Source organism: Rattus norvegicus, chromosome 7 (genome assembly GCF_021556685.1).
Source record: "Rattus norvegicus strain SHRSP/BbbUtx chromosome 7, alternate assembly SHRSP_T2T, whole genome shotgun sequence".
NCBI lineage: Eukaryota > Metazoa > Chordata > Mammalia > Rodentia > Muridae > Rattus > Rattus norvegicus.
In genome coordinates this window covers 54,299,521-54,443,699 of record NC_141540.1, presented here as the reverse complement: position 1 = coordinate 54,443,699, position 144,179 = coordinate 54,299,521, and the positions used below count along the sequence as shown (strand labels likewise).

The window sequence follows — 144,179 nt, the reverse complement described above, 5'->3', positions numbered from 1 at the left end:
CTACATTGTGTAACAAAGCTCAGCCCTGGCACCTCTGGACTGAAAAAATGCTACTTCTCACCATCTCGCCTTTATTTTCACCCAAAGTTGTATTGTAATCAAGGGAGAGGCAAGGACTTCAATCATTGGTAGGACAAGATTCAATCAATGTAAGACACAGCACTGTCTAAAATTTTCATGGATCCTGTGAAAATGCACATCACAATTTAACAGGCTGGTAATTACCTTGGACTCTGTGTTTCTTCTTAGTTCTCAGGTGATTCTGATGTTGTCTGTATGCCAACCAAATGTGAGTGGCAAGGAATAATATGTTGGTATTCTGCAGAGCAAAGACACTCTCCCGTTCTCATTAGTGGGATAAAGTCTAACTTGCTATTTATGTGTATGTTTAAATCTTTCTGAAGATTTTTGGCTCACCTGGTATTGACTGATTTATGACCAACTTCAACTCCTAGAATTTTAACAGATTTTAGTAGAAAGCTAGCAGTCCTAGTAACTTGACCCAAGGATCCTTACTTCTACATGTATTTATTCTGGGGGATGAACAGCGGTACCCAACCACAGAAAGATCTATCCAAGCATCCCTAGTCTTTAATATAGTCCTTGACAAATACTCACCTTTGACTTGTAAATAAATACTGAATTAATAGAAAAGTTCAATGTTGTCCATTGGCATGTTAAATAAGTTCAACTGTCAGATGTTGATTAATGGAAGACCATTTCAAGGATTTATACAGTTGTAATATGCTAATCTTTCTTCTTGCAGCATATTCTTTTACCTAAGTGAAATAAATACCAAAGGGCTGTGAAATCCCCCATCATATGAATGTGTTGCTTAAAAGACTGCCATTATTTGAAATGATGTGTGCTCTAATTCAAAAAATAATGCAGGAAAGAAATTATCAAATAGAAACTAAAGCAAATACTTTAAATTATTACTGATTAATAGTTCAGAGAAGGTAGAAGATGAGACCATAAAAATTTCAGATAATGAATTGCTATACACAAAGTATCAGGTCCAATATCAACTATACTTTCAAATACTGAATGCATAAAGAAGTGGTGGGCAAGCAAGTTGTTCTGATTCTTCTTTAAAAAAAAATTGAGTCATTTTAAAAAAAGAAACTCATTTTCCTCTCTTAGATAAAATTCAGATAAAAGATACTGTGTAAGTATAAGTTAGAGTATAACCATGCCTTCACCATTTACTCTCATGATAAATATGTACTAAATATTCTTGTGTTCCAAGAAAAGAAGAGTCTTTGGTCTTGGGAGCAGCAGTTAACAAAAGTGAAAATGTAGTAATCTCAGAGCATGTACATGTATGAAGAGAGCAATTTCAATGAATGTATTTGTGGGAAGAGAAAGTTAAAGACTTATATTGTATTACAAAGTATGGCATAGGAAATTCAGTATGGGGAAATCAGTGGAGAACATGAGAAAGCGTAAGAATTCCTTTAAAATTTGAAGGTAAAGATGGACATATCTGGTTTTAAGTTAAGGTTAAGACATAGAAGAAAGGAGGGGAAAACATTCAGCAAATGAGAGGCCAGCATTTTCTTAGTAGATACAAGGAGACTCATAGGCTGAATAGAGCGGACTGAGAAGCACCAGGAACTGAATTTCAGAAATGCTCAAGTACTTCAGAGACAATGGGAGGCATTGTGTCAGTAGGCAGTTGGATCTATGGATTTGACATTCCAGTCACAGGTTCTACAGGGAGCTGTGGATTTGATGTCATCAACTTATTCTTAGTTATTTAAGGGCATGGAATTTATTGACTTCTTCTAGATAAAAGAGAAAAGACTTAGGTGATAAATCTTAATGCTTCAAAACTATTCAGAACACTGAAAAAAAGGTAATGTGAAAATGTGATCTGTCACTTTCGTCATTATTACTAGTTGATGAAAGTAAAAAGAAAAGATGGATAAAGTTATTCACTTTGGGCTATGGTCTTTAATCTTCCTAAAAATAGAAAGAGTATCATGTAGATTTTAAAGGAAAGCAAAGAATAGGAAGTATGAAAATTTATACTTCAAGTATACGAACTGGAAAAGGGATAGGATTCACCAGTAGAGAAATAGGGTATCTAATTCATTATGTACATTTAAATTCACTTTAAATAATCAGGGTAGCATACACTCAGCAAAACAAATTAAATACTAATAGACTTTAAAGGATGACAGTTGAGTGCATTAGTTTAACTACTGCTAAAAATAAAAGCAAATGCTGTCAGGCTACTGGAAGCTTCTTCAATGTCCTTTTATATCAATATTTTTATGCTTGTCCATTCCAGGAATAATTCTTCTGCTCTGACTTAGTCAACATTTCCTTCTTGTTCTCAGAGGTGTGGCCGTCTATATGAAAATGGCTGAAACACATTATCTTTCAAGTTCTTAAACTTCTTGGCATCATGGCCACAGGTTAAATCTCTTCAATCTACACATGAAAGGCTTGTGTGGTTCAACTCCAGCCCAAATGTGGTAGTATTTACAAGAAGGATTTTTTTTTTCTTTTCTTTTTTTTTTATTTTTTTATTTTTTTTTTTTATTAACTTGAGTATTTCTTATATACATTTCGAGTGTTATTCCCTTTCCCGGTTTCCGGGCAAACATCCCCCTCCCCCCTCCCCTTCCTTATGGGTACAAGAAGGATTTTGGAGGAGAGGTTTTATTTTGAAAGTGAAGCATTCATTGATTTGTTATTACTCTTATAAGAGGCCAGTGTTATGATTAGCATTCTTTCTACCATGCAGGGATATTAGGCAAGTTCTCTCTGTCATTATCTCTCTGTCTCTGTCATTCTATCTCTATCTGTGTCTCTCTCTGTGTCTCTGTCTCTGAGATAAGTGTCCAAATGCAAGTTTGCTATTTGCTTAGAGGCTTCAATCCATGAAGGTAGGCCCTTTGGCCCTTAGTGAAGTAAATCATTCTGGTAAGAATCTATGAAACAGCAAAATGACTCACCTCATGGTCAAGCTCAAAAAAGATTCTAATAAAGTTCCTTCAAAAGAGGGACCTCAGTGTCCTAAAGTATCCTACTGGGCTCTATCTCTTAAGGATTTTATCATTTCCCAGTCCCAGGCCTTTAACATCTGAATCTTTGGCTTGATTTGATTTTGCATTGCTGGGGAATGAAATCCAATGCTTTGAACATTGTAGACAAGAGATCTTCTGCGGACCTACATCCCCATCTCCAATAGAGACATATAGAAGATAACGTGACACCTGAGTTGACTGATACCAAAGTTGTCACTTTGCCACCCGGAAGCATGCTCTCATCAGGAGCTCTGATTTCAGATGTTCCTTTCTCAAGACAAGTGAGAAATAACTATCTCTTGTTAATCAGCCATCTACTCTGTAGTCCTTTGCTACTGTAGCTTAGACTGATAACAGCAGCCACATTACATAGTATTTTAACATGTGAGATGCAAGAGATACCTGCAAGATGAAGGACCAGGACTCTGTGCTCACAACAGGAAGCACAGGTTTATTCCAAAGGAAGTCTTTGTTTAGAAAAGATAAAGCTTCTAAATAACACAACCAAGTAACGCTGAGACTTGCTTCAGGAAATTTATATAAAAACTTAGGACTTTAGACGAAACTCTAACCACTGCTGTTCCATTTATCTCACTGTTCACACTTACCTCGTGAATCATGGATAAGACTTGTTTTGATGCTATATTTCCTATCTGGCTGGCCTGTATTTCACTAGACAGAGACAAAGCTGTCCTCAAACTCACAGAGATGTGCCTGCCTCTGACTCCATGGCACTGAGTCTATGGGTATTTGCTGCCTCTTTTGTGGCAGAAAAAGCCCATTACAGAAAATTAGTCATATTGCAAAGAACATCTGACCATAGCATGACCAACCCCAAATGATTCATCTTTAACAAACTCAGGGACCCTAAAAGAAGAAGTCTGAGGTCTATACTTACAAGGGACTGTGGAACATGTGGTAGCTTAGGTATTCCTGGTAGAAAGTGGGGTTATACTTAATCTTTTATTTATATTTCATTAGTTAATTTATTCACATTTCAAATGTAATTTCCCTTCCAGGTTTTCTTTTTACAAATCCCCTATGTCCTCTCCCTGTCCCCTGTCTGTACGTGGGTGCTTTCCCATTCACCCACCCACTCCCGCCTCAGCACCCTAGCATTCCCCTACATTGGGTCTTTGAGCCTCCACAGGACCAAAGGACTCCCGTCCCATTGATGCCAGATAAGGCATTGCTCTGCTACATATGCAGGGGGAGCCCTGGGTCCCTCCATGTGTACTCTTTGGATGGTAGTTTAGTTCCTGGTACAATGTACTGTTCCTATTTTGATTTATGTCTGATTACTTACACAAATGAGTGTAAGTTTTATTTGCTTATTATTCTGATTTCTTCTTTGGGAATTATCATTGTCATTTTTTTAGAAATTATTGTTTTTGTTCAGGTTTGAGGTCACTTACACTGAGAAACTGATTAACATTTTATCTGATATTTTTGTCACCTTTCTTGTTGCTCTGCTTGGACATTAATACTGGTTTTTGGTTTATGTGCAGAAAGTTTCACTATGTATACTTTTGGTCTGTATACACTTTCTTTTGGGATTTCCTTTCTTGCTTCTATCCTGAGACATTTCTTGTCTGATTAGAGTTAGTCAAGTGTATTTCTTCTTAAATAGATTTTAATATTTGCATTTAGCTACCTTACCTTAAATTCAGTTTATTTAGTGTACTATCTTATAGAAAGAACAAAGCTACATGTTTTCTAGGTGATTACCTATATAACCTAAATCATTTCTGCATGATTTAAAATGTGATATATTTCTTTGTTTTCTTTCTATGTAAACCAACAAGATTGGTCGTATTGTCCCCTAGATTGTCTGTATGGTACATTTAAATATAGGAAAAGATTTCTTACTGCCATGAATGATCAAGAGACAGATCTGAGGTTGATCAATTGAGTACTTTTGTGTCTCAGGTTATTTATCTTTCATCTTTGATAGCTTCCCCAGGGGTAAATCATCAGCTTAATTTGTATTCAGTGTTACGGTAAGTTGGATAAGTTAGATTAAAACATAAAGAGCTTTCTCACAATTAGAGCTTTTCAAATGAGAGTGACAATGGGAGGAAGCAATAAGTTCCCCTTCATCCGACTGAGGAAAGCAGTAAAGCATGATAACAATAGAAGTCTTTCCACGGAGCCTTTGGCTCAGACTTGAAGCCTTCAAGGTTCACTGCAACTGTAGAAGTCCATATTTCCCAAGTAAGCACATTTATTTTTTTACTGCATAAGACTTATCCGAAGCAAAGGTATTTTTGTTAACTTCGGAGTAGTCCTTAACCCACAGAGCAAATCATTTGTTTCATTTAATTGGATTTGAATGACCAAATTTGCATAGATTCTCATCAAGCTTAATGTTGTTACTTGCTGTACTCTTAACGGCTTCAAATGAGGTCCTAAGTAATCCAATCTAAGCCTAGCAGAAGAGCCAGACTGATTGACAAAGATCCCGAGATGGCTATGAAAGCTGAAATGAGTAACTGGACTTACTCACCAGGGGCTTTATGCCATCCTGAGAGAAAATAAAAATGCTACCAACTTTAAAGAGGAAACGATGACTAATCCACAAAACTGTACATGAAGTTGCATTGAAAATATAGTTTTACTTCATTCACGCAGTTATCGAGGCAAAAATTCTGAGTAAAAAAATCCCAGAGACATAGACATAGATGATATTTTAATTTAAAAATGTTAAGACAGCGGTTTGGTAGTTGAATAAAGGATAATCTCACCCATTCATTCTGTAAGAAAAATTGTTGCTCCAAATAGACAAATATGCATTATGAGCCATATAGAAGTTGCATTTAAGTATATGCATTAGAATTCAAATGCTTATTATCCCTCATTCTTTGAATAATAATTATTAACATTCAGCAACTTACTAATTATCCTAAACCCATTGATAGACTTGCCTACTGACATGCTTATTAAGATTTCTTGGTTATAACAGAACCAGACCGAACCTTAAAAATTTAAGTCATTGAAGTGGGTGATTATCTTAATGAAATTATAATACATCAGAGTTTCCTATAGAAGAAAATGAAGACTCTAAGTACATATCTTCTCGGGTTTTTAAAAACTCTTTTTGCTTTTAGGATGACACTCAAGAGGGGTTTATTTTGAAATTCTGAGATTCCCAAAGTGAAGACACTGTCTTGAGGGCACAGTTAACTGCCCCTTCGGCTCCTCTCTCTGCCTTATGGTTGCCGACACATTCTAAGCTGTTTTTATCACACACTTGGCTTGCAGTTCCTGGAACAGACACAAGGAATTTGTAATGACTGAGCACAATCTCACATGCTTTGCATGTATTTCCTTATGTGAGGAAATCATTTAGTACAATGTGTCTACTAATGATAATTTTCATTGTAAAATACACAATACTTGTACAAGGTATTTTTCATACATTGAACAGAGCAGCGTTTTGAGAAATATGGGAACCAGAATGTTGGTTAAAACAAAAGAATTCTAAATTTTAAAAAATTAACAAGAAGATGGTGATTTTATCACACATGTGGTAATTTACTCAAATATCCAATGAGATTAATTACACCTACTTCAGTGGATGTGGAAGTAAGAAAAAATAAATCTAAATATGGACTTCAATGTTAGCATATTTTTCCTTACAATTGTTTGGAGTTTAAGACAACAAAATCTTCTTCTGTTAAACTTAACAAATGCTTGGGACCTTGTTCTAACAGAAGCATTCTGAATGATGATGCTTCCAAAAATAACCATTCATTACATTGTGTATTTCCAAATGAGGGAGGCTGCCTAGACTACACATGTAAAGGTAAAGTATCTTTCTCTTGTCTGCCTGTTCTTTGATAACTCTCCTCTTAAAGTCAGGTCATGGGAATCCCAGTTCCCCCTCTGGAGTTGGGTAATGGAGTCTAGAATTCTTAGCTAAAGTAAGCCTTTAAATCAAGAAGGATTCTTGTTCTTCCCATGAAACTCAGAGAGGAGTCATGACCCCAAGTCAAGTAATTCTATACAAAAATCAGAAAAGAAAAATATGAACAAACAGTTCCCCATCATATGAAGACAAATTATAAAACTCTAAAGTTATAACTTTCTCTTGTCAGATTCTGAAAAAAAAAAGAAAAAGAAAATTTCCTTTAGGTTTTATTGTCTTCATTTTTAAAGATTCTCATATTATATTAAATTCAGCTATATAAATTTATTATTCATTTCCTTTGTTAATCGGTCCATTGCTATAGATTTGCCAGCACTGAGGTGTGTGACTGGTAGGAAAGAATTGACCATTTCACCACTCTATTTTAGACAGAGACAACAGCATGAGTTATCTATCAAAAACAATGAATTCATCCAGTTGATGGTTGATTATGATATTGAGAGTTAATGGCTGGGTTCCATGCTAGAGGTAGGAAATGATTGAGGAAGATGGTCATAGGGGAACAGGCAAATTCATCATCATATTACTTATTATTCTTTACAAAATCACTTCTTCGATTTTCCAAAGTTGTACCATATTGCATCCTTCTAATAAGATCAGCTATCAGATCCTTAGAAAGATAACTTACTTCAGAAGTTTTCTGACCAAAATCATTATAGGAGCATAAGACAGTAAATGAGCCATGCAAATAATTTTTTATTACTTTTTATCAATATTGGTTTTTTCCAACCCTCTTCTGAATCCGTTATCACCTTTAATAACTCTTGACCTTTGAAACATTATTTGATATGCCTGGAATGCACATTCCTTCCTCTTCTTGCCCAGCTATGAGTTCTCAAAATTATTGCACCCAAACATCATAAACTAACTCCAAAACTGTTAACTCACTTCGTTAGTGGAACATTCTACACAGTTCCCACCGTGCTGAACTGTTTTTCTCACCTTTCTCAAAATGCTATTTTTTTAAATGTCTCTCATTGCACTTCTCAGACTACACATCATAATTTGTCTGTGCCAGATAGCATGCTACCTGAAAACAAAGACTATATCAGAGCCAGATAGGACTGTCCAAATATGTAACATGTTCAGTGTTGCTAACAGATGTTTTTGCTTAAGTTGATACATAACTATCTTTTTTATACTATAACCTCCTAAAAATAGCAGATAGAAGCAGCTGAGGGACACTGAACAGGAATTTGGAGATAATGAGTAATATTTAGAAATACTAGTTCTAAGAAGACACTGTGGAAAGAAGATTCTGGTAGTTGTTGTGGGAGGTGGTAGGCAGTTTCTAGATGGTACAAATGGCTCTCAATCTCTGTGGAAATCAAAAGCCCACATGCTTTTTTGTCTGTTCATTTTGCTTTGTTGTTTTGTTTTTATCTCTTCTTAGAACAGACTCTAGCTAATGTCCCATAGATTGAAATTGTCATTAATTAGAATTATTCCCCCATAATCACCAAATCAAAAATAACCACCTGGAATTAGTGAGTTTTGTTATTTTTCTTTCACATCCTTTATATACTGTAGTTTAATTAATTATTTTATACTGTAAATGTATATACTTTTTATACTGTGGGACTTTAATTAAGTTCAAGTGATAGATTTTCATGTTTCTTCCATAAAGAGTTGAAACAAATTTTATATAAAATTTTAAGCAGAGAATTAATTTTATTTATTATTAATTTAAAAGCCTCTATTTTATTAATGGTACATTTTATCCTAGGTTAGTTCTATGTTAGATCTAATTGTGAACAGAGAAGAATCATGTTAAATTATATAGAAAGTCAAAACATGATATCCGTCCCCTGAGAGCCCCAATCCCAAGGGAGATGAACATGTTAATGTCATTTTTATGTAAGAAAATACTATATGTAGCGTCTATTTCTTTATTTTTATAACTTATTATCATTTTTATCACAATAAGATTTTGAAAGGTTTATGTAGGAAGTGACATGGTTTAGATTACAGCTATCAAATGAAAACCACTTGGTTTGAAAGCTCTGCTTATAAATAACATATCCATTGAAGAACACCATGCCTTGTTTTCTTTGTTCTCTATCAATGGCTAAATTGATAAAGGCCATTCTCTAGAAGCAAAGCTTATCATTGCAAACAGGTATATTTTCAAAGAAACATTTGAATACAGACAAGACATTGGTGTGGGGTATAAACAATGTGCATTTTAAAGGATAGAGCTATGTATTCATTAGTTTCCTCATGGCTGTGGCCAACGTCCTATGAAGCAATTTAAGTGACAAAGAATTTATTCTAGCTCACATTTGAATATGTAGCCCATCATAGTGCAAAGATATGGTTGTGGGGGTGGCTTGTAGCCATGGTAGCATGACATTACTTGATTACTCTGTGGCAAATCAGGAAACAGAGAAAAGAAGGGTGATGTTTGGTTCACTGTTATTTTTTCCATGTTTTGTAATTTTTATTATTATTTTACTGAAGTGCAAGCTCATGAAAGAATATCACCTACATTCAAGGTAGATCTTCCTCTTTCTCAGTTCATCCTGTCTACAAATCCTCAGCCAAACTCCAAAGTCTATCCTAATCTCTTAGCCAATTCTAAATCTAGTCAGCTTGCCAATGAGGATTAGCCATTGTGAGATATTTCAGAAAGAAATATTGTAAGAAAAAAGTGTCTTGAAGAAATTTGTTCTGAAGCCAATTTTTGGACAAATAAATTTTATCTAGTGAGTCATTTTAAAGAGATTACACTCATGTAGAGAGGACCAAGTATAAGTGTATAAGTGTGTATGTGTTTGTGTGTGTGTGTTTTAGTGTGTAGTATGTGTGTGTGACTGAGTGGTATGTAATGTGTGTGTGTGTGTGTGTGTGTGTGTGTGTGTGTGTGTGTGTGTGAACATGAGAAGTACCGTAGAGTACCAAAAATAGGACAGAGGACTGGAAAGTTGAGTTAGAGAGGTAGAAAATGTTTCTTTTCTTCTAAAGACATTCATAGGCTATCGCAAGGAACTTCCTTTTCTCTTGGAATGAAGACAGTGAATAATTGTGGAATGACTAGAGTTTTATTAGAAGAAGATAATTTAGGAGTCACAATAACCAACTGAAAAGAAAGCAAGTTTGTGACAGAACAAGAAGCCATCAGTAACTCAGGAGAAGATGGAGCATGTAAGGCTCACCAGCGAAGTGGTATAGAAAGAAAGGAAGCAGATATTAGAGTGGTAAACATTTAGGACCTTGAGAAGTCATTTTATAGTTGAAGTAAGGCAGCCAAAGAAGCTGTGAGCAAACTTACTTTATAAATTAGAAATCCAAAACAAATTATATTACCTTTTATGGGGAAAAAAATTCAAGTAGACCTAAAGAAAGGAAACCTTGAGTTTAAGTTGCTGTGTGTGCATGTGTGTGTGTGTGTGTGTGTGTGTGTGTGTGTGTGTTTGCATGTGTGTGTGTGTATGTGTGCATGTGTGCACATGCGTGCACACATGGGGGTGGTGGTGTTGTGATTTCTTTACAATACTTAAGTGAAAGATGTGCAGTGGAGAGGATGGGGTACCAAACAATATTTAGAATTGTAGACCATAAAGCCAAGGTGACTTCCATTTCATGTTTGGCTTGCCACCCACTAGCATCATGACTACAGGAAAATCATATGATAGTTTAAAACATCATGTTTATAACTGTTAAATAGAGACATTATTTTGAAAATTAACTGCAATGACCATGCATACAGGAAATGTTCTGTTTTTCTGACCTAATTGCCTGTTCTTTGTAAACAGGATTGTGCTGGTTTTACTTCTATACAGCAGCACTTCGGATGGTGCCTGGGACATAGAATGGATGCATTGATCATTCACAAAATGTTCAGAAACCCTGTGTGATAGGAACTCAGAAATGCACAAATAAAATTATCAACTACAAGATAAAAGAGACATAGCAAACAAGGATAAGGATGACAATGTGTGCTTGAGGCTGATTCCAGGAATAGGCTCAGAGTAGACCAGTATGTAGGGTGTATTCAAAACGAATCTTCCAGGAAAGGAAAGATTATGGAGCTGAAGCTCACTGAAAGCAACACTTGGAGGGCTGGGTTCTGGGTTGTCCTATTCTTGCCAGAGTCAATATGATGGATTCTCCCACAATTTAGATTGGTCAATTAGGGTAGGTGTCTCTCGAATTAGGAATTTGTTCTTTTTGATGTCCCCTCACTCTCGGGTCTTCCATCAGTGACACCGGCATCACTCTGTCTCTCACGGGGATGTTCTATCACACAGGCCAGCAGCCTCTCCCTTGTACATGCCTGGATATAGCAAGCTGTAGGTGTTCTCCCTATTTAGATTCGTCTCACCACTAACTCTAGTGCTGCTGCTATTAAAACACAAGACAAGTGTGGCATGTTTAGATGGGAAGATCTGATCTGTTTCATGCTATTCTGGACTAAAATTCCTAATTAGACTCCGTGAAGGTGACAATGCTGTGGGTGTGTGAAGCTGCCTCCTTGCAGCTGGGTATGTCTCCTTACTTGTCTGCTAGAGGAGGCTGTGCTTTGCTTTGTTAGTGCTGCAAGACAGATAAGTCCTCTGGCTTCCTGTTCGCAGCTGACCATTTGGCGTATGGTGCTCCTCTTGCCGATAACAGAAATGTCTTAAGGAAGCTTTTCCATCACAGCCAGAATAGTTTAATTATGACCGGATATCATCAATCATAAAATACCAGTTTCGAATCTTCCGTTACATCCTGCAACATGTAGAAGGGAGGGAGGGTATGGAGATAGTCATGTTAAGGGGTTATATTTTTGTGAAAAAGGATGGGGACTGGGAGAAAAATGGGAGCCATGGGAATGGAAGGAGAAAAAGGAATATTTAAGGAATCGGAAATTCCGTGAGGTGGTGCTGATTTCAGGAAAGCAAATGAAATAATCAGTACAGAGTCACCTTCACCCCTCTGTAACTTGAGACATTGCATCTGCATGTTTGCTGCGGTTTCCTCTCATAAGAGGCCCAGCATTTGTTTCTTGTTCATTACATTTAGATTATTCTCTCGTGTTGGACATGAAGAGTGACAAGAACCTATCTGTCTTTTGTACTATACTATCTTTAGCAGTCTGAACAGTGAGTGAATGACAGTCATTAAAATATGGTTTGTAGAATGGCTAGGCAGGGATTAGAGGTAGGAACTATCAATGATTGGCGCATGTGAATCATAAGAAGGTGATATAATTGTTTATAAGTCTGAGACAGAAGTCTGGACTTGTAGGTTGGAGAGTTGCCAACATAGGAACAGTAATATTAGAGATTCTATAATTTCTCATAGTCTAAATATTTTTGTTCCATTGCCACCCGAATTCCTATGTTAAATAAAGCCTCACACATCAATTTGATAATGTTTGGAGATAGAAACTTTGAGGATCATTTAGGTGGTGAGAGTAGAGACCTCAGGATAATGATTGATGCCCTGTAAGAAGGCGCCTTCAGCTAGTCTTCCGTCCCTCCATACCCATCACTTTTCTTTCCATTTGCCTGTCTATCTCTAGCAGATGAAAGGATGGTGGCCATGCCGAACCTAAAGTAAGCCATCTTCACTAAAAGCTGAATCTACTGCTGTCTTCTTCATATTTTGTCCAGAACTAAAATCAAATCCTGACTTTGGGATCCACCAAGTATATAGCATTTTTGTGGCAGTTACCCAAATTTAACCAGAGTTTATGTCAGTTTCTCAGTGTAAGAGAAGCTGCGCCGGAACTCTGATGGCTTTTTTGGAGTCAGAACGAGAGGAGGAGATAGAAGAGAACTCGTGTTTTTAAAAAGAGAAATTAATGCACTAATTAAACCCCACCTCCATGTTTACTGTTATGGATCTTGTTAATTATCTTCTAATAGCACACTCATGGACTTGGGGCAATAAAATACATTTTGCAACAAAGAATGTGGCTTCTGCCACTGTCTGTTTTGCAGTGCTTTTTTTTTTCCTTTTATGAGAATTGTGGGAAATTTTGCTCTCTCCTCCCAACTTTCCAAAGTTACTATTGTAAGTACAGAGATTCTGGAAGAGGTATACTTTTCTTTTAAGAGGAATTTGGCCTGCTAGTAGCCTTTTCCTGGTTATAACTGTCATGGTATCTTAAGCCCTGGGCTGACTATTGTAGCTTTGCCTTCCAAAGATTAGTGTTTTTCCTTCTATGATGTCCTGTTCACATTTATGCAGGCAACATAAATACCCTTCAAATTGTTTACACCCGAAATAGCAAAGGAGGGCAGAAGGGGTGTTCTGCTGCCATTGCCAGTCATATTTGAACCAAGACTGTCTGCAATAATCCTGACCTTTAGAACATCCATCATTTCCCACAGCCATGCTCAAAACAAACTCACGACCACATGTCTTACGGATGCAGCTGGAGAAACTGATGCAGGGCCTGGTGAACGTCTGTATCAAAATGCTAACCAAGCATGGCAAAAAAGTCAGAGCAAAAATTGACTGACAGAGGTCTCCAAAGAGCAATAATGCCTGCCTTGGTGTGCAGCAGGTGCACACATTGGATAGGAATGACGTCATCTTCTGGTGCCAGGGAAGTGTCTGGTTCCCACACTGCTAACAAGGTGTTCTGTCCTCCCTTCACTCCTGGGAATACCTCTTAAACCAAAGACTCCAGACTGCTGTTGTATTAGAGAGAGCCTGCTTTATTTGGAAGATTTTAATTATCATAGGCAGGTTGTGGGGCTTCAGGAAGAGATGACTTGGCTTCTAATGCTGTAAATTTAATTTTCCCACTGAACACCTGCTAGAGGACTATCTAAATCATTGGCCACTGTGAAATACATCATGCTGGAAGTTCATGCCGCATTTATTCTCATGGAGACGTGTGCCTTAGGAAGTCTACCCTGGTCGTCAGAGCCAGAAATGTATTTCTTGAAGAATTCCATATAGTACCGAGACTCTTCGGGGTAAATGAATTATTCAGTATTTGTAGGTTGAATATACTAGTCACAGTGCTGATAAAATATAGAGTGACTTGATAATTTTTATGCTACGTTTCATTTATCTACCATTTAATTATCTTAGCTGTGAAATTACGAAACATGGTGATTGCACTTCTATCCGAAAAAGCCCGCATCTCCTCCTCATTGACAGACTTCAAAAAGTCTGGTAATTAGTAGGTAGGAGAATCAAAACTCCCTCCCCCTTCGGAGTAGCACAGGACTTCAATATAATCAAGTGTTTTACATTTGATCATTTATAATCCTAAAAAAGTTACAGTATGTAAGAGGTGATATGTATCTAAGGAAAAAAAAAGCACGAGGAGGGAATCACGGGAATGTTAGGTTATATATTAAAAATTGCACTTTCCTAGACAACTCAGATGAATAAGCATTGTTTCCCCAAAAGCACATTTCTATGCTAAGCTCACTTGTTTTCTGAAGTAAAATAATGAGAGGGTGCTCCTGGGAGATGCTCATAGAATTCTGCAGCACATACCAAACACTGTCCTCCCACGTTACCTAAGGTTTACGGTAAGACTAGCAATAAACTTACAAATAAGAAAAACGAGTCCTATAGAGAAGCTCAAAACTAATAGCCAATAGAAAGAGTTCACGTGCCAGAGCAAGTAGGCAAAAGACTCTTGTGCCTATTTCAAGACCTGTTGATGTTTGCATTACTGAACAAAAGTTTTAACTCCTAGAAGGCTATAAAGTTATTCTTATAAGAAACGAGCATCTGAAAGACAATAAGAAAAGATATATTCTGAAACCAGCTGTGAGTGAACATGTCCCCAATAAAATACATTCAGGTCAATACGAATTCCATGATCCAATATGGCAGTAGTTTGATTAAATGTGTATCATAACAGAAAAAGAAATTCATAAATCGAGACACTCTTCAATTACATTGGTGGAAACATCTGGTAGGAGACATAGAGCAAAGTGTGAGAAAATCTGCTAAAGACTCAGATGTTGTCTACTGACATTCTTAGCCTTTCGATTGGGAGAAGCACTTTTCATACATTCCAGAAGGATTCATCTGATATTCACAAAGACGTCAGATCGAGCACAGAGTTCTCAAGGGATACCTGTTCAGGATGGTAAAGTATCTATGATAAACCACAATTAGTATCTGAACCTGAAACTCTCCAGGGTCTCCACAATCACCAAATTTCGGATTATTTAACGAGCTGTGTAGAAGGTTCCATGTAAGGTAGGGCTTCTGTCCAGGAACTTCAGATGTTTTACCGTGAAAGCAGGGCTAATCTCAGGGAGGAAGCATCAATTCTGTAAATATCTTCCAATAGAAATTTAGAATTATTAAGTGTTCATATAGAGAAATTATTTGTATAGAATCAAATGATATAGGCACTAAGATATGACCAGGTTTCAAAGTTCTGAAAATGACTAAGAAAGGGCTGTGAGTGCGAAGACCATCTACAGTAAAAATGACACGCACACACGCACACATGCACACACACACACACACACAAACAAACACGCGCACACACACTTTGCTTGAAAAAGGTCATTTTGGAAAGGGCGGCACAGATCTTCCTGGTTGCTGCCGCTGCGGAGAGCTCATAAGCAACACCCCATGAGCAAACTTGAGCCTCGGGACCACAGGTAAGAACAACTTTTCTGCTGCAAGTGACCTGCCTGGTGAATGCAAGACACAGGCCCACAGGAACAGCTGAAGACCTGTAGATAGGAAAAACTACATGCCAGAAAGCAAACACTCTGTCCCCATAACTGGCTGAAAGAAAACAGGTAAACAGGTCTACAGCATTCCTGACACACAGGCTTATAAGACAGTCTAGCCACTGTCAGAAATAGCAGAACAAAGTAACACTAGAGATAATCTGATGGTGAGAGGCAAGCGCAGGAACCCAAGCAACAGAAACCAAGACTACATGGCATCATCGGAGCCCAATTCTCCCACCAAAACAAGCACGGAATATCCAAACACACCAGAAAAGCAAGATCTAGTTTCAAAATCATATTTGATCATGATGCTGGAGGACTTCAAGAAAGACTTGAAGAACTCCGTTAGAGAAACACAGGAAAACATTAATAAACAAGTAGAAGCCTACAGAGAGGAATCGCAAAAATCCCTGAAAGAATTCCAGGAAAACACAATCAAACAGTTGAAGGAATTAAAAATGGAAATAGAAACAATCAAGAAAGAACACATGGAAACAACCCTGGATACAGAAAACCAAAAGAAAAGACAAGGCGCTGTAGATACAAGCTTCACCAACAGAATACAAGAGATGGAAGAGAGAATCTCAGGAGCAGAAGATTCCATAGAAATCACTGACTCAACTGTCAAAGATAATGTAAAGCAGAAAAAGCTACTGGTCCAAAACATACAGGAAATCCAGGACTCAATGAAAAGATCAAACCTAAGGAAAATAGGTATAGAAGAGAGTGAAGACTCCCAGCTCAAAGGACCAGTAAATATCTTCAACAAAATCATAGAAGAAAACTTCCTAACCTAAAAAAAAAGAGATACCCATAGGCATACAAGAAGCCTACAGAACTCCAAATAGATTGGACCAGAAAAGAAACACCTCCTATCACATAATAGTCAAAACACCAAACGCACAAAATAAAGAAAGAATATTAAAAGCAGTAAGGGAAAAAGGTCAAGTAACATATAAAGGCAGACCTATCAGAATCACACCAGACATTTCGCCAGAAACTATGAAGGCCAGAAGATCCTGGACTGATGTCATACAGACTCTAAGAGAACACAAATGCCAGCCCAGGTTACTGTATCCTGCAAAACTCTGAATTAACATAGATGGAGAAACCAAGATATTCCATGACAAAACCGAATTTACACAATATCTTTCTACAAATCCAGCACTACAAAGGATAATAAATGGTAAAGCCCAACATAAGGAGGCAAGCTATACACTAGAAGAAGCAAGAAACTAATCGTCTTGGCAACAAAACAAAGAGAAGAAAAGCACACAAACATAACCTCATATCCAAATATGAATATAACGGGAAGCAATAATCACTATTCCTTAATATCTCTCAACATCAATGGCCTCAACTCCCCAATAAAAAGACATAGATTAACAAACTGGATACGCAACGAGGACCCTGCATTCTGCTGCCTACAGGAAACACACCTCAGAGACAAAGACAGACACTACCTCAGAGTGAAAGGCTGGAAAACAACTTTCCAAGCAAATGGTGAGAAGAAGCAAGCTGGAGTAGCCATTCTAATATCAAATAAAATTAATTTTCAACTAAAATTCATCAAAAAAGATAAGGAAGGACACTTCATATTCATCAAAGGAAAAATCCGCCAAGATGAACTCTCAATCCTAAATACCTAAATCCAAATACAAGGGCAACTACATAAGTAAAAGAAACCTTACTAAAGCTCAAAACACACATTGCACCTCACACAATAATAGTAGGATATTTCAACACTCCACTCTCATCAATGGACAGATCATGGAAACAGAAATTAAACAGAACGTAGACAGACTAAGAGAAGTCATGAGCCAAATGGACTTAACAGATATTTATAGAACATTCTATCCTAAAGCAAAAGGATGTACCGTCTTCTCAGCTCCTCATGGTACTTTCTCCAAAATTGACCATATAATTGGTCAAAAAACGGGCCTCAATAGGTACAGAAAGATAGAAATAATCCCATGTGTGCTATCGGACCACCAAGGCCTAAAACTGGTCTTCAATAACAATAAGGGAAGAATGCCCACATATACGTGGAAATTGAACAATGCTCTACTCAATGATAACCTGGTCAAGGAAGAAATAAAGAAAGAAATTAAAAACTTTTTAGAATTTAATGAAAATGAAGGTACAACATACCCAAACTTATGGGACACAATGAAAGCTGTGCTAAGAGGAAAACTCATAGCGCTGAGTGCCTGCAGAAAGAAACAAGAGAGAGCATATGTGAGCAGCTTGACAGCACACCTAAAAACTCTAGAACAAAAAGAAGCAAATACACCCAGGAGGAGTAGAAGGCAGGAAATAATCAAACTCAGAGCTGAAATCAACCAAGTAGAAACAAAAAGGACCATAGAAAGAATCAACAGAACCAAAAGTTGGTTCTTTGAGAAAATCAACAAGATAGATCAACCCTTAGCCAGACTAATGAGAGGACACAGAGAGTGTGTCCAAATTAACAAAATCAGAAATGAAATGGGAGACATAACTACAGATTCAGAGGAAATTCAAAAAATCATCAGATCTTACTATAAAAGCCTATATTCAACAAAACTTGAAAATCTGCAGGAAATGGACAATTTCCTAGACAGATACCAGGTACCGAAGTTAAATCAGAAACAGATAAACCAGTTAAACAACACCATAACTCCCAAGGAAATAGAAGCAGTCATTAAAGGTCTCCCAAACAAAAAGAGCCCAGGTCCAGATGGGTTTAGTACAGAATTCTATCAGACCTTCATAGAAGACCTCATACCAATATTATCCAAACTATTCCACAAAATTGAAACAGATGGAGCACTACCGAATTCCTTCTATGAAGCCACAATTACTCTTATACCTAAAGCACACAAAGACACAACAGAGAAAGAGAACTTCAGACCAATTTCCCTTATGAATATCGATGCAAAAATACTCAATAAAATTCTGGCAAACCGAACCCAGAGCACATCAAAACAATCATCCACCATGATCAAGTAGGCTTCATCCCAGGCATGCAGGGATGGTTTAATATACGGAAAACCATCAACGTGATCTATTATATAAACAAACTGAAAGAACAAAACCACATGATCATTTCATTAGATGCTGAGAAAGCATTTGACAAAATTCAACACCCCTTCATGATAAAAGTCCTGGAAAGAATAGGAATTCAAGGCCCATACCTGAACATAGTAAAAGCCATACACAGCAAACCAGTTGCTAACATTAAACTAGATGGAGAGAAACTTGAGGCAATCCCACTAAAATCAGAGACTAGACAAGGCTGCCCACTCTCTCCCTACTTATTCAATATAGTTCTTGAAGTTCTAGCCAGAGCAATCAGACAACAAAAGGAGGTCAAGGGGATACAGATCGGAAAAGAAGAAGTCAAAATATCACTATTTGCAGATGATATGATAGTATATTTAAGTGATCCCAAAAGTTCCACCAGAGAACTACTAAAGCTGATAAACAACTTCAGCAAAGTGGCTGGGTATAAAATTAACTCAAATAAATCAGTAGCCTTCCTCTACACAAAAGAGAAACAAGCCGAGAAAGAAGTTAGGGAAACAACACCCTTTATAATAGACCCAAATAATATAAAGTACCTCGGTGTGACTTTAACCAAGGAAGTAAAAGATTTGTACAATAAGAACTTCAAGACTCTGAAGAAAGAAATTGAGGAAGACCTCTGAAGATGGAAAGATCTCCCATGCTCATGGACTGGCAGGATTAATATAGTAAAAATGGCCATTTTACCAAAAGCAATCTACAGATTCAATGCGATCCCCATCAAAATACCAATCCAATTCTTCAAAGAATTAGAACAATTTGCAAATTCATCTGGAATAACAAAAAACCCAGGATAGCTAAAACTATCCTCAAAAATAAAAGGACTTCAGGGGGAATCACTATCTCTGAACTCAAGCAGTATTACAGAGCAATAGTGATAAAAACTGCATGGTATTGGTACAGAGATAGACAGATAGACCAATGGAATAGAATTGAAGACCCAGAAATGAACCCACACACCTATGGTCACTTGATTTTTGATAAAGGAGCCAAAACCATCCATCGGAAAAAAATAGTATTTTCAGCAAATGGTGCTGGTTCAACTAGAGGTCAACATGTAGACGAATGCAGATCGATCCATGCTTATCACCCTGTACAAAGCTTAAGTCCAAGTGGATCAAGGACCTCCACATCAAACCAGATACACTCAAACTAATAGAAGAAAAACTAGGGAAGCATCTGGAACACATAGGCACTGGAAAAAATTTCCTGAACAAAACACCAATGGCTTATGCTCTAAGATCAAGAATCGACAAATGGGATCTCATAAAACTGCAAAGCTTCTGTAAGGCAAAGGACATTGTGGTTAGGACAAAACGGCAACCAACAGATTGGGAAAAGATCTTTACCAATCCTACAACAGATAGAGGCCTTATATCCAAAATATACAAAGAACTCAAGAAGGTAGACCGCAGGGAGACAAATAACCCTAGTAAAAAATGGGGTTCAGAGCTAAACAAAGAATTCACAGCTGAGGAATGCCGAATGGCTGAGAAACACCTAAAGAAAGGTTCAACATCTTTAGTCATAGGGAAATGCTAATCAAAACAACCCTGAGATTTCACCTCACACCAGTGAGAATGGCTAAGATCAAAAACTCAGGTGACAGTAGGTGCTGGAGAGGATGTGGAGAAAGAGGAACACTCCTCCATTGTTGGTGGGTTTGCAGACTGGTACAACCATTCTGGAAATCAGTCTGGAGGTTCCTCAGAAAATTGGATATTGAACTGCCTGAGGATCCAGCTATACCTCTCTTGGGCATATACCCAAAAAATGCCCCAACATATAAAAAAGACACGTGCTCCACTATGTTCATCGCAGCCTTATTTATATTAGCCAGAAGCTGGAAAGAACCCAGATGCCCTTCAACAGAGGAATGGATACAGAAAATGTGGTACATCTATACAATGGAATATTACTCAGCTATCAAAAACAATGACATTATGAAATTCGTAGGCAAATGGTCGGAACTGTAAAATATCATCCTGAGTGAGGTAACCCAATCACAGAAAAACACACATGGTATGCACTCATTGATAAGTGGCTATTAGCCCAAATGCTTAAATTACCCTAGATGCCTAGAACAAATGAAACTCAAGATGGATGATCAAAATGTGAATGCTTCACTCCTTCTTTAAAAGGGGAGCAAGAATACCCTTGGCAGGGAATAGAGAGGCAAAGATTAAAACAGAGACTGAAGGAACACCCATTCAGAGCCTGCCCCACATGTGGCCCATACATATACAGCCACCCAATTAGACAAGATGGATGAAGCAAAGAAGTGCAGGCCAACAGGAGCGGATGTAGATCGCTCCTGAGAGACACAGCCAGAATACAGCAAACACAGAGGCGAATGCCAGCAGCAAACCACTGAACCGAGAATAGGACCCCCGTTGAAGGAATCAGAGAAAGAACTGGAAGAGCTTGAAGGGGCTCGAGACCCCATATGTACAAGAATGCCAAGCAACCAGGGCTTCCAGGGACTAAGCCACTACCTAAAGACTATACATGGACTGCCCCTGGACTCTGACCTCATAGGTAGCAATGAATATCCTAGTAAGAGCACCAGTGGAAAGGGAAGCCCTGGGTCCTGCTAAGACTGAACTCCCAGTGAACTAGACTGTTGGCGGGAGGGTGGCAATAGGGGGAGGATGGGGAGGGGAAAACCCATCAGGAAGGGGAGGGGGGATGGGGATGTTTGCCCGGAAACCGGTAAAGGGAAGAACACTGGAAATGTATGTAAGAAATACTCAAGTTAATAAAAAAAAATTAAAAAAAAAAGAAAAGAAAAAGGTCATTTGATAGAACCAGGGCTTTGTGTCTATTGTTTGCTGTCTAATTCTTGGTTTCTGCACTAAAACGCTTTAAAAAACTGCAGCATTTATTTGTATTTTACCTTAAATTTTATGATTTTCTTTTTCACTGCTCTTAACTGTCTCTTTTCCTTTCTTATTTCCAAAACTGCTAAACTGTTTCTTTCTAAAGAAAATAGAAACTAGTCAGACCCTTTTCAGCTTTCTTGACTCTTTAAAAGAAAACTGGAGAATGAATTTTGAATTTGTTTATTCACGAACAACCAAATAGGCTGTTGCCTGCTGAAATGACAACTCTTGTGACTTGCAGACATCTACTTCCTTCTGCCGGTAGCATCCAGTAACACAGGTTTCTCAAAGGGGCAGCTTTATGAATGCTGTTTTTTATTAATTATTTCTATTATGCAAATGTGTAGGGCGAGTGCGGTAATTTAATAGACGCATACCCTTCATGATCACAGGCTGAAAGGATTTATGCCATTAGAGCATGTTTTTCTATCAATGGTCATTTCTTTCTTCCTTATGTTTACCCTTCTGGGATCCTTGGTGGTATAAATCTAAACGATTACCACCAGTTCTCTTCACAAATGCCAAATGAAATTATGGTCCCTAAAAATGATGTTTTCTAAGCTTTCAGTATCCCATAAATCTCTGGGGTTTTTTTTTCAACTGCTGCCTAGAAAGTCTCTTTTCACATCAATTTAGCCATCCCCTCACCAGCCGCGTCAACATCCTCTGTCATTTTCGCGGCAACGCTTGTTCCGGAGGGGAGGGTGTAAGACGTGAGCTTTACTTTATGATTCCGCATGTTCTTTAGTCCTGTCCTAGAGAAGCTGTGAGCCTTTAGCACCCCCACTTTTCAAGCAAGCGTTGGTCGTCGTAAATAAGTCTGGCAGATGCCCACAACACCTGGGACAATTAAGCCCCAGAGATGGATGGGTAGTTTCTAAGGCAGGCAGATTTTTCCATCTGCTCAAATGGCACTTGTGGATTAGGCAAACTGGTGTTAGCTGCCAGGGATGTGAGCATCACACAAGCCTCCTTTCTGCCCCCTGTATACTTCTTGGCTGTCTCTCTAAAAATTCAACCCAGCAGGGAAAATATATACCTACTGTAGCCTACATCTGTTAAACTTCTGTAAATGGATAACTTAGCCCCAGTGAGCTGACCATTAAGAAACCAGTTCCAACAGTTTTATGGGATTCCACTCATACTTTCAGTGCATGGCTTATTCGGATTTGTTCTGTGGCAGAGCATTTCAAAGCCAGAATAAAATTCGAAGGACAAATTAGCCCATTTAAGAGATTCTGGTGTGCCACGGAACAGATTGTGGCAACCAACGTTCTGAGTCAGACCTCCCCTCCAAATGCCCCAGTTTCACTCCCAGCCCCCCCACACACACATAGAATCCACTAATTAGTTTTGCATTGTGGAACTGTACTAAATTGGTAATAGGAATTGGAATCTGGCCTATTATTTGGAAGGTTTGTCTCTTATGAGAAAAGCTGTAGAAAATATCCCCTGAATTGGGCCGAATGTTTTCTTGCTTTGTTTGTTTGCTTCTGTGCTCGAATGACAGTAAGTCGGCTAGTTCAGGGATGCTCCCAGTCCTTCCAAGCTTTAGCCATGCTGCAATGTGAAGTCACTGCCAAGTTTTCAAACATGAGCCTGGACTGCCTTCCAGTTCGCCACTGTGCCTCCTCCACGGCAGATGGTGTTCAGCTGTGCAGGGGACACAGCCCAAACCGCTCAGTGGAAGTGTCATTCCACTGCTCAGGTTTTGGACGTCCTCGCTTTAAAGAACTCGGATGCAGAAGAGTAAACATTTGTTTATCCTCATCGCTCCTACATCAGCAGCAGGGTTGGGGTTCACCCCATTTCCCCCACCAACCCCAGCCCGCATGTATCACTTCTAGTCCACAAGTCTTTTCTTTGTAAATATCCCTTGGTTGGGAACACATTGCTTCATTGTTTTATTTATAATTCCTTATGTGTGTTTTTAGTCTTTAAGTGCTTTTCTGTCTTAAATGTTGGAGAACTCCTATAGAAGAATACTAAAAAGGCTATGCCAGGAACCGCCCTTTGGGGGAAGCTGACATAGCACGAAGAGCAGACATTTGGGTTGAGACAGAACAAATTTAATACTTAACATTATCCTTGCCTCTTGCTTAGTTTTTTAGCATTTATTTGACCTCTGCTATCTCTAAGAAGGAAATGGTCTTCCCCATGTCTGGAGAATTGAAAGAATCTGAATCTCTGGTTCCCGTGTACGTGATAATGATTGTGGTCATCTCATTGCAAATTCCTAACAGCTGCAAGTTTAGACAATGGAGTTTTCCCCGATGACTCCATTGCTCTGCCTTCTAAATCAGACATTTCTAGAGCTCTTCTTTTTCTCTGGGCCCATGTCTATTGACTCAACCTAGAAATAGTCCTGTAGTTTGACTCCACATTTCATCAAATTTTCCCATCCTCTTCAAACTATTTCCTTTAAGGTTTACAAGCACAATTTCAAATTGGTTGTGTTCTACAGATATTGTTTGATTATGGGAATTATCAAATGCTTTGCGAGACTACTGGTTAAGATGGGAAACCACTGGGGGTGTTGATCTGGTGTTGCTATGCACTCAAATGCTAAATACTAAATACTAGCCCCCAAGATCTGGTTGCTCCCTAAGGAGCAGATTCTCCAGTGCCCCAAATGATGCTGTGTAAACCTTGCTCTCCAGTTTAAAGATATTGGTTAAATAAATGTGGCTATAGCTAGTTGCTGGGGAGAATAGAAGAGGTAGTTTTAGTCACCAGGCCTGAGGGTCACAAGTACCACGAAGGAGAAGAGTGGAGGAACGTGATGGAGGAGGAAGACAGAGAGAACAGGAGCTCTTCATTAGATGTGATGGTCCAGGAGCACAGGCCTGAATGAAATGGCCTCTGAGGCCATGCTGATGGGACAGAAGTACCCTGGGAGATATTCAAACAGCAAGTACTTGGGTAAGGCAGCTAGGAGCAGACAGTCTAGCAAATAAAATACAGATGGGGGCAACTCCAATAATAGTGCTAGAGCTGATTTAAAACAAAACATAGGATCTTGCCTTTCTAGGGGCTGGCTGGGTTGTATTAACAACTAATAGAGATTATTAAATTCCATTTACAGGAACCAGCCTGATTGAGTTTACTGACTACCACAACTGCTTACCAGCTGTGTAACTTTTACTAAGGGATTTGGTATGTCTTCTTATTCCGATTTCCTCGTTGCTAATAAGAACACGTTATGGTGCTTCTTATACCAATTAAGAGGTCCTAATGCACAATAAATGCATCTGGCCCCTAAAATATGTTTGCTGATGTTCCCAGATATTTCTTTGACTATTGGAACTCCTCCCATGGTGTTCTCTTCATGATGCACCAGAATGAAGTTTCTTCGTTTCAGTTCCTCATTAGCTTGAAATCAGTTCCCCCCAAAGGTCTTAATGCCTGTTTGATTTTCCTTACTCAGGCTGCAAAGTATTCACTTACTGTCTGTTGTCTCCTCCTAGACATCATCCTGATTTCTCTAATGAATTCTGTATATTGGCAAGCCATCCTGGGTATCCACACATCTTCATTTCAATCTTTTGTACCTTTAGATCCGCTGCTTCTAAGTCAGGCCTGCTCTGTTACATTGGTCCCTGCTTTGCTTTGCTTTTGTTCTAATTCAGAAATCCTATTGAAAAATTTCTCTTTGGGGGAAAATATATATTTTCAAGCTCTTTCAAACCTGATCATCCTTTTCTTCCCTGTGTCTTCGGAACAACGATGTTCTGTTTCCCTGTGTGGATGCCATTACTCCACCAGTCTGTTTTATTCTCTCTGTTCCAGTCATACGGGTTTCCTGCCGATCTTGAAGCATGCCAGGCACCCATCCATCTCAGGGCTGATGCACCTGCTTTGCTTATGAACAGAAAATGATGCTTCGGTACAGACACGGGCATGGTTTATGGTCTGCCTTCATTCGGTTCTCCAAATATCACCAATGCAAGCAATCACTGTCCCTCTCTTATGGTTGCATTTTTCTGGTTTTTTTTTTTTTCCTGACGTATGTAGTTCTGAGGTTTATTGGTCTCCTGTTGCTCTACCAGTTGTATGTCTTATTCTTTCATCTATTCCCCCAGCTCCTATCATCATGCCATTTACTTATTGACGTCTCAATAAATATTTCTTGGAGAGATTAATAAATGCCTTCTAACCAAATACTTTCCACCAGAAATAATCCTAGATTTTGTAATAGGCCTTGTGGTTTAAAACAAAGCATACAGCCCATCACAATATTACTCTAAATACTCAAGTATTGTCCCTCGCGCTCCCTCTCGCCAGCAAGAAAACACGCGGGGACATAGGAATCCTAGCTGCAACCAAACTTTATTAATATCTTAAGGAGAGGCCCCGCGCGCCAGAATGGTGCGCTTATATAAACCCTAGCGTGGCGCATCCACACCTGATTGGTCGCTTACCCATGATCTCATAAGGCACGCCCCGGAGTGGGCAAAGACCTGGCACGAAGGCACTCTTGCACATGCACACACAGTTAACTTCCTGAAAGGAAGTCGGCTGGCGCGGCGAAGGCCGGCGCCATCTTGTCTAGCTCGGCCTTCCACGTGGGGCGCAGTGGAAGCCAGCGCCATCTAGTGGTGGCGAATGTTATTGCGGCCCTCTACAAAGTATTATCTGAATGAATCTCAGTACGTCTTCTCTGATCCATTATCTCCTTATGCATTAAATAAGTTTAGCAATCCAAACTGTGAGGGCTGGCTTGGTGTGACAACTATGTGCCCAGTTACTTGATCAGATGACAATCTACATGCTACTGCAAAGGTGTCTCTGAGATGTCATAAATCAGTTTATTCTCTGCAATGAGGGCAATGCCCATAACAATACATGGAATATCTTAAGAGGGTAGACTCGGGTTTCCCGCAAGAAGCAATCCTCCCTCAAATCTGTGACATAGACTTCTGACCCAGCCTTCATCCTCCAGCCTCCAGATCTCAAAGACGACGCCAGTATTGGTTGTTTTCTGAATTTCTGGATTACTATTTTTGTCTACAGATTCTGGTCTTGACCTGCAAAATCATGTCTGTCAGTTTCTGGAAACCAATTGCTTTCCTGCCTTTCCATCTCATCTCCCAATCCTTTGGCTATGTCTCTCTCTATTCTGCTTTCCTTCCTCCCTTATTTCCTTCCCTTGTTTCATCCTTTTTCTATCTGTCTGTCTGTCTGTCTGTCTATATATCTGTATCCATACATGTTCTACCATGTTGATTCTTTCCTAAAGAATCATAACTAAACAATATTGCTTCATTAAAGTGAGGATCAAATTAAAATATATTTTTGAATATGTAAAATATATCATAATTATATTCTCTCTATACATATGTAATCCATATTATTAATATAAATTTATATTAATATAATATTCTATTTTATATAGAATATATTCTAATACAACTTATATAAAATTGATATTAATATCTAGATATATTATGCATCTATTGGATAATATGAATATTACATGGTCAGTATGTTCTTTAGTCAGTTTAATAAGTTTCTCAATAAGAGCATGGTGAACAAATGAAAAACAAATGCCAACCATGGATGTCCTTTGAATGAATATGATTCCAAAAACTGATACTCATATGACTTACATAACACAATTCATTACTGAATATTGTTTGATGCATGACATACAGAACATTGCATTTCTTATAAAGGTCTATGAAAGTTGTATACATATACTAAAGGAAAGGGTGAAAACATATTTCTTTTGACATCACAACAGTATTATTTGTGAGTGAGCAGAAGCAGGATTTCAGATCACTCTGTGACTCTTCCTTGTTTGCAAGGCTTATTTTCTGCATCTGAAAAGCATTTCTAAGGATACCTCAAATGCTTGTTAGCTAATAGGATCAATGGCCTTCGGTTGGAAAAAGAACACCCTTTATTAATGTTAAGTATTCTAGCTCAGATGGAAATGGAATGACAGAGACACTCGAGCATTTGGAAATCAAGCACCCAGTTCTTAAGAATTTATAAATGCAGATGGTGTTCTGCTGAGAATGTGTTATGATGAGAGGAACTGAAAAGACTGAAGCAGTCAGTGCTTGAATCATACCACAAAAGAATGTGCTGTGAAGGTACACAGCATACAGATTTAGAGATTTGTCAGATAAACTCTTATTTGGAGTCTGCTTAAAGATACAATGTGTCATCAAGAGACAACCCAAATCACAAGTACTGCTGATCAAGCACAGGCAAAAAAAAAATATTTCGAGGACCAAGAGTGGCCACTGACCTAAGCCTCTGTGCTATAGACCTGTTGGAAAATGCAAGGACATAGGAGTGACAGTAATTCTAAGAACCAAATGACTTAGCCGGCAATGTCATGGCTTCAAAATTCACCCAAGAATAATACCCTGACAAATACTATGTAATGCAAACAAAGAGTGTTTTATTGTACAGAATTACAACATACTGGGGTCTCTCATTACCAAAATAGACACCTGAGTGAGCTCACAGGCTCAATTTACTAGGCATTAGGGGAATTCAAGGGTAGGTGACCTTATCTTACTCTATCTTTTAGGGACATTCTAAAACCTTCATCAGCACTTGTGGACTTGAATCTGTTGTTGAGGAATTCTGGGGGAGATGGCTTTATCTTGTTCTATCTCTTAAGAACATTCCAGAACTATTACTGGGATTGAAGGCTGGAAACTGTTGCTGACCCATTGTCCTTACTTCAGGCCAGGTGACCAGGCTGCTTGGAGCCTGGGATTGTCAGGCCTAATCTCTTGAACTGCTCATGTGAGGCCATGGAGTCAGTCATCAGGTATAAATAGTTCTTATAAAGAAATTATTTCTTATCTCCATTGACGGTTTTTCTATGATAGCAACATTAAAATTCAACAATAGTTCTAGCAATCCTCTAGCCTTAACTCAGGGCAAGTTTCTCTCTATTTCCAACACCTTGAGTTGATAGTAGGGTCTGAGTAATGAGAATGAAAAAAAAATGTTTGTTAATTAGAATTTAAGTCTGTCTAGAACAGGAAAAAATTACTACTTTTAAATACACTTATATTACCAACCTACACACAGGAGTAACGACGTCTTTAAGCATTCCAAATGCTTATTTAAATTCATTTCAACACTTCTATATTGCATTTGCTTATTTCAACAGCTGCTAAAGTAAGCCTTCTAGTTTTGTGGAATTTTAACTACAAAATAGGGAGGAATGCCTAGAATTTATTTTTTCTCAGTGTTTGAGATGAAGAGAAGCCTCTAGGTGGGCTCATGCTGTTACATCAATATTCTCTCTCTCTCTCTCTCTCTCTCTCTCTCTCTCTCTCTCTCCCCCTCCCTCCCTCTCCCTCTCCCCCTCTCTCCCTCCCTCTCTCTCTTTCTTTCTCCATTCATTCATTCATTCATTCATTCATTCATAAACATTACATAAAATTGAAGCATTGATGCACAGGAGATATCCAAGGAAAATTAAAGAACAAAAGTTATGAAAATCCAAGCCACTTGATGTGTCTCTTCCATAGAATCTTGGATTCTCTCTATAACACAGTATTTTGCATCAGTCAGAAACCAAGAAAAATGACACATGGGGAACCAGATTGAATCCTATGTTTGGAGGAAGGAAAAAGATCATTTTCCTAGGGCAGTATGGCTGGCAAAAGCAAGCTTTTCAAATCCACAGAAAATGTAGCTTATGTCTTTAAAGTGCTTGCACCTATACAAAGTGCACTAAATAATAAGATTCATTCTCACAACTTGACATGCACCTGACATGTCCTTTGATCATAATGACCATCTATCACCTTCTCCAATATAACTCCTTCCTCTTTACATCCCACTAAGCTACTTACTTTCATGTCTCTAACCCATATATGAAGGATAAGCCATCATGGTGATCTTTGTGAAATTAACATATCTCACTGGACACAATGATCTCTAGTTCCATCCGTTTTCCTGCAAATGACATCATCATGTTTCCTGGATAGTGGAATACAATGTCTTTGTGTATCTCTACCACGTTAGAAAAGAACCTGCCTATTTATTGATGGCATCATAGGCTGATTCTAGAACTTGTATTCTCCATGAGTAAACTATTCTAGGGCTATTTCCAATGCCTTTTGGCATAGTCAGTACTCTTTTGAGTTGAGTGAGTCCACAGTTTATAGAAGATTGAGCAAGGAACACAGAGCTGAGATGAAGGATTTAGGCAGAGCTTGAGGACTCATCCTTAGGCAAGTAGCTTTCAATATGGAAAATGCAACCTCAAAATGCTTGCCCAGTTTTAGCAATGTATTTTTCAAAGTGAAATCAAACTTCCTACCAGTGACTTTTCTTTCTATATGCAGGGGCCTAAGATGCCTTCAATACGGTAAAAACCATTTCACATGTTATAAAGCAAGTTTCATCGATGTATATATTGTAGCAAATGAAGCTTTAAGCAGATGGAAGAATATCCCCTGTTTTTGCATCCCTTTAATTTTTACATCTCCAAATTACACGATTCAGTACTCAGATGACACATGTACCTTTTTTAACAAATTCTGGTTGCCAAGTTTCAAAAATGTCGCACAAGATCTTGAGGAGGAAAACTTCACGCTCTTGCTCATTTTCCAGTTGTTTATCTTTAACTCTGTGAAATGTCAGGTATGCAGCTGATCATTGTGCTCTCAAATATTCCCCGTCTTAGAAGTAACACTGTGCATATGTGTAATAAATGCATGCATATACAGAACTTGTCAACTTAGTGATACTTAAAATGTGAAAAATTTATTTTCGTAGATCGTTTTATGTTTTAAAATGACAGTTGTAACTTTGCTGTCACTAAAAGACCAGCTCATCTGGCTTTGCTTCAGAGTGACAACAAACGCACTGGCCACAGCTTTTATGATCCAGAGCTGCTCGTGAAACCTCATAGCAACAGAGGCCGTTACCAATAAGGAGGTGGAAAATTGACAGAGATTTTTTTAGAAACCTTGAAGTCTGTATCATGAATTGACTCATGTGATTACAGAAGACTAAACTCCGGGTAAGATCGCTAAGTGACATTCTGAAAGGGGCGCCCTTATTTCAAGGATGCATTCTGGCATAAAGCTGTTCTCTGCTGTTCTCTTTGGTGCCTCTTGCTACAGAGTAAACAAAGTTAGACATTTAATTTTATGCGTTTAATTACTCTGGTTCTACAATTCACTGTTGTTTTGAAATAGCAAAAGAATTGGGCATATCTCTCTAATGCTTACTGCCTTTTAATTGTTGTTCTGTTCTATTATCTTAATTAGTCCAACACAGCTAGAACAAAGGGATGTATATGAAAATAGCTCACATCATGTTATATGATCTTAGAGTGTCTCTTTTCCAACTCCTTAAAACCAATCCTAGATTCATGATGATGAAATTAGGCAATGACTTGTTATGACTCTTCTACTTACGACACAAAAATTTTACAACATAAAAATTTTAAGTTCAGGTATACAAGCTTAAATAAACAACAAAATTCTTAAAACTCATTTTTAACCAAGATAAAGGTCATATCCAAGTAAATTTGTTTAATTAAAAACTTAAATATAATTTGTTGTTTTAGGTCAGACCTTTTAATATGTCTACATTTGGAAAATAATTCAACTCATTAGAATAAAAAAACATTGTTTTCATAAGATATTTATAAAAATACATACTCAGCAGTGTAAAAGAATATAGTAGACAAATAGAAAGTCTTTCTTAGGGCAATTGACTGGTGATTATAGACTCTGCAAAAACCTAGAGTATATCATTGGCAACCAGAGAATTAGGGAAGCTAATGCTGTAATTCACTCAAATCTGAGAGTCTAGGAACTTAGATTTGTTGAGGCACAAATCTAAAAGAACCCACAGAGGCAAAGGCCAGACATCCCAGGGGGGTCTCATGTTCTAGGCCAGGAGATTAATGTGCCTATTCTAGAAGACCAAAAAAAAAATTTACACTTTTCTGTTCTCTGTTCTACATGGGATCTCAGTCTGTTGATTGTCTCCATTATGGGTAGTTGAGGCTGGCTCTGTCACAGGCAGTACAGTGCTGATTTAAATGCAGTCTCTTCTGGAAGGGACTTGCAGATATATCCAGATATAATCCTTTCTTGGACATTGACTATCTCTTTGATTCAGTTGTGGTGATTAATATTGCCATCTTGGTAGAATCAATGAAGAAGCGCATCTCTATTAGGGATTCTGAGGAATAGGTTGATGGAGGAAATCGAGAGCCACCCTCTGAATGGGACACTTCCAGTAGATGGAGTCCTCACTGGATAAAGTGAGAAAGCCTTCTGGGCACCAGTGTTTATCTTTCTCTGCTCTCTGTCTTTGGGTTCAGTGTTATCAACCACCTCTTGCTCCCTCGCTGCCATGATGCCCTGAATCCCCTTGAACTGTAACTCAGAATCAACATTTCCTTCATTTAGTCAGTCTTGTCAGATGGAAAAATAACCAATAAAGCAGGGACATTGACACCCGAGATTACCATTACACATTTCACACAGTCTCTAAGAAGTGACCTATATTCATTTTTTACAGCTACATGTATTTTGCATACTAATTGAACATGTACTTGGTTAGGAACAAGGAGGTCCTGGTGCCCACAAATCTTGAATGTTAAGCATCCAAGAATGTCTGTTCAATGGGAAAGATGTAAAACTTGTTTTTCTTCCCAGAAGGCTAGGAATTGGACATAATTTATAGCCTGGTGATCTGTGTTGGGTCATTCATATCAATCTCCTACAACCAGAAATAGAGGTGGCTAGTCATCTAAATGGGCTTTATATTACCTGTACAGCCAGAGCCTTCACCAATCCCCTACAACCAGGACCAGAGGTGGCTAATAACCCAAATGACCTCTATGCTTTCTGGATGAACAAGAGCAGTCCAGATCCTTCCTTAGGCCCTTAGCTAATTACAGGCAGACTATATCCAGAACCCATCTTCTTGAAAGAAATGACACATACCCTGAGTTCAGTTTTGATGTAATTGTTGTTTCTTGTGTACTAGGGATTGAATTACACCAGGAATGTCTTACTCCAAATTATACTGTTTAAATTTGTTGGCAGTAAATCACCTGACATCACAGCCTCCAAAGTTAAGTCCACATTGACAAAGTCAATGTAAAAACCATCGACATTCTCCCCTCTTTGCATTTTGTTCCCCTGACTAACATGACACTTACAGATATTCCCCCACTACTTGCCAAAAATAAATGGTTTCTGACATTGTGAAAAGTTGAGAGAATATTGTTACTAGATGCCATCCCACTTTCCAGACTTAAAAATAAATAAATAAAATCACCATCAGAAGCAAACAACAGCAACAACAACAAATGGTTGCCTTTAAAAAGAGCAATGGTGTTTGTTTATTTATTCAACATGTACCTCATGCATGTGCCATGGTGCCTGTATGGAGGTCAAAAAACAACAGGTGAGAGTTGTCTCTCTCCCTCCACCATCTGGGTCCCAAAGATTGGATTCATGACATCCAGCTTGTTGGCAGATATTTCATCTTGACATCTAGCTTGATGTTAGATATTTCATCTTGATGACCCATCAAACACTTGTAACCAAGTTTCTCCAAACTTTTCTCAAAGCTGTTATTCCATATTTTATAAAAAGATGGCTTTAAATGTATATACCCTGACTTGGAGATTCAGAGAAAGTAGATTAGAATCTTGTCCCTGGTACCTTCTTTCGGATCAGCGAGGTGAGCTAATGAATAATTAAACATCGAAATTTCATAGTTGATAAAACACAGGCATAATGAGACCTTTCAGTTGGGGGTCATTATATGGATCTCATGAAGTGATGTCTTGTGTCTGATTGTGCCCTGCTTAGAGTCGGTGCTATAAATAGCAACCGTTTTAACAGAATCAATATCTAAAGAAAGCAGCACGTTCTTCTCTCTAAACAGTTCTAATTGTGAGTCTTCTAAAAGCTCCCTCCCTGCAAATTCCAGCCGCTGCACTCATTATGCTCGCTGGAGCAGATAAGTTTGATTCCTTCTTCCACACGAATGCCAGTAAGAGTTCCGAAAACATCTACTTCTCTTCACCTTTCCCCAAGCGAGACTCTGCAATGGACTTTTGTTGTTCCTTAATTCTTTTTTTTTCCCTCCTAAATGTAGTGAATATATTAGACTTTTCAGACACTATTTAGACCAGAGTGGGAATCATTACAGGATAGAACTTCTTGTATCTAATTTATATCTATTCAGCAACAGAAACTAGAAAATAATTTTTACAGGTTTGACATATAAAATAAATGGTAAAAAGTATAGTCTCCTAGACCAATTCTGGCTTGATTAACTGAGTTATATTATAAATACAAAGATTTCCTCCTTTTACCACCATAAATAAATAGTAGTACTCTGGTTCACATTCCTTTTGGAAGAGTTTACTGCATTTTATCCCCTTAATTCTTGAAAATATTGTTTATGTAACTGTTTACTAAGCTGTATGTGCAAGCCAAGAAGAATATTTATTGGTTCATCAAAACAGCATTAGCTATTACATTTTATGCAATCAACATATGATATGAGAAACAATTGATTTCAACAAGCAAAATGATAGCATGTGGCCATTGATTAATATTTCTGTAATTTAATAGTTATTTTAATAGAAATTAATGGGATTCTCATACATGTTTTATGTTTATGTAGTTGCAATATATTTTGTTTGATCCCCGTGACAAAAATCATACCTCACAGATATATGGAGTAACAAATGAGGGGACATATTAGTGGTAGTGTTCTGGTGATAAGTATCTGGTGGACAGTTCTCTCTGCTTCTATAGCCGAACTCAACACACAATAGCTCCTTACAGGGGAGGGCATGACATGCCAGGTCAGTGACATTTTTTACTCTGTTAAAATAAAATACTGTGGTTCAACTCATTCTTTATAAGCAGCTTTTTCTCTTGCGTGATTCTGTAACACTATGTTCTGGTTATACAAAATGTATTGGTTCACTGAAGCATGAAGACATTTCAAATGTAGATGTGTCTTATTATGTAATATAAAAGGATCACATTCATTGATATCATTTCAAATCTCACTGGAAAGGTTCTAAATCACAAGAAGCTGCCAAGCTCACAGAAGGTGATACAAATTTCCCCCAAATTCTAATTTTCTTTTGAAAGCTTGAGTCTTACCACTGGCACTAAATGCTGTCAGTTGTTTACATTATGGTGACAAGTTCATTTTATTTATTTTCAAGAGAATGTCTGGTGAATATGCCTTAACATTATATAATTCGTTTTGACATTTCTCAAACAGTTCTAGGAAGCTCAGGAGTCTATAGACCACACTTTGAGACACATCTCTTGCTTCAAAGGGAATATGAGAATGCTTATTCTGTGCCAAGCATGAGTGAACCTAGAGACATGGGTCCCTGGATATCATGTTCTATTGTGGAAAAGACTACATGGAATTTGATAGTCATCGGCCATGAGAAAATAATTAATCCATGCATTACTGAATACATTGTTAGGGACATCATTTAGGTGGGTTACAAATGAATGGATAAATCCCTGCTATCATATTCAAATGACATTTTATAATATTAGCTTTGGGATTTGTAACTACTACTATCTCATTAATGTATTTCAAAGCTTTTTCATGGTAATTTAAGAAATATTATGGTAAACACAGAAGTTGGTGACAAATGGTTAATAAAGGTCGTTTGGGACAATATTGGTTCCTGTTTACAATCTCTCAACTTTAGACATTTATAAATATCTAAGCAGTGCAGTTGTAGAATCTCAAAAATAGATATGTTTTTCAGTGACCTTCATGTGAGTTAGTCCTTCATTCAAGGTCACTACAAGCTGCTGCCTAAGTTTTTCACCCTGCTGTTGCTCTAGTCTCTTCATTTCTCCTTGTACCTGCTCTAGAAAAAAAAATAGTTCATTCTCGTTCTCTCTCTGTGTGTGTCTCTCTCTCTGTCTCTCTGTCTGTCTGTCTGTCTGTCTGTCTCTGTCTCTGTCTGTCTCTGTCTGTCTCTGTCTCTCTGTCTCTCTGTCTCTCTGTCTCTCTGTCTCTCTGTCTCTCTGTCAATCTCTCTCTCTCTCTCTTATTCTTCATGTAACACCCTGGGAAATGGTTCCTGCAAAACACACACACACACACACACACACACACACACACACACACACACACACACACACTTCTCTTGATGCCAAAATTCAGGTAATTTCCCTAGAGTTTTAAAATGCTTATTGTGATTTGCCAACCCCTCAAGGATGCTTACAGTCATAAAGTAGGCTTCCTCTTGACCTTGATCTTCTAAACTTTTCTTTGTTTCTATTCATATGCTTATATTTTAGTTAGCTGTTTAGACTTTGGAGTTGTGGGTATATCCACAATGTATGTCAGACAGGAAACCTACCTTTATCCATTGTTATCTTCAGTGGGTTTTATAACCATTGCCCATTTTTCATATTCTCATCCATAAAATGTAATATTTGTGACGTAACCTTAAAGAAGTATTTTGCAGGTGAAATGTAAGAATCCACATGTCCTTTCAAAATATTAAATCCAACAATACACATACATTCATATCATTGCTACAGCATATACATAGCAGGTGATTGTTATCATAACCATATAATTGATAAATTATATACACAATGAATATCTGCCTACTAAACTAAAGTGCAACTGTCTTTGAGGGACTAGTCCAATGGTTGCAAATTTTTAGTTCACTATATAAATAAATAGATTTAACCCTATTAAACTTTATGAGTATATATGTTATATATACATATATTATATAAAATATATAATATCTATAATATCCATGTTTTGCCTGACAATTTACTTGGATAGTATTTACGCATTGATATATGAACCAGCTAGTTATGGAGTTCCCTAAGGGAAACATGACCTGAGCAGTGTATTTACATGTGGAGAACATTGACCATGAAATTCTGTTCTTTTGACAAAGTCTTTTGACAAAGAATGTTTAAGCCAGATGAAAACATCTAATTTAATTTAAACTTATGTGATGGATTAAGAACAATCTAATATGTAATAGCAAGTTTGAACTCTTAAGCAGGGCTGATTAGATTGTTCTGGAAAACTGGAAAGAACTGAGTTTTAACCCAAACATGAGAGGATTCCCAGGAGAATTTCCACATATACTCACTTACTTTTCTACCCACTACCCTATGGTCATCAATGTCACCACTGCCTATCTGAATATGTAGGGTCCTCCTCCTACCCAGTCTTGTCCTGTCACATTGCTTAGGACTCGCAGTCTGACAGTTCTTTCTATTTTCTTTTTTTTAATTTGTTATTAGATATATTTCTTTACTTAAATTTCATATGTTATTCCCCTTCCCGGTTTCCTGTCCATAAGTCCCCATTCCCTCCCCTCCCCCTCTCCCATACGGGTATTCCCCCTATATATCCCCCTTATTGCCACCCCCCTAATATTCCCCTGCACTGGAGGGTCCAACCTTGGCAGGACCAAGGGCTTCCCCTTCCACTGGTGCCCAACAAGGCTATTCTCTCTATTCTGCGATTTTTCTCTTACCAGTAAGTCATTTCCAATATCATCCAAATATGATTCAATCTACAGATCTAAAAGAAAGACATAAAATCATCTCTCCATTCCACAGTTACCCTCTAATTACTGTGCTATTTCTCTTCTATCCTTTCTAAGTGATTTTTGGAAAGACCCTATAATTGATTTTCTTTCTTTTTTTTTTTTTCTTTTTTTTTTTTTGGTTCTTTTTTTTTTTTTCCGGTGCTGGGGACCGAACCCAGGGCCTTGCGCTTCCTAGGCAAGCGCTCTACCACTGAGCTAAATCCCCAACCCCTATAATTGATTTTCTAATGCATTCTCTAATTTCTGAAATCCTCCCCACTGATTCACACATGGAGAATTAGTCCTTAGCCTCGTTTTATTTGTTCACTGACAGATTTATCCTAGGGTTGGGTCACCTGTGTCCCGCGCTATCGTCTCGTCAGCAAGAACGCACGCGGACACCAGGATCCTTCTGCAGCAAAGTGTTTATTGCATCTTGAAGAGAGGAGACGCTGCGGCCCCAGAGAGTGTTAGATTTATATCCCCCAAAGCAACGTGTTCCTTCCTGATTGGCCGCATAGCCATGATCTCATTGGCATGCCCTGGGGTGGGCAAAGACTTGGCGCGAACACACCCTTGCGCATGTGCACACAGTTTGTTTACAGGGAGGAGCCAGGCTGCCACAACGGAAGCCAGCGCCATCTTGTAACAGCAGAAGCTATTACGGCTTTCCACACACCTGCTCCTCCCTTTGTCTCCTTGGGGGTTTTTATACGTGTCTGGGTTTTCCTTCTGTCTTTACTGGTCTTGCCAACCAGTCAGCCAGGTGTTTTTCTTTCTTTTTTTTTTTTTTAATTGTTTGTAAATGCAATTTTTAAAGTTTATTTTTTTTTATTTTTGTATTAACTTGACTATTTCTTATATACGTTTCGAGTGTTATTCCCTTTCCCGGTTTCCGGGCAAACATCCCCCTCACCCCTCCCCTTCCTTATGGGTGTTCCCCTGCCCATCTTCCCCCATTGCCGCCCACCCTCAACAATCTAGTTCACTGGGGGTTCAGTCTTAGCAGGACCAAGGACTTCCCCTTGCACTGGTGAACTTACTAGAATATTCATTGCTACCTATGAGGCCAGAGTCCAGGGGCAGTCCATGTATAGTCCTTAGGTACTGGCTTAGTCCCTGGAAGCTCTGGTTGCTTGGCATTGTTGTACATATGGGGGCTCGAGCCCATCAAGCTCTTCCAATTCTTTCTCTGATTCCTTCAACGGGGGTCCTATTCTCAATTCAGTGGTTTGCTGCTGGCATACGCCTCTGTGTTTGCTGTATTCTGGCTGTGTCTCTCGGGAGAGATCAACATCCGGCTCCTGTCAGCCTGCACTTCTTTGCTTCATCCATCTTGTCTAATTGGGTGGCTCTATATGTATGGGCCACAGGTGGGGCAGGCTCTGAATGGGTGTTCCTTCTGGGTCTGTTTTAATCTTTGCCTCTCTATTTCCCTGCCACGGGTATTCTTATTCCCCTTTTAAAGAAGGAGTGAAGCATTCACATTTTGATCATCCGTCTTGAGTTTCATTTGTTCTAGGTATCTAGGGTAATTCAAGCATTAGGGCTAATAGCCACTTATCAATGAGTGCATACCATGTGTGTTTTTCTGTGATTGGGTTACCTCACATAGGATGATATTTTCCAGTTCCAACCATTTGCCTATGAATTTCATAAAGTCATTGTTTTTGATAGCTGAGTAATATTCCATTGTGTAGATGAACCACATTTTCTGTATCCATTCCTCTGTTGAAGGGCATCAGGGTTCTTTCCAGTTTCTGGCTATTATAAATAAGGCTGCGATGAACATAGTGTAGCACGTGTCTTTTTTATATGTTGGGGCATCTTGTGGGTATATGCCCAAGAGAGATATAGCTGGATCCTCAGGCAGTTCAATGTTCAATTTTCTGAGGAACCTCCAGACTGATTTCCAGAATAGTTGTATCAGTCTGCAATCCCACCAAAAATGGAGGAGTGTTCCTCTTTCTCTGCATCCTCGCCAGCATCTGCTGTCATCTGAGCTTTTGATCTTAGCCATTCTCACTGGTGTGAGGTGAAATCTCAGGGTTGTTTTGATTTGCATTTCCCTTATGACTAAAGATGTTGAACATTTCTTTAGGTGTTTCTCAGCCATTCAGCATTCCTCAGCTGTGAATTGTTTGTTTAGCTCTGAACCCCATTTTTTAACAGGGTTATTTGTCTCCCTGCGGTCTAACTTCTTGAGTTCTTTGTATATTTTGGATATAAGGCCTCTATCTGTTGTAGGATTGGTAAAGATCTTTTCCCAATCTGTTGGTTGCCGTTTTGTCCTAACCAAAGTGTCCTTTGCCTTACAGAAGCTTTGCAGTTTTATGAGATCCCATTTGTCGATTCTTGATCTTAGAGCATAAGCCATTGGTATTTTGTTCAGGAATTTTTTCCAGTGCCCATGTGTTCCAGATGCTTCCCTAGTTTTTCGTCTATTAGTTTGAGTGTACCTGGCTTGATGTGGAGGTCCTTGATCCACTTGGACCTAAGCTTTATACAAGGTGATAAGCATGGATCGATTTGCATTCTTCTACATGTTGACCTCCAGTTGAACCAGCACCATTTGCTGAAAATGCTGTCTTTTTTCCATTAGATAGTTTTGGCTCCTTTGTCAAAAATCAAGTGCCCTTAGGTATGTGGGTTCATTTCTGGGTCTTCAATTCTGTTCCATTCGTCTACCTGTCTATCTCTGTACCAATACCACGCAGTTTTTTATCACTATTGCTCTGTAATACTGCTTGAGTTCAGAGATAGTGATTCCCCCTGAAGTCCTTTTATTGTTGAGGACAGTTTTAGCTATCCTGGGTTTTTTGTTATTCCAGATGAATCTGCAAATTGTTCTGTCTAGCTCTTTGAAGAATTGGATCGGTATTTTGATGGGGATTGCATTGAATCTGTAGATCGCTTTTGGTAAAATGGCAATTTTTACTATATTAATCCTGCCAATCCATGAGCATGGGAGATCTTTCCATCTTCTGAGGTCTTCTTCAATTTCTTTCTTCAGAGTCTTGAAGTTCTTATTGTACAAATCTTTACTTGCTTGGTTAAAGTCACACCGAGGTATTTTATATTATTTGGGACTATTATGAAAGGTGTCTTTTCCTTAATTTCTTTCTCGGCTGGTTTCCCTTTTGTGTAGAGGAAGGCTACTGATTTATTTGAGTTAATTTTATACCCAGTCACTTTGCTGAACTTGTTTATCAGCTTTAGTAGTTCTCTGGTGGAACTTTTGGGATCACTTAAATATACTATCATATCATCTGCAAATAGTGATATTTTGACTTCTTCTTTTCTGATCTGTACCCCTTGACCTCCTTTTGTTGTCTGATGGCTCTGGCTAGAACTTCAAGAACTATATTGAATAAATAGAGAGAGAGTGGGCAGCCTTGTCTAGTCCCTGAATTTAGTGGGATTGCTTCAAGTTTCTCTCCATTTAGTTTAATGTTAGCTACTGGTTTGCTGTATATGGCTTTTACTATGTTTAGGAATGGGCCTTGAATTCCTATTCTTTCCAGGACTTTTATCATGAAGGGGTGTTGAATTTTGTCAAATGCTGTCTCAGCATCTAATGAAATGATCATGTGGTTTTGTTCTTTCAGTTTGTTTATATACTGGATCACGTTGATGGTTTTCTGTATATTAAACCATCCCTGCATGCCTGGGATGAAGCAGACTTGATCATGGTGGATGATTGTTTTGATGTGCTCTTGGATTCAGTTTGCCAGAATTTTATTGAGTATTTTTGCGCCACTATTCATAAGGGAAATTGGTCTGAAGTTCTCTTTCTTTGTTGGGTCTTTGTGTGGTTTAGGTATAAGAGTAATTGTGGCTTCATAGAAGGAATTCGGTAGTGCTCCATCTGTTTCAATTTTGTGGAATAGTTTGGATACTATTGGTATGAGGTCTTCTATGAAAGGTTGATAGAATTCTGCACTAAACCCACCTGGACCTGGGCTATTTTTGGTTGGGAGACCTTTAATGACTGCTTCTATTTCCTTAGGAGTTATGGGGTTGTTTACCTGGTTTATGTGCTCCTGATTTAACTTTGGTACCTGGTATTTGTCTAGGAAATTGTCCATTTCCTGAAGATTATCAAGTTTTGTTGAATATAGGCTTTTATAGTAAGATCTGATGATTTTTTGAATTTCCTCTGAATCTGTAGTTATGTTTCCCTTTTCATTTCTGGTTTTGTTAATTTGGATACACTGTCTGTGTCTTCTCGTTAGTCTGGCTAAGGGTTTATCTATCTTGTTGATTTTCTCAAAGAACCAACTTTTGGTTCTGTTGATTCTTTCTATGGTCCTTTTTGTTTCTACTTGGTTGATTTCAGCTCTGAGTTTGATTATTTCCTGCCTTCTACTCCTCCTGGGTGTATTTGCTTCTTTTTGTTCTAGAGCTTTTAAGTGTGCTGTCAAGCTGCTGACATATGCTCTTTCCTGTTTCTTTCTGCAGGCACTCAGCGCTATGACTTTTCCTCTTAGCACAGCTTTCATTGTGTCTCATAAGTTTGGGTATGTTGTACCTTCATTTTCATTAAATTCTAAAAAGTCTTTAATTTCTTTCTTTATATCTTCCTTTGCCAGGTTATCATTCAGTAGAGCATTGTTCAATTTCCACGTATATGTGGGCATTCTTCCCTTATTATTATTGAAGACCAGTTTTAGGCCGTGGTGGTCTGATAGCACGCATGGGATTATTTCTATCTTTCTGTACCTGTTGAGGCCCGTTTTTGACCAATTATATGGTCAATTTTGGAGAAAGTACCATGAGGAGCTGAGAAGAAGGTACATCCTTTTGCTTTAGGATAGAATGTTCTATAAATATCTGTTAAGTCCATTTGGCTCATGACTTCTCTTAGTCTGTCTACGTCTTTGTTTAATTTCTGTTTCCATAATCTGTCCATTGATGAGAGTGGGGTGTTGAAATCTCCTACTATTATTGTGTGAGGTGCAGTGTGTGTTTTGAGCTTTAGTAAGGTTTCTTTTATGTATGTAGGTGCCCTTGTATTTGGGGCATAGATATTTAGGATTGAGAGTTCATCTTGGTGGATTTTTCCTTTGATGAATATGAAGTGTCCTTTCTTATCTTTTTGATGACTTTTAGTTGAACATTGATTTTATTTGATATTAGAATGGCTACTCCAGCTTGCTTCTTCTGACCATTTGCTTGGAAAGTTGTTTTCCAGCCTTTCACTCTGAGGTAGTGTCTGTCTTTGTCTCTGAGGTGTGTTTCCTGTAGGCCGCAGAATGTAGGGTCCTCGTTGGGTATCCAGTTTGTTAATCTATGTCTTTTTATTGGGGAGTTGAGGCCATTGATGTTGAGAGATATTAAGGAATAGTGATTATTGCTTTTTGTTATATTCATATTTGGATATGAGGTTATGTTTGTGTGCTTTTCTTCTCTTTGTTTTGTTACCAAGACAATTAGTTTCTTGCTTCTTCTAGGGTATAGCTTGCCTCCTTACGTTGGGCTTTACCATTTTTTATCCTTTGTAGTGCTGGATTTGTAGAAAGATATTGTGTAAATTTGGTTTTGTCATGGAATATCTTGGTTTCTCCATCTATGTTAATTGAGAGTTTTGCAGGATACAGTAACCTGGGCTGGCTTTTGTGTTCTCTTAGGGTCTGTATGACATCTGTTCAGGATCTTCTGGCTTTCATAGTTTCTGGCGAAAAGTCTGGTGTGATTCTGATAAGTCTGCCTTTATATGTTACTTGACGTTTTCCCTTACTGCTTTTAATATTCTTTCTTTATTTTGTGCGTTTGGTGTTTTGACTATTATGTGACGGGAGGTGTTTCTTTTCTGGTCCAATCTATTTGGAGTTCTGTAGGCTTTTTGTATGCCTATGGATATCTCTTTTTTTAGGTAAGGGAAGTTTTCTTCTATGATTTTGTTGAAGATATTTACTGGTCCTTTGAGCTGGGACTCTTCACTCTCTTCTATACCTATTATCCTTAGGTTTGATCTTCTCATTGAGTCCTGGATTTCCTGTATGTTTTGGACCAGTAGCTTTTTCTGCTTTACATTATCTTTGACAGTTGAGTCAATGATTTCTATGGAATCTTCTGCTCCTGAGATTCTCTCTTCCATCTCTTGTTTTCTGTTGGTGAAGCTCATATCTACAGCTCCTTGTTTCTTCTTTTGGTTTTCTATATCCAGGGTTGTTTCCATGTGTTCTTTCTTGATTGCTTCTATTTCCATTTTTAATTCCTTCAATTGTTTGATTGTGTTTTCCTGGAATTCTTTCAGGGATTTTTGTGACTCCCCTCTATGGGCTTCTACTTGTTTATTTATGTTTTCCTGGAATTCTATCAGGTATTTTTGCGATTCCTCTCTGTAGGCTTCTACTTGTTCTCTAAGGGAGTTCTTCACGTCTTTCTTGAAGTCCTCCAGCACCATGATCAAATATGATTTTGAAACTAGATCTTGCTTTTCTGGTGTGTTTGGATATTCCGTGTTTGCTTTGGTGGGAGAATTGGGCTCCGGTGATGCCATGTATTCTTGGTTTCTGTTGTTTGGGTTCCTGCGCTTGCCTTTGGCCATCATATTATCTCTAGTGTTACTTTGTTCTGCTATTTCTGACAGTGGCTAGACTGTCCTATAAGCCTGTGTGTCAGGAGTGCTGTAGACCTGTTTTCCTCTTTTCTTTCAGCCAGTTATGGTGACAGAGTGTTCTGCTTTCGGGTGTGTAGTTTTTCCTATCTACAGGTCTTCAGCTGTTCCTGTGGGCCTGTGTCTTGAGTTCACCAGGCAGGTCACTTGCAGCAGAAAAGTTGGTCTTACCTGTGGTCCCGAGGCTCAAGTTTGCTCGTGGGGTGCTGCCTACGAGCTCTCCACGGCGGCAGCAACCAGGAAGATCTGTGCCGCCCTTTCTGTGCACCAGGGTTCCAGATGGCGTTTGGTGTTTCCTCTGGTGTCAGAGATGTGTGCAGAGTGCAGTCTCTTCTGGTTTCCCAGGCGTGTCTGCCTCTCTGAAGGTTTAGCTCTCCCTCCCACGGGATTTGGGTGCAGAGAACTGTTTATCCTGTAGATCCCTTCAGGTTCTGGGGGTGTCTCAGATGCAGCGGTCCTGCTGCTCTTGGGCCCTCCTCTACGGGAACCCAGAGGCCGTATACAGTTTCCTCTTGGGCCAGGGATGTGGGCAGGGGTGGGCAGTGTTGGTGGTCTCTTCTGCTCTGCAGCCTCAGGTGTGCCCACCTTACCAGGCGGTGAGGTCTCTCTCCCACGGGGTTTGCGAGCAGAGAGCTGCTTCGGGCAGGGATCCGCAGGTTTGGGACTCCCCCCCCCCCAATACTGGAAGTGCCCGGTCCTAGAGGAATTTTGCCTCTTTGTGACCTGAGTACCAGGCAGGTCACTTGCAGCAGAAAAGTTTGTCTTACCTGTGGTCCCGAGGCTCAAGTTTGCTCGTGGGGTGATGCCTACGAGCTCTCCGCGGCGGCAGCAACCAGGAAGATCTCGCCAGGTGTTTTTCTTAACCTTTGTATACAGATATCATTCATACTTTCCAGCTTACTTAAATATTAACTATGACTTCCAAAGTTGCCCCACATATCCACCTTTGTTTCTCTCTATTTCTTGACTTTTCCCCTAAACAACACTTTTACTAATGTGGTAATCAAAGCTAGTCATTGTGGCCTTTAATCCCTATACTCAGAATGCAGAGGTAGGCAGATCTTTGTGAATCCCAGGCCAACCTGGTCTATATAGAGAGTTTCAAGACTACAAAAGCTACACAGTGAGATAATATCTAGCAAAACCAAAAAACAAACAAACAAACAAAACTAAAACAACAACAAAAATAGTGCATCAAGGTAATCCTTATCTCAAGGTAATCAAAAGATATTGGTCTTTCCCTCTAGGACTATCTTGAACCTCATGACTCCTCTGGAGTCATGAGCTGTGCTCACAATAACCTTCTTGACTTTATCTCATATCTCATACAACTCTTCTCATATAATTCTTCCCATATTGGCTATCAAGTATGACCCTGATTTATAAATTTTACGATGTTCTCATTTCTTATGTGTGTAGGATATGGGCATGAGAGGTAGGGAAGCTGCCGGCGAGGACACAGCAGTCTCTGCATGTGTGCATGGAGGCCAGAGGATAACCTTAATATTGGATATCAGGAACCATCTACTAAGCACTTTGAGATGGGTTCTCAAGAGTCTAGAGTTTGTCCAGTAGGTTAAGTTGGTTGGCCTGCAAGGCCTAGGGATCTGTCTATGTCTATTTACCAGTTCTGGGACTAGAAACACATGGCATCAATCATCCCTAGCCTTGTTATGTGGTTACGGAGGATCAAACTCTGGTCCTCACGCTCATGTGACAAGCATTTACCACTTGACTCATGAGTCCACTCTCCCTTTTCTTCTTGAAGTTCTTTATTAGCTTCCTCTTAACTGTTTTGTTGAATGTTTGTGATACTGTACAACTTTACTATTTAAAACAGGACTGTCTCTTTCCACTGTGGTCTGTCCATGTTTTCTGATTGTCTTTTCTGCTGATCTAACTCTGATACTCCCTGGTATATTCTTTTTCTTATTTTATACTTAAAGCTTATCTTTAAAGTGTGAACATCAGGATTATAAACTATACAAGGACAGACATGTGGATATAATATTCTGCCTGCTGATAGAACTGTCATATTGCCTTTCAACATCTGGATACCTGGTCCCTACTTTCTTAGAGAAGTTACCTTAGAAAACATGGGATAATAATTTATTCCTTGCTTCTCTTATGTGTATTTTTCTCCCCTTTGTTTGCATTATGGAATGTTTCTCTCCAGGAATTGAGAACCATTCTTTGAAATATATCTATCAAGATAGTACCTTTAGTCTGCAGTATCTATCAGAGTGAACTTAACTTTAATATCAATTTAAAAACACATATTGGCTAATTACTTTTGCCATTCCCCTTCATATTCTATCATACTTTCCAGGCAACATTCAGTTGAGCTTAAAAATTCTCCATTAATGTTTCCATGATGTTCTGTTTAGGTCAATGTTACAGAGTCTTTCACCCTCAATGCAATAGATTGGATAAAATGCATCTTGCCAAGACTAATATATATCTGGTGGTTCAATAACATCCCCTAAAACAAAAATACTTCCAATCCATTGAGTGATTTTTTTAAGTCTCTGGTAAGTGAATGAATAAATAAAAGACATATTTCATAACAGCTAAATTAAGAGGCTATGAAAAAGGCATACAACTCTAAGACTGTCAGGAAAAGTAGGAGAGCCCATAACTGTGGAAGGAGAAGTAGAGACAATCAGAACCCTTGGTCAGCTGCCTCTCTCAGGTCTGATCCTAGTGTACAGAGCTTTGAAAATAGCCTTGTTTTTTTTTTTTAAAGTAGTTTTGTTCATGTCTGAACTCCTTAACTCTTGCTTCAAGACAAACCTAATCAGACCGTTAATTAGGTCATTAGCTCTATTGTGAGCCCAACTCTTTTTAGAAATTAATTAATTAATCAATTTACATCCCAGATGCTGTCCCTATTTTGGTCCTTTCTCACAGAGTTCCTCCTCCTATCTCCCCTCCCTTTTACCTCTGAGAGGGGACAGCTTTACCACCCTGTATCCCTCCTACCCTGGTGTAACAAGTTTCTGCAGGATCTAGTGGATCATCTCTCACAGAGGCCAGACAAAACAGCCCTCTGCTAATCATGTGCCAGAGGGCCTCAGCTCAGCCCCTCTATGCTCTTTGGTTGGTGGCTCAGTCTCTGGGGTCTAGGTTAGTTGACCCTGTTGGTCTTCCTGTAGGATTATCTTGGCCTTAACTTCCTTCAATCCTTCCCCTAACTCTTCCATAGGGGTCCCTGACATATGTCCAGTGCTTGGCCGTGCATATCTACATTGGTCTCAAGTCAGCTGCTGAGTAGAGCCTCTCAAAGAGGTATGAGCCCAATTCTTTAATCTTGACATTTGCATGTACCATGGATCAGGTGTTCACTGCACACATTCCTTCATTTGCTTATTTGTTTACTTATTATTTATTCATAAGAATCTCATGTATGTATACAATTAAAAACAACCACCCCTTTCTTGTGCACCTTTAAATTACCCCTTTATTCCCCTACAACAAGTACTTGTCCCAAACCTCGTTTGTTTTCATGTGACACTAAGTCAAGTTAGTACCATTTTTTTTTTCATAAAAAGCATAAGCAAGTCTTCATTACATAGGAGTCTTGGACTATTCCCTTCTCAGTGAAAAATCTTAGAGACAGAAATCAATGAGGGGGGAAATAGATAGACTTATTTAAAAATGGGATTGAGCCAGAGAGATGGTACTGATGCCAAGACTGATGACCTGAATTTCATCTCCAGAACCCGAAGGTGGAGGGAGACAACCAACTCGAACAAGTAGTCTTCCGAGCGCCACTCATGAGTGATAACTTATACATGTCTGCCATAAATGAAAGTGCGTCAATGAATCAGTGCAACAAATTAAATACAGAATGAGGAAGAGACTGGGTTTTATTGGTTCTTCGGTTCTTCCTCTTCCTCTTCCTCCTTCCTTCCCTTAGTTTCTAATCTCTATTTCAGAGGGTTTTGATGTACGTGTATGTGTGCATGCATGTGTGCGTATGTGCATGTGCATGTATGTGTGTGTGTGTGTACGTTTGTATGTGTGTGTGTCTGTGTGTGTGTGTGTCTGTGTGTGTGTGCAAAAAGCTTTTATACAAGGAAAAGAGATGAGTTTGGTGAGCCAATGGGAAGGAGTCCAGAAGTTCCACAGGACCATTCATCACCACATGTGAGTGTGCTCCTCATCTCTTCTGAAAGCTTCAGACTCTACGTTGCACTCCTATAGGTGTTTCACTCTTACCCAAAGGTGGATTTGTGAGAGAGGAGACAAATATAAAGAACAGGAAACAAGGAACAGCTTCAAATGTATCTGGGATGAGAGCTTATTTTCACCTTGAGAGAATGTATGTTGCGATAGCCAATGAGCTCTACTCAAATCACCCTGGCAGTGGCTGTGCATTCTTTGCTTCCTGCCCCAATGTTCTGGTTCCTGAATGAAAGACACATACACATAGCCTTATAATCGAATGTGCCTTTAGCAGCTCAATGACTGGGCCACTTCCAAACCTCCAAGCAGCTAACACACGCTCCCCTCCGATATTCCTGAGTTATTACTTACTGAAATCTGTATTCCATCTTGGCTGCCCTGGATCCAGACCCGCCTCCCTCCTGGGTCACAATCCCTGTCTCTTACATCCTGGATGTCTCTTTGTCCTGCCCTTCTTAGGCATGGCAGCTACTCCTTTCCTGGCTCCTCCCTCGGTCTACTGCCTGAGAATCCTAGAAGTTTTGCCTCTTTCTCTCTGCCCAGTCATTGGCTGCGGGCAACTTTATTTACCAATCAAAACCAACTGGGGGCAGAGATCATCAGCGTCATATGTGCAGCCATTCAGATTCCCATGAAATTTGGGGGACCAATGAACATAATACATTAGACCAAATCCACAACAAATCTATACTCACCTGTGAGTTGGGCATCTGAGCATGCCTATAAAGGGATTATCTCAGTTTCATTAAGGAGTACAGGAAGCCCCACCCACTGTGCTTGGCTCCTTTCTTTGGTTGGAACCCAAGAATGTTAAGGGGGGAAAGAAGTTGAGCAGCATCAGGGGTTCCTGACTCTGCTTCTAGATTGTGAATTACATGTGATCAGTGGCTATTGTCTTTACCTCCCCACCATGATAAACTGTGTCCCTCAACCATGTGTTGAGAATAAAGCCTTTCTCCCTTAAGCTGTTTTGGTGAGAGTATTTTCTCACAGCAGTAGGAAAAGAACCACAGCCCAATCATATAAGACTGGCTCATTCTTCCCAGAAGTGGATTATTTCTAGTTTATCAAGTGATTCGACAGACTTACACACAACCCAAAAGTCCTAATATGGTCCAGATTGAAAGTGAGCTCCTTGATTCTCTTCCTTCTCAGAGGGAAACAGTAGCCGAGTGTCCTGAGACATGAAGTTCTTTTGAGCTGTTAATTATTGATTTGGATTATCGCCAGCTCTCAGTTGTCACAGTGTAAACAAGCTCGTGGAGCCGTAACAAAAACCTCCACAGTTCAATTCACTATCAGTCCTGTGCAGTTTGATGGCACCTGTGGTCGGTCTTGATAGTCTAGTCAGAGCTCTTACGGAAAACAGTCATCACACACATAGTGAAGAGATATACTCTTCCCATTTGGAAAGCTCCCTGTGCTCTCTGATTTTTTTCCCCAATTCTAACCTTCCACCCTGCACAGTCTGTACTACTTTTCTTTGTAACTGCCTTCAGAAGGCAAACTGTCTCCTGCCACACACCTCATCCCAGGTATCTGGATGAACTGTCAATTCATCAAAAAGAGATGTCTTTTTCTCTCTTCAGACTAAGAATAAAAATTAAAACAAACCTACCTCTCTATCAAAATCAAAAGTGACAAAAGTAAGCATTTAATGGATTCATATCCCCCTCATTAACTATTTTAGCAAGTGGCTGAGCAGAAGATAAATTTTAGATTCCTAACTGTGTAATCCATTTCAATTGAGCAAACTTCGGCATAAAATAATATTTAATCAGTCAACTGTAATATGAGGGAAAAATTTTCTAAACATTGAAGGCACAGGTCTAAATTAATGTGTATAAAATATCTGTGATATGAACAAGAGACAGCATTTACTTCTTTTCTAACGTCTGACTGTGAAAACCAATTGATATTCTAAGGACAAGTCTTCAGCCATAGCATCTATGAAACAATGTGAGGAATCCAATTTTTAGTGGGTTATTCCTACCAGGCACAGACTACATGAAGAGAAGCCAGAGGGGATATGTTGTTCTCTAAAGAGGTCAAGTACAAGGTTCAAATCAAAGTCTCAGTGCATATTGGTTTCTTAGAAGAGGGAATATTTGCACTGAGCACATACAATGGTCTAGTGGATAAAATTATGTTTTTATTCTTTCTCTATTATGTAAAGGATTCAGGGAAGACTTGAAACAGAATACCTATAAACCCACACAGACATATAAGGGCTATGCATGTTTACTGCCCCACACACAATTTAGTCATGTAACAATTGGCCTTCATTTAACAAAAGCAAAACTATTCATTACTAAAGATTGAGTGACCTCTCAGGAGATTCTTGGAACATTATTTATTACTCAGGAATTTCATGTCATTCATTGCTGATAGGAAATGTGAGCTGGTCATAGCAATAAAATATGGGATTTTCCTGGTTCCCACTCCAGGCTCACTTTGGTTCTAAGTTGTTTTATTTTGGCTCTCAATCACATTTAACACTATTGCATATCCACAATTAAGTTAGGTCTGCAACCTGACAAGACAGCTTACATCTGCCCTTTCCTCTTTGAATTCCTACTGACATCTCAAGTAAACTATGGTGATGTCTTTTCTACTTTTCAGTCTGCGAAAACAATGCAGCGAAGCTAATTAATTGTGATTTGATCCAATAAAGAAGTCTCCCAGAATCTGTGGTAGCATAAGAATTTTTAAATACCTTGTTTTGTTTCCTTTGGAGCTGGACTCATTTCTGAGGTCCTGGCTGGCACTGATATCATGATCTAGACTATGCTGGCCTCAAATTTTCAGTGGTCCTTCCACTTCTTCTTAAAGTCCTGGGATGACAGGCATGTGTCACCACACCCAGCCTAGAACAACTTATTAATTCTAAGTAGTGTCAGAAGGGATTAGATTTAATGTGATAAATGCTATTGAATAATAATCATTCTTACAAGATGCACTATCCAGAAAATATGGTAAATTGAATATAGACTATAATTTCTAATTCAATGTAGCACTTTTAGAAATGAGAAAGATGACCTGATGAATAAGTGAGTCCTGTCAAGACAGAGATGTGAAAAAAATCTAGGAAAATAAAGATGGAAAAAGAAAATATGGTCAATAATCTACATACATATTTGTACACCAAGCATCATGCATGATGTGATCGATCATGTAGTAAAAGCGCTTGCCATGCAAGAATAAGGACCTGAACTCAGATTCCCAGAATCCATGTAGAGTCTAAAATAGTAGTGGGTACCTGTAATCTCAGTACCTGAGGTAAGATTGGAGGTGGTTATAGAAGCAGCTTCCCAGGCTACCAGGCCATCTAACCTAGTTAATGCTGCAGCAAGTAAGAGACCATGTTGCAAGCTCTGTGGGAGATGAGGAAGGAGACCCAGTGCTTTTCACTACCCTCTACTTCTACACTGAGCACACCACCCATTCATGTGTATATACTCACATTTGCATGCATACATCCTCTCTCTCTCTCTCTCTCTCTCTCTCTCTTTCTCTCTCTCTCTGACACACACACACACACACACACACACACACACACACACACACACACACAAACTAAAAAGACACACTGGATAGCTCAGTGGTAGAGCGCCAGCCTCCCATCTACTGTTATGCCCATGCAAGGCCTTGGATTCTGTCTTGTAAGAGAAAAACAGAAAAAGAAAAGACAATCCTTAGAGAAGCCCAACCTGACTGAGGAAAGCAGTGACTCTGGGGGACGTCCTGCAGCAGTGTGATTGGTACAAAAATAAGTATAGTAGTAAATACATAAATTAAGTTATTAAAAAAGGATTTTCACCAATGTCCACAGCTTCCTTTGCATTTGGCTGAAAGATGTCGAATTGCCTTAGCTTGATTTTTCACTACCAAACAACTCATGTGTTCTAGAATACTTTGCTCTGCGTGCAGAGGTCTGCCTTGACTGTACCCTCTCCCTGGCCTCCTCCTACACTCTTCCCTTTCTGGGTTCTTCCTCTTTTCCTTTTTATATTGGGGCCTCCTTGAAGCCATGTCTAAGAATACTTCCTTTCTCAGTTTCTTTTGAATACTAACCTCACTAGTAAAACTCATAATCGTGTTCTATTTATTTATATGTTCATTCTCCCTCCCCTCCAAATCAGAAGTTGATGAGCTATTGTATTGAAAATACCACTTTCTAGTAGGAATTCAATAATTATTTTTCCAAAAATGAAAATAGTAGAAAGGAAATGGTCACAGTGATTGTCATTGACCAACACCAAGGGTTTGTGTTTTCTTAATAAATATCAGACACTTCTTTGCTTTATTGCTCCTTGAAGTGATCTTTAGGTCATTCTTCCATCAACAGGAATTCACTAAAATCCCAAAGTAGTCATTGAAGGTAAGGTTAGGGACAATACAGGCTTCAAGAACACCTGACTGGATTAGTACACACATATACACATACATACACATGAACATAAATATGCATATATGTGTACATGCATACACACACATATATACACATACATACACATGCATTCACATGCATATATACATATACATATATACACATATACACATACACACATGCACACACATACATTTACACATACACATATAGCACATGCCATACACACATATACATATATAGACACAGACACACAAACATATACACATATATACACATAGACCCGTACACACACACACACACACACACACACACACACACACACGCATGCAGGCATGCGCACAAGTCCCCACAATGGTACATTCACAAGAACATTAAATCACAACCACCTCTTTATAACCACTGTGGAATCACAAATGATTGTGAAAGGATTTTTTGCTGGAAGACTGAGAGCAAGTGCAACAGAGGAAGAGAGAGACAGTGACGATGGATTCTTCACTGAAATAAGTGAGAACATAGGAACTTTTCTATCTCACTCCTACTGAAAAGTCTGCCCAGCTCTACCATGGTCCCCTCAATGCAGAAAAGTTCCCCCGGTTCAGAAGGAGAATGAAGAAGTGGTGAGCACCCATGCTGTGACGTGGAATAATCTTCTTGCACCTGCGGAAATTCAAGTGGAAAAATTCGTGCTAAAGTGCTCATCAGTCTGTGTGTCCTCTTTTCAAATTTAGCTCTCCCTCCATTAGAATACCATCATGTGCGGCATTCATGTTGTCAAAATATGTAAAGAAATTAACATAAAAAAGAATTTAAAATAGTATTAAAAGTTCCTTAGGAAGAATTTACTATTGACTGACAGACTGATTGATTGAATGATTATTTTTCTCACATATGAGATCCTGACCACAGTGTCTCTCCCTTCTTTCCTCCCAGTCTTCCTTCCCTGACCAACTTCTCCCCAGCACCTCCTCCTCCTCCATTTCCCTCTAGGAAAGAGCAGGTCTCCCAGGAATACCAATCAAACATGGCATAACAAGGTATAATGAGACTAGGCATATCCTAGACTAGGCAGAGACGGCTCAGCCTCACAGATTGTCCTCAGGCTAAGCTCACCACTGAAAGTATTAGGCAGACTCTCGAGTGATCATTGCAAGAAACAGATGAAGAGAAGCAAACCACAACCAGCATGGTTGTTTCCTTGGTGACTAGACAATTTGTTCCCATTGCTAACTTATTTATTTACTGCCCATGGATTAATGCTTGGTGTGTCTCTCACTGCGTCGCCTGTGCACTCCCCAACCTTATAGGCATTCTCCATGCAGAGGCGTTTACTCTGGATGTCTGGCAATCTCCCGAGAGCTTTCAATCAAGTAGGATGTCTGAAAATTTGATTTTTAAAAAATCTTTGGCTTTAAGTACTATTTCAGCTGAATTTCAGTACTCTTTCATAGATATGACATTTATAGAATCATGTTTCATACACATTTGTATAACTCAGTATCTCTTTCCATATTTAAGATACTCTGGAAGATCAAGGACTAATTGGAACGTGGGAACTCCCACATTCTTCTACTGCTTTAGGCATTTAGGATACACTCTCAGTTTACCATTTCAGTGGCTCTTGTGTTCAATTCCTTCACATTCCTGCCTTTCTTTTTCTTTGACAGTAAGTGGTTTCACAATAATCTTACCTGTCTGTATAAACTACTTGCCTAAGAGAGTTTTATATGAAGGCTCATAAGATCCTAGAACTAACTCTTGTGTTTCGTTCTCCCTAACATAAAAATTCTATATGAGCTAGTACCTACACCAGGGCCATTGGTCCCTTCACCCTTAGCTATAGACAGATCGTGGACCAGAAGAACCCCTGTGCTTCTTATGAGAAAGAAAGAAAGAAAGAAAGAAAGAAAGAAAGAAAGAAAGGAAGGAAGGAGGGAGGGAGGGATGGAGGGAGGGAGGGAGTGAGAGAGGGAGGGAGGAAAGAAAGAAAGAAAGAAAGGAAGAAAGGAAGGAAGAAGAAAGGAAGGAAGGAAGGAAGGAAGGAAGGAAGGAAGGAAGGAAGGAAGGAAGGAAAGAATCCTAACTTATAAATCCAATAATAGGACACCAAGACTCCTTCCAATTCAAATACTAACTTCAGCATATTATTAGCTGGGGCGTATAGCATGTTGGATAATTTAATTTCAATTACAAAAGCAAAAACAGGTAAATTTCATCAATGTTTTAAGGACATTGGTAGACTTGATAGGCTTTACATCAGCATAGGTAAAGGAAAGAGCTAATCACTCTAATTGGCTGCACAGCTTCCTGAAAACACAATAGTTGTTTTCCCTAGAAATAAAATTGGTTATTAAATTGGCTTTTCTGGAAGCAAAACGAAGTGTTTAGAAATGTCTCTTTTGTTTGTTCAAAAACATAACTATATTTTATAAACAAATGTGTAATTGCTCAAGAGAAGTTAAAAACGAAAGCAAATATGTGTTGTGCTGAAAGGCATGGGTTAGATTCTACTGAAAATTCTAAGCATGAACTGGAAAAAAAAGCCTACACACAATGCAGATTTATCTACTGAGAATGAAAACTTGGTATTAAAGATTTTACTAAAAAGCTTCTGGTTGCCATGGTAGCAAGACATAAATTCAGACACTAATGGAAAAGAATGTATCATGTACTGAAATCAGGTGGGATATGAGTATAGGGCAGAGTTTTATATTCCTTTTAATTTGGTGAGAAAAACTTACAGAAAAAAAATCAGACGAATCAGCTAAATAGTTAATGCCCCGGGGTGGGTATAGAGAGGGACCTGGGTCGGATTCTCCTACCTCAAACTTCAAGCAGCAAGAGACTTCAGGGCTACTCCGTACAGATGATGAACAGTCGAATGCCGCGTTTGAAATTCCCGTCCCATGGATTTACTGAAGTTTATGCACAAGTTTATTTCAATGAGACCAAATAAGAAAATGAAGGTGTGTAAGTTTCTATTAAATTTTTCCCCAAAGAGGGGTTGGGGATTTAGCTCAGTGGTAGAGCGCTTGCCTAGCAAGCGCAAGGCCCTGGGTTCGGTCCCCAGCTCCGGAAAAAAAAAAGAAAGAAAAAAATTTTTCCCCCAAATTTGTATTTTTACTGTAAATAGCAATAGTTAAGGGTAATATCAGTGCAAATTTTTTTCAAAGACAAAGTTTTTACTTTTAAGGCAGGAAAAACACGGCAAAATGGCTCAGAAGATAGAGGCGTTTTATCCCAAGACGTCATGAGTTCTAGGCTTAGGACACACAGATGGTAAAAAGAAAGAACAGACACCCACCAGTCAGTCTCTGACCTGCATAGCAGTAGTAGTAATGATGATGATGATGATGATGACGATGACAACGACGATGATGATGATAGCAATAATATTGTTTCACATATAATTATATATTATATCCCACATCCTTCTCATATGTGTGTGTGTGTGTGTGTGTGTGTGTGATATGTAGGAATAGGTATATGCGTATCATACAAATGTGATGAACTGAGTTAAGAACCCTAGAACTGATGTGCAAAAGCTATGTGTCTATCCTAGCACTGGGGAGAGATTGTACAATCCCTGAAACTCAATGGCTAGCCAGTTTAGCCTAATTAGTGACCCCTGCGTTGAGTGAGAGACAATGTTGCCCAACCATATTCGTTTAGTACTCACATGTGCTCACATATACAGCCCTGTACTGACTGGTTTATGTCAGCTTGATATATCAGAGAGGATGGAGCTTCAGTTGGAGAGAGACCTCAGTGAGATTCAGCTGTAAGACATTACTCAATCAGTGATCAATGGAGAAGGACCCAGCCCACTGTAGGTGGTGCTTTCCCCGGGGTCATGTCCTAAGCAATGCAGGGAAAGAAAGCCAGTAAGCATCATCCTCCATGGCGTTTACATCAGCTCCTGCCTCTAGGATGCTACCCAATTTGAGTTCCTGTTCTCACTTCCTTCAATAATGAACAGTTCTGTGGAAGTGTATGCCAAATAAATCCTTTCCTCCCCTACTTGCTTTGTGGTCATGGTGTTTTGTAACAAGGATAGAAACCTGTTCACGGCAAAAGTAAACAGAGAAACAATATTGTGTAAAATAGATTCATCTTGAAAGCTAGCATTTATTACAAGGCAGAGACATCTTTATGCATAGAATACAACGTAATACAATTAAAATACTAATCTACAAATATCAACAACTATCACATAACTCTTTAGTTGGTTAAATGGTGAAATTTAATGAATTTTGGCCAATACCAAAAGCAAAAAATTCCTGCAAGTTCTTTTGCTTTAAAACTCATGATGTCATCATGTCTTCTGACACTGGACACTGAAGCCAGCTTGAAGAATCTGTTCTCTCTGGACCAGTGCCACTCAGATCTTCTCTTTCTGAGGTAGCTTTAATAATCTAAAACACCCATCTACAAAAGAAATCTGTCGTCTGCCAAAAGTCTCATGGTCAGGTGCAAAGGGGCATCAGCCTCCTGGTTTTAATACAGATAACAAAAAAAAGTGAGAGACAACATTGTTAAATTTATCCCTTGGAACTCAATTGTCGCATTGTGTCATAAGAGGCCTACCTATACTTCTATCAGGTGCTGAAATTCCTATTTTGTACCAAGACTCTTGGCAGTAAAACCAAACTTTTAGGCAGGTCATTGCAGGGTTATCTGCTTTGCAGAACTTGAATCCTATCTAAGGGTTTGCCATTCAAGAGTAAATAGTAATTTGTAACATTAGTAATTTGTAACATTCTCGTTTTTGTTACTGGTTTTTCTATATACCACTGATCAAAACCAAAGGATATATATATATATATATATATATATATATATATATATATATATATATATATATATATATATATCCTGAAGGAGGAAGAGCCAGTCTTATGTATTGGTGTTAATGTATCTAGTAAAGACTCTGGGAAAACAGTTTCTTTCTTAGCCATGTTCATACCACCATATGATAATTCGGCTAGCATTACTAAATGTGCTTTACTCTGTGTTTGTTTTGAATGATCTCATTATTTCATTGCATCTTCGGAATAATCTTGTGACACCAGATGAACCTTCCATTGCTTACCTTATCAAAGGGACCATGATGCCCTACTAATGCCTACACCAGGGTCTTCAATGCTTTGTGTATCTAGTGCTTCTGAGTGACGTCTCATGAATCATGAAGAAGCAAGGGTCTTTAAACTGCCAGTAAGAAAAGTTATAGGAGACATCCCTAGCTTCAGAAAGTACAGATCACTAGATATCTGCCTGTGGGAACAGAGGTTTAAAAATAGATAAGATCAGAAGTCTACTTATTCATATATACACATGTAGAAAATTAATGGCAATACAGTATCATTAACAAAAGTCTCTGTGCTGCTCAAAACAATACCACAGCCTAGTCATTTATCTAACTATAGCACTGTGCTCAAGGGTCCAACTCCTTCTCTACAATCCCAGCTCCTTAAAACTACTATTATACTTCCAACATTAAAGACAGTAATTTAGTTTTGCAAACATATCAAAATGTTTAATTAGAAATTTAAGTTAAAACAAACTTCACAGCAAAGGCAAACTATATCATACAATAAGCAAATTAAAAGCCAAACTGAACTGTCATTAAGTAAACTCAACTCAATACTTGCTTGCTCAGCATAGAAGCCAGGACTGCCAGCACACTCTTCCTAGCCATCCCTCACCTCCCCTCTCTCCCAGATCTAATCTTCTAATCTTCTTCAGTTTCCCCTTAAAAAACAAAACAAAACAAAACAAAAAAACAAAAAGACAAAAAAAAAAACAAGAAAAAAATCCAAAAAACAAAAACAGCAGGCTTCCCAGGGCCAACCAAACACAGAATAAGTTACAGTAAGACTAAGCAAAAACCCTCATTATCAAGGCTGATTTAGGAAACCCAGCAGGAGCAAAAGGGTCTTGAGAGCAGACAAAAGAGTCAGAGTTATCCCCCACACACACTCCCACTCTTAGGAGTCTCACAAGATCACCAACCATAATGTACACGTAGAGGATCTAACTGAGACCCATATAGGGTCCATCTTTCCCCTTAAGTCTCTGTGGTTCTCACTATGAACCATGCTTAGTGGAATCTGTGGGTTCCGTTCTCGTGGTATCCTCAACCCCTCTGGCTTCTGGAGTTATTTCTGTTGAAGTTCTCAGGGTTGAAGATCAAGAGGACAGAAATGCTAAGAAGGAATGAGCACATTGCCGAGCAGGAAGCAAAGGGTGGGTGGGGTAAGGATCAGCTTTCATAGCAACCACATAGTAAGAGCTACCCAGAACCACCTCAAAAACATCTCAGTCCTTCCAACGAGAAGGGCCTATAAGCTCGGGGTGATGAAGTACTCTTGTGGCCCCAGTTCCAGCTGAGAAGCCATTGATAGCCGATGGCTGCTGGAGAAAAGGAAGAGTCACTATTTTGTAGGGAGTGACTACTGACATGTTGTTTCACACCCATACTTATAAGGACAATACTGACTAGCCTCAAGGGTTATTCAAAGGAAGAAATAAACAAAAATAGAGTATGGATATGCTGGGAATGGTTCAGGGAAAGGTTGGAGAGAGAATATGGAAGCAAATATGATCAAGATACATTATATGCATGTACGATATTTCCAAAGAACAAATAAAAATTAAAGCCACAGTATTATCATATGCCCATGAGAATGGTTATTATATTTTTAAAAGCAAGGATGGTTAGTATTAGCAAGAAGGTGAAGTAAAGAAAATATTTATACACTGTTGGTGGGAATGTAAACTAGTACAGCCATTATGGAAAGCAGTATACATAGGTCCTGACAAAGTTATAAATGAACTTGTAATATGGTAAGATGGTACAGCAACCCCATTAGTGAGTGTGCGTCAAAAGAAAATGAAATCAATGTGTGGAAAAGCAATAGTCCTATGCTCATCACAATATTAATACAATAGTCAACTTAGAGAGTCAAAGTACCTGTCTATGAATTAATGAACAAGGAAAGTTTAATATATACATACTGCTATAGGATACATATGCCACATTGTCAACATATATAAAGGAAGAATATCTTATCCTTTACAGTGACACGGGTCAATTTGCAGGAGAGTATATTAGGTCAGGCACAGCAAATAATTATTCTATTTTCTCAGAAGTTGAACCAAGTGACAATTATTATGAGAACATTTTGTATACCTTTTTTTTTTCAATTGATAGTTTCTTTTCAGCTAGATGTACCTTTTAAAGATAGTAATTTGTAACGCCTTTTATCCAGCTTTGAAATGATTATCAAATGGAAGAACATGAACATGAATCATAAAATATTAGTTTGGTATTACTGAGTGCACTCTAATTACCTCTCTGTTCGCTTCTTTGCTGGAAGCATGTTTTTTCCCGCACATAGTCATTAATTTCCCCAAGTATGAATTTGAACTATCTCCAAATTCTTTTCCTTTTGGTATTCCACACTCCCCACCAGCAGGGTAGCCTAATTCAATGATGCTGGAGGAAGAAACTGAATTAATTAGCTTCTGGATAAATACTGCAACAACGGATGACTGTTAAAGGAAAAAGATAGAACTTCAGATATCTAAAGTGAGAATGAGAATGTCTTCCACTCATAATGCTTTATTCTTTTCTTGTGCTTGTTTTACACCTAAATAAATATGCACTGAATAATTCCAACCAAAGTCTGCATATCTATAAGTTACAAGATATAAAATTGTTAGGCACTTATGGTGTATACGTCTTTGTATCTTAGTGATTAAAAGTGTTTCCCATTTTATACAAAATGTGAGTTTAAGAGCACAAAACCACCACATGTCATAAAGCGCTTTCCCCAACTGTCTCCCTTGTCTACCACAACTTCATTTTCCTGCTTCATTCATCTATTAACTTTTGATATATTTTTATTGAATGCGTATGATATGAAGGGAGTTCATGTCCCAGTGAGTTTGTGGAGGTCAGAGGACAAGTTATGGAGTCAGTTTTCTCTTTACATCTCTATTTAGGTTCTGATACTTGGGTAAGGTCATCAGGCTCAAACACACGCCATTACTAGATATGCCATCCTCCCAGGCCTTGGGCGTTACTTTTAAAATTGAAGTTCTCCCCACCCTTTCCACGATCATTTTATTTCAAATACCGTTCCTTTTTTTTTTCTGTTTCACTCACTTCCCCAAACATGTTGCAAACTCTATGAAAGACCACAGACCATTTCTAAATAATGTCTGATGGTGAATAAATAATTTCTGAGTATTTACCCATTGGATGAATGAATGGACGCAGAAGCAGTTTCAGAAATATAAACCATTCTATTAAAGAGGTTATTATATATCTCCATATATCTTCCTATTACGAGAAATGATATTAAAATAACCAAGCATCCATCTGAAGTATCAAGATAATAGCTACTCTTTTCCCTCATACTTCTGCTCTGTTCCTGGTTGTTTGCCTTGATATTTGGTTATAAATATTATAAGAGCAATGATTACAAAGTCAGGTCTAGTCAAAGCCATTTAGCAATAGTTAGGTTTGGTTTTAACATTGTGTCTCAATGTGTAGATACATAATAGCAAAAAGAAAGCTATGAATTAAGTCAATGCTTCTAACAATCAAAATTAAAGCTTAACAGAAGGGTCTGAAGGACTTATGGATAGTCTTTTAATATAGCTTATATTACTGCTTTATGAAATCTAACCTTCCTTGAAAAGAAAATCCATGTGTGTATGCCAGAGTTTGTGTGATAATATACTCAGAATGAGTGTGGCAAAACCCGGAAACAGCATAATGTGTTTATTGACCATCTCTTAGACTATGATTCTAACTTATTCTTGGCTATTATATACAGAATTTTAAACATCTTGGATGAATGCAAAAGTAAAAATTAAGAGACAGGTATCACTATACTTTATATTTATTAAAATCAATAAATAAATAACTGAAAAAAATTTCCCCAGCAGAATTTCTAACATAATATTCTAAGCTACAAGCCGATCAAAAAAATTACCATTTTGAGAATGGAGCTTGGAAGAACCACAGGATTTTCTTCTGTGCCTCTGTAACCACGGCAACCTCAATTGTGATTTTTGTATTCGACACCCTCTACAAATCACTTAGGCCTCACATGGAAAATAAGAAAGGGAAAAATTAGGCATGATTATACTCTACTCTCTATCTGGATGTTTAGTGCCTCAGCTCTGCGCTCAGAGATTTGCAGGGCGGAGAATATTTCGCCACTGTCACATCATTTTGCGCGCCTCGGTTCTTTGTCCTCTCTGATGTTGTCAGCCTGAGTTTCCTGAAACACGAGTCTGAGCTTGTCTTGCAAACTGTTGTCCTCTGAGATGATTGGCCATTGCTCTCCTGAAAATAAGGTAGCTGTGACCGCTTTCACTAAGATCCTTGCAAGTCTGAGCCTACCAATTTTGGTTGTGGAGAGGAGGAGTCATGGTGCAAAGAATTAACAGGAGAGGGACCCACAATGCAGCTGAGCAGGTTCCGCCCATCAGTAACTTTTCCAAGACCCTGTAAGTAGCTAACCTCTCACACATGCTTCTGCAAGTGAACAAGAAAATCTCATTGGCTCATCAAGCCGAACTTGTTTAAAATCATTCCTTTACAGCTAATGTCTTTATATTACTTTTACATTCCTTTACAGTTAACATATCCACTTATCCACGTCTGTCTTTCTGGACCTCAGTTACCTCGTTCAGGATTTTTTTTTTTTTTTTTTTGCTAGCTCTATTCATTCACCTACATATTTTATGATGTCATTTTTAACCGCTCCATTGTGTAACATCTACCACATGTTCTTTATCCATTCTTCTGCTCTTTTCTCCTACTGGTTGCCTCATCTACCCTTGGTATCAGCCTAGTCTTATTACATCTAGTTATGCCTTGTTCAGTTGATATCCCAGGGAACCCTGCTTTTTTTTTTTCCTGAAGGGAAACCAGAGGAGGAGTGGATCTGGGAGGAGGGGGAGTTGGTCAGAAAAGTGGGAGAACGGAGGAAAGAGAAACTGCGCTCAGGGTGTGTTAGATGAGAGAAGAATAAATGGGAAAAAAAGATTAAAATAAAACCGTTCTGTTGGTGCTCTGGCAGTGGTGGTTGTTATCTGCGCCGCCCTTCCCAGCAGAAGTTAACGGTATGTTTTACTTTTCCTCTGGTTAACTCTAGATCTTCCCTACACATTGCAAGCAGGGCTGCACACCGCACCTTCCGTCTGCAGGTGGTAAGGAAAACGACAGTGATGTTCGCACCTGCCCTTTTAAAAACACCATCTTTTTCCGGTATGAAAAGTGTTCAAGATGCTTGTTCCCTTGTAGCTTTCACAGAAGCCCTACAAGATGATTATCATTCTCCTCTTTTAACAAATGAGACTCCGGATAAGTTAATTAGCATGTTCAAATTCACCTAGCTACTTGATGGTAGGTCAATGTTATGAGACCAGGCTTGTCCGACTTCAAAGCTCATGTTTCTTTCCCTCTGATCATAATTTACAACCAGACGAATTTCTCTACACTCCCTTGGATGCTTCTAGAGACAGCAAAGTCCCTATGTCTTTGTGAAGTTTGTTCTCACTTTCTGAAACACTCTCTGCTTGATCAATTGGAAAGTCATTTTTAGTCATCAACAACTAAAGTTCTTTCTGAAGCCCTCTGGCTCTCATTCCTACCCAGAGGTATTGAGGTAATCAACACCCTCTTCTGCCTTTACCGAATCCTGTCTATAACTCTATTACAACACCTGAATTATCACATTAGTGATTAAGGCTTGCACATTTGACTCAATTTTTCATCTATAATTTCCCTTAGGGGGAGAGTCATGAATTATTCCTTTATATATTTTATGCACTTCACACAAAAAAGTAATTTTAAATAATTCTAAAATATAATCCAAGCATAAGGAAAATTATTTGCAAATATTGTATCTTAGATGACTATATATTGTTCTGCCTGCTGTCAAAGGTACTTGTCTCTGTTCAGCCATGGGAACCCCTGATTTTTTCTTCATCCTGTGCCTTGGCTTGTCTGTATTAGATTCTTCAAGGCTGAGTTTTCCTGCTGACCTAACCAAATGTCCTTCCTCTTTGTGTTATCTTTAACCTACTTTTGATTTAGTGGCAAACCAAAGACCAATAACTAAAAAAGAAAAAGAAAAAGAAAAAAAGGTATCCTTTAGTGCTTGTAAGATGCTTCAGCTCATGCATAAGTAAGGTTTCATTGGAGGTGGTAGTAGGGTGAGGTTTGCAACTCCAGTTGCCCAAATTGTATGTATTTGCATGGACTTTGGTCAATGGTGGTGGACAGTGGTGGACAACAGTACTGGACAGTGGTGGACAGTGGTGGACAACAGTAATGGACAGTGGTGGAGAGTGGTGGACAACAGTACTGGACAGTGGTGGACAGTGGTGGACAACATAGTGGACAGTGGTGGACAAAGTGGACAGTGGTGGACAAAAGTAATGGATAGTGGTAGACAATAGTAATGGACACTGGTGGACAGTGTTGGACAGTGGACAATAGTAATGGACAATGGTGGACAGAGGTGGACAGTGGTGGACATGAGTAGTACACAGTGATGGACAGTGGTGGACAGTGGTGTACAACAGTGGACACTGGTGTACAATGGTTTGCAGTAGTGGTCGGCAGTGGTGAACAGTAGTGGACAGTGGTGGACAAAAGTGGAGGACAGTGGTGGACAACACTAGTGGACAATTGTGGACAGTGGTTGACAACAGTGGTGGATAGTGGTGGATAACGGTGGAGGATACTAGTGGACAGTGGTGAACAATAGTAGTGGACAGTGGTAAACAGTGGTGGACATTGATGGACAACGGTGGAGGACACTAGTGGACAGTGGTGAACAACAGTAGTGGACAGCGGTAGACAGTGGTGGACATTGGTGGACAACTGTGGAGGACACTAGTGGACAGTGGTGGACAAGAATAATGGACACTGGTGGACAGTGGTGGACGACAGTAATGGACAGTGGTTGACAGCATTGGTGGACAGTGGTGGACCGTGGTAGACGGTGGTGGACAATGGTGGAGGAGAGTAGTGGACAGTGGTGGACAACTGTTAGGGACACTGGTGGACAGTGGTGGACAGTGGTGGACAACAGTAATGAACACTGGTGGACAGTGGTGGAAAGTGGTGAATAACAGTAATGGACAGTGGTGGACAGTGGTTGACAACAGTAATGGATAGTGGTGGACAACATTAATGGACATTGGTGGTCAACAGTACTGGACAATGGTGGACAGTGGTGTACATTGGTAGACAACAGTAATGGACAATGGTGGACAGTGGTGGACAGTGGTGAATAGTGGTATACAGCAGTAGTAGACAGTGGTAGACTGTGGTGGAAAATGGTGAATAGTGGTGGACAACAGTATTGGATAATGATGGACAGTGTACAGTGGTGAACGACGGTGAACAGTAGTGGACAGTGGTGGACAACAGCAGAGGACAGTAGTAGACAATGGTGGACAACAGTGGTGGACAAGGTATGTATTTATTTGAGGAATATGAGAAATCTTCAGTGGACGTTAGGACATTGCTCCTGTAAATGCCTTTTCTTTCTTTACATTTTTAAGGCAGGTGACATGTTGTATCTGAGCCCACCTATATTCAGCTATGTCTTTGACGATATGTTTATGATTTCAGTGAGTCCTCATTGGTCAATCATATGTCAAACGCAAATTTATAATAAATCCTTCCTCTCTGTGCCCCTCTCTTTCCTCCTTTCTTTTGTCAATAGGAATCTTTACATTACTAATATCTAGGCAAAAATATAGAAGAACTGGTTTGGTAGCCAATGGACTAAAGATTTACCAGGACAAAGCCCCTCCCTGTGTACAATACTCTACAGACTGGTAATTATGTCTTTTCTCTATCCTAACTTTGAGAAATCGTGTATCAAGTACTAGGAATACTATGGTATTTGGCAATTGCCTATTTATTTTTCCATTGTGACCCAATGAGTTTAATTAGGCATACTTAAAGAACAATGGGTGTAAGGGTTATTTACAGGAGCACAGGCAACTTCCAGTAGCTACATCTCTTATCCCCAGCAACCATTAATTGAGAACAAACCCTCAGGGAGATTGGGGCCTCTTGAATCTCTCCTTCCCCTCACTATTGCTTTGGAGATCCTCAGTTACACTTCCTATAATAAGAGTAGTAATTTGCATTTTTCTGGCTATTAGTATTGTTACACAGTTTTGAAAATCCTTTAGCTCCTCTATGTGTCTCTGTTTGTTTTCCACTACTGTGACTATATACAAATGAACTTAAATCAGCATTTTACTTCCTTCTTTATAATCATTGAATAGAAAACGCATGTGTCCATTAATCAATGAAAAGGTAAAGAAAATATGGGGTGTGTGTGTGTGTGTGTGTGTGTGTGTGTGTGTGTGTGTGTAATACATAGTTTTCGATCATAAAAAAAAAAAAAAAGGGATTCAATCCGATCAGTGTTGACAGTTGGAGTAGAACTAAGGGTCATTATGTTAAGTGAAGTAAGACAGGCATAGAAAGAGAAAACTATAGGATCTGTTAAGGGAAATGGAAAACAAAGAGGGAAAAAATGTTTTTTAGAGTTTGGGAGAATAGGAGGCAGAAAAGCAGGGAGAAGTTTTGGTCAGCGAACAGAAAATATTAAGGAGGATTAAGTTCTGGTGCATGGCTATATAGTAGATCGCTGATAGATGATGCTAATGAACATTATGTTTCAAAAAGGTAAACCCACACAATGGATTTTCTACTTTGTTTTTGCCACAACAAAAGTAGAATTTATGAAATTATGTTATGTGTAGCCTGATTTCAGCAAAACACAGCGCATAAATGCATCAAAACGTCACATAGTATTCCATAAAAATGTTCAACTTTCCGTTTAATTAGAAAGTAAATATTAAAATAAAAGCAATTTAGGTCTGCAACTGGTCAAAACGCAGAAGTAGGTAACCGCGGGAGGGCTGGTATCACTGATACGTGTGCAGTGCAGAAAGCACGTAAGAGTCAGAGGACTGGGATTGCCTGCTGCAGAGGATCAAGTAGATAAGACAGGGGTGCACAGCCATGAAATATCACCAATAGATTGTCTAAACAGGACTTAGATAAGGGAAGCACCAGTTTACAGGGATAGCAGACATTTTACTAAGCTCCACCTAGACAGAGACTTGATCTTTTCTGAACTTAAGTCTCCTGATAGGTCAGTAGTTCTCGACCTTCCTAGTGCTATGACCCTTTGATATAGTTCCTTACTTTATGGTGACCTCCAACCATAAAATTATTTTCATTGGTACTTCCTAATGGTAATTTTGCTTCTACTGTAGATGGTAATGTAAATATCTTGTGTTTTTCCAATGGTCTTAGACAACCTTTATGAAAGGGTAGTTTGATCCCCAAAGGGTTTGCCACCCACGGCTTTAGAATTTCTTTGATATGTCTTTTAGCCCCAAGTGGTCAGTCCTAAACAATTAATCAATATTAAATGGACTCAGTAGTGTGTGTGTGTGTGTGTGTGTGTGTGTGTGTGTGTGTGTGTGTGTAAAGCATTATTTTATAGAGAAGTCATTAAATTGAGAGAGAGTGATGGGGAACACTAGTGGAGTTAAAGGGGAGAGAGGAAGGATGGGAATGGTGTAAATATAGTAGTCATGTATAAAATTCTCAAAAAAATACAATTTTAACCAAAACAAAGCATTTCTGGCTACTGAGTACAGAGTGAGACATGCATTGCAGATAATATGAGACTTATTAATGGGGGCATATGACTACAAAGGTCTCTATGTAGACCTGGTCAGAGGACAATTAACAGGAGTTGTTCTTGTGTGGCTGGGATCTGAACTCAGGTTGTCAGAGTTGGTGGCAATCACCTGACTCTCTGTGCTCTCACACCATGTCAGGATTCTTTGTGTAATGGATAAAGATTAACCCCACTGAGAAGCAATCTATGAACAACTCTTAATATATCTCTAGATCTGTTTTCTCAAGAAATAGTTTAATGCCCATGTTATTGCCCTGTGCTTGAGCCCTACCAACATATACCAGTGTTTATTTTCTCTTAGTTTAAATTTAGCTATTTCAGTATATGTATGAATGTGTGATTTCCCCCTCTCTAACTAGTTTTTAAAATGGCCAGAAAAGCAAAATCTATATAGGTTGATTGTGGATTCATTGTGAGTCCTGTCCCAGTGGGTAGCATTGCTAACTATAGAGAAAATTGATCCATAAAATTTTCAGATGCTGAATAAAAAATTAAGCAAGAGAGAAAAAAAGCAAAGTTAGTTGAAAGAAGAGAGAGGGTAAAGAAGACGGAGTGTGGCTTCTCACCGTGGTGAGCCTCGTATAATAGCTATAAGTCACATCTGGGTATTTACATTTAGATTTAATAAATTAGTAACAAACAAAACCATGCTCTTCAGTCAAACATGTTAAGTATATCTACATGTCCTAGTGATTATATCACTAAATATTACAGAATATATCTGTGCTTTTTAACACAGTAGTGATGCAGTATGCTGATCCATAGTCCTCCTGTGTGATAACATGTCCCCAGTGTCTCAGTTACCTTCAGGTATGAGAAAAAACAGTATTCCAGGCTAAGGTTTTTGTGTGTGGGTCTGTGTTTCTGCCTTGCTGCTGGTATGCTCAGGGAAGGTGAAAGGCAGTCTAGGATAGGAGTCCCAGCCCATGTTTCTCTGGGTGAAAATAGTGGGGGTTGAGAAGGAGGCTATGGTTCTCCAACTCCTTTGACCCAGACACTGCTGGGAAACTTGAAGAGTTGAGAATGGGACCTGGAGATCTTAGATGACAGGGGTGGATCTGAATTAGCAACGAGTTAGTGCCAAGAATATGTGGGGGCTGGAAGAGGGGCCTTCTAGGGGAGACTTAGGCACCACTCAGTTATACACCTGGGCCTATCTAGCTACTTCGTTAGCATGTCGAACTCTAGGCTCTATGACCCTTTGTCATAGTCCTCTTAGTCAGGTATTATGGTCAAGTGCTCCAGGACAAAAACCTGACGTGGAGCTAGTTAGAACTCCTGCTGCTCTTAGTTGTGAGAGTTTTCAGGGTTCTGTATTTAAGAATAGACATGGACTACAGAGTAATAATGAGTCAGGTTGGCAATAATAACTATGTTATAGAGCAGTTGCTCATCGCGTGTGAGGCCCTGGCTTCACCACAAAAACAGCAGCAGCAGCAACAAAGACACCAACAGGGCTGGAGAGATGACTCGGTGGTTTACTTACTCTTCTTCCAGAGGATCTGGCTTCGAGTTCCAGAACCGAGAGGTGGCTTGCAACCATCTTTACTACCAATTTCAGAGGATCTCCAAGACCCTCTTCTGACTTCCCAGGCAATCAGGCTTGCATGTACGCAAACATACATGTAGACAAAATGCCCATACATATTAAATAAATGAATTCTAAAAGCCTAAATTAATAACAACAACAACAAAACTGTCAAGGAAGGTAGACATTTTAATAAGTCTGTACCCAAATGTCAGTACATCACCAAAGGATACCCACTTTATATGAGATAACAGGAAGGTGTGGCATGTGCTAAGGGGGTGCTCACATTCAGATTATTAGATCCTGGGTAATCCTTCCTTCCAGGAAGTTGATGTAGGTCAAATGAAAGTAGTATTTTTCCAGGTTATCCTAGAGGAAGGCTTCAAGCATCACCAGTGAAAGGGGATGGTAGCATTGATTGGGCTTTTGCTGGGGACGAATTTTAGATAAAAATAGGGGAAGCCAAAGCCCTGACTGTAGATGTCAATGGAATGATTGTATTTGATGTAGTTGTTCAGAGACTTCAAGTATCTAATGAGATCACCCTAGACCAGATCCAGCTTTTAATACTGGGTGTTCCCTTGCAGTTGGTATGCTAAAGGCTATATTTTAGACAGGTAAGCTTATGTGTCCTTAAAGTGTCCATGTTGACTAGGATATTCTATAGCAAATTACTATGTAATGAAGTTGTATGAGCCTTTTGTTTATATTTGAAGGGAATGCATTCCATAGAAACAGAAACTAAACTGAGTTTGCTTTGAGGCTTTGTGCATGTTTATTCAGTTGCAAAAATAGTCATACTAATTAATCTTCTATACTTCTGTCTCTGAAGTAGGAACAATGCCAGACTTCTCTCTCTCTTTTTTTCTCCCTTCTCCCCTTTCCTTCCTTTTCCTCTTCTTTCTCCTCCTCTTCTCCCTCCTCCCTTCTCAGCCTGTCCACTCCTCTCCTCTCCTCTCCTCTCCTCTCCTCTCCTCTCCTCTCCTCTCCTCTCCTCTCCTCTCCTCTCCTCTCCTCTCATCTGCTCTCCTCTCCTCTCCTCTGTCTCCCACCCGCCCTCTCCTCTTCATGTTATTTTCTTTATTATGAGATGTGAATGAACACCCACTCTGTGGCCCAAACAGGTGCAGGCAGAGGATCCTTGGCTGTAAGTCAAATAGGCTTTCTTTAACTTCATTGGAATTTTAGTATCACATCACATTATAAATGTAAATTAATATTACAACGAATGCATGTTAAAACTGCAAGAGTAATCCACGAATGTCTAGAACATGTATTATCCTCCATATTGCTTAAGTTTCTATAAATATTCACAATCAAGAAAAAAGTTCTAGCCTATTTGCTCAAAAACAAATCAAGAATTAAACTGCCTTCATAAAGAGAATAAGTCTAGAAGGAGTTCAAGTTCTACCATGGCTCTCACTTCTACTTCACTGCTGGTATTCCCAAATGGCAGTTCTTGCTGACCTCAACAGTTCTTAGCATAAAACAGAAAAAAGAACAAAATATTGTTTGTGTGTGTGTGTGTGTGTGTGTGTGTGTGTGTGTGTGTGTGTGTGTGTGTGTAATTGTAATAGTCTGACTTGGATCCTATATTCATTCAAAGAAGAGAAGCCATAGCAAGGAAAGGGGTCACCAAAGCTAATGGAGGTGTTCTAGACAGAACAAAGGTGGTGTGAAAGGGTAGCATAGCGAGTCAGATCATTTATTCTCAGCACACTTTGCATCAGCCTTGTTTTGAAGATATGGAAAGAAGAGCTATACTTTTATTGAAAGCCCGGTTTTATTGTTCTGTAGAGAGAAGAAACATTACATTGGAAGTTTCCTGGCCTACCACTCACCAATCTCTACTTATTGGGTTCTTGGCATTGAATAGAACCTCCAACATTTTACCCTGAGACTTGACCAGCTGATACTAGTATTTTTAAAGATAAGTTGTTAGTGCTTCATTTATAATAAATATTTTAAGTAAACAACATATGTTTACATATCAGCGACTATCACCCGTAGTGATGTTTTTGTTTGATTCCTACACAACTACTTGACTTTTGCCAGTTATCTGTGTGCTTCAGTCCATTGATCTACAAAGATAACCTCTAGAGCTGCTGTTGTGTTACTAAAGTCATATTTATGTTGATGCACATAAACAGGATATGCTGTTGTATATGAAGTAACATGGATAGACAACTAGTGATTAATGACTCCAATGTTACAATAAATAATACAGGAGTTATAAAATCTGGTTACCAAATGTGAAGAGGGATAGGAGGATGGCTTCCATGATTAAAAGTACTTACTGCTCTTTGAGAGCACTGAAATCTGATTCTCAGTGCCAACATGATAGCTCACGACCATCTGTAACTCCAGTCCCAGGAGAATATGACATCCTTTTTGAGCCTCAATGATTCCCTGGAATGAATGTGGCACACAGACGAATAGGCAGGCAAATACTATACATGTCAAATACTTATTTTTTAATGTTGTGGAAATAATTTTAGCAAATATTGAACCCTTATATTAATATCTAAGTTTGCAAAGAGTTAGCAAGTAATTACCTTGAATGCCAGTTTACTTTGCCATTCTCTGTTGCCCTCTGTCTAACTCCAGAAGTGTCTGTTTTGTAACTCTAGGTGTGGGCAAACTAGGAAGGAATTTAGCAAATTTCAGTTCAGAATATTCTCTTGAAAGTGCACAAAAGCTCTTCTGGTTCAGACATCAGCAAGAACATCAGGGGGTCGTAACTCAGAGAAGAGGTGGGGGGGCAGAGATATGGGTTCCAGCTCACATCTCTTTTTAGGGCATAAGTGCATCTGAAGGTAAAGTAAATTCTCTCTATTCATGTGGCATTTTTCCCCTCTGTGTTGGCATTGAAGTATCACATCTATTTCCCTAAAGAAGCAACAGGGAAATGAACTGTGACAAACATTGTTTATTTCTGGAGTGAACCCCCTCAAGTCCTAGATAGAGAATGGCCTGGGATTAAAGTCACTTCCATTCCTAATGTCTCGAGTCTCCCTTCTGAACAAAGTAGTGAAAAACACCGTGGCTGTTGTAAACAACAATTAAGACTTTAATGTGAAATTGTCTTACCAGAGACAATTTGAATTCTTTACAGAGACAACACAAATTTTGACTAAATAAATCCATAGTGGTTATAAGCATAGTTCTGAAAATATTAATGCAGGATCTGCATTTCTCAGATGGCATTCTTAGATCAGATGGCTTGTGTTTTTAATTGATCTTTGACTAGAACCCTGAGGCATAAATCCAGTTAAGACTTACAAGGATGTATGCATAAAAATCAAATAGACTTACCTTATGCTTTATCAGACTGGAATCTTACAGTTTTAATATGCTAAAATAAATATTTTTAGGTCATTTTGTAATAAGAGCACTCCTTTTTACATAAGCAGAAAGCTGATATATTTATCAGCTTATAAATAATTGCATTATCATTAAAAGTATTCTAAACATTTCAAGTGACTGTAATAGTTCAATGACCCTCCCTTTAAATTACTTTTGTTTCTGTTTTTTAATATATATATATATATTTTTAATATATATATATATTTCCTTGTGTGAACAGATTTAACACCACAAGTTCATTGTTTTGGAAATAATTCCTTCAGCAGATAGACAGAAGTTATGAAGGAATTCATACTTTAAACATCAAATATTTCTTTACTGAAATCAGTTAGAAATACCATAAGCTAGGACCAGGTATTCAGCTCAACTTTCAGTTCTTATTTATCAGATATTACCATGCACAAGGTGAGTGTAGAAGAAATTTAAATCATTCTCCATTCACTATATGAAACAGATTGTGGAAGCTCAGAGAAGTGGCCACTCCCAAAACTAGAGGAATCAGGGACTCTTTCAGAAAGCTTCCTCCTTTCAAATGGTTCTAAATGGTTAGGTTCAACAGCACATTAAGCAGACAGTCACACGTGGGCCACATTAACTCCTAATTTACCTATCTATAATCTGGTACCAAAAGAAACCCATACTTCTGTTTCTTCCCAGAAGTAGAATTCCTATTAAGTAGAAGCTGGCTTCCTGAGACAACCCTGACAGGTAGAATGTCAAGTAGAAACAGATCAGCCAGTCTTTCCAGCAGACCTCAGGGCGGTTTTGTTGAAATGAACTGAAATGATTGCAGCATTTCCCGAGTTCCCCCATGATTTCTTAGATGTTATTCTTCAGTTACCTGCCAGATATTCTGTACTAAGGATAAAAGGCACAACCATGATTCTAAATCTATTTGGTTGATATTAGTAAACTTTTCATAGGAGTTTTGTCAATATTGTTTATTTTGTGTGTCTTCTTATAAAACCTACAATTGCTTTGTTCTTGGAGTTTTCTAAATTTAATTCTAGCACTCAGGAGGCAGACAGAAGCAGATGGATCTGTGAGTTCGAGGCTAGCCTGGACTACAGAATAATTTCCAGGATAACCCTGTCTCAAATCACAAGAGAGAGAGAGGTTTCTAAATTCATCTTTATCTCACTAAATAAACATAAAGAGACTTATTAATAAGGCATGATGTTTCAATTATATATAGAACTCATTGTTTAAAGCACATTAATATGCTTATTTGCTTAAATGCTTGCCATCTATATTTTATTCTGCCTTTTGAAATGTATGCCGTGTTCTTCTTGCCCTCCCCCGGTTTTGTAATAGCATTTCTAAGCTTAATCATGATACCCATTGATGAATCATATCCTCCTTCATTCCCTACCTCCACTAGACTGTGGCAAAGACAATTCTAATCAAGTCTATGTAAGAAAAATTAGACAGTATGTGTCTTCTAGGGCTGCTTGATTTATGTCTGTCTAGATCCTGAAAGTTTACTATATCCTTGTATTATTTCTAATAATTTGTGGCATAGATTTTGATAAAAAGTATGAGCTTTCCTTTATGCAGCATGCAATTAGCCTTTGGTTGTCATTATTATGTAATTGAACATTTGTACTTTACCTAGATTTTCAGCTTTATGCTTTTTTTAGCATAGAGGGTCTTAAATATGATCAAATGCTTCTCTCGCATCTGTTATTATAGTCATATGGCTATTTCCCTCATTTATTTAATGTTGGGCACTGTGTTTATTGATTTATGCATATTGAATATCTTTATACTCTTTTGATGAATCTCATTTGACCATAGTAAGGAGTAACTAATACAATGTTGAATTGTTGGTAATTTCTTATGGTTTCTTTATCTGTGTTTTTCAAAGATATTGGACTTCATTTTTGATATAATAATGTTGGCCCTAGTGAACCTATTTTGAAGAAGTCTTCCAATTTTTTTCAAAAAAAACCCTTAAAGTTGACATTATTATTTTTCTATGCTTGATAGAATTGAGCAATGAAGCCATCTGGTCCTGGCATTTAATGTGAAGATTTTTCTTACTGATTCAATTCTATTGCTTTATACAAGTCTGCTCAAGTAGACCATTTCAGGATTTAAGGTATATGTATATAAAAATCTATTTCCTGTAGGTTATAAGTTTTATTGTTGTGCAATTGTTCATATATGTCTTTAAAGATATATTTTCTATTTCTGTGTGATAAATTGAGACCTTTCCCGTTTCATTTGGTGAGTTTGATTCTTCTACATATGTATTTCTTAGATTAATTAAATGTTTATGTATACTATTCATCTAGGCATAGAAGCACCTATTATAATCGTTGTCTTTTTTATAGTTTGCACACTCCATTTCACACATTTCTACTCCAATGCTTGCTTCTTTCCTTCCATTAGTATTGTTTTAGATTGCCACTGTTTTTCTGGTTCATAGAGAGGTGATGATATGTGGTTTGAAACTTTTCTTTTTGATGAGGGAATTGCTGGATAGAACCCTACTCCCTTAGATCTAGTTGTGTGTATCACATACATTTTGAAATATTTGTCCTTTTCATTTGTCTGGAGGCATATTTTCTTGTCTTTCCTGAGTTCTTCCTTGATCTAGTGATCAATATAACACGTGCGTGCACGCACACACACACACACACACACACACACACACACACAGAGAGAGAGAGAGAGAGAGAGAGAGAGAGAGAGAAGAGCTTACATATTACTTCATTGTCAACTTGAACCCCCAGGGAAGAGGGATTTGCATTTGGAGAACTCCATTCATCAGAATGGCCTGTTGGCACACCTGTAGGGCATTTTCTCTTTACTACGTTTCCTTTCTGACATTATAATACAATTGCATAATTTTCGGTGGTCTTTTTTCAATATCTAAGTAGGTCTGGGTTGTATAAGAAAGGTAGGTGATTCTTATTCTAAAAGAATGCCAGTAAGCAGTATGTTTCTGCTTCAGTTTCTGCCTCGAGTTCCCCACTTGGCTTCTGTGGATAATAAATGGATTGCAACCCATACGCCAAATAAACACCTCAATTGGTTTTGTTCCGTGTTTTGTCACAGCCACAGAAAGCACACTAGGACATCTTGATATTACTTTCTGGCTTTTATTGCATTGCGCTCAAAGACTAACTGTGAAAGGTTTTCAATTCTTAATATTTGTGATACTTGTCCGTGACTTAGAATATCCAGTACCAGGGAGCATGTTACATCACCGAAGTGAAAAATGTACACTGAAGGCTATGGTAATTAGCTATGTTAGCTTAGCACAACCTAGCACGACTTTGGGGGAAAGTCTCAATGAGCTATTATCTTAATTAAGTTAATTGAACTGAACACAACCAAGCAGGCAGCAAGTAACAATAATGAATTATAACATGGAACTTTGAGATGAAGCAAACATCTCTCTTCCTGTAATACATCTCTTGCTCTATTGTTCAGCAGCAACAGAGACAAAGGACGGCAGCTTCTGCAAGGTAGCTGCGTGCTCTGTAGACACCCATTAGCTAGCTACACTTGGTCCAGGGTGAAATTCAACTTTCCTGCTGCCTTGGTGATTTTTCTGTTGATGCCTCCTTGCTGAAAATGGAAAGGTACAGTTCACAACCATTACTGAATCAGAATCTAATTCTCTCCTTCCGTCTGTTAATATTCACTGGTGTTTGCCCTCCTATCTGGTGCTCATTTGATTAGGGTTGTTTCTCCTGAAAATGACCTCATTGCTACTTAGCATCCTTTTATCTTTTATCCACTTGTGCTTAAAGCCTGTTTTTGTGTGGTCTGTCTGAACGCTGTGCTGTTAATTTCCAATTGCAATTTAGAGGGAACATACTATTCTAATTCTTAAGTTTCTGTCACAGTGAAGCCTCCCTTCACCTTACAAGTAGAACAGCTTTGTTGCAAGCAACACACAGTTTGGTCTGTTGGTTTTAATCCATTCGCTCACTATACATTTTTATAATCCAAGAATTACTTTATATTAAGGGTGAGAAAAGTTGACTCTCACTCTTCATATTGTACAGCCTCCTTTGGGTTTGGTGTCAGTCCTTCCTTTCTTTCTTTACAATATCATCTTCCTGTAGGAAAATGGCCCCGAAAGGTTAATTTCATTGCTCGCTTGTTCTTTTTATTTTGTCCGTTTTTGCTCATTTTGATTTAAAAAAATGACTACATTTTTGCTTTTTGGTCATGGGTAAAGCTCACTAAAACACCTTTTTTATTAAAATAAGGTGACATGATATAAATGCAAAGACAAGAAAGAACACAATTAAAAGAAACATAGTGGTAGGAAAATACTGCACTTTCGTGCCCTCTCTCCTACAGTTGGATTATTATTTCGACTGGCTTTCTCTTTTAGTTCACATACTAAAGATGCTAAGGTTGATACATTACACTTAATTCTGAGCGTGCGTATAGAATTGTTCTTAGAAGCAAGTTTTGCATGTTTTGCTTACTCATTAACATTTCTTCCCCTCTGTTGGAAGTACTTCCTTTAAGATTTCTTGTATAACAGGTTTAATGAGATATAAACTCTCAGCTTTTATATGTATTGGAATTCATTACATTTTCTTCGTTTCTAAAGGACAGATTAGCTGGGTGCAACATCCTTAGTGGTTAAGGACTCTGCCCTGTGAAATTATTACTGAAAGCCTGATACTGGGTTAAAGAGAGTACTGCACGCTATTTTTTTTATAGTCTTTTGTTTTCAATTTTGAGATTAATTATGAGTGGATGCAGACTTAAGATGGTTAGTTTTGACTAAGTACTCTGATATCCTTGCATCTTGACATTGGTACCTTTCTATGTTTGGGAAGTTTGTTCTCTCCTTTTGTTTCACTTTGTTTTTGAGACATAGTTAGTCCGCACAGCCCGGGCTGCTCTGGAAATTTCTCTTTATAGACCAAACTGGCCTTGAACTCAGAGATTTGTCTGCCTCTACCTCCCAAGGGCTGGGATTAAAGGTGTGTGCTGTGTCCAGCCCTTTTCTCATTTTTTTTTATATATAGTACGTTTACCCCTTCAGTATTCCTCGAGTCCGTCCCATTCCCCAGTAGGCAAAACATTCACATTTTTAATAAGATCCCAGAATACCTCTAAGTATTCTATATTTTTCTTTCTTATTTTTTACTTTTATTTTCCTCTCCCAACTAGATTTTTTCTTTCAAGCTGGTTGCCTTTGAGCTCACTAAGTCTTTTTTGTTTGCCTTGATGTTGATGCCTCGTCATGCATTCTAAATTTTCTAAGTAAACCTTTCAGCTTTAGAATCTTTTATAAGATTTATTTAAAAACTGTTTCAAACCCTTTGTTAAAATTCCTTTATAATGGTGAAATACCTGGTTTCTCTAAGCTCATTGAGCTTCCAAATGAGCTCTTGTAAATCCCCTAAGAATTCTCCCATAATAGTTACTATCTGGTCAATTTCTGACTCATAATTTTGCCTATTAGCTAAGGCAGGGTTTTTTTAATCCTTCTGCCACTTGATGGGGCATCCTTTGGTCACTTGAGAATTAGATATTTTGGTACTTTTGTTATGTCTTTTTTTTTTTTTAAATACCAGGTCTGTATAGAAAATCTTAATAAACTGCTAAGTTTTTCCTGTCCTTTTCTTCTACATCTGAAAGAGTTTTATAGCTATTATTTCAGTACTAGATGGTACTCAGGTACATCTACTGTTTATGGATCTACTGTTATGCTTTAGGTCTTCCAGTGCTAGGGGAATTCCAAGAGCAGGCTTGCCTCAACCATAATGTCAATATGTCGTTAAAAGAGTTTTCTGCACCTCATGTTTTTCCTTGGTGCCAGAGGTAGTTGCAGATACCTGATTCACGGTTCTGACTGCTCTGAGGTCATATATGCTGAGTCGCCTTGTCTCTGAGCAGAATTGCATTAGAAGAATCAGCGCCGGGATCTGATGCCCCTACTGTGAAAACCATGCCACTAAAAGCAACACAGTCCTGGGGAGACCTAGGACCCATCCACTGCCCTGTCGTGGCATTCCTCCCAGACTGTTGGACCAGCCACAAAAGATTGCAGCTAATATAGAAATTCAAATAGCAGGGCCGTATTTATTTTTTGAACACAAAGGTTGTCCCTTTGTTTCCATCCATATTCTGGCCATTCTGGCCCCTAAGAAGAGGGGCCATTAAGGTCTGTCTAGCATGAGTTTCACCAGCCCAATGCTAAGTTTTAGGTCAGTGTAGTGTTTACTGTCTTGTGCTATCCATCCTCCGGAGGCCATATTGGTGAAATGTACCTGTGGCTGCCTAGTATGCTGTAAAGTTGGACTAGACCAGAGTCTCTCAGTTGCAGTGACTATACAGAATCTGGGAGGCACTGAAGCTTTTAGAGCCTAGTTCCTCAAGTCTTCAAGAGCAAAGAAACAAGGAATTCAAGATCTTTTCTCAGTTTTCCTGACACCAGTCTTCTGAGTAGGACTTATGTCAATCCAGCCCAAAATTTATGCTCCCTCCCATGAGATATAGTCATATGCTTAGCTTAGGGCAGTTCTAGAGAGCATTTGTGACCAGTTCTATTACAGCGGCTGACTGGGGGACAAGCAGTGAAGATTGACTTTATGCCACAAAACCCAGGCTAACAGGAGTCTTCCCCCAAGTTTCACTCCCATAGAGGAATGTACAGTTTTAAGATGAAGTTAGACTTGTACTCCAAGGTTGGAAAAAAATGCATGTGGTACTCAAGTCTGTCCACAACATCCATGTTTATGAATGATTCTGTGACCACTCAAGAGCTATATCAGTATGCCCTTGCTGCAGTCAGGGTCCTTTAGTTTCTATCCATTGTTAGTACTTATCATCACAGGCCTGACATTGACCTCTGTGACTCAGGGTTCTGGTTCACTGTTATACTCTGCTCCACACTGAGGGTAGACTTGCCCTTAGCTCAACATTCTGAGCATCCTTAGGATAAAGTAATCTAAGCAATTATCTGTCTTGCTTAGCAGGTCAAGTAGTTCTATCTACAAGTGCTATTCTAGCAGGCTTGCCAGCATTGCATTTATCCTGTGAAGGGCAGGCAGGGATGAGTTTCATATCATGAGTAGTTAGCTTTCTCATTCCTCTGACCAAATAGCTGACAAGGAGCCACTTACATAGGGAAAGGTTGATTTTCCCTATACTTGGAGAAGTATGGTCCATCACGGTGAGGAAGTCATACATTACTCGTATAAGATTACTAATCACATTGCATCCACAGTAAAGAAACAGAACTGAATGCAAATGTTCAACTAGATTCCTCTTTTCCTGGCAGCTTAGAGCAACATTCCAGGAAATGGTGTCTCTCACAATTCCAATAGCTCCTCCCTCCTAGACAACCCATCAGAAATCTGACTAGAGAGTTGTCTCAAGGTGACTCTAGTGCCTACAAAGTTTAGATTCAATATGAATAAATCACAAAATTCTAAGTCCTGAACTTTTTTACTCCAATGCAAGGGACATTTCTCTTCATTGGATAAATTGGGTCCTGGAATGATGTGACCTGGGAAACTTCTGACTGCTTTCCTTAACAGGGGTTTCATTTTGTTTACTGAAGGCAGAGAGAATGGACAGAGCTTTTCCTTGGTTTCATTTGTTCCTGGGAAGGCAGTGGTGTTCAACATATGGAGAAAAAATTACAAGAAGATACCATGTAAGTCCCCATCTTGCCTAACCTATTTCATAGTAACTTTTGATTTTTTTTCACTAGAGGATATAAATGTTTTTGCCTTGTTTCTTTCTCATCATTGTACATTTGTCAGATGATGGCTGTATATACTTACAGAGGGGTTTTGGCATAAAAATGATTCAACTATGAAGTGGACAAAGAATATATCTCTCTTAAATTATTGGCTGTGCTTTAGACAATGAATCTTCATGCTTACAGCAAAAAACCTAAGGCTGAAGACCAATTACAAGAGGTTTACTGTAAACAGTTTGGGGCAGTCTCTGGTTTTCTTTTCTAAACTTGGTTTCAGATGAGACTATATTGTGGGACAAGGATAGTTTTCTTGGATACATACATACATACATACATAAGTACATACACACACATACTTGCACATACATACACACACATACATACATACATGCATACATTCACACATAGTTTTGGTCATAAGTAAAGCTTTAGGGTTGAAAAATAAAATACAGAGAAATGGCCATATTATATAAGGTACTGTATATCAGGTCAAATTTTGAGAAAAATAACATAGATAATGGAGAGCCATTAAATTTTGGGACACAAAAGTGATAAAAATTTGAAGTTGGCAGATCATTTTAAGAGTGCCTGGAAGAAAAAGAAAATACATCATAAAATGCGAACTAGGAATAAATCAATAGAAATCCATCTTTGCTCTTTTTTTATTGGTGACAATTTGGGCAAAACAAAACATACATTTTCTTCTTTCTTGTGATAGAAGTATTTTTCTATTATTTTATAAAAAACAAATATGTGTATGCTTATGTGTATATATATGTATATGTGTATGTGTGTGATTATAAAAGACAATGCTGACAAAGGAAAGTAATAACAAATTACGATGAGAATAAAATAAAACACAATTGATTATCATGTAAATATGAACATGTAGTATTTCAGTATTGTAGGCTCCCAGAGGATTTTAGAATTAAATTATGACATAAAATTGATGTCTACACTAATGCCTTGATTAAGATATGTGACGTTAAATAGGTATAATGCATCCATTGCTGATGCTGAGGGGCAAAAAGGAAGTTATAGAGCATGCATGGATGCATAATAAAAATAATAAAGATAATGAGACATTAACTCTACCATTTTGTATGTATTTCATCATTAATCTCATTAGTAAAAGTTAAAGCAACACAGGACACAGTTACATAAGCAATTCCTTGTTACCATGGTAAACTCAAACACATAGAGAGAGCAAGCTATGAATCACTATTCCAAACAGTCCTTAACTCTATCAGCTTTGGTTAAGGGGCCAGCCCCTGTACTACACAGACGGTCAACAGCTACCACAAAGTAGCACAATTTGAACAGTCCTATTGTTATGTGGCAGTAAACACTTTGATGGCATTATCCACAAACCACCATTCATCACAATATTTGTTAATGTAAATAAATGTTGTAGCCATAAAAAATACCTGATTACTTTTTTATAGAAATGTGTTGTTTTTATTACAAAGAATCTCCCAAAACGGAAATATCTCAAAAAGGGAGCTAGGCTAACAACCTCCACCTACAGAATTGGGGGAAGATGGGGCAATTTAAGGTTTTTTCTACTTGCCTAAGATGGGTGGGAAGGTATAAACAGAGCCAATCTTAAAATGGCTGACATGACCCAAGCCTAAAAAGGGGTCCCAGAATACCCAGTTACCCCTTCTAAAAAGTTTAATAAGGGCATCTTAACAGAGCTCCTAAGCAGGCACTTGGCAGTTCAAGGTTTGTCTTCTGATTGTTTTCCTTTCTACTCAGACCCTACATGGTTCAAAACTCAGACCTGGGGCAGGACAGAGAAGGGAGCTCTGGGCCCTGGTTCCTATCTAGTCCCTGGGGATGTTATATTTAATATATTTTATATAAATACACAGAGGAATAGAAAATATAAAATCTGAGAAATTGAGGGAAATTGAGGGACCTGGGGAGAAGATGGGAAAGATGGACCTTGCTTAAGCTGCAGACCTTGCTTACACCAACATGACCTCTTCTTTGACCCCTTGGCTTTGTAGCTTCTCCTTCTTGGTTTTCTTCTCTTCTGTGACTTCTTTTTTCTCTTTGGGATTTTCCCTTTCTCATCCTCTGTTTTGACTCTTTGGCTTTTTTGAAGTTAGAAGAGTTCTTGCGACTACTTTCCTCCTCATCGGAGTCTGAGAATACTTCCTCACAGGCAATGCGTTTGTCAGAGGAGCAGATGGAGATTCATTGTCAGGGTCTTCCTCATCCTCATCACCACTCTCTTCTGGGATGACATCTTCAGGTATGGCCTGCATTTGGATCCCAGGGGTATGGGACAGCATTCTCAAGTTCTCAAAGAGCTGCCGCTTAATCCTTTCTAGATATTCATTAGTATTCTGGTTAGTCATATTGGAAGGGCTAATGTGAAACCTGAAATCTGGTCTAAAGTATTCAAAGTAGTCATTGTGTAGTGCCTCATTAGAGATTTCTATGTCCAGGGCCACAGCTGTTTCATAAGTCCAGCACTGAGTGACATTACGGATGGTGTAGGCACCTCCTGCCAACATTAGCATAGGTAAGTTAAAACTCTTCACAAACTCCACACTTGGCACACCCTTTGATGGTCAGACTGACGCAACCTAATCAACCCCCAGACAGAGGATCTGAGCCACACTCTAAGACGACTGCACTAGGCTGGAACATTTCCATTACTTTGGACATGAATATCTTGAAATGGCTTCATAGAACTCATCATCAATGCCATCTTGCAGTAGGTAGTTAATGACATAGTACTAGCCTTTGCCACCCACAATATCCTATAGGTCCCCAGTTCCTGGGAAGTACTCTCCATATTTCTGAAAGGACACAGTCATAACCAAGCTGTAGTATAGAAGGCCTCTTCCATGACATCGCCATGGGAAATATCAATGTCAGTATACAGCACCCTCCGGTGATACTTTAGCAGTACCAGGAGGGCCAAGATGATATTATTGACATAACAGAAGCCAGATGCTTCAGACTTCTTTGTATGGTACAGGACCTCAGCCCAGTGCACAGCCATGTCCATCTGCTGCTTATTGAGTTTGACCACACTTGCAACCGAGCCACCCATGGACAACTAACAGAACTCAAACAAGCCATCAAATAATAGAGAGTCCTAACCAACATTGAATCTCTGAATCTACTTGCTGTATTCAGACATATTATCTAGGTGAATAGAATGCAAAAATTTAATGTAGTCATCACAGTGGTAATTGGTCATCTCCTCAACCACAGCTTTGTGAGGATGATAGATTTCCATTTTTCGGTAGAGACCATGGTTGAGCATCAAATTGTGAGTCATGTGGATTCGGTAAGGCTTTATTGGATGCCCTTGCCCATAATAGTAGTTTTTAATGTCCCCATCATAGTAGTAACAGACTTTCCTCTTGGTGCCCTCAGTCTGTGCCTTCTTGTTCGCCGCCTGGCCCTCCTGTCAGTCTGTCTGCCTGTCTGCCTGCCAGCCTGCCCACGGCTCCTCTGATTACTTTTGATAGTATTTTACATATAGCTTTACAAAAATCAACAAAAATAAGTTTTGTTATAATTATTGAAGTGATGTTATTCTTAAACTAACTCGTTACTAATGTTGAATAAGAGCAATGATTCATTTCATGACAAGGTCAATACAAAAAGCATAGTTAGCTATCATTCCTCCTAAATATGTCGATTAACTTTGCTTAACAATGATAATGTAAATATGATCCAGAGGGTTCTCCAGAGCTAGTGTGGAGTAAATCTATGCATGTATATCTATGGCAGTAAGACTGAAAGAACAAGGAAGCTAGGGTTAGTGTTATCTATCATTAGCATATAAACTTTGAATTCAGGGTGTTTTCTTTGTGTTGGCCACCAAAATATTACTACTGAGACTGATGTAATTACATTTACATGAGTAGACTCATAGAAGTTATTTATTGATATCTTCTTAAAGAAATATATTTGGAGAATAAATGATACTATGTCCTTTGGAAGATTACATTTAATCATTACAAATGTGCATCACATTTAATAGTTTACTAGGTAATCTCTTCGGGGTGGTTTTCCACTGCCAGGTGATCGTCTTCATTTTACAAAATCCCATTTGTCTACTTTTGTGTTAATTACTTATGATTCAGCAGAGAATGAAAAAAAATCATTGCTCGCATTCCAAAATACCTTCCATTGTTTTACCTAGGTTTTTGGTGCTGTGTTTGGGTCTCTAACACATTGTTCAATGTATTAGATCTCTGGTACAATTTTACAATGATAGTATAGAGTTTATTTTTTCTGTTCATACATATCTTATTTCCTAGCACCCTTTATTGAAAATGCTGTCCTTCCTCAAATGTAAAATGAAGATGGCTTCTGTTGATATTTTCAGGAAAATAGCCAAGCTGCTTAATTTGACAGATAAATATCACTTGACTAAATATGCTGTCATAATTATAATTTGCAAAAATTATCCAGTGATATTTATATTCACACATTTCATTAGACATCAAAATCTACAATTTATATGCTTGAGATGCTTTGTGGTTAAGAGTATGTCTTGGTCTTGCAGAGGATCTGAGTTCCAGTCTTAGTGCCCACAGTGAGCAACTCGTACCTCCCTATACCACCAGCTTCGGGAAATCCAACACTCTTTCTGGACTTAGAAGGTACTTAGACTCACAATCACCCACAGACGGGCAAGTAAACAAAATAATATTTTAAAATAATTATTTATTTATTTATTTATTTATTTATTTATTTATTTATTTATTTATTTATTTATTGAGTATTCTTCTATACATTTGGAGTGTTAATCCCTTTCCCAGTTTCCAGGCAAACATCCCCTTCACCCCCCCTTCTTTATGGGTGTTCCCCTCCCCATCCTCCCCGCTTGTAGCCCTCCCCCCAAAAATCTAGTTCACTGGGGGTTCAGTCTTAGCAGGACCAGGGGCTTCCCCTTCCACTGGTGCTCTTACTAGGATATTCATTGCTACCTATGAAGTCAGAGTCCAGGGTCAGTCCATGTATAGTCTTTAGGTAGTGGCTTAGTCCCTGGAAGCTCTGGTTGCTTGGCATTGTTGTACATATGGGGTCTCGAGCCCCTTCAAGCTCTTCCAGTTCTTTCTCTGATTCCTTCAATGGGGGTCCTATTCTCAATTCAGTGGTTTGCTGCTGGCATACGCCTCTGTGTTTTCTGTATTCTGGCTGTGTCTCTCGGGAGAGATCAACATCCAGCTCCAGTCGGCCTGCACTTCTTTGCTTCATCCATCTTGTCTAATTGGATGGCTGTATATGCATGGGACACATGTGCGGCAGGCTCTGAATGGGTGTTCCTTTTGTGTCTGTTTTAATCTTTGCCTCTCTATTCCCTGCCAAGGGTATTCTTGTTCCCCTTTTAAAGGACTGAAGCATTCACATTTTCATCATCTGTCTTGAGTTTCATTTGTTCTAGGCATCTAGGGTAATTCAAGCATTTGGGCTAATACCCACTTATCAATGAGTACATACCATGTGTGTTTTTCTGTGATTGGGTTACCTCACTCAGGATGATATTTTCCAGTTCCAACCATTTGCCTACGAATTTCATAAAGTCATTGTTTTTGATAGCTGAGTAATAGTCCATTGTGTAGATGTACCACATTTTCAGAATCCATTCCTCTGTTGAAGGGCATCAGGGTTCTTTCCAGCTTCTGGCTATTATAAATAAGGCTGCGATGAACATAGTGGAGCATGTGACTTTTTTATATGTTGGGGCATCTTTTGGGTATATGCCCAAGAGAGGTATAGCTGGATCCTCAGGCAGTTCAATGTCCAATTTTCTGAGGAACCTCCAGACTGATTTCCAGAATGGTTGTACCAGTCTGCAATCCCACCAACAATGGAGGAGTGTTCCTCTTTCTCCGCATCCTCGCCAGCATCTGCTATCACCTGAGTTTTTGATCTTAGCCATTCTCACTGGTGTGAGGTGAAATCTCAGGGTTGTTTTGATTTGCATTTCTCTTATGACTAAAGATGTTGAACATTGCTTTAGGTGTTTCTCAGCCATTCCGCATTCCTCAGCTGTGAATTCTTTGTTTAGCTCTGAACCCCATTTTTTAACAGGGTTATTTGTCTCCCTGCTGTCTAACTTCTTGAGTTCTTTGTATATTTTGGATATAAGGCCTCTATCTGTTGTAGGATTGGTAAAGAACTTTTCCCAATCTGTTGGTTGCCGTTTTGTCCTAACCACAGTGTCCTTTGCCTTACAGAAGCTTTGCAGTTTTATGAGATCCCATTTGTCGATTCTTGATCTTAGAGCATAAGCCATTGGTGTTTTGTTCAGGAAATTTTTTCCAGTGCCCATGTGTTCCAGATGCTTCCCTAGTTTTTCTTCTATTACTTTGAGTGTATCTGGTTTGATGTGGAGGTCCTTGATCCACTTGGACTTAAGCTTTGTACAGGGTGATAAGCATGGATCGATCTGCATTCTTCTACATGTTGACCTCCAGTTGAACCAGCACCATTTGCTGAAAATGCTTTCTTTTTTCCATTTGATGGTTTTGGCTCCTTTGTCAAAAATCAAGTGCCCATAGGTGTGTGGGTTCATTTCTGGGTCTTCAATTCTGTTCCATTGGTCTATCTGTCTGTCTCTGTACCAATACCATGCAGTTTTTATCACTATTGCTCTGTAATACTGCTTGAGTTCAGGGATAGTGATTCCCCCTGAAGTCCTTTTATTGTTGAGGATAGTTTTAGCTATCCTGGGTTTTTTGTTATTCCAGATGAATTTGCAAATTGTTCTGTCTAGCTCTTTGAAGAATTGGATTGGTATTTTGATGGGGATTGCATTGAATCTGTAGATCGCTTTTGGTAAAATGGCCATTTTTACTATATTAATCCTGCCAGTCCATGAGCATGGGAGATCTTTCCATCTTCTGAGGACTTCTTCAATTTCTTTCTTCAGAGGCTTGAAGTTCTTATTGTACCAATCTTTTACTTGCTTGGTTAAAGTCACACCGAGGTAATTTATATAATTTGGGTCTATTATGAAGGGTGTCGTTTCCCTAATTTCTTTCTCGGCTTGTTTCTCTTTTGTGTAGAGGAAGGCAACTGATTTATTTGAGTTAATTTTATACCCAGCCACTTTGCTGAAGTTGTTTATCAGCTTTAGTAGTTCTCTGGTGGAACTTTTGGGATCACTTAAATATACTATCATATCATCTGCAAATAGTGATATTTTGACTTCTTTTCTGATCTGTATCCCCTTGACCTCCTTTTGTTGTCTGATGGCTCTGGCTAGAACTTCAAGAACTATATTGAATAAGTAGGGGGAGAGTGGGCAGCCTTGTCTAGTCCCTGATTTTAGTGGGATTGCTTCAAGTTTCTCTCCATCTAGTTTAATGTTAGCAACTGGTTTGCTGTGTATGGCTTTTACTATGTTCAGGTATGGGCCTTGAATTCCTATTCTTTCCAGGACTTTTATCATGAAGGGGTGTTGAATTTTGTCAAATGCTTTCTCAGCATCTAATGAAATGATCATGTGGTTCTGTTCTTTCAGTTTGTTTATATAATGGATCACGTTGATGGTTTTCCGTATATTAAACCATTCCTGCATGCCTGGGATGAAGCCTACTTGATCATGGTGGATGATTGTTTTGATGTGCTCTTGGATTCGGTTTGCCAGAATTTTATTGAGTATTTTTGCGTCGATATTCATAAGGGAAATTGGTCTGAAGCTCTCTTTCTTTGTTGGGTCTTTGTGTGGTTTAGGTATAAGAGTAATTGTGGCTTCATAGAAGGAATTCAGTAGTGCTCCGTCTGTTTCAATTTTGTGGAATAGTTTGGATAATATTGGTACGAGGTCTTCTATGAAGGTCTGATAGAATTCTGCACTAAACCCGTCTGGACCTGGGCTCTTTTTGGTTGGGAGACCTTTAATGACTGCTTCTATTTCCTTAGGATTTATGGGGTTGTTTAACTGGTTTATCTATTCCTGATTTAACTTCGGTACCTGATATCTGTCTAGGAAATTGTCCATTTCCTGCAGATTTTCAAGTTTTGTTGAATATAGGCTTTTATAGTAAGATCTGATGATTTTTTTAATTTCCTCTGAATCTGTAGTTATGTCTCCCTTTTCATTTCTGATTTTGTTAATTTGGATACACTCTCTGTGTCTTCTCGTTAGTCTGGCTAAGGGTTTATCTATCTTGTTGATTTTCTCAAAGAACCAACTTTTGGTTCTGTTGATTCTTTCTATGGTCCTTTTTGTTTCTACTTGGTTGATTTCAGCTCTGAGTTTGATTATTTCCTGCCTTCTACTCCTCCTGGGTGTATTTGCTTCTTTTTGTTCTAGAGCTTTTAGGTGTGCTGTCAAGCTGCTGACATATGCTCTTTCCTGTTTCTTTCTGTAATCACTCAGTGCTATGAGTTTTCCTCTTAGCACAGCTTTCATTGTGTCCCATAAGTTTGGGTATGTTGTACCTTCATTTTCATTAAATTCTAAAAAGTCTTTAATTTCTTTCTTTATTTTTGCCTTGACCAGGTTATTATTGAGTAGAGCATTGTTCAATTTCCACGTATATGTGGGCATTCTTCCCTTATTGTTATTGAAGACCAGTTTTAGGCCGTGGTGGTCCGATAGCACGCATGGGATTATTTCTATCTTTCTGTACCTGTTGAGGCCCATTTTTTGACCAATTTTATTGTCAATTTTGGAGAAAATACCATGAGGATCTGAGAAGAAGTATATCCTTTTGCTTTTGGGTAGAATGTTCTATAAATATCCGTTAAGTCCATTTGGCTCATGACTTCTCTTAGTCTGTCTACGTCTCTGTTTAATTTCTGTTTCCATGATCGGTCCATTGATGAGAGTGGGGTGTTGAAGTCTCCTAGTATTATTGTGTGAGGTGCAATGTGTGTTTTGAGCTTTAGTAAGGTTTCTTTTACGTATGTAAGTGCCTTGTATTTGGGGCATAGGTATTTAGGATTGAGAGTTCATCTTGGTGGATTTTTCCTTTGATGAATATGAAGTGTCCTTCCTTATCTTTTTTAATGAATTTTAGTTGAAAATTGATTTTATGTAATATTAGAATGGCTACTCAGCTTGCTTCTTCTGACCATTTGCTTGGAAAGTTGTTTTCCAGCCTTTCACTCTGAGGTAGTGTCTGTCTTTGTCTCTGAGGTGTGTTTCCTGTAGGCAGCAGAATGCAGGGTCCTCGTTGCGTATCCAGTTTGTTAATCTATGTCTTTTTATTGGGGAGTTGAGGCCATTGATGTTGAGAGATATTAAGGAATAGTGATTATTGCTTCCCGTTATATTCATATTTGGATGTGAGTTTATGTTTGCGTGCTTTTCTTCTCTTTGTTTTGTTGCCAAGACAATTAGTTTCTTGTTTCTTCTAGGGTATAGCTTGCCTCCTTATGTTGGGCTTTACCATTTATTATCCTTTGTAGTGCTGGATTTGTAGAAAGATATTGTGTAAATTTGGTTTTGTCATGGAATATCTTGGTTTCTCCATCTATGTTAATTGAGAGTTTTGCAGGATACAGTAACCTGGGCTGGCATTTGTGTTCTCTTGGGTCTGTATGACATCTGTCCAGGATCTTCTGGCTTTCATAGTTTCTGGTGAAAAGTCTGGTGTGATTCTGATAGGTCTGCCTTTATATGTTACTTGACCTTTTTCCCTTACTGCTTTTAATATTCTTTCTTTATTTTGTGCGTTTGGTGTTTTGACTATTATGTTACGGGAGGTGTTTCTTTTCTGGTCCAATCTATTTGGAGTTCTGTAGGCTTCTTGTATGTCTATGGGTATTTCTTTTTTTAGGTTAGGGTAGTTTTCTTCTATGATTTTGTTGAAGATATTTACTGGTCCTTTGAGCTGGGAGTCTTCACTCTCTTCTATACCTATTATCCTTAGGTTTGATCTTCTCATTGAGTCCTGGATTTCCTGTATGTTTTGGACCAGTAGCTTTTTCTGCTTTACATTATCTTTGACAGTTGAGTCAATGATTTCTATGGAATCTTCTGCTCCTGAGATTCTCTCTTCCATCTCTTGTATTCTGTTGGTGAAGCTCGTATCTACAGCTCCTTGTCTCTTCTTTTGGTTTTCTATATCCAGGGTTGTTTCCATGTGTTCTTTCTTGATTGCTTCTATTTCCATTTTTAATTCCTTCAACTGTTTGATTGTGTTTTCCTGGAATTCTTTCAGGGATTTTTGTGACTCCTCTCTATGGGCTTCTACTTGTTTATTTATGATTTCCTGGAATTGTTTCAGGGATTTTTGTGACTCCTCTCTATGGGCTTTTACTTGTTTATTTATGATTTCCTGGAATTCTTTCAGGGATTTTTGCGATTCCTCTCTGTAGACTTCTACTTGTTCTCTAAGGGAGTTCTTCACGTCTTTCTTGAAGTCCTCCAGCACCATGATCAAATATGATTTTGAAACTAGATCTTGCTTTTCTGGTGTGTTTGGATATTCCGTGTTTGCTTTGGTGGGAGAATTGGGCTCTGATGATGCATGTAGTCTTGTTTTCTGTTGCTTGGGTCCCTGCGCTTGCCTCTTGCCATCAGCTTATCTCTAGTGTTACTTTGTTCTGCTATTTCTGACAGTGGCTAGACTGTCCTATAAGCCTGTGTGTCAGGCGTGCTGTAGGTCCGTTTTCCTGTTTCCTTTCAGCCAGTTATGGGGACAGAGTGTTCTGCTTTCGGGCGTGTAGTTTTTCCTATCTACAGGCCTTCAGCTGTTCCTGTGGGTCTGTGTCTGGTGTTTACCAGGCAGGTCACTTGCAGCAGAAAAGTTGGTCTTACCTGTAGTCCCGAGGCTCAAGTTTGCTCGTGGGGTGCTGCCTACGAGCTCTCCGCGGAGGCAGCAACCACGAAGATCTGCGCCGCCGTTTCCGGGAGCCTCCGTGCACCAGGGTTCCAGATGGCGTTTGGTGTTTTCCTATGGCGTCAGAGATGTGTGCAGAGTGCAATCTCTTCTGGTTTCCCAGGCGTGTCTGCCTCTCTGTAGGTTTACCTCTCCCTCCCACGGGATTTGGGTGCAGAGAACTGTTTATCAGGACTGTCCCTTCAGGTTCTGGCAGTGTCTCAGGCGCAGGGGTCCTGCCGCTCCTGGGCCCTCCCCCACGGGAACCCAGAGGCCGTATACAGTTTCCTCTTGGGCAGGGATGTGGGCAGGGGTGGGCAGTGTTGGTGTTCTCTTCTGCTCTGCAGCCTCAGGAGTGCCCACCTGACCAGGCGGTGAGGTCTCTCTCCCACGGGGTTTGGAAGCAGAGAGCTGCTGCGGGCCAGGATCCGTGGGTTTGGGACTCCAGGTAAACACAGGAAGTGCCCAGTCCTAGAGGAATTTTGCCTCTGTGTGTCCTGAGTTCACCAGGCAGGTCTCTTGCAGCAGAAAAGTTGGTCTTACCTGTGGTCCCGAGGCTCAAGTTTGCTCGTGGGGTGCTGCCCACGAGCTCTCCAGGGCGGCAGCAACCAGGAAGATCTGCGCCGCCGTTTCCAGGAGCCTCCGTGTACCAGGGTTCCAGATGGCATTTGGTGTTTTCCTCTGGCGTCAGAGATGTGTGCAGAGTGCAGTCTCTTCTGGTTTCCCAGGCGTGTCTGCCTCTCTGAAGGTTTAGCTCTCCCTCCCATGGGATTTGGGTGCAGAGAACTGTTTATCCGGTCTGTCCCTTCGGGTTCCGGTGGTGTCTCTTATTTATTTATTTATATCAAATGCTGACCCCCTCATAGAGACCCTCCCCCATCCCTTTTCTCCTTTGAGAGGGTCCCCACCCCACCCCACCCCCATAACCTGGCACATCAAGTGTCAGGATAAGGCACATCCTCTCTTACTGAGGTCAGATAAGGCAGTCCTGTTTGGAGACCAATACCATAGTCAGGCTACAGTTTTAGGGATACTTTCCGTTCCAGGTATTGGGTGACCCACATGGAGATTGAGCTACACATCTTCTATATACTTGCTAGGGCCCTGTTCAAGCCTTTATATGTTCTTTGTTTGGTGGCTCAGTCTCTGAGAGCTCCCAGAATACCAGGTTATTTGACCCTTCTTAGCCTTCCCTTCAGTCCTTCCCCTAACATTTCAAAGAGTTCCTGGTCCCTGTCCTATGTTTGGATGTGGGTATCTGCATCTGTTTCACTCAGCTACTAGGTAGAGCATCTCAGAGGACAGTTATTCTAGGCTCCCATATAAAATTATGACAAGTGTCATTAACAATGTCAGGGATTGATATTTGCCCATGAGATGGGTTTCAAGTTGCCCTGCTTATTGGTTAGCCATTCCTTCAATCTCTGACTCATCTTTGTCCATCCATTTCTTTTAGACAGAGAAAAATTTTGGGTCAAAAATTTTATAGTGGTTTAATATCCTTATTCCTCCATTAGGTGTCCTACCTGGCTATAGGAGGTAGCCTCTTCTGGTTCCATGTTCCCACTGTTAGCCATCTTGGCAAAGATAACCCACTTTGATTCCTGACATCCATCCCTGTCTCAGGGCTTGTTGGAGCTTCCTAAAGAATACCCCCCTACTCCCCAACCTTTGGCCTGCAAATTTCCATTCATTCTCCTGGCCCTCTGGGTCTCTCTCCTGATTCTCCTCACACCTAATCCTGCTCCCTTCTCTCTCCCACCTACTTCCCTCCCTCCTTCTGTCTTCTATGACTATTTTGTTCCCTGTTCCAAGTGTGATTCAAGCATCCTCACTTAGGCATTCCTTCTTGGGTTCAGAAGGGGTTTAACTTCTTTGGGTCCAGAAGGGGTGGGTGGGTTCATAGGTATTCTGTACTTTATAGCTAATAGCCACATATATGTCCTTTTGAGTCTAAGTTATCTCACTCAGGATATTTTCTAGATCCATCCATTTGCCTGCAAAATTCATGGTATCCTTGTTTTTCATAGCTAAATGGTATTCTATTGTATAAATGAACCTCATTTTCTGTATCCATTCTTTGGTTGGTGCACAACTGAGTTATTTTCAGTTTCTGGCTATTACAAATATAATAGAGCACTTTTTGTTGTGGTGTGGTGGAGCATCTTTTGAGTATATGTCCAGGAGCAATATAGCTGGGTCTTCAGGAGAATTATTTCCAATTTTCTGAGAAACTGCCAGACAGATTTCCAAAGTGGTTATATAAGTTTGCACTCCCATCAGCAATGGAGGAGTGCTGCTATTTCTCTACATCCTTTCGAGCATATGCTGTCCCTCTAATGTTTTCCTTAGACGTTCAGATTGGTGTACGATGGACTCTCAGAGTCATTTCCATTTCCTTGATGACTAAGGACATTGATCATATCTTCAAGGGCTTCTTGGCCATTTGAGAGTCCTCTATTGAGAATTCTCTGTTTAGCTCTGTGCCCCACTTTTAATTGGGTTATTTGGCTTGTTGGAATCTAACTTTTTAAATTCTTTATAAATTTTGGATATTAACCCTTTGTCAGGTTTAAGTTAGTGAAGATCTTTTCCTAATATGTAGGCTGCCATTTTGTGCTATCAACAATGTACTTTGCCAATGGGCAATGCCTTTTGTCCTTACAGAAGCTTTTCAATTACATGAAGTTCCATTTATCAATTGTTGATATATAGAATCTTAGGCATTGGTGTTCTGGTCAGAAAATTGTGTCCTGTACCAATGCTTGCAAAGCTTTTCCTGCTTTCTCTTCTATGAAATTTAGTATATCCAGTTTTATCTTGAGGTACTTGATCCACTTAGAATTGAGTTGTGTGCTGCATGATAAATATGGAAATATTTGCTTTCTTCTACATACAGACATCCAGTTAGAGCAATCCCGTAACCCCTAAGGAAATAGAAGCAGTCATTAATAGTCTCCCAACAACAACAACAACAACAACAACAACAACAACAGCGCCCAGGGCCAGATTGTTTTAGTGCAGAATTCTACCAGAGTTTCTAAGAATAGCCAATATCAATACTCCTCACACTATTCCACAAAATTGCAACAAAAGGAGCACTACCTAATTCTTTCTATGAGGCCATGGTTACTCTGATACCTAAACCACACAAAGACTCAACAAAGAATGAGAATTTCAGACCAATATTGCTTATGAACTTCAATGCAAAAATGCTCAATAAAATTCTTGCAACTAAAATCTAGGAACACATCGAAACCATCATTCACCAAGATCAAGTGGGCTTCATCCCAGGGATGCAGGGATGGGTCAATAAATGGAAATTCATCAATTTAATCCATTGTATGAACAAACTGAAAGAAAAATAAAAAAATAAACACACGATCATCTTATTACATGCCTCAAAAGCCTTCCTCAAAATTCAATACCACTTCATGTTAAAAATCCTAGAGAGATCAGGCATGTACCTAAATATAATAAACCAAAACACAGCAAGCCAATAGACAACGTCAGATTAAATGGTGAAAAACATGAAGCAATCCCACTAAAATCAGGGACAAGACAAAGCAGCCTACTCTTTCCCTATCTACTTAATAGATAGGGTTCTAGATAGAGCAATAAAACAACAGAAGGAGTTCAAGGGATTCCAAATTTAAAAGGAAGAAGTCAAGATATCAATGTTTGTGGATGATATAATTGTATACATAATCAACCCCAAAAGTCTCTCCTTCAACTGCTATCAGCAGCTTCTACAAAGTGACTGAATATAAAATGAAGCCAAAGAAATCAGTAGCCTACCTTTATTTAAACGATAAATAGGCAGAAAAGGAAACTAAGGAGAGAACACCCTTCATAATAGCCACAAACAATATAAAATATATTGGTATAACTCTAACCAAGCAAGTGAAAGATCTATATGACAGGAGTTTCAAGCCTCTGAAGAAAGAAATTGAAGAAGTTATCAGAAGATGGAAAAAAATTCTCCTGCTCATGGATCAGTAGGATTAGCATAGTGAAAAGGCCATCTGATCAAAAGCAATCTACATATTCAATGCAATCACCACCAAAATTCCACCACAATTTTACCTACTCTGAAAGAGCAATTCTCAACTTCATATGGAAAAATGAAAAACAGCCAAAGTTGGTCACTGAACATTAAGTGAACTTCTGGAGGAAGTACCATTCCTAATCTCAAGCTGTACTACAGAGCAAAAGTAATAAAAACTCCATGGCATTCATAAAGAAGCAGATTGATGAATGGAATTGAATCGAAGACTCAGAAACAAACCCATACAGCTATGGATACTTGATTTTTGAAAAAGAAGCCAAAATCATACAATAAAACAACTTACAAAAAATAAAATAATAAGAAACTAAGTTACCTACTTGGTCCATATATTTACAACGTGTTCTTTTTCATTTTTTATTTTTATGTATTTATCAATAATAAGGGAGTCAATATATTCTTAAGGGAAGATGTATAAATTGTAGTCAAGAATTCGGAGTTTATAGAATGAAAATTTGTGTTTAGAATGTCTTACAAAAATATATTTTCTGTTTCCCCTTTTATTTTTGGTAGATTATTATGTTATATAAAACTTAGTTTTGTAAAGGTATTGTCAAACATGCTTGCGATATACTTGGGTTGAGTCCCCCACCATTCCCCTGCCCTCTCTCCTGCTTTCCCTCTTTCCCCTCCTGCTAGTCTCCTTCATTCTGCCAGATAGTTTTGCTTCTCTTGTTGAATAAATACTAGAAAACATGCAACATTCCTTCTTTAAAAAGCAAATTTTATTTTGTTTTCTGTGTATGTTTATATGTTTGACACGTGTATTTTGTGTTTGTGGAGACCAGAAGATACTATTGTATACCCTGCAACGGGATGGAATTAGAGACAGTTGTGGGTTCCTATTTACTAACTGTGAGTTACAGCATGGTGTTCAGACCAACCCCAGTCTCAAACACTCTTAACTACTCATGTATTTCTCCAGTCTTGGTATTTGAATTTCTAAGGCAGATTTATTTGCTTCATATGATTTTCTCCAGTTTCATGCATTTTTGTTTTGTTTTTTTGTTTGTGTGTTTGTTTACAAGTGATGTAATTTTGGGTTTTATAGCTGAATAAAATCCAATTGGTCATGTATACCACATTTTCTCTACTTGTTCTCCTGATGACAGACAACCTAGGATGATTACAGAACGTGACTACAATAGTATTGCAATAAACTTCAATGTGCAAGCATTTCAGTGGCATGTCCACTTAGAGTCTTGGAGGATGGACCTGGAAATGGCATAGCTGGACCATGTGTCAGTTTTGTTTTTAGTTTTATAATCTCTGTACTGACTTCCATATTGGTTTAAGTAATTTATATTCCCCTAAGTTCTACAGAATGGCTCTCTTTCCCTCCATCCTTACTAGGGTTTGTTGCTACTAGTTTTTTTTTTCCATAATAACCACTTGGGGAAAGGAAAAGTGAAATCTCGATTAAATTTTTAATTTACATTTCCCTAATAGCAAAGGTTGTTGGATGATTTTCTTTGTATGTTCATCAGCTATTTATATGCCCTTGTCTGAGAGCTGGGTATTCACTTCATTGGCTCATTTATTGATTTGAATTTTTGTTTTATTGTTGTTTAGAGAATCAAATGTAGGATTACCTTCTCAATTTGTTCAGCAGATGAACAGTACTCAGTTCTTTCTCTGTCTCTGTCTCTGTGTCTTTCTCTCTAGTAATTTGGTTTACATTTTGCTACCATTTCTAACAAGTTTGGAAATTATCCCTTTACCCAACAGCATATATGTAAGCCTAAACTAACACCTGAGAGCGTCCACACAGCTAGATGTTGCATGCTCAAGATAAGTAAGAACATCTTGCCATCCAGTTGGAGAAGGGAGGCATTTAAATACTATGGGTATCCTAATAGAACCTAAGAAAGTACTGGCCAAGAATTGTAGTTTCGATACATGAATGGGAAAAGCCAGTGGGACTGTTGGCAAAAACTAACCAGTATGAAGAGAGAGTTTAAGAACCCGTAGTTCTCTAGATAATTTTCACCAAGGAACATGCTACAGAAAATGGCAGGCACAATAAGCAGTTTGAGGAATAAAATGCTACATGCTCTAGCAACCACGCATATGAAAACCTTAAATGGAAGGATCCTAGAGATTCCGACAAATTAGGATCATGTTCTGATAGATAGGTCAAAAATGATGAAAACTTGCCTTCCATAGAAGCCTATTAATTCAGGATCAACTACTCTGGCAAATGATACATTGGCTGATACAATCAACAGCACTTGGTCATTATTAAAGACGGCTGACAAGCATGAATCAGAAAGACTATAGAATAATATGAATCAAGTAACAATATTACTGACTAAGAAGGGGATAAGGAAAGAGAAATTAGGCTGCGAGGGGAAAAAAAATAACACCTGATTTGGTACTCTAGACTTAAGCTGTGAAATCACAGGTAAAGATCTCTCCAGAGACAGCTAAATGTATAACTTTGGAATTCAAAATATAGTCTTGTCTAGAGAGGACTTAAAACCTGTCAGCATAAATGATAACTGAGCTGTGGAAGGACAAGGCTATATTGGAAATGGGATGAAATGTCATCTTGTTCTTTGTTTTTGCAGACACCGTCAGGAAGTATTACTTAGAAATGAGGTTTTAAGAAAGTTAGGTGTCACAAATATCAGGACTGCTCAAAGACATGACATTCCGTTATCCACAGCTATGGTGAATGGTTTCCAAACAGAGAAATCATTAGGGATATCAGTTCACAAAGCAGCATACAATTTATCCAGCTGAAGCGAATAGAAAACAAAACTCAAAGTAGCTTTAAAATGAAGAATTATATTGACTCTCATTGCCAAAAATCCGCGTTGTAGGAAAGCTTACCTCTGGCTTAATGACGGCCTCAAGGACATTTGCTTCTAGTTCAACATTGGCTCCTTTCCAAGGCTGTCTTCCCAGATGATTTCTTCTGGTCGGAGCACGTGATCACAGTCACAGGTTTCTTTGCTCACATTCCATATGAAAGGAGTGAGTTTCTGAGGTCCAGAAGTATCTTATCTACCTCCCTTCATTTACTGTTGGTCAGCCCTGGACTCCTTGATGGTACCTGCTCTCAGATAAACCTCTCTTAAGAAGCCAAAGGCATTAAGTCTATTCCCTTTAGACAATTGTAACTACAGGGTACTTAAGTTCTCAATTCTAAAGCATCTTAGCACTAACACTTTCAGACTAGATTATGATAAAATGTACTTTATATGTATACAATTATCATAAAATATACTGTATATAAATTCTCACACTTAGTGATCATGGCTACCTTTCTTAGATGCCTTGGTTTTATGCATTATGTAACCGATGAATTTTCTAGAGATAATGTGCCTTGCTTTTATTCTACAAAATTTAGAACTTTATTCCAGCCTTGTCTGCTCAACCTATTTATCATGTCATTTCCTCCAATCTCAAGGAAAAGTCTCTACTTTTCTGCCTTATTTCTCTTTTGTTGACAATAGCAACAACAATTGTAATAATAAAAGTAGTGCTTCTCTCCAAACAATTATCAAGGCTTGCTTGTGACCTCATATCTTCAATTGTCTGGATCGTCTCCTCTTTCTCATTTTGTCCTGTTTCCATCATAAAGGTTAAAACTAAAAACATGCTAACAATATTACCTCCTGCAAGAGAACAACCTTGGCTCCCGATGCTACTGCACTGAAGCAGGATCTATGAGGATATTATGCTGGGAAACACCCCAAATATAATTTCCTCACAGCCCCTGATTCATAGACACTTTCAGACAAACTCATGTAGAAGTTTCTGCTGGACATTCATTTGTTTCATCTTTTAGAACTGTAAAGTTGCATCAGAATATAAAGCTAGATGATTTCATGAAATCAATTCCCCAGTTTAGCAAAGCTTGTAGAATTCTGTCTTTTAAAGGACTGAAAGAGCTTGAAGGGGCTCGAGACCCCATATGTACAACAATGCCAACCAACCAGAGCTTCCAGGACTAAGCCACTACCCAAAGACTGTACATGGACTGACCCTGGGCTCCAACCTCATAGGTAGCAATGAATAGCCTAGTAAGAGCACCAGTGAAAGGGGAAGCCCTTGGTCCTGCCAAGACTGAACCCCCAGTGAACGGGATTGTTAGGGGGGAGGGTGGTAATGGGGGGGAGGATGGGGAGGGGAACACCCATACAGAAAGGAAGAGAAATAGGTTAGGGGGATGTTTGCCTGGAAACCGGGAAGGGGAATAACAATCGAAATGTAAATAATAAATACTCATGTTAATAAAGATGGAAAAAATAAATAAAAATAAATAAAGGTCATGAGACTGCAGCAAAATATTTTGGGTCTCCCCACCACCATACATACACACTCCTTATATATCAGCAAATGAGAAAGTAATTTTTTTTTATAACTGACCTGGAAAATGTGGATAGAGTTTTTTTTTTGTTAAATGTGTCTCTTCATTAAAATACTTTCTCATGATGAAAGGAACTTAGGAAAGAAGTACGTGAAAATTCTATCAAAGCCTTCATTTACAAATGCTTGTTATGTTCTGGTTTAATAAATGGTTGGTGTCACTCTTCACAGAACTCAAGCAAAAGCCTATCTAGCAAAACTTAAAATTCAAAAACTCTTGGTTTTCTATAATTTTAATTGGTATTACCAGATAAAATTTAAATAGCTAAGCATAGATACCATTCTTAATTAGGAAGCAAGGGGCTCAAAAGAAATATTAGTTAAGAAGACAATGTCTGATTGGATGAAGTTCATTTAAATATACCTCATGTTCTAAGGAAAGCGATTTTTCTTAACTTACTTTAAAGCATATTGTATGCAACAAGCTATCCTTAGGGAGATGGACATAACAAATTATAAAAATGTGGCTCATATTCAAATAACTAAAATAAATGTAAAGAGCAATAATAGCTATATAAACCATATCATCAAAATTAATAGTGTTGTCAAAGTAGAAAAATGGAACAATTAAATTATGTTGAACAATTAGATAGAAAGGTAGATGGTAAGTGGAATTTAAGGTGATCTGGGTGTTCATGAGGATGAGATGTCGGGAGTCTTTTTAGAGGTCATAACGAGACACTGATCGGTAAAGGAGAGTACAGAGAGCGAATGGCTACATTTAGATTAGCATTTAGCTAGAAGTCTCACATAAAACTGCCCTTGCTCCTCAAGAGTAGAAACTGACTTCATCAAAAATTAGCTTTCTTCCTCATTAGTGGCTTGAATAGTGAATCTCAAATGTGCTGATCCTTCAGACACTTTCTTTAAGCCAATTTCGTATTCCAAGATTTCTTCTGGAGTATGAACAAAGTATGAGTAGGATGCCCACAGCAAGTGTGAGGCCAAATGCTTCGTGATGTCTTCGTGAATGCTGATGGACTTCGTCAGCACAGAGGCAGGAGATAGGACCATAATCTCTTTTATGATGGATTTAAAAAACACTACCTGTGTTTAACAAGAAATCTGTATGCAATGATGACTATTCAAAGACCATATGATGTTAATGGGAAATACTGGTGAGCACAAAAGGACTTAAAAATGGTTGGCGTGGAATCCAAACCAGTGTATTGCTGGGTTGGATGCCAAGGTTTTGTGAACGGATGTGTAATGGACACCTATATAGAAGAAAGCAGAAGGACTATTTTGAACAAATATCAATGATTCAGTTTTAAATTATGTTTGAGAATCTAGAGATGTGTTTACTTTATTTTGGAGTTTAAAAAATAAATAAGTAGTTTAACAGAAGATCCTGGTCTTTGGACAAGGCAAGGGCAAAAGAGAAATTATTTTGGAGGAATTTAAATTATGGGAATTGAAAAAGAATAAGCTAAATAGAAGACAAGAACCAAAAGAATATTTTAAAAAGTTATTTAGAAGGGTGTGAAGAAATCTAGACGCCTATAGATGAAGGTCTAATACACAGAATTTTGGTAAACAATTTTATTTAATGCCCTGCCTTTTTCTGATGATATTACCCAGGCTATCTTAGAACTCTCCATGTATCCCAAACTTACCAATTGCAAATCCCTTATTTTGCCAGTTACTGAGATGACATCATCCCTGGTTGCAAAGTTTTAGAATTTTGTTAGAATACACTAAGGAGAAGACTAAGTTTGTAATGGAAGGACTCCATCCAGGACAAGGAATGAGACCCCCAGATTCAAGCTAAGGGAGCAGATATACAGTCATAGAAACAAAGTATTCTGAGTCATGTTGATAGCCCCTTGTTTCTGTGACTTGGTGCTTATGTAATATACATATAAGGACATTTGGGTTATTAGATAAAAGGTTGATAATGTACTTTGAAATGGCTACTTACTGTTTCTGTTTTATGACTACTTGAAACATTATACACACATACACACACACACACAAACACACACACATGCACACGCACACATACACACACACACAGAGTTTATTCTAAATCTTTCTAAATTTTTTTCAACCAAAAAAAGTGAAGTAAAAAGGAAATATACAGTTATAATAGTTGTTTTCATTTGTACATTTTTAGCCAGCGTATTATCAATATAAAATATATCTGTGGCACTGGAGAGATAACTATGTGACTCAGAGTACTTGGGGCTCAATCATAAAGATCTGAGTTCATATGCTAGCACCCACAGTGGGTGTTCAAGAACCACCTGTATGTCCTTTCTGCCCCAGAAGAGCTGATATCCTCTTCTGCACCTCTGTGTACACTCACATGCACATGTGCACACATATATGTATACAGACACTCATGCATACATAAATGAAAACCAAAGACCTGAAATACATATATAAGTGTATTCATATTTAACATCTTCCTTTACATATTGTACTATACTATTGCAAATCAATCATGTTAGCATGTGTGTACCTAATTGTATTTGATAACTGTCTATTGCATCCTAAAATTTTGACATTCTAGATCATCAGTTTGTATATGCATAATGTGTACAACAAATATTCAAATGTTTACTTACTTGGTAATGATTATACATTGAATATTCTTATATAAATATTTTATGACCAAGTATGAAATTTATATATATATTCTTTTTATCCAAAAATATCATTTTCAAATTTTTGATAATTATTTATGAATTTTCTTCCAAGTAGGCAGCATCAATATGTATCTGCTACAAAAACACACCCAAATAAATGACTTGGTATAACCACAACCTTAATGCTGTCAGAGAACACATTTAAGTACACAAATATAATTTTTAAGTACTAGAAACATTTAAGTTAAATTTGGCGCCGTGAACAAACATATTATGTGTTAAAAATTTCTTCCTCCAGTCTTCATCTGGAACAAACTCCAGAGTTCACATTTTTGTTGGTTTAATTGTGGGGTACAGCAGCAATCAGACCTCTGCCCAAGGGACAGGCAGACAAAAAGAATATTTAATTATTTTCTTTGATAGGATTGTGGTTCTGGACAGGAATTTACTTGTTCCTGAGATAACAGAATATTTAAATTTAACCTAATGTTAGCATAGTCATTTTCTTATTAATATAGGATGCTTTGTGTTTACTTAATTTATGTATAGGTATATGAGTGTTCCACCCCTCACATGCAGAAAGCTGATTATATTCTTTATCATGTGCCCCTCAAGGATTGAACACAGGTCACCAGAGTCAGAGGCAAGTGTCTTTATCAGCTATGTCACCTTACCAGCACATGTTTTTAAATTATGCACATCAGCTAAACAATATCCTTAAACCAACTCAATGGTAATTTTGACTCTGTTCCTGTCCTGAGTTTTGGGGTCCATCTTAGATCCCCTGGATGATACAGCTTACATATAGCACCTCTCTCACCTTAGCCACCAGGCAAGTATAGTCTGGAGAAATGGTAGGTACACAAAAGGCCAAAAGAAGTCTTCAGTGAAAACTCAAGTAGACTTTCACCTATAAATATCATGTTACATATATGCACGCAACAATAGTATGTGAGCAAAGAGGGCATGGATTTAACGAAGAGCATAAAAGAATGTATGGGATAGTTTAGAGGGAGGAAAGGAAGGGGGAAAGCTATAATGAAATTATAATTTCAAAAACAATAAAAATGAAAAGCAACGAAAGAAATGATGTCTGTCAATAAAAAGAAACACAGTTTCCATCTAACAATATAATCCCGTTCCTCTATATAAGTTTAATAATCTCTCTGCAAGTTACCACAGTGTCATAGATGAGAGACTGAGGGCCTCTAGAAAGGCAATTGCCTCTAATTCACACCCAAGTGAATGGCAGAGAGCTCGAGTCTAAGTGCGGAACTTGAGTTCTTGCTGACATACTGGTTACTCCTCTGATTGCCCAGATTGATTTTTACAGTGAAATTCTCTGCAGAAATCCCAGAGTGGATCTCAGGCTTGTCTGTGTTTCATGTCTGGTCATCAGGAAATTAAAAGGCCTAAGTGGTTCAGGCCTTGTCACTGTGGGGCATGTATGACTGACAGATAACCTTTCACGGTGATTCATTGCCTCGGAAAGCAGACTCTGGTATTGTACAGTGTTATCAGAAAGGAAAAATAGGCTACAAATTGTAAGGAATCAACATTCAAAATGTGCGTCCCTGTGGAAAATAGGAAATAAGCAAGTCCCTAGGAACACAGACGTGGAGTATGTGTGCCTGGGAATTTGCCACCCAGTCTTTTGACAAATCATGAGACATTTTAGAAGTTGTGAAAAATTAGTATTTTCATTGGCAATTAAAAGTCAGATATATTGTAGCCTGCTCAATAAAGACAAGCAAAAACAAAGTCTTTAAATTGCATTGTAGACAATAAATATTTAAATATCTCTGAGCATACATCTACCTGCTTATTCATATAATATCAACAAACGGGCCACTCTGTTAATTCAATCTTTGTAAGCAATTTCAAAGTCATTGATTTCTACTGCCTCTGCTGTCAGCCTGGTTTCTAATTCAATATATTCAGAACACTACTATCCTCCTCACTAATACCCATGCCTCCTTCCTATGCTCCAATATTATGGACTTGAGAGGAGTCAGAGTATATTAGAAATGAATATAAAAAAATAAGGCCTGTGTGTATGTTCACACACACACACACACACACACACACACACACACACACATACACATATACACAAACATAAGATATTCCCTTTACATCCAACCACATCTGTTTTGGAAAAAAAAGTTCTCATTTAAAATTTAATACATATCGCAGTATTATGATTAAATTAGTTACTTTTCTGTTACTGCAATAAAATAAAATAACCAAGGCAACATATGGAGGAATGGATTTATTTTAGCTTATAGGAACTGTTGTGTTTTCTTTCTCATTCAAATCCAATCCAGTGATTTTTTTTTTCCTTTCCACAAAGTTGATGTTTCCTAGTAATATGTAAGGAGCTAGGGTTAGTCTTTATCTGCATGATCTTCTGTTTGTTTTAACTTTTTAATTCTTTGTGGCTTTCACACCATGCACCAAAATCCCACTCAAATCCCCCACCCCTTTGTACCTGCTCTCTTCCCTTACAATACAGAGAGAGAGAGAGAGAGAGAGAGAGAGAGAGAGAGAGAGAGTAAAACAAAACAAAAGATAGAAGTCATCTCACAGTGGAAGCTGTAGTGTGTTACAGTGTGTCCCACAGGGTATTCTTTTGTACTCACACCTTTACTTGCAGATGTTCATTGCCATGAGTCATTGATCCAAGGCCTCTGGCTTCTGCTCCACTAGCAATACTGGATCCTCATCAAAACTACTCTCAGACATCCTGTTGCTGCCCTGTGTCATCGAGATCCCTCAGCTTTGGATCTGTGTCGCTGGCCCTTCACACCCTCCAGCAGTTCATACATGAGGTAGATTTGAGGCCAACTTAAATCCCTGAAGGTATATGATCTTTTGAGGTCTTGGACGCTGTTATAGGCCCTTTATATCCAAATTCAGAGCAGGAAGAGATAAACCATAGCGGATTGCATAGGAAGAGATTTGTGAATGCCTCCTGAAATGGGTATGCATCATTTTTTTTCTAGAATCATTTTATTATAAGAGCTAATCGTTTGCCTTCACACAGAGTTCCATTAACATTGAGAAATAGAATCAAATCAAGATTATATAAAGGAAGAGACTATAAAGTGAACATCAGTTTATTAGCAGTGTCTATCCATCACCAATAATATGAAATATTTCCCCAATATCTGTATCATTGTGCATGCCCTTTATTTTAACATTGTGTAAGTATGTAATTATGTGTATGACCATGTTCATGTGTGTCCTAAGTCATATGTGTGAAAGGGGTTGGAGGCCAGAGACCAGCCTCAGGTGTCATCATTAGAAATATACCCACCTCCTTTGAGACAAGGTCTCCTAATCTAAAGCTCAATTTAATAGTTTAGACTGGCTGATAAGCCAGGACAAGGGATCCATAATGAAAACGTAGTAAGTGAAATAAAATATAATTAGAAGGATGGCATACATCAATGTGTATTTACAGCAATGTAGTATGCATTGTGCTATTACATTAAGGTGCTATTTGAAAAAGTACTTAAGGAAATGGAACGTGTGAGTCTTACGAATTTAGACGTACTTTATTGAAGCAGACTTGGTAGAGAAATTTTCACACATATTTAATAATAGAAATTGACATGATGTATTTTGATATATGCATATACTCAGCAGCCATTACCACCACCAAGACAACAAATCGATCACTATTAAAACCTTATTCTTATGCATTTATAATCTCCTTGTTTACCCTGCCCACATGACAGTAGCAACTTGTCTCATTCTGTAACTATGGTTAGTATTTTTAATAGTTTTATATAAGTAGAATTATATAATTTATATTCTTTCTTTGCTTTGACTCAATATAATTATTCTGGGATTAATACAACTTGTATACTATTACGTATTTTTAAAACACAGACCAATATTCCATTTAATGGATGTATCACGTTCTCTTTATTAATCTTTGATGGAGATCTGGCTCTTTTTCAATGTTTTACTATTAGAAATAAAGCCAGGGCTAGGGATCTTTCTGTCTCTGTGTCCTTGCAAGGGCCACTACATCTAGCTTGTTATGTGGATAATGACGATCAATTTCATAAAGTGCATACAAAGTGAGCACTTTACTGGATGGGTCACTTTTTTAGCCCATGGACAGACTTATTCCTTTTGTCTTGGGTACCTAGGAGAGGAAAGGACTGTATCTAAGGTAAACATCATCCATAATGCTGACAGTAATTGTATTCACTGTAGCTGTAGTGTTTTGTATTCCCTCATCAATGGAAGAATTCCTAGTTCATCAATATCAATGTCCATTTGGGATTCTTTATGAAACAGCCAGGGTGTTCTATGAATAAAAAAAAAATACTTCTCACAATTTTATAGGCTATGAAGTTCAAGACTGAGGCATAGACACAGTCCCTATTCGATGAAATATTGCTTCCAGATACATGCATATTCATTTTTTTCTGTCCTCACATTGTGGAATTGGGAAGACACTCCTCTGCAGTCATTTCTACTTAGAACTGAGTCCAGTCATGACAATGTCACCTTCATGAAGTAATTGCCTCTCAAAGGCTCCTTCTATGGAAATACTATAGCATTAGGGATTAGGTTTCAACATACAAATCTGGGATCCTGGTCACAAATATTGAGTCAAGGACAATCCACATTTCAACAACGTTTTTGCGATTATCTCTTCTACCCTTTATCATCCTTGTAAGTTTTCAGGTTGATCTCATGGTGGTTTTAATTTGCAGTCGTTTGATGAATAATTATCTCGACCATCTAGCCATATTTGTATTTGCAGCTGAAATGTCTTCTCAGATGACATTTCTATTCATATTCTAGGTCTGGTTTTCTCAGGTGTGTTTTATGAGGTGCCCATTATTTTCATCTTGGTCAGTGACTTTATCCTCTCGAGCTAGTATAGCTTCCCAGCACATTGGACCTGTGTCCTCTGGTTCTACTGTAGACTTTTGGTTCTCTAAGTTTCCTCTAGAGTCATTCACTCCTTTTCTCCAGCAATAGCACCTTTATATCAGGAAAATAGATACAGGTCCTACCATACTTTTACCATCCATGGAATCCTGCATTTCATCTCATTTCTGTTTCTCTACATCTACATTGGAGCGTCTCTGGGCTACAAGGTGGACTGGACCCGTAAGTTGCATGCCCAATCTCTCTGGAAGATTTATCTCTTCACCACCTTGTCCCACTTCCCAGAGTAGATTGTACAGGCTGAGAATCAATAGCCAAATCTAATTCTGGCACTTACTGAACAATAGGTATTCTTATTTTCATGCATCTGCTTTCACAGTTTACTCCTTACTTTCATATTTTCTAAAAGAAGCCAAGCAATGTCATCAACACTGTTCTAGGAAATGGTTTAACTAAATAACTTAGTCCAGGATTTACAAGATATGACAAAAATATATGTATGAAAATATGTGGATCGTGTATATCATAAATTTTCCCATTTCCTTTGCTAAATACATACAAATATACATTTATGGAACTATTTAATTGTTTTTTATTGTTTACACGTTGCTCATTTGTTCTTAGATTCCATCTGTATACTGTACTATCTTTGTGATATTAGAACATATTATTTCTCTCCACTCTACTCTCACTATATAAAAAAATTAATGTTAATCAACTACCCCACGAGTTGGCTGTGAAATTTGAACCAGATCCCCTGTAAATCCATTAAATTAAGTTGGTAGATTGAAAAACAGTAAATAACTGCTCTTTATTACTATTTTCCAACTCATCCCAATTTCGGTCGTTGTGACCAGCGCCTAGACGGGAACAATCTTTTCTGGCCTTGTTATCAATGAAGCATCCCTTCTATGTACAGTCTCTCTGCTCTTGTTAAGATCTCAATTACCCACCACTTTAGCCAGTCACTCAGCTGGTCATAGCATTTACCTGTGGCGGCGTGGGAGAGCAATCATCCTCGGGATTACACGCTTGTCAGTTTCCATCATCTATTTCCTTCTCCATCCTCCGCCTGCCAGCCTCCACTCCACATGGCACTCCCCAAACTGACAGCACCTGACACGGTGCCCAGAAACGTCCTGCTGTGACTTAGCTCTGCCACTTCCAGTGTCCCGGATGCTCAATCCTGTAATATGACATCTGAAGATGTCTCCATTCTCAAGGTGCAACATTTTTCTTAAAGTTCAAATTAAAATCGTTTTCATTTCATTTCTCTATGGGAAAGAAGGAGAGGATGAAGTGATAGTAAATTATAGTGTTGGAGTAGTCAAAAATCTCCCAAGATATTAAACCGTTGCTTTGGAAACCAAAACGGGATAAAAACAATTTTAATTTGTCAATAACAAATTAAAATTACCGATAGAAAGTTGATTCAACACACCAGCCATCACACAATCCCATGTGTTTTTGTTAGCAGAATGATATAGTCTGACAAGCAAACCCCGTATACTATGTGAATTTCTTAAAACATCTCACATCTAAATTCTCTGCTAAAATTTACTTGAGCAAGCTTTGGGTATAATTTAAGGTGAATTCGTCTTTACTTATGAAAATACAATAGCATATAATTCTTTGACATAAATTTAAATTAAAGAGAATCCAAGAACTCTGTTGTTGGTTGAGTCTCTAGGGTAGGCTATGTTTCGGTAAGAAATAAGTTAAGATTTTTGTATAGTTTTGAAAGGAAGAGCAAGTCAATGTGAGGTTAAAGATTCAGTATTTTTCCTGGGAATTTGGGAAAACTTTTTTTAGACACGTTTGCTTCTGAGAAGGAAGCTACATGAACTTCTCTCCCTTTGCCCCACAGCAGCAGTTAAAAATCCATTCAGAGGTTTTAAGCAAAGTTCACTTGATTGTAGGTCAGTACCCGGTGGATAAATCACAGAATTGCTTCAAATAATATACATGGTTTGCTTTCTCCCTGCCATGGAGAAGTTCTGAATTGAGAGAGCATGAAGTAAGAACCGCTTCCTCATGCCTAAGGCTAATGCCCCTGTCTCAGCTTTCAGGCCCTACCAGGCAAACACAGAGAAGTAACTTAAAATATACCACTCTCCATCAATCCGCCACAAGCGTTAGAAAACAAATGAACGTGCTTCTCATCTCTGCCCGTGGCAGGGCATTTGTTAATGTATGAAGATGAGAGACAAGGAAGGGACAAGAAATCCCTTGGCAAAGAACTTGAATGAAATATTCGCAGGGCCTTTCTAAAGCAGTTCTTTGTAATCACTGTGGTCTCTTAGGGTGGCTGAGTGCAGTGTTTCAGGGACGCAGTAAGGTATAAATGCTCCCTGACTGCATCAAGCCATCGACCCCCTGCTGCTTGAATAATCCTTCTGAAGCACCATTTTCATCAGGACATTTCTACTCAAGGACCCTTAGGGAAGAGTGCCCTGATGGCTGTCATATTAATTCCAAAACCCTTCAGCCTGTGGCCCCTAGTGGTCCTCTTCTGATCTTTGCTTCTGTTGTACCAGCAAATATGCCCTGCTTAGTCCCTTCAAGTAGATTGGCCTGCTTTCGTCGGTGTGAATTTTTCTTTGCCTAGAAACTGGTTTTATTATGCTGCTTGCTATGCTGTAGCCTTGAATGGTTTTCTTATTCCCCGAACTCAGAGCGAATCCACAGTCCATTCTGTCCACATGGATTCCCTGAGACTGACTGTAACAATGACTTCCCTCAAGAACCAAAGTCCTACCTGATTAATGTTGACTTTAAGTTCTTTCTGATTAAAATTACTTACTACATTTAAGTGTGTATTCATCTAAGTTTATAAATATTATTTCTCTTGTTTGGTTTCTATCACTGAAGTTGGCACGTAAAATTGAAGCATGGATTATGTTTCCTTCCCCAATTACTTGATAATTTCCCATTTCTTTGTTTATTCATTAACGCTTTTATGACTTCATCACTATATGTTACAAACATTGTCAAATTGTGATGCAAAAGTAGACAATATGCTTTTCGATTTTTGAGGAATACTTAAATTCTGCTTTATTTGAATGTAGATCTAACTACCGAAATTATAAGGAAGAGAGTCAGAGAAGGCTTTCTAAAATTATAAAGCAGTCTAATTTTAAACTAGTTATACCCAAGATAAACCTGGAATTTTCTGCGGAAGAAGTGAAAACTGATAATCATATATATATATATATAATTCATATATATGAATAAATTTATTATATTTATGAATATGTATATTCATATATGAATGAGAAGTTGGATTATGAACACATTCTAAGAAACCTTCACTCTTGAGTTTCTGTTAGCACCTACCTGTTTTTTATCCCATAGTAAATTGGATGAATAAAGGTTTATTTCCAAACTTTAATATGATATAGATGCTTCATCTTAGAGAATTACTTTAAATTGACTTGAGGCTTAGCCCTACAGGACACAGTCAGGGACCTCTCGTCCTCCTTTCAGTCTTCTGGAAGCATTGCAGACCAGTGGTTCTGAGTCTTCCTAACGCTGCTCTTCCTTATACCTCAATACAGTTCCTTAGGCTGTGATGATTCCTAACTATAAAATTATTTTTGTTTCTACTGCAAAATTGTAATTTTATTACAATTATGAATCACAACATAAATATATTTTTGTAAGCTATTGGATATGTAATCCCTGTTATAAAACAAAGGTCATTTGACCCCAAGAGGTTAGGTTGAGAATCTCTCCTCAAGACTATGATCTACAACCTGAAACTCTTGTTTACAGGTTAAAAAAATCTTTTTAATCCATGCTTATTGTTTGAATATGGGAAATTAATATACTTTCATACTTTTTCCTTGTTTTCCATTGCATGTGTTCTGACACATTTATAGTCTGACGAGAAAGGTACTAACTAGTCTTCCCTACAGGTCATCCTCAAAAAAATTTAAAAAAAAAGGAAGAAGAAACTGCTAGCTATTGAGAGATGATGATATTAGTTGAGTCACATTAACTTAAATGGAGCAAAGTCACCTCATATTAAACTTTTCCTCTTGCTGTCATGGGCTACGTATAGTTAGTGGTTCTAGATGCTGGACCTATCTGTGCAGGCAGAAGTTCTCACCACACCTGTAATTCTTTACCTCGATCTAGGTTGATGCTAACTAGGAGGCAAACACTAATTTATGTCTAATTAGTAGTGATCTTAATATCAATCTCTGTTGTGCTGCTTGATAAACTAGGCTAACAGCATTATACAGTAGATAGATCTGGTAATTTATAATGTGCTAGTGAAGCTGTTATCAGCAGCAGCAGCAGCAGCAGCAGCAGCAGCAGCAGCAGCAAGAGATAAGATATTTAGCACAAGAAACAAGTCTTATATTAAGAAATTATAGTTTTAGTACACAGACCAGTCTGTCAAGAAGGATAGCCATGGTTTTGCTAATATAAAAACTAAGAATTTTGAGATAGAGTTGGTAGGTGGCACAGTCACACAAGGTTCCTTTTGGTGGCTTTGCTTCAGTATTAGCAAGAATGTAAAGCAGCACTGAATAAAACTGGGAAGATGGTTGAGGGACATTTGTTCAGTACATGGGGACGAGAACTGGAGAAATTTGGGTATATAACTGTCTCGTGTTGAAGGGACTGTCAAAGCACCCATGACTTCCGTTGAAGAGCAGAAGGGAGTTAAGGACTCAGAATGGCAGTAGCCTGAAACAGGTTGTGATTAGAGAATCCGAGGACTATAAATTTTCTACACAAGCATAACACTGTGGTAATTTCACTACTAATAAGGGGAAAGGGAACTTTGAGTTTGTTTGGGGGACAATGTTCTCATGTGTAAGTAGCCATTGTGGCTAGCCCAATCAGGATGTGTGTGAAACATGTAGGTGAAAAATATGTGGCCAAAGTATTTAAAATCTTATCAAAAGGTTTCCACTACAAATGGAAATAAGGAGGGAACAACCAGGTCTCATACACCAACTGGGTTGGTCCGAGGTCCCCTGACACCCATATAGCAGAGGACTGCCTGGTCTGGCCTCAGTGAGAGAAGATGTGCCTAACCCTCCTGAGACTTGAGGCCCTAGGAAGTGGGGAGGCCTGGCCTGATAGGATGAGGTGGGGCTGGGGACATCCTTTTGGAGACCAGAGAGGAGGAATGGAATGAGGATCTGTCCTGTCAGAGAGGACCAGGAAGGAGATAAAGACTGGACTGTAAAAAGAGATTTAAAATAGTGAAAAAAGAAAAAGAAAACAAAAAGTTGCAACGAGTTATTATTGCACACTGAGCCCAATGTACAAGCTATAGATTTGAGACTTCTGATAGAATGGCTTTGTATGTATATTATGATATGCATATGGGAGGAAAGATGCATTAAAATTGTGTCTGGCACCTTATAAAAAGAAGCTTTCACATATGTTGTCGCCATTAAATTCTCACCATGAAGCTATAATGTGGATATATTTAAAGAGAAACACAGGCAGCTCAAATGTAATTATTATGTCAAGAATTTAGTCGCAGTCACTAAAGTGACTGGGAATGCTCATTGACCCCTGCTTTGCCACACAGGTAGGGCAACACAACAGCAGGTTTAAAAGGAACTGCATCGGTTTTCTCGTGAGCCCCCACAGTGACGTATGAGACACCAGATTTATTCCGAGAAAGATTATTATGCATGTATTTCAACTCTTTCCTGAGAACTAGTTAAATATTCATAAACTCCTCACATATTGCAAAGATATAAAATAATTGAGGATGAGAGAGTTATTTTTGGAAGATGGATTTTTTTTCCTTGTGAGCTATGCCATGGATCCCATACCCCAAAGAGAAAGGGCTTGGATATTTTCCTATCAAGAAAGGACTGAAAACAAGTACAGCTTCCACTGTCATAGCAGTGGAAATCCTCATTCTCTTGAGTCTTATTGAGAAAATTTCAAAGCATAGAGATACCCTAGGTAAAGGAAGCAAATTAAAAGTAACTAGTGAATCATTAACGTGGTGAAAGCATTGTATAGAAAAAGTTGTCACCTTATCAATGAACACATTGATGAGGTTGGTATTTGATACTGTATTATCAAGTAAAAAAACCTAAGTTATCATGGGATATCTCTTGAATCTAACAACAGTAAAAGAGAACAAAGAAAAGCATTCAGTTTTCATCAAAGCGAGGGCATTTGAAAATTCCCAACTGAAGGCCATTCCTTAAAGTATGTACAAAATTACTCTCTCAAACACAGAACCAGTTCATAGTATTGGAAGTCAGGATGAATTTTATTTGATTTCTATAATGACCTCCAATCCGGAAAAGTAGAAAATCCCATCATGACAATGATGCTAATGTTTATTATCAAAGCAAATACCATCTATACATCCTCAGCACAGCTCCCTCACCTGAGGTTCAGGGATAATGGCGGAAGAGGGGGCAGAAAGAGTGTAAAAGCCAGAGAAACAAGAAGTTGTTGTGAGATGCTTCTAGAAATGTCAGAGAAGTTACACCCATGAAGTGTCTCTAACATTAGGGCCTAAACATGACTGGAGCAAGAATGACTTCCATAGGCATGCTAGTATAGAAAGGGGAGTGCCCATCATTTTCCATAATCTTCCATAAGAAAACACACATTCATTTATTGATTATCCAATACCAAGTGGTCATCACTGAAAGTCACACATACACATACACACACACACACACACACACACACACACACACACACACAACATTGTATAGACTATTCAGGTTATAAATATAGAAATGTATACAGAACTAAATCACATACTTTGATCATAATATCAAAACACACACATATTAATTTCTAGGTTGGTAATCATCATTAACTTTGGATGGCTAGAATAGGATTTCATGTATTACTTGCCTTTCTCTAAGAGTAAAAATCTTTGAAGTACTACTCTGCAGAGGCGATCCCGAGGCCAGGCCATGGTAAACATTTTCCATAAAGGATTAAAAGCAAATCTGTTATACTTTGCAGGCCAGGTGGGTTCTGTCATAAAGACTCAGTTCAGCTCTAAGAATGAAATTGATCAATTGAGTTTGACAGCCTTAATAGATGACATATAATCTAATGGGTGTAGCTTCAGTAATAAACCTTCATTAACGAAAATCAAACAACAGATCATATATTTGCCAATTGATATTTCCCCTTTTTGCCGTACAGGGTACAAACTCCCCCATTTTATTTAAATATCCCAATCGTGCTCACAACTTAGAAACAATGAGCAGTTGGTAAGACAAGGAATAGGGACAGCTTCATAGTTCAACATCAACCAAAGGGGTAACAGAGCTGGGCAAATCCATTCTTGCTTTGCCCAATTATTTCACATGAAAGATTTTAAGCTCCCTGTAATCACTCCTTTCATTTTGTTATTTCTCTGCTTTTCATTGACTTTGTGGCTGCATATGATTTTGTTTATTTGGATTTATTCTACTAATTAGCTTGATTATTTTCCTCTCTTTTACAAAGATAGATTTCCATTGGATTCAATACCATCAGATTAATGTTCTTATGAATCCATACCAAACTAGCAGAACAGTTTGTACTCAAATAAATGCATTCACTTTTCTTTCTGCTCTAGCAAATAGTTTAATAGCTGGAAAAGGTCGCTGTGCCCAGTAAAATCTCTTCATGACTGAAGACTGGGAAGTTCCTTTCAAGCTCTTTGTCCTCTGGCCTCCTCTTTGTAAAATCAAGGAAATGCGTAATAGCAGTAACCTGGCTTCTAGAATAAAAATAAATTCATTCTTGTCACTTTGTACCATTGCCTCTTTGGGCTTTATCAGTCTATTATCTATGAAGTATAAGAATCTAAAGAGACATTAGATTGATTTTTAAACTGACATACAAGCTACTCCACGAATACATCAGTGTCTAAAGATTCTACATGAAATAATTAACAAATATCAAATTGAACATGTCCTTGTTAATGTAATTTAATTTCATATGCATACACAATGAAATATGATCATATCTATACCTGCTTCCCTACACTGACTCCTCCAATATCTCTGCCTCTTGTGTGGGAAGTTCATGAATTTGGCAAGATACATTAAACAGAAAGCTATCAGCAGTTGATTGACGAGACAAACCCCCAAACCCAAAACTGTTACTTTATTGGTAGCAAAGGAAACAAAATCAAATATATATATATATATATATATATGAAGAAAATAGTTTAGAATCTTCTACTGAATGAAAGAAGAAAATAAATTAGATTGGATCACCTTCATAATTACCTTTAGCTCGATAATAAAGCTAGCTTGAGTGCTTACCACATGATAAATTCATTTTCCTTTGTCTGAAACCCTCAAGAGATTTGAGGTCCCAGGAAGTAGGGAGGCCTACATCAGGGGAACAGCCTCTTGGAGACAGGGAGAACAAGGAATGGGATGAAGAATTGTGGGAGGGTGGACCAGGAGAGGGACAAAACTGTACTATAAAAAATTAAAATAAAAATTTCAGAACAAGATATGTAAAAGGTGGATTAAAATATTTCATTTCTTTTTCATTATTATGATATGGTCCACCATCTTGGTTCACTTCTACAATAAGTCTGCATGATTTCCCATTGGAACAGTCACTGCATTACAGCTCTGTCTTGTCCGTTTTTCTGAATCTTCATTTCCCCCATCCTCATAGTGTTCCAGAGTCACAATGAATTTTGAGCACACAGTATGAAACAGAAAGCATAATTTTCATTCTGCAACAAAATCCAAAAGGCGCTATAAAGTCTTCTAACTATATCTATGTGCATTGTTTAAAAGCATATGGATTCAAAAATTTAGCTGACTTTGGCTCTTTAAAAAAATTTAAATCACAATAGCTGATCTATGAAATCATAGTGAAACCTAATTCTTCACCGCCATTGAGTTCTAAATTGTCTAGAAATCATGTGGTTCCCCCATCTAGTAGAGCTTTGTAAGGACGCTCATGATAGAATGTAAATAAAGAGCTTGGTTTGTGTAGAGGCTTTGAAGAAGCAATGCAAAGCCCTTTAAAATTATTAATGTATAAATATTAGTAATTACAAATCACAAAAGCAAAAAATAAGGCATGTGGCTCAATGGGAATTTGTCATGTGTTTAAAACTGGCAACGGGCAAAGTTAATGTTACACAGCAAAATGGTGGAGAAAGAACATCCCATAAACATCCCATAGTCATCTTTGACAGAGCAGGGATCAATGAGGAAGCTGTAAAGTCACTAGAGACAATGTGTAAGTCTTGCACACGAGAATAAACCTGTTCATTTGAAACACAGTGTTGAAGGGAAGTAAAGACCCATGCACAGTAAAATGGCAATGCTGGCCCAACATAGCTTTACAGAATCAGTTATGAGAGAAATCACTGCAGCAGGACTTGGCACCTCTCAGCTGTGCAGTGTGTGTACAGAGTACAGATTGTCATGAGGTTGTCAAGCAGTGGCAGCAATGGGGAAGTGATGAATCATCCTGCTTGAGAAGCTGAAGCAATGAAGATGGACGTGTGTGTCAGAAAAGAGCATCGTGAGACATGGCTGGAAGGCAACTGGGAAGATGAAAGCATCCGACTTGTCTCTAGCAAAAGGGGTGGAAGTAGATCCAATTAAGGACAAATTGGGACAGAGATGAGAAACGCTGGGTGGCACAACTTGTGTATCTGGCACTGGAAGCAGTCATCCTATGTAGAATATAGCAAGTGGGTATTCCTTATGCACTCTACCTTGTGAACAGATGTCTCTTTCTATTCCCTCCTTAAACACGTTTAACAATTGACATTCAGTTCATAATTATAATACAGCAAATTAATCACAGTTAATTTATGACAGACAATAAAATGTGTTATTATGGAGTCATGATATCCTGTGGTGTTTCTATAAATGGAGACACAGCATAAATTTAAAACAAGGTTCACATATTTACCTCCCCAAACATTTATTGTTTTTCAATGGAGCAAAGAAATAAAGTTCTTTCCTCACAATTTTGAAATGTTAGTACATTATTATTGCCTAGTCCCAGATCATCTTCTTTCGAGCTACAACTGGAGATTATTCAGTCTGTCTCTATCTCAGACTGTAACCTCCCTGTTCTACTCAGGAATCCTAAAATTAGTTTTTGATATTTAGTATAAGAATGGAATCCTTAACTGGGACATTCATCTCTCACCCACTCAAGTGATCTCTGCTTCTGTCCATGTTATTTCACAGGATAGGACAAAACCCTATAGGATATATCCCATAAGTATATATGGTATATTTTCTCTATTAGTAAAATTCATTTTAACTGGTGCATAGAAATAAAAGTTATCCATGTTAATGCAATTATGGCAATGTCCTCATACATGGATATTGCTCAATATGCAAATCAGGTTTACATCTCTCTGTCTCTTCACATAGTTACCATCACAAATATAGACTTTAACAATCCTTTCGTATGGTATTTCGTAATATGCTATCTCTGCTGGGGCCACTGTGCAGTGGCACATCAGAGTTATTCTTAAATATGAGTCACTGTTCGTTAATCAGTCTTTCCACACACTCCCTACCCTGAGACCAGCCCTGTACTAAAGTGAGGGAACCACCAGTCCACTTTTAACCTCAGAGACACCAATTCTGTAAAGATGTCACAGATGTCAGATCCTGTGCTTATTTTGCTTCTTCTAACATAATAATACGTTCTATGTTGTTGCAAGTAAGAGAGTTTTACCCAGTTTATGGTATTTCATTGTGTCTATGCATCCTATTTTCCTTATCTCTTTGATAGACATTTAGTTTGTTGTAAGTTCCCGGCTGCTGTGCTGCAAACAACACAAATGTGAACATGTTTCTTCAATACTGTTATTTAACTTCTTAAAAAATTAAATTGTGTTTCTTATAATATGTGTGTGTAGAGTGTGTGTGTGTGTGTGTGTGTGTGTGCATGTGCGCATGCACGCGCATGTGTATGTGCATGCCACTGTGCATGTGTGGACATTTAAAGAACAACTTATTGAAGTTGGTTTTGTTTCCCATCTATTTTATGTGTGTTCTGGGTAGCAGACTCAGGGCATTGGGCTAATAAGGTAAGCCTTTCTTTTCCTGGCTGAGTCATCTTATCAGTCCCCGAATTCATTTCTTTTAGGTCTGTAACCCATAGACATGTCACTTGATTATAGGGCATTTATTTCTACTGTAAAAGTTGGAGGTGCTCCACAGTGTTTTCTGCCATAAGTGCTAAGAATCATCACTAACAACAGTGTGCAGAGATTCATTTCACCCAGGCCACACTAATGCTTCGGTTTAGTCTGTCTGAGGTAATATCTACCCTAACTGGAATGATGTAGGTCCGTGTTTCAGTGTTCAGGCATAAATGCATCATGCACAAGACCTTGATCCTGCCCCTGGGATGACAGCGAAGAAAAATTAAAATAAAATCCCAAAGAAAATGCACAGGTGCACAATTAGAGGCAAACATGATTGGAAGGTGACCACATGAAACACCACAGGCTTTAAAATCATTGGCCTGTCCATCTTCAAAATCATATTCAGAACTATGCTTTTCCTTATCATTGTTCCAATTTTTTTAAAATCCTGAGTTGTTATTGTAGACTGGCTTTGTAGACTTTGTATTGTAGACTTGAATTGTTATTGTTTTCTTTATCACTTCTACTGTGTTACCCTAGACACTTCACATTGAGTTACTGTAGCTCTGCTATCTTGTCCTTTCTTTTTGTAAGAAGAAATATAACTGCAAGCAAACCTTGTTTCCTAGAGCACTACCTAAGTCATAAAAAGTTGATTTGCATAAAGTAAGTGAAACTCTTGGTCCAGGGACCATTCTTCTGTGGCTGCTTGGGAACATGGAGCGTCTCGCTTACCAGACTGGCTACTGATCCACTGGAATAATTCTCAACTGATCTTAGATGCCACTCCTGTCCCCACCAACCCCAATTATTTTCTCTCTTCTGTCCTTTTTCAAGGCTGTCATACTTCAAAACCTGTGCTGTAGAATCACCTTGAGAAGATTTTTTTTTGGTTAGTAATGCTTTCTTCATTGGTCTTAAAATGGAGTTGAGATATGTTCTCTGACAGTCACAGCTCTTCATTCAATTGGGTATCCATCTACCCTTTAAACAATTTACCTCCAATAGTCTCTCTTGAAGTTTTCCACACGTTAACTGTGAGTATTTGAAACTAGCCAAAACAATATTCTCTTTCCCATTATAACGTTAAACCAAATATATAATATCCTTGTTTCAAAGTCAATGCTTTCTGAAGATATGTAATATATAATACATAATGTATGATATATTACAAGTGTATATATACATATATAAAATACTGTTATGGGAATAATAAATATAATTAATGAATTGGATGACATATCTATTAATACACCACAGAGCTTTTAACATTTCTGTCACCATTCCCATTCTATATAAAAGATGCTTGTATATTCTCTCTATGAAACTTTACAATGCTAAAGATCTTTCCTTACCACAAAAGGTCACAATTATTCTCCTTTTTAACCATAGCAGCTTTATTTAACATTCTCTATATTATACACATAATATCATCATATAGGTTTTTTATTTTATATATTTTATGTAAATTATATATTCACTAAATATTCAGAGAGATAATATAATGAGCATTCATCTATCTTACTTTCTCTACATTGCTCATATCAGGACTTGATGCAGAGCTAGTTTGGCAACACTAAGTCCTGTTGCTATTACCACACACATTTCCATTCTCATTTCTGAGAATTAAATCAGCTGAGAGATGAAAACTAGGATCCACCACCTGTTGTTTAGAGCAAACGTATTGGTACACAGCCACACTCACTTGTTTATGTATTGTTTGTAATTGCCTTCTTCTAAAAAACCAGCCTGAGTAATTGCACCAGAGAACATATGGCACGTTGAACTTAAGGTATTTACTCCAAGACTTTTAGTCCTAAGCTTGCTCACGTGTGCTTTGACACCAAAAATAAAAAGTGCAGTGTTACTGCTTGGCCTCACTCTTAAGGTCCAGGTGCCACAAGTCCATTGATGATATTCTCCTTGACCTCTCACTTTATTTAATTGTCAGTGGAATCTGAAGTCTGGCACTGACAGCTAGCGGGCCATCATTTCCAAATCATCCGTTTGCCTTCAGAGGCATTTGCTTTTAGATATCGCCCTCTTGAACGTGTGAAAATGTTAAAAGGCTCTCAGAAGGTGTAGAACTTGAGCTCAATCCAGAAGTACTTTCTTCCATGATTTCTTTGATTATGCAAGGCTTAATTAGCAAGCTAAATCATAACGCGAAGAATGTGTTTGCTTTGCAAAAATCAAATCAATTGCACAATTTCTGTTTGCTGCAGCTGCTGCTTCCCGTTTTTACAGAAGCAGATCCATTCCAGCTGCAGATATGAGCCTCACTGCCTCACTGATCTCTGAGAGGGTTCAAGAACATCAGTCCAGATGCCAACAATTGTAGCTCAGAAGGATCGTTATTTTAGAAGGTTTAAAACTAAAATTACATTGTACGCCTTTAGTAAGAAGGAGTAAAGTAATATGCATTAATATATATTTATTTATCCATTTCAAGATATGGCCTGTTAACTTAGAGTTTTAATTAGATTCAAATTTTGTACCCCCCAACCTGTTAGACTAAATTGGTAGCTTATGACAATTGCTAAACATACTATATTTATGACTTTATCCAGCAACAGTAAGCACCTCCATAAATATTTCCTTAGAAAACACTGTCTCTTTTTAGTAGTGAACAAATGAGCTAATTTTATAGTTCCAGTAAATTTGATTTACTTTATTATATTTCAGCATTTATAATTATGTTTAGGGAAATGTTTGTTACTTCTATGTCCTTTTATTGAGTGATGGGATAGATAAAAATTTGACTGTGTTATTTTCTTCTTTAAAGTCTTTCAGTCGGGCCCAGACCCCATGAGAGAGAGACCCAACCGCCTGGTCAGGTGGGCACTCCTAAGGCTGCAGAGCGGAAGAGACCACCAACACTGCTCACCCCTGCCCACATCCCTGGCCCAAGAGGAAACTGTATAAGGCCTCTGGGCTCCCGTGGGGGAGGGCCCAGGAGTGGCAGGACCCCTGCCTGAGACAACACCGGAACCTGAAGGAAACAGACCGGATAAACAGTTCTCTGCACACAAATCCCGTGGGAGGGAGAGCTAAACCTTCAGAGAGGCAGACAGGCCTGGGAAACCAGAAGAGACTGCTCCCTGCACACACATCTCAGACGCCAGAGGAAAAAGCCAAAGACCATCTGGAACCCTGGTGCACTGAAGCTCCCAGAAGGGGCGGCACAGGTCTTCCTGGTTGCTGCCGAATGCAGAGAGCCCGTGGGCAGCACCCCACGAGCGAACTTGCGCCTCGGGACCACAGGTAAGACCAAATTTTCTGCAGCAAGAAAGCTGCCTGGTGAACGCAAGACACAGGCCCACAGGAACAGCTGAAGACCTGTAGAGAGGAAAAACTACACACCCAAAAGCAGAACACTCTGTCCCCATAACTGACTGAAAGAGAGGAAAACAGGTCTACAGCACTCCTGACACACAGGCTTATAGGACAGTCTAGCCACTGTCAGAAATAGCAGAACAAAGTAACACTAGAGATAAGCTGATGGTGAGAGGCAAGCACAGGAACATAAGCAACAGAAACCAAGACTACATGGCACCATCAGAGCCCAATTCTCCCATCAAAACAAACATGGAATATCCAAACACACCAGAAAAGCAAGATCTAGTTTCAAAATCATTTTTGATCATGATGCTGGAGGACTTCAAGAAAGACGTGAAGAACTCCCTTAGAGAACAAGTAGAAGCCTACGGAGAGGAACTGCAAAAATGCCTGAAAGAATTCCATGAAAACATAAATAAACAAGTAGAATCCCATAGAGAGGAGACACAAAAATCCCTGAAAGAATTCCAGGAAAACATAAATAAACAAGTAGAAGCCCATAGAGAGGAGTCACAAAAATCCCTGAAAGAATTCCAGGAAAACACAATCAAACAGTTGAAGGAATTAAAAATGGAAATAGAAGCAATCAAGAAAGAACACATGGAAACAACCCTGGATATAGAAAACCAAAAGAAGAGACAAGGAGCTGTAGATACGAGCTTCACCAACAGAATACAAGAGATGGAAGAGAGAATCTCAGGAGCAGAAGATTCCATAGAAATCATTGACTCAACTGTCAAAGATAATGTAAAGCGGAAAAAGCTACTGGTCCAAAACATACAGGAAATCCAGGACTCAATGAGAAGATCAAACCTAAGGATAATAGGTATAGAAGAGAGTGAAGACTCCCAGCTCAAAGGACCAGTAAATATCTTCAACAAAATCATAGAAGAAAACTTCCCTAACCTAAAAAAAGAGATACCCATAGGCATACAAGAAGCCTACAGAACTCCAAATAGATTGGACCAGAAAAGAAACACCTCCCGTCACATAATTGTCAAAACACCAAACGCACAAAATAAAGAAAGAATATTAAAAGCAGTAAGGGAAAAAGGTCAAGTAACATATAAAGGGAGACCTATCAGAATCACACCAGACTTCTCGCCAGAAACTATGAAGGCCAGAAGATCCTGGACTGATGTCATACAGACCCTAAGAGAACACAAATGCCAGCCCAGGTTACTGTATCCAGCAAAACTCTCAATTAACATTGATGGAGAAACCAAGATATTCCATGACAAAACCAAATTTACACAATATCTTTCTACAAATCCAGCACTACAAGGATAATAAATGATAAAGCCCAACATAAGGAGGCAAGCTATACCCTAGAAGAAGCAAGAAACTAATCATCTTGGCAACAAAACAAAGAGAAGGAAAGCACACAAACATAACCTCACATCCAAATATGAATATAACGGGAAGCAATAATCACTATTCCTTAATATCTCTCAATATCAATGGCCTCAACTCCCCAATAAAAAGACATAGATTAACAAACTGGATACGCAACGAGGACCCTGCATTCTGCTGCCTACAGGAAACACACCTCAGAGACAAAGACAGACACTACCTCAGAGTGAAAGGCTGGAAAACAACTTTCCAAGCAAATGGTCAGAAGAAGCAAGCTGGAGTAGCCATTCTAATATCAAATAAAATCAATTTCCAACTAAAAGTCATCAAAAAAGATAAGGAAGGACACTTCATATTCATCAAAGGAAAAATCCACCAAGATGAACTCTCAATCCTAAATATCTATGCCCCAAATACAAGGGCACCTACATACGTAAAAGAAAACTTACTAAAGCTCAAAACACACATTGCACCTCACACAATAATAGTGGGAGATTTCAACACCCCACTCTCATCAATGGACAGATCATGGAAACAGAAATTAAACAGTGATGTCGACAGACTAAGAGAAGTCATGAGCCAAATGGACTTAACGGATATTTATAGAACATTCTATCCTAAAGCAAAAGGATATACCTTCTTCTCAGCTCCTCATGGTACTTTCTCCAAAATTGACCATATAATTGGTCAAAAAATGGGCCTCAACAGGTACAGAAAGATAGAAATAATCCCATGCGTGCTATCGGACCACCACGGCCTAAAACTGGTCTTCAATAACAATAAGGGAAGAATGCCCACATATACGTGGAAATTGAACAATGCTCTACTCAATGATAATCTGGTCAAGGAAGAAATAAAGAAAGAAATTAAACACTTTTTAGAATTTAATGAAAATGAAGGTACAACATACCCAAACTTATGGGACACAATGAAAGCTGTGCTAAGAGGAAAACTCATAGCGCTGAGTGCCTGCAGAAAGAAACAGGAAAGAGCATATATCAGCAGCTTGACAGCACACCTAAAAGCTCTAGAACAAAAAGAAGCAAATACACCCAGGAGGAGTAGAAGGCAGGAAATAATCAAACTCAGAGCTGAAATCAACCAAGTAGAAACCAAAAGGACCATAGAAAGAATCAACAGAACCAAAAGTTGGTTCTTTGAGAAAATCAACAAGATAGATAAACCCTTAGCCAGACTAAGGAGAGGACACAGAGAGTGTGTCCAAATTAACAAAATCAGAAATGAAAAGGGAGACATAACTACAGATTCAGAGGAAATTCAAAAAATCATCAGATCTTACTATAAAAACCTATATTCAACAAAACTTGAAAATCTTCAGGAAATGGACAATTTCCTAGACAGATACCAGGTATCAAAGTTAAATCAGGAACAGATAAACCAGTTAAACAACCCCATAACTCCTAAGGAAATAGAAGCAGTCATTAAAGGTCTCCCAAACAAAAAGAGCCCAGGTCCAGACGGGTTTAGTGCAGAATTCTATCAAACCTTCATAGAAGACCTCATACCAATATTATCCAAACTATTCCACAAAATTGAAACAGATGGAGCCCTACCGAATTCCTTCTATGAAGCCACAATTACTCTTATACCTAAACCACACAAAGACACAACAAAGAAAGAGAACTTCAGACCAATTTCACTTATGAATATCAACGCAAAAATACTCAATAAAATTCTGGCAAACCGAATTCAAGAGCACATCAAAACAATCATCCACCATGATCAAGTAGGCTTCATCCCAGGCATGCAGGGATGGTTTAATGTACGGAAAACCATCAACGTGATCCATTATATAAACAAATTGAAAGAACAGAACCACATGATCATTTCATTAGATGCTGAGAAAGCATTTGACAAAATTCAACACCCCTTCATGATAAAAGTCCTGGAAAGAATAGGAATTCAAGGCCCATACCTAAACATAGTAAAAGCCATATACAGCAAACCAGTTGCTAACATTAAACTAAATGGAGAGAAACTTGAAGCAATCCCACTAAAATCAGGGACTAGACAAGGCTGCCCACTCTCTCCCTACTTATTCAATATAGTTCTTGAAGTTCTAGCCACAGCAATCAGACAACAAAAAGAGATCAAGGGGATACAGATCGGAAAAGAAGAGGTCAAAATACCACTATTTGCAGATGACATGATAGTATATTTAAGTGATCCCAAAAGTTCCACCAGAGAACTACTAAAGCTGATAAACAACTTCAGCAAAGTGGCTGGGTATAAAATTAACTCAAATAAATCAGTAGCCTTCCTCTATACAAAAGAGAAACAAGCCGAGAAAGAAATTAGGGAAACGACACCCTTCATAATAGACCCAAATAATATAAAGTACCTCGGTGTGACTTTAACCAAGCAAGTAAAAGATCTGTACAATCAGAACTTCAAGACACTGAGGAAAGAAATTGAAGAAGACCTCAGAAGATGGAAAGATCTCCCATGCTCATGGATTGGCAGGATTAATATAGTAAAAATGGCCATTTTACCAAAAGCAATCTACAGATTCAATGCAATCCCCATCAAAATACCAATCCAATTCTTCAAAGAGTTAGACAGAACAATTTGCAAATTCATCTGGAATAACAAAAAACCCAGGATAGCTAAAGCTATCCTCAACTATAAAAGGACTTCAGGGGGAATCACTATCCCTGAACTCAAGCAGTATTACAGAGCAATAGTGATAAAAACTGCATGGTATTGGTACAGAGACAGACAGATAGACCAATGGAATAGAATTGAAGACCCAGAAATGAACCCACACACCTATGGTCACTTGATTTTTGACAAAGGAGCCAAAACCATCCAATGGAAAAAAGATAGCCTTTTCAGCAAATGGTGCTGGTTCAACTGGAGGGCAACATGTAGAAGAATGCAGATCGATCCATGCTTATCACCCTGTACAAAGCTTAAGTCCAAGTGGATCAAGGACCTCCACATCAAACCAGACACACTCAAACTAATAGAAGAAAAACTAGGGAAGCATCTGGAACACATGGGCACTGGAAAAAATTTCCTGAACAAAACACCAATGGCTTATGCTCTAAGATCAAGAATCGACAAATGGGATCTCATAAAACTGCAAAGCTTCTGTAAGGCAAAGGACACTTTGGTTAGGACAAAACGGCAACCAACAGATTGGGAAAAGATCTTTACCAATCCTACAACAGATAGAGGCCTTATATCCAAAATATACAAAGAACTCAAGAAGTTAGACCGCAGGGAAACAAATAACCCTATTAAAAAATGGGGTTCAGAGCTAAACAAAGAATTCACAGCTGAGGAATGCCGAATGGCTGAGAAACACCTAAAGAAATGTTCAACATCTTTAGTCATAAGGGAAATGCAAATCAAAACAACCCTGAGATTTCACCTCACACCAGTGAGAATGGCTAAGATCAAAAACTCAGGTGACAGCAGATGCTGGCGAGGATGTGGAGAAAGAGGAACACTCCTCCATTGTTGGTGGGATTGCAGACTGGTAAAACCATTCTGGAAATCAGTCTGGAGGTTCCTCAGAAAACTGGACATTGAACTGCCTGAGGATCCAGCTATACCTCTCTTGGGCATATACCCAAAAGATGCCTCAACATATAAAAGAGACACGTGCTCCACTATGTTCATCGCAGCCTTATTTATAATAGCCAGAAACTGGAAAGAACCCAGATGCCCTTCAACAGAGGAATGGATACAGAAAATGTGGTACGTCTACACAATGGAATATTACTCAGCTATCAAAAACAACGAGTGTATGAAATTCGCAGGCAAATGGTTGGAACTGGAAAATATCATCCTGATTGAGCTAACCCAATCACAGAAAGACATACATGGTATGCACTCATTGATAAGTGGCTATTAGCCCAAATGCTTGAATTACCCTAGATCCCTAGAACAAACGAAACTCAAGACGGATGATCAAAATGTGAATGCTTCACTCCTTCTTTAAATGAGGAAAAAGAATACCCTTGGCAGGGAAGGGAGAGGCAAAGATTAAAACAGAAACTGAAGGAACACCCATTCAGAGCCTGCCCCACATGTGGCCCATACATATACAGCCACCCAATTAGACAAGATGGATGAAGCAAAGAAGTGCAGACTGACAGGAGCCGGATGTAGATCACTCCTGAGAGACACAGCCAGAATACAGCAAATACAGAGGCGAATGCCAGCAGCAAACCACTGAACTGAGAATAGGTCCCCCGTTGAAGGAATCAGAGAAAGAACTGGAAGAGCTTGAAGGGGCTCGAGACCCCAAAAGTACAACAATGTCAAGCAGCCAGAGCTTCCAGGGACTAAGCCACTACCTAAAGACTATACATGGACTGACCCTGGACTCTGACCGCATAGGTAGCAATGAATATCCTAGTAAGAGTACCAGTGGAAGGGGAAGCCCTGGGTCCTGCTAAGACTGAACCCCCAGTGAACTAGACTATGGGGGGAGGGCGGCAATGGGGGGAGGGTTGGGAGGGGAACACCCATAAGGAAGGGGAGGGGGGAGGGGTACGTTTGCCCGGAAACCGGGAAAGGGAATAACACTCGAAATGTATATAAGAAATACTCAAGTTAATAAAAAAAAAAAAAAAGTCTTTCAGTCGGGGTTGGGGATTTAGCTCAGTGGTAGAGCGCTTGTCTAGCAAGCGCAAGGCCCTGGGTTCGGTCCTCAGCTCCGCAAAAAAAATCTTCTAGTCAAGTTTTGATATGTCATATTGAATAGCATATCCTATCTTCTGCTTTCTGTACTGCTTTCTGTACATATGAAATGTAATTTTAGAGTCATGTCTAAACAAAGAATCCTGTTCAGGCAAGGGTTACAGATCTCAGTAAAGTATACAGTTATTTTAAATATGCATAAAGCTAGGGGAAAAATGAAACATGCACACAGGTATACACAACTCTTCTTTGATAAGTGCCTCACTTCTCTTGAGGTGCTGGTAATTGAAAATTATTCTGTTATGGATAAGAAGCTTTTCTTTGTAAAATTTCAATTTATATATAATGACACTCATTCTTTGACTAATTTTTCAAGGTTTGTTTTTATTTGCCTTCATGTATATATGCAAACCATATATCTGCTTTGTACTTATGGAGGCCAGAATAGTGCATTGGGTCCACTGGGAAGTTGTGAATTGATATGTAGATGTTGGGATCTGAGCCCAGGTCTTCTACAAGACCATCAAGTGCTCTTAACTGTTGAGCCATTTCTCCAGATCACATTCTTGGCTTTCTTGGGTTCTTAATATGTCAAATTTGTTCTGCTGCTTAATGAAATATAATATCTATTGTTGACTATTTTATTTTTAAAGGTTATAGAAAAGTGCATAGCTATGCTATCAAATAACAACTCTACGAGAAGATCATACATCATCTTGTGCAATGTTCCTAGCAGAAAATAAGGATACACTTTTACACACAGACACACACACACACAGACACACACACACACACACGTGCACGCGCGCACACACACATGCATGCATGCACACGCACACAAACTCATACACACACAAACTCTCTCTCACACACACAAACTTATACAAACACAACTCAGACAGTCACACATACACACACACAAACATACACAAACATACACACACATACACACACTGACGCATGCATGCACATGTGCGCATGCACACAAACTCACACACACACACACAAAGTCTCACACACACAAACTCATACAAACACAACTCAGACACACACATACAGACACACACACACACACACACACACATTTACTCTTCTGTTCAACCATAAGTCAAAAATTATATCTAAATATATTTTGTTTCATATTTCTTTAAGGAATGAAATGATTATTTCTCAAATTCTACTAAGTAATAAAAGAACCACGTATAGGTATAATATTCAAAATCCTTATTTTGGTGAGAGTGTGAGATACTCTGCTTTGCTGATACTTTAAAAGGCAATAAAGGTATAAGTCTATTGCATTTAAGTGAGAAAACAAGAGTGAAATAACAATGTATCATCAAAAGGAACCACATAAAGGACAGAAAAGGAATTTCTTACAATTTGATCCACAGGGCACAGCATGCTAGGTTAAATATTCTTGGATCAGTATTCTGCACACTGCAGAGTGAACACATTTGTTTAAAAGTTGATGGAATGTAGAACTAGTTACCCAAGTAATACAGGACTGCCTTGCCAACAGCAGAACTTAAAAAGCCATGTTTGCTTCCTTATTATTGTGCATTTGGACTTTAATTAATATGCTTTTACTCCTGAATGTATAAGGCGTTGGCCTTCCTCTGTGTACCATTCTCGTTATAAGCTTTCAGATACCGAAAGAGGCAAAGATTCATCCTCAGCACCGGAGACAAAAGTTCGGTGCAGCTGTTGTTTATTAAACTCCCTGTTGTTTTCTTTTATTATAATTACTCTTCAGAATTGAAAGTGGCCTGTTAACATTTCTGAGCAACATTCAAGAAATGGTCACTACATATGCACGCAATTATAGACATCCATTTACATACGTCTGCTAAGTATCAAGTGCATCGGGCAAATGGCTAAATCACTGTGAAATCCATAAGAACCTGGAACTGGCAAAAACATCCCATAGGCTTTAGTGATAAAGAACATTGACATTTCCTAATTTTTTCTCCTAGAAAAACCTGAAATCCGTTAATTGAACAATTATCAGTTAATCTAAATTTTAAATTTTGGCTCTACCTTTCTAAATATTCTTATCACTGAAGAATTTAGGCTTTATTCAAGCTACAAAAGAAAGGAAGGATAAATGAAGGATTTGAGGTATGCATATGATATGGTGTGTGTGATAGCTATTCTTGATTGTCAATGTGACTATATTTGGAATTAAAAACATCCACTGACAGCACACTGGTAACCTGGATCTTGAGCCACGGAGACAAAAGCTTTCCAGCCAATTCTTGTGAGATGACACATGCTCTTAATCCAAATCAGCACACAGATCTCAAGGCCTACCTTTAATCTAGAGGCCTGTATAAGACTATCAAAAAGGGAAAAGGAAGGGTTTGTTCATCTTTGCAGGCTTGTATTCTCTTTGTTAATACATCCAGTGAAGCCTTCTTCTTAGGGATTCCAGCTTATACAGAAGACCAGTTGAAGCACCCAGCCTCCCAGGTCCGAGCAACTACTAGATTCTTAGACTTTCCGTTCACAGCTGGACATTTTCCATTCACAGCTGAGAATATATATATTCACATTTAATAAGTTCTGTGACTCTAAAGAACCCTGACTAATATAGTGCGATATCGTAGTGCATGTTGCTGGGAGGGGGGCAGGGGTTATGTTTAATTTTCCTTTGGAAAAAAATCTATTTTCATCCAATTTATTTTGAGCAAGTTACTTTAGCAGATGAAACATCTGCCTCTCCACCTGTGATGAGAATAATAAAAATCATCCATCTCAAAGGTTGATGGTGATGAAATTAGACAGCATTTGTAAAGCAGCTCTCTCACAAGCCGGTTTACAGTAAAATGCTCAGTAATGGTAGTCATGAATAAGTAGCAGAGGGGACATTTCAGAAGAAACTACTAAAAAGGAAGAAGAATAAAGACAGGATGATTGAAGCATCAAAGTAACACAGCCTGAGGAATAAAGAGTTAAAAAAAATAGATGGGCCAGGGAAATGGCTATGTCAGCAAAGTCTTGTTGGAACTGTTGGGAACTTCGGTATCCAGATTGTAGGTTGGCATTACTATGAGACTCCTAACCATGGTAGCAGGGTTGTCTCTAACTCTTTGTCCTGCTTTTGGGACCCTTCTCCTCCTACTGGGTTGCCTTGCTCAGCTTTGATATGAGGGTTTGTGCCTAGTCTTATGTAACATTGTGCCTTGTTAGATTGATATTTCTGGGAGACCTGCCCTTGGCTGAAGGAAAACAGAGGAAGAGTGGATCTAGGGGAGAGGGGAGTTAGACGGGAGGACTTGGAGGAGTAGAAGGAGGGGGAAACAGTAGTCAAGATGTAATGTATGAGAGAATAATAAAAAAACAAATCAAACAAAAAGCAACAACAAATCAAAACAAAAAAACATTTAAAAAAAACAAAAAACTCCAAACAACTGAAAAAAAGCAGCAGACTAAAGTAGTCAGTATTTTAATCTTAGGGCTGGGAAGGTAAAGAAAAGAATTTCCAGGACTTTCTGGCTACTAATTGAATTGGGAAGCTCTAAATTTAGGAGGAAAACTGTATCTCAGTAAATAAGGTGGTGAACCATTAAGGAAGGTCCCTGACATGGACTCCCAGACCCTACAAATGCATGTCCATGTGTGTTTAAGCACCCATACATGCACATACAAAAATAAAGGAAAATAACCTAAAGCATCACATATCATAATCTGATATTTGACTAATAATTTGCATTAAAGAAATGGGTTTTAACATAGACTAAAATATCAGGAATATCCAGGGGTTTGGCAAATTTGTGTAAGGAAGGAGTTTTACAAGATGATGAGGGGTTTATGGATCATTAGTGTTTGATATGCTAGTACTTGTTGGTAGGAAAAAACTCACACCAATAGCATTTGTTATTTTGTGTCCAGAATTTAAAATTACCTAAAATAGTAGATTATACTTTTTAGAATGAACTACCTTATTTACAATTAAGGTCACTATAATGTTTTCAGATTTTTACTTACACACTTACAAGGTAGGAGCAAATTCAGATGGTAAAAATAAGTTTTCTTCTCTGGATGGAGACTGCTGGAGTGTACTTTGGAAGTCATTTACCTGTGAATCTTTTCTGGTGGGAGCCAGAGGAAAAGTGAGCCTTGAGGAAAGAGGAGATGCAGGAGGAGAGCAGAGAAGGAAAACCGCAGTCAGGATGTAATGTATGGGAGAATAATAAACTAAAACATACATAGACTTTACAGCAGAAAGACTGGGGCTTTGATCTCAGCTTTACACTTTACTAACTCTGTAATTTTAGGTTAATGGAGCAGTGTCTCTGTCTTCCATTTTCTTTGTTTTAAAGAGAATTGAAGATAGAGGTAGATCATGTGGACACAAAGCATGAGTTCGGCATTATTGATTGTCTCCCTACCTTGTCACCTTCTTCACCCATCTTTGTGAACTGGCGAACTCCCAACTCTGTTATTATGCACTAGTCTGTGTACTAAAATTCTTAACTTGTTCTTGAAGAGTTTTCCAGGAAAAATTCTTCCTACCTATCTAGGTTCCTCTTACATTCTCTTCTAAACACATCTCCTGGAAAAACACAGTTGGTTATTGTTCCCTTTTATTCTAAATATTTTTATTTATTTTAACAGCAATTCTCAGTGTTCGTGACAGGGAACGATCTCCTATAAAATTCTCTGCAAGCGGCTCCTATGCATCAAATAAGGGGGAGAGGTGCATTGTTTCTTCTTTCACTTTGAAAAAAAATCATACAATGTGTCAGAGAACTAAAAAAATGTGGGTTTTTCTTTCTGGCAATGCATTGTTTCCCAGACTTTAAGAATAAATGTTGAGCCATTACTTTGTTATTAAGCTTAAAATGGAAACTCTTTTGAAAGTACTGTACCGTGAACATTTATTTGACTAATTAGCATTCAGTCTCCTTTCCTACATCTTTACCTTTTGGTATATTGTAAATATAACTTTCGTTCACCAGATATAATTGTCATCTTGGAGACTTCTTGTTGGATAAACTTACCCCTTTTAGTTCTTTCTGAACTCTGGCTGGCTGGTTCAACTTAGTTGTCTGGCTCAAAAATCATCTCAAAGCTGACTGATTCAAAATGGCTTCTCTTACCTTTTCAATTAATTGTTTTTCTTGGAGAAACTGTCTTTGAACTTCACAAACTGAACTGCATTGTCTGCTTAGACTGCACGAACTGAATGGAACTGAATGACCTCTACTGCACTGAACTCTACTGATCTGAACTAAACTTAATTGCACTCTCTAAACTACTATCTACTCCTGACTCACTCTGAGCTGCTCTTAAGTAGCCCTTCTTTCCTGTCTGTTTATATGAAAGTAGCCTATCTCTGCCTCTTTCTGTCAAATCTTTCTCTGATTCATCACTTTGTCTGCCCTTTAATTAGACATCAATTTCAAACATCTCTGTTTCCTTCTATAAACTAACCTTACATATCCTTGGATGTGATCGTTTGCCAGAGCAGCTATATTGCTGGATTAAAATTCCTGTTCAGTCGTGGATATTTCTTGGGTTCCCTCTCACCTTGTTTTTGTTGTTACAGTTTTCCCAATGCATAGTGTTCCTTTCATCTGCAATAATAGGAATTTATAAACCACAAAATCACCATCATCATGAAAGCAGAAGGCACTATATTAAATTGTATCACTTGATACCTAATTTAGTATTTAATGACATTTTTCACCGAATAGTTTTGGTGAAAAATTATTATATTTAAGTTATTTGCTGTTATTTGTATCCATAATTGTAATTATAAATATCAGACAATATTAGAATCATTATTTTTCTGTGTGAAGCAGGGTTTTAGAAAATAATGACTACTTACACAGTTTTCAGTGGCATCCAGCTAAAGTATCAAATTTTCATCTCAAACAGCATATTAACTGAGATTCAACTGATTTAGGCTAGATGTACAGGAACGTGGCTCTATGCTAGTCCTAGTTTGGGTATTTACACGATTCACGATTTCCTTAAGACCAGTGGGATACCTGGAAAATATATATCCCAGACATAAGCAAGCCAGCTTTTCATTAAGCCCTCTCACATACCATTGGTCACTATCAATCACATGGCTAAAGGGCTTAGAAATGAGATACTTTTCCTAATATGAAGCTTTGTTGAGATTGTGATATGATGTTAACATGTATGCAGTATTGCTGTAAGGATAGGGACTAGGGACCTTATAGAGTCTGCTAGCTGTGCAAAGAGTACATTTTCTGTGGGTAAATCCAATGGGAGTTTTGACATTTTAGGTATCTGCTGATGAGAATTTCTATAGTCTTCCTATTTTTAGTAAACCAGTTGATAATCTTCAATAAATGGACATGTCAAATAATATGAAAGCAGATGCATATGTGAAAGACAGGATTGAGCAAAATGAAGCTGTCAAATAGCATCAGGCGACAGTTACTTTCCCTACCCCTGAATGTACCCAAATCCTGACTCATACATCTCTGTAATATGTCTATGTTTGCATCAGATAAATTGTTGCAAGGAACATGTATCATTAACATATTATTATTTTAGGAATCAATTTATAAAGAATAACATAATTTTTATAACATAACTTGTTTCCTAAGTGATGATGTTTTGTTTTGAGTCTATTTTGCTGATTGTTTGTTTGTTTGATAATATAACATTTTTATTAATTCTTTCATCATTTTTCTTACAATATCAACTATATTCATCCCTACTCTACTCCCAAGTAGGCCCAGATCTACATCTTCCCTATAAATCCTTTACTTTATCCTTTTTTTAAAAAAAAATGAGTCTTCAGGAAGGAGGCAGACCCAAATCAGTTCCTTTAAGTTTTGTGTTTAAACTATGTGGTTTCTGCAATAATAGGAAGGACCTTACTTTCTTTTTTCCATAGGGCAGTCTTAGGGAAGCCTAAGGGGAAGTCTCTGGGTTCTTGGAGACCTCCTGACCAAAAAATCATGATAAAGTTCCCCATCCTCAGCACTGGGGATTTGTTAGGGACTCTATGGTTTTTCAGGGGAGCATTACCATCCCAAAAGACATAACTTTAATTAATATACATATATCTGAATGCATAGGCATGTATATAGTATATATGTACATATATATCATATGAAATTATAAAGAAACATAAAATAATGTAATTCCCTCTGGCCTTTGCAAACATTCTCGGCATTATTTGTCCGTCTTTACTGTCCCTCTGTGTAGCCCTCCCTTCACACTCCATAGATAAGTCTCCTCCACCTGTTTTTCCCATTTCCCCCTTCATAGCAACTGTATTCTACTATTACATTTTATTTTAATTCTAGTCTTCATTAAGCCAGTCACTTTCATAAAAGTGAAGTTAATAAAATAGCCTACATATCCTATTAGAATGCAAAGTTCAGAAGGGGAATCTCCAAATATTTTGGGAATCATGATACAAAAGGACCTCGAAATCTCAGTGGTAACTTTTTTCATAAAATGATATCTCTTTAGGTTATTCAATATATAACGTCCTTTACAGGATTTAAGGTTTAAAGGCATACACCCCTGTCAAAGACAGATGGCATACGCTACTTATCAGCAGAGTGGTGGCCAAGGACAAAATGCACATTACAAGACTTGGAATGTTCAAACGTGTGGAGGAAACTAGCATGGGAAATGATATTCATGGGAAATGATATCAGTGATGCCCTTTATGGTTAGAGAACCAAGCACCACAGTGATGCATCTGCTCATTTGTAGTTGCTAGAGGGAATGACATAAAAGCACTACATCTATCCCACAGGAGAAAAGCATTGCAGACCAACCTGTAATGAAAGGTAATGATGTGCTAGGACTAACCACTAACAAATGCCATTCTAGCCCATAATACCACTCTCAGGGCAGCCTCATTCTACTGTTTCACCTCCAGGTGTTAATCCGAGACTAATCTATCTCCCTCTCTTTACTTGTAGCATTCATAACATAATTTTTTAAAAAAGTCTTTGAATTGGAGTCTAAGTTGATATCATGTGTCTGAAAAACAAGTATGGAATCCATACTTTTAAGTTTTAGGAAAGAATATTGACTAAGTAATAAAGACATCCTGAGAGATACAGACATTGGCCTACATTCATGCCATAGTCTGCAACTAAATTATAGCTCTTCTCCAAGCTAAGTTTTTTTTTAAATGTTCTTACTAGTAGTACCCAGATGCTTGATCCTTTTGTTTCAGTCTTCTGAGTGCTGAGGTTATAAACATGCAGCGATGGTCTCAACCAGGGAATGATTCCTCACAACACTTTCAGGTTTCATGGAACTGGGTCAAATAAAATTCGAGTTTAGCTACATGCAACGAAAAATCTCAGACAAGAGCATTGTTAAACAAGATGAAATTTGTCACTCAATGTAAGTCTGTGGAGTAGACTTCCTACCCAACTCTAGCCTGATACATTTCAGTCACCTATTTAACCACCTAACTCCTGCAGGCAGATAATATTTTGAAGTATTGACATTTTCAAAAAATAATAAATCAGAAAAGATAAAGGTATTTATAGCCAACAAATAGCACATTTAATAATAATATCTAATCTAACATCAAGAGTCCTTAGTTTTATAGTGATAATTAATTTATTATTATTTTATATATTTATATATAGTAATCGTATTATTAAATATTATTATCTTACTCATGGTAAAATAAGACTATACAGACAAATTTAAGTATGGCTCCTAATAACAGAATAGTTTTTATATACCTAATAAAAGTCATAATATTTATATTTAAAGTTAAAATTGATAATAGAGATGAAATGAAAAACTTTATATAGGTTATATGACTCAATGATTATATTAATATTATGATTATGATCAGTGACTGGAGTATGAGAAGAGTAAGACTGATTTTTAAAAAATTATCAATGCATGTAGATGACTCAGAATTCATAAAGTCATGACAAGTATAAAACAATGATTATAATACAAAACAACAATAAATAGTAGTGTAAAAATATATTAATAATAAAAGATAAACAGCTAAAAATTGGCAAAAATGTAAAAGAGAAGTAAATTTAAAAAGAAATATAAACAATTACAATAGGTGTAGATAATTGAAACCCGACACTAACCTGAAATCCTATGCCTTCCCCAAGGAGAAGCCCAAAATGTCAATGGACAGGAAATGCCTAGAGAAGTAATAAAATAATATTTTAAGAGCATGTAAAGAAAGTTGTATATTTACCATAAAAACATTAAAAATTAGGGCATAATCACAAAGAATAAAGATAGTGTTAAGCACTTATCAATTTTCAGGAAAATATAACAGATGATGAATCCTGATCCTCTTTCCAATTTACTCTTTGAGCATTGGGATGGAAAGAAGCTTAGCTGGCAGAGAATTACAATCCATTCAACTCCGTACATTGTAGCTGTCATAGGTCTAGAGAGCTATGGCCTCATAATTTTTAGTGGGATTAACTGAGTCTAAAACAAAACAAAACAAAACAAAAAAACAAAACAGTTAACCAAACAACAATCGATACATTTCAAGCACTCAGGTCTTAGAAGAGGAAATTCACCTATCAATGTGGGTTCTAACTATACTTCAGACGGCTATGACAGAAGAATATCAGTACATCAAGAATATGGCCAGTTTCAAAGACCGTATACCATCTTAAAGAGGAATCATCAATAAATAAGATTACAGTTCTAATGAAGTACATCCCAGCATCATAAAGTAGAGTAAAATGGAAATAAATATTTACAATAAAACTGAATGCAGTTAACATTCATAATCTCATAACTATCACTAAGGGACCTAGTGTTCAAGATTAAATGAAAGGTTTCGATACACAATTTGAGTAAGAATTGTTCAGAAAGCAATTTAATCACAGCATGTCAGCCAAAAGAGGAAGGTGATCATGGCTTCTGATCGATTAAGGAGGGGCTGTTTTAACATGTAGAACCCAGTAATTAAAATTATGATATGACAGTTGGCAAGTAAAAATGATGCAATAATTTAAGACATAGAGGAAAAAAAATCGATAGAATTCATTATGTAGTCACTGTTTGGTTTTTGTTTTTGTTTTTTTTTTAACAAATTAGGAACAGAATACAACTTCATTAATAACATGGATGTCTACAGTTCTCAAGGTGAAAGCTTAAAACACATCCTTTGTCTTTGAGATCTAGATAAGTCTTCTTTCAGTAACATGCCCAAGATGAGCCAAAGAAATAAAGCATGCAATGTTGGAAGAAAGAAAATTTCTCATTACTTACAGCTGTGTGGTTGTCCATATAGAAAGTAAGGAAGTACAGAGACACATTATTAAGTTAATGAAACTACATCTAGTATTCTTTGTGTACGTAGTACTCATATTATTATTACTTTTCTGTACCAGAAACAAATTCTACACTAAGCTTGCAAATAAAATATTAATAATTAAATAGAAAATTTACCTAATAAAAATGATGAAATAATACTGAAATTCTCGATAATAAATAGCAACCTTGTTAAAAGTTATGTAAATCCCAATGAATATCACGTTTTTCCTTTGATAAGATGATTCTAAGATATATATTATAGGTAGACGGCAAACCTGACTATTTTGGGTTCCAAAGTCCACATGTTAAAGGACTTTTCTTATAGTCACCTGTGTCATGTAGTTGAAAGTCAAAGCTATGATCAAAATATCATAAAATCATAAGACCACCCAACAAGAGCAATGTTCACATCAAAGCACATTCCAGAACAGAGGACCTCTACTAATCACAACATATACACAGATTAACACATATGCACATTTAGGAAACAAGAATTCATATTTAATTTATCCTTCAAATCCTGTGTAGGAAAAAAAAGCCAACATGGAAATGCTCTATATTATGACATACATAAATAGTCAAAACCAAAATGATACCACAGTTTATTCAGTGGATTAATAAAACTCCATAGTTTGAAAGTAAAATCTTATAAAATTATTGTCTGATAGCTTTGTGTATGGAACTACAAGATAATACTCCTCTCTGACATTTTTTGAGGAAGATCCAGGAAACTAACTCAGTTATACTTAGAAATAACTATTACAAATATATTTTCAATAAAAGGGTAAAAGCAAAATAAAATATAAAAAAGATTTTCATACAATACAAGTGGTTTCATACAAAATATTTTATACAATATTTTCTCCAACTCTTCCCACAGTGCCTATCTTTGTAGAAAAATATTTAAATAAAGTTTCAAAATATCAAGCACTAAAAATAAAATAATTATTAAGAAATTGCCTGTAATGAATATACAAGTTTCTAATAATAAGAAAAATTATAATAGCATATATATTATCTTCTATAATTTGCACTGAATTTAAATTTTCTCTAATTTTGAAAGTAAACTAAAAGCAAATGGCATTCCTAAAAGGCAGAATCAATAAAATAGAAGACTTGAAGAATTCCACCAAAGACACTAAGATATTGGTGTTAAATAGTTTATGAAAATCAAGAAGAAAGTTTTAGACTTCCATTAATAATGAATTGAAAAAGAAGTATAATTTTAAAATATAATCTTTAAGATGAAATATTGAAATTTTAATTTATAAAAGAGATTCTTACTGGATTTTTTTAAATTTCCATTTCAAATATTATCCCCTTTCCCGGTTTCCCACCCATAAACCCCCATCCCATCCCCTCCCCCTCTCCTTCTATGAGGGTGTTCACCCCATCCCAACCTTTCCTGCCTCCCTGCCCTGACATTCCCCTACACTGGGGCATCTTGGCAGGACCAAGGGCTTCTCCTCCCACTGATGCCCAACAAGGCTGTCCTCTGCTACGTAAAAGAGATTCTTAAGGTTTCTGCTCGGATATACATAGATTTCCTAGGAATGATGATGCATTTGGCAAACCTGTATACAAAGACACTTAAATATCTTTTTGTTTTAAACTCTGTGTCATTTTTTACAGAGTAAGACATCCTACAGTCCCGTCCCATAAGCATGGAACTATAAATCATGCATTTTAAAGGAAGAATAAAATATAATTTTAAATGATACATGTTTACCATATAAATTTATCATATTTATCATATCAATACAGATTAGTGTAAGAAGATCTACTCTCACCTTCCACACTGTGTTCAGAAAAATCAATGTAGATGAAGAGCTCCATAAAGTGCCTGCAGATTGGCCGCTCAACAGGGGGAGATGATGGAAGGTTTTTACACTCAGCAAATGGCAACGCCATTTTGTAAAAACGTTCAGTGCAATCTTTTCTTTTGTTTCTTCCCTTGGGCTACAGTGTTTTCAAAACAAAGACATGACTGGGCATTTTTGGTATTATGTTTTGTTGTTTTGATTTTGTTACTTGTTTTTATACTCTGTGTACTAACTTTTAAAGGGAGATAAAATGATAAAGACTATACACTTAGAGAAAGAAACTGTGTACAAACATTGTAGGTAAAATATAGGTTTATTACTTGATCAGGCAGAGTGAAGAGTTAGGTAATCTAAGGTAAATTTTTGAAAAACTTGATTGAAGATCTTTAAAACATTCTCTGCAATCTTACAGCAGGTATCTTGAGATTCTGTCCAAGAGAATGATCAGCAATTTGGACAAATATTTTTGTCAAGTATGGTTGGTCATCATGGTGTCACTGAAAGTTTTGGCACCTAGAAACTCAGTGTATAATGTGTGCAGTCTTGTTTTGGTTTTTGTTTCCTTGATTTTTTTTTTTGAGACAGGTTTCTCTGTGTATCTCTGGCTGTCCTGAAAGTCATACTGTAGACCATGTTGGCCTGTAACTCACAAAGTTCTGCCTGCCTCTGCCTCTGCCTCTGCCTCTGCCTCTGCCTCTGCCTCTGCCTCTGCCTCTGCCTCTGCCTCTGCCTCTGCCTCTGCCTCTGCCTCTGCCTCTGCCTCTGCCTCTGCCTCTGCCTCTGCCTCTGCCTCTGCCTCTGCCTCTGCCTCTGCCTCTGCCTCTGCCTCTGCCTCTGCCTCTGCCTCTGCGATTAAAGATGTGCAACACCCTCACTCAATTAGCAGACTTAAATAAATTTGACCAGGAGCTTTTAATGATGCAGATAAATAATGGGGATACTGTATGTCTTAGTTTTCCTAATTAAATAGAGAAAATACTGTTGACTATATGAACAATAATCAGAGAAGTGATACATATGTTAATAAAAGCACATATCTTAGGGGTGATACAGTACATATTTTAAAAGTCCTTTGTCATCTCTTGTTACCAAACATTTCCTAAGTATCCATCTTATAATTGTAAATTATACTTTTAAAAATATATTCTTCAGTTTAATTTTCATCCATGGTAACCTCTGTCTCACTGTAAAATACTTTGACTTGACAAGTATTTTTGGATACATTGCTCTATACAAAATGTTTTAGGAAAAACAACCTAACAAGAACCCTCTAGACAATGTGTTTACAGGCTAATTAGCACAAAGCCACCAAGGCAAAAAAGTCATTTTAAGAACATACAGTGCCATGTGTGGATTACTGGGCTGTGTGCCTCCTTTATTTCTGCTGTAACACATTTCAGTTTATTTTCTGCACAGTTGCCAGAATGCTTGATCTGGAGCAAATTTCCTCATGGCTCTTGCTTTCTAAACCTATCCCCTGTGCCTGCAGCACCAATTCTTAACCATGACTGCACATTAGAATCATGCGGGTGAGCTTTTAAAGAGCTCTGCTACCCTGACCTTCCTCTGCACCCTGCTCCCCAGGTTTCCTGACTAAATGAGACTTGGGTGGTGACAAAGCATCTATATTTCAGAGCTTCCAGAACCAGGTGCCTCAGAATCACATAAAATGATTTGGCTACCTTTCCGGTTTCATTTTCTAGTGAATGCCTGTATTTTAGGCCATTCATTGAATACATTCTGTTCATTACTCTGGTTAGAATTTCCCTTATCCCTGGCACATACCTCTTCCTCTTGTTTTGCTGGTCATATTTTTGTGTGTGCATGTATATATGCACATACTTGTTATATGTGTGTTCTTACATGTATGTGTAAGTATACATTCACATGTGTGGATGTGAAGGTCAGAAGTCTGTGCCTGTTGTCTTCCTCACTCTTTTACTGCCACATTCCTCCTTATCCTCTGAGACAGAATCTCTCACTGGACTGGGAATTAACTGTTTGTGTAGGAGAGCTTGCCAGCTGGCCATCCATCCTTCTCTGGAGCTCTGCCGATGCCCATCCCCACTTTACCCCAGTGCCAGGGTTACAGATATGCATGACCATACTCAAACTTTTTAGAGACTTCCTGCAGATCAAACGTCACGTTGTTATCCTCAAGCATCAGGAACATTGCCAGCTGAGCCACCTCCCAGCCCTAGGTTATTTGTAGTTTAATGTTCCAATCAGTCGTTCACAAGGGAGGTCTCCCTTTCTTCTATATGGGACAGCCAGCTGCCCCTGTTGTTCTCAGTAGATGCCAAAGCACATCTAGATGTGGAGAAGTTAGGTCTTGCAGCAAGGCAAGCCATTACAAAGAAGTTGGATACCAAGGGTTTCGGTGTTCCAGTACATGGGTATCCACCTAACAGAACCCTTATTACAATAGCTGGTCAAGTCCTCTTACCCCTCTTTCTTCCATTATAGATTGGGAGTTCCTTAAAGGGAAGTTTTGTTTTGCAGACTGTGTATATGATTCTATTTCTAAATACTTACTTTAATGTAAAATTTCTAGGCATTCATATAATAGTTTTAAAATAAGTATAAGAAAACCATCGTGCTAAATTTATGCCACAAGACAAGATGCAGTAAGAATTCAATGGAGAGAAAGAAGACTGGTGCAGTTTTCATTGCCTCTGAACTCATTATGAACCGCGAGGTTCACAAAGACCAATAGCTGCTCACTAATTGTGTGAAGCTGGAAAGGAGTGGTTGATCTTCCTAAGACCAATCTTCCCCACTGGTTCAGAGGGTATGCACCATGATTTTACAGGGTGTCTATAGAAGTGGTTCTCACCCTTCCTAATGCTTCGATTCCTTAATACAGTTCCTCATGTTGTGGTGTCCCCAACCGTAGTGTATTTTTGCTGCTACTTCATAACTGTCATTTTGCTACTGTTATGAATTGTAATGCAGCTATCTAATATATATATGATCTTATGTGACCCCTGTGAAAAGGTTGTTTGGTCCCTGGCTGCGGAGAATGTCTAGATAGGTCTAGAGCATTTGTAATGGACACAGAAGAGATTGGTGTATGTTGGTCTCATCTTCCTCCTCCTTCATGACTCTCACTATTTTGTTTGATAGTTTCTCAGCAAGTGACATATACATTAGAGATATTAGGCATTATCATGGTCACTCACAATCTTCCACTGCATAGAAAGGTGCTGGCTGTACAGCATATGGTCTATAAATGGTTTTATAAATAAAACACAATTATACGAATTATATAGCATAAAGTTTGGGTAACATTTGTACATATGGAAATAAAACAGTATGATAAAGCCCCGTGATACAGACAGTGTGGGCATAGGAAATGTAAAAGTAGCATGGAGGGGAAATGACCATTAAACAAAGTAAATAATGATGTAGTTGATTCAAGTAAAAGAGTTAATGGAAGAAAGGCTAAGTCCTAAACTTGAAGGGATGGACATTTAGAGTTGGACACTGTGCCATCTCTGTACTGGAGTTACATTGAACATAAGTACAACATGTATATCACCTAGAGCTTCAGCGTTGTCCTCATGTTTATATAGAGTGAAACTAAGATAAAATAGATGCTGAGTGCTAACAATACTCAAACGAACTGTCATTATTAATGACCGATGTGATATAATCTCTAAACCTAGTTATGTCAAACAGTTGATATTAGAGAAAACTAATATTCCACGACATATTAGGAATGTGCGATAGGGAAGGACCTAGAGATCATGAAAGTGTAGGTGAGGTCACTTACTTAGAATGCAAAGAGTATCAATGTAAGGCCCATAGTTCATCTTTCAAGAGAATAAACTACTAGGTGTTTAGAGCCAAAGAAATGTCTTGGTGTATTTTTTTGAAGTTTTTGTTTTTTTAAGAATAATATCATAGAGAAATGTTGAGTCCTTTTCCAAGAAAGTCACTTTTGAAATATCATTTCCTTCATCATTTCTAATTGTATATTTTCAATTAGAATACAGGACTCTGCCATCATTATTCATAATTTTCAAATCTAAAATCACAGCTGGGATTGAGAGAGAAAACTCAGTCAGTGGAGTGACTGCTGAGCATGCATGAGGACTGTCCTAAATTCAGACTCTCAGAACCACAAAAATGTCAGACTGGATGCCAAGGGTCCATAACCCCAGGTTTCGGGCATTGGAGACAGGCAGCTCTCTGGCTAGCAAGTCTAGACGAATTAATAAGTAATTGAACATGTCTCAAACTGGAAGGAAGGAAACAATCAAAAAGACATGTAACACTGAAGTCTGACCTACATACATACCCCTGCACATATACACATATGCCTACCAACATGAATATACCTGCATACACAAGTATACACACTCAACAGGGATAAACAAACACATGCAGACAGAAAGATGGACACACACACACACACACACACACACACACACACACACACACAAAGCCCACATAGGTTTTTTTTGTCCTATTCAAATTGACTAAGGTTAATTATAATGTCCATAATATTTACCTCTTATTAAATGGTTAGCTACATACACAATTTTTAAGTACTTTACAGATAATTCTTGGTAACTTCCATTTTCTATAAATTGTCTAAATGGCAAGACTGGTGTTTTAATATGAAATAATTTCAACCTATCGACAATTTATTATTTCATTTTTTTCCATCTGTGTCTTTGATCTGAATAAGCTGGTATGAGTTCTATCTTTTACAAATTAATCTTCAATTAACAGCTGCTCCTGGGAATGTGGGTGCTGATCATTTTAATCACAAACCATGAAATGAATTATTTCATTTGGTACTCAAATATGATAAAATTTCATGGACTCTCAGACACAAAGGTTTAAGATTCAAGCTATCCTAAAACAACTTTTAAGTTAAATCAGATGAAGATATCATTTCTGTGCATATTTTCATGTCAGCCCTGAAAATAAAATGCCTAGACCTTTCTTAGGAGAATAGAAATTCTCTCCTATTATTTTCATTTCCCCCCCAAAGACTGTATCCTTTGAAACACGCTACAATTATGTATAATATTGGAATACTTATAAAAACAGTACAAAGGGCAATGGAAATTTTCAAACTTAATAAACTGAGCATCTCAGATTGATCCTGAAACCTCCTATTTTAAAAAGGGAA

At 38.2% G+C, this 144,179-nt stretch overlaps 1 pseudogene; it reads right to left on the bottom strand.

Moving 5' to 3' along the window:
* Positions 1-81,676: 81,676 nt before the first annotated feature.
* On the bottom strand, positions 81,677-139,121 carry Hdac1-ps6 (Histone deacetylase 1, pseudogene 6; annotated as a pseudogene).
* Between the last annotated feature and the right edge of the window lie 5,058 nt (positions 139,122-144,179).